The sequence below is a fragment of the Lepidochelys kempii genome, chromosome 4, assembly GCF_965140285.1.
Source record: "Lepidochelys kempii isolate rLepKem1 chromosome 4, rLepKem1.hap1, whole genome shotgun sequence".
NCBI lineage: Eukaryota > Metazoa > Chordata > Testudines > Cheloniidae > Lepidochelys > Lepidochelys kempii.
This window is the reverse complement of record NC_136383.1, coordinates 19,740,031-19,853,543: the sequence shown is the minus strand read 5'-3', so window position 1 is coordinate 19,853,543 and position 113,513 is coordinate 19,740,031. Positions and strand designations below refer to the sequence as shown.

The 113,513-nt window shown below is 44.8% G+C and overlaps 1 protein-coding gene across 5 annotated transcripts; it reads right to left on the bottom strand.

Moving 5' to 3' along the window:
• Positions 1–435: 435 nt before the first annotated feature.
• HERC3 (HECT and RLD domain containing E3 ubiquitin protein ligase 3) lies at positions 436–113,217 on the bottom strand. Of its 5 annotated transcripts, none has more exons than XM_073340669.2 (25): positions 112,921–113,217; positions 93,303–93,566; positions 71,279–71,438; positions 69,079–69,155; positions 68,220–68,441; positions 61,464–61,555; positions 60,557–60,687; positions 58,765–58,925; positions 56,598–56,674; positions 54,795–54,919; positions 53,918–53,980; positions 51,606–51,717; positions 45,436–45,625; positions 43,689–43,852; positions 41,569–41,682; positions 40,008–40,031; positions 39,829–39,918; positions 37,966–38,136; positions 37,009–37,152; positions 35,406–35,572; positions 34,108–34,174; positions 32,079–32,161; positions 24,082–24,265; positions 22,165–22,267; positions 436–2,052 (listed from the first exon to the last, which is right to left on the bottom strand). In XM_073340669.2, the coding sequence occupies exons 2-25, from the start codon at positions 93,526–93,528 to the stop codon at positions 1,844–1,846; spliced, it is 3,156 nt and encodes a 1,051-aa protein (XP_073196770.1). In that variant the 5' UTR covers positions 93,529–93,566; positions 112,921–113,217; the 3' UTR covers positions 436–1,843. The 5 variants fall into 5 exon arrangements, with proteins under 5 accessions (XP_073196770.1, XP_073196769.1, XP_073196771.1 ...); XM_073340668.1 differs by having other exon boundaries at positions 53,918–53,977; positions 112,921–113,001; XM_073340670.2 differs by lacking the exons at positions 436–2,052; positions 22,165–22,267 and adding an exon at positions 23,056–23,662 and having other exon boundaries at positions 112,921–113,001.
• Between the last annotated feature and the right edge of the window lie 296 nt (positions 113,218–113,513).

Here is a 113,513-nt window from a genome sequence, read left to right as displayed (position 1 = left end):
CCTATAGAATGGGAATACTACTACCTCTCTCCATCTTGGCTAGTTAGGCAATATGTGCTTTGGGGGCAGGGCCTCTCACACTGTTTGTTCAAGGAAGCCCTGATTTGAGGGGGTCCTTTAGGTTCTCCCACCACATAATTGAGTTGTCTGTTTGTTCCATATTACTGGTGCAGCTGAAGGGAAGCTGACTAACATACATCTTTCTGATGCAAGAGGGAAGCCATTAGTTATAGCATATACCCATAAAGTCACTTGGTGTAGAGGAAAAGGCAGAGGAAAGAGAACTATAGCACCATCAGCGCTTCCACTGAAGCGAGCAGATCCTAGTGGAGTGAGGAAGCCATACTTTCCTACCACGCTTCTCTCCAAGCTGAACGCCCACACACAATATTTCCATCCCTCTTCCACACCTTCAAACAAAGACAGCAAATGATCGGGGAACTAAACATCAAATTTATTGCATAATACTGAAGTATGTACACACACACACACATAGAAAATAAACATTTTCTATAGCTGTATTTTTGTCTTTAATGCTGTTTTATAAAGAGGCTGACAAGCTACCAATGTAGTAATCAGCACATTTTAAAAAAAACCCATGCCTACAACCGTTTGTTAGAGAGGTCCAAAGTTCAATACTACATATCAAACATGGTACATAAATACTGTATGTTCCATAAATATGTCCATTCTCCAACAGGGTTTAAAATTAGATTTACACCGACTCTTGGAAAATGAGAGATTGTTCACCATTTTAACTGATCATAGGGGGAGGGCTCACTAATCTTTTGTGAAATGGGTGGTTAATTCATCCTCTTACCCACCCAGAAGCATTAATGTACATTTCAAATGTGATCAACAGAACCTTTATAACAAAGATTGCCTTTAAGTCCCAGCATTTAATGGAGACACAAAGTGTCAAGTAGAAAGTAGAAATGTTGCACTGAAAAACTAACCCCTGATTCCAAACATCTACAAGCCCGTGGGTTTGATCCATTGTCCTGTGGATTTGATTCTGATTTCTTGGAGCTGCCATCTCACATTTGATCAGGATCACTTGCCTGTGAGGAGGGAAACTAGGACTAGGTTAACCCCACTGTAGACTTCTATATTGGTAGAGATTCAATTTGGGAAACCAATTTCCAAATTTTGTTCTTCCTCAGAACTAAAAAGAAGTGACCTTGCCCCCAAGAGAACCCTCTAAAAAAGGCTAAGCAGGGAAAGACACAATCAAAATTTGAGACCAAAAGAAAAAACACAGAATCCAGAGTCTGGTGCAAACAAACTGAATGTGTACCTTAAGAAGGGGGGGGGGGGGTTGGAGACAAGTGTCACAATAGTGCTCCCATCCCAGTACCCAACTGTCCTGCAGAGAGGAGGGTAGTGGGCATTAGATGTAGCAATTCTATGTAAGCAAGACCCAGCTTGCATTTGGGGGTTGGGTGCAGGGGGAGGGGAGGAGAGGGCAGTAGTAAAGCAGGGAGGGTTGGACAGTTCAAAAAAAAATCCACCATTTCACCCACTGCCAGAAACACAAGGAGCAGCAAAGATCAAAATATTGAGGATGACGGAAAGAAAAAATGGGGGATGGTGGAAAGAAAACTGCAAGCAACTGCTGGGAATAAAAACAATTAACCAAAAAAAAAGTTGAACTGATTTTGTTTGATGGGTTCGAGACTTCAGTGCACATATTCTCCCTGCTAAAAATCCCAGAAAGAGTTGACAGTCTCATGCTGGGCCTCCGTGTCCTTTGATGCTAATATTTTAAAAAAACATTCTGATCCATTACGTCACAAAAATAAAACCTGCTCCATTTGTTGTCTCCGTTTCTGTCGCTTGCCGATCAGGCCAAGCTAAAGCCCTCATAGTGATCGATGGCTTGTGTAAGCCGCATGCTCAGGGTCTCCTTGCTGCTGTACTTGGGCAGGTCGAGGAGGTTATAGCAGGTGTGAGCTACGGGCAGGTACTGGTCCCCGCTCGACGTGGACTGGATGATGATGCGTAAACTTGACATGCCATAGATAGGAATGCGGTCACTGCCGGTCAGGAACACTGAGAGACCAGAAACAAAACACATAACTTTAAGAAGGCAGCCTCACATGAATGAAGGCACCAAAACTGGACGGCAAATCCTGTCACCAACTAAAATCCCCACATCAAATTTTTCCACATTGACTTCTGTGAGTCCCACAACATTCAGCCCAAGGGTCTGTGTCCTCAAATGGCCTCCCTGGCTCCATCCTCAACCACTCTGAACTCTGTATGACTCCAATTGCTGTAAATTCATCTGCAGTGACCCCCCCAACTGCTCTCAAATTTTTCCACATTGACCTCTCTGTGAACCCCAATGCATGTAGTCCTGCTGTCTGTGTCCTTGGATGACCTCCCTGGCTTGAGCCTCACCCTCTCTGAACTCTGCATGACCCCCAATTGCCTGGAAGTTCATCCTCAGTGACCTCAGCTGACACCAACTGCTCTCAAATTTTTCCACATTGACCTCTCTGTGACCCCCAATGCATGTAGTCCTACTGTCTGTGTCCTTGGATGACCTCCCTGGCTTGAGCCTCACCCTCTCTGAACTCTGCATGACCCCAATTGCCTGTAAATTCATTCTCAGTGACCCCAGCTGACCCCAACTGCTTTCAAATTTGAAAGGTGTGAATGACTGCGGGTCTGAAGGCACATGGAGCAAGGCGAGCGAGGCTAGAGATAGTGGGGGTTATATAGTCAGTGCAGAAAAACGTGGAGGCAATAGGGCTCATAGTGGGGTCACTCACGGTGAGTATAGCGATAGTGGAGTCACACAGCGATAGGGTGGAGGAAATGGGGGTCATGGAGGGCCAACGAGGAAACATTTAGAGGCATTCTGTGTTATAGCCCGCATGACACTGTAGGAAAGAAAGGAGCCCATGTTACACTAATGTATCATCACTGCTGCCAAACTGTGATAAATCTCATACAAAGTATGCTGTGTTCGGTATCATTGGAAAAGTTTTAGTCCACTGAGTATGGTTATCCTATTTAGCTGGACCATCCCATAGTTGTATATGAAGTTATGAAACTTTGCTGTGTGCTTGTATCTCAAACCTGTTGTTTCTGGGTAAGACAGATTTACACCTGGGCTAGCCAGCCTGCTTGATGGCCTATTACAGGCAAATCAGTTCTTCCAGGGTTCCCTTCTGAGGTCTCTTCAGGAGCATGCAGCCAACGAATGCCTCCTGACTCAGCAAGGACATGTGACCCAGGCCTCCAGGTTTGTGTATGTAACTTTCCATGCACCTGGACTAAGAGGCATACATTGCAGACTGTGACATCATTCTTTTTCATTCCTGCTTCACATCTCTGGGTTACGATTTCTAAGAAAGGGAAGCTTTGAATAAAGGACTGATGACCCCAAATCTTTTTGGGTGATCCAGAGAGACTTATTGCAAACTAGGAGGTTTAACAGCACTGGTATTAGCCTAATCTACAAACTCGGAAATCAACTATAATGTATATTTTAACTTCTTAATAACTCTTCCTTTAGTTTTTAGCTACCAGAGGATTGGCTACAAGTGTGGTCTTCGGGTAAGGCATGAGCTATATCTTGGGGTGTGTGGCTGGTTCTTTGGAACTGGAAAAAACTAACGTGCTGGTTTTGGTTTTAATAACCCTACATCACAAAAATCCAGTTGTCTGGGTGGTGAGATGGGCTGGATTGCCTCTAGAGGACTGTTTTGGCTCCTTTTTAACTCATAGAAGTGATACAGGAGCTCACTTTTGTTACTCGTTTGGTGATCTCTAACAATAAACCACCAGTTTCGGGGTCTGACCTGGTTCCTCGTCTGTCCTGAATGTGGCATTCTCAGCTGTGATCTAAACCAGGCTGCTCTTGAAGTCGGTGTGTCACAGAGAGACAAGCTCTAGGTGGTGGGGGTCATGCAAGCATCAATGAGGAAAATGTTGGAGGCAGCTGTGATTATGGAGGGGGCCACTGAGTGTGAGGCTGGAGGCTGTGGGGTCAGAGCGTAAGGCAGACTGTACAGGGGGTCATGCTGGTGTCAAGGAGGAAAAATCTGGAGTCAGTTAGGGTCAGATGGTCTCAAAGGATAAATTTATAGATAGTTCGGGTCTTGAGGGGGTCAGTGACCACTGCATAAACTCCAAGACCTCTCGTCTTTCTCTCCTTGACCCTATGTGACCTCACTGCTTTCATATCCACCCTCACTGACGCCTCTGTGACCACACCTACCGGTAAATTTGTCCTCTGTGACCCATCACCTCCAAATTTTTCCTATTTGACCCTTGTATGACCCCCAGTACCTCCAAGCTTCCTCTCTGTGACCCTAAGTGACCCCCATCTACCTCCAGCCTTATTCACTCTGACCCCACTGCCTCCACTCACCCTCCATGATCCCAGCTGCCTACAACTATTTCCTCATTGACCCCTGCATGACCTCTGCTACCTCCAACTTTACTCTCTGATTCCCCTGCTTCAGAAGGCTACTGACTCTGGGTGATACTGAACAGGCTGTTTAGGCCACGTGTCTTGAATTCTAGTCACACGGCTCAGAAAGAAACTACGGAAACCAAGCTGATGCCCTAAGTGCCGTCTGTTAAGGGACTGGAGAGCCCCCATACAGGCCACAACCTGAGAGGCCCCTTGTGTCCCCCAGGGCTAAGGCACCACTTCTCTGTCCTGTTTTTAACGTTTATCTTTTCAGTAGGTATTTCATGTTTGCTAGCCGTAGTGAGAGCCATGGTTGAGGCATGTCTGGACATGCTGCGATGTGCTGTCACAGAGCGCATGCACAGCCTAGAGCAGTGCTTCTCAGCCCTTTTTGGCTCAGGAGCACATACGGGTGTGTTAAGAGCATCTCTGGCTGGCGTGTGTTGCAACAGGAACAGACTCTAGACCGAGAAACAGATTCATCTGACTGCAGCTAGCACGCCTTGCCAGACCACTCAGCAGAGAGTGAGTTTACTTACTTGCTGTACTTGTACCTAGGATCATAGATTTAGATCCTATTGTAGTTTTCAATAACTTTTTAAACCAGCTGGTCTCTCTCAAACGTGACGGGATTGCTCAGGGGGGAAGGGCAGTTCATAACACTTGGTGCCCCCTATGAGGATTTTTACCAGTTTTGTAAAACTACAACACTTGGGGTCAGGGATTGCAACCATGCACTCCAGGTGGGGAATGCTATGTTAGTCTCTTGAGGACAGATAGTGGTGGGCTAAAGCCTCTACAAAAAGAGGGTGGTGAAGAAAGAGGTACACAGTTATATCTCCTCCCATGGGGGACTTTAATGGTCCTGAGATGCCTTCTTGGTGGACTCTCAACAAGCCCATTGGGCTTCGCTCCACGAGCAATGGGGAAAGTTCATGACTACTAAGCCTAAAAGGGTTATCAGAAAAAAGGCCCTAATTCTAGGATGCTGGAAGGCTGGCTCTGAAACCCATGAAAGGCTGAGACATTGTCTACACTACCACTTACTTTGGTACAACTTACATTGCTCAGGGGTGTGAATAATCCACCCCTGGAGCGACATAAGTTACACCAACCTAAGTGACAGTGTGGACAGCACTAGGTTAGCGGGAGAGCTTCTCTTGCCAACATAGCTATCGCCTCTCGCTGAGATGGAATTATTATGCTGACAGGAAAGCTCTTTCCTGTTGGTGTAGAGCACCTTTGGACTCCCCGCTCCCAGTGTAGACTAACCCTGAGTCAGGTCCATGCAGCCTTGAAGGACTTACAAGTGCAATTGGTGGGAGAACTGCATGCTTGTCAGCTCCTTGAGAGCAATCTGCAGGCTTCTCAAGCCTCCATCTTGAGCTCTTTAGTGACACTGGAAATGGTCACTAATGAAAAGGAGGCATTGTCTGAGAAATGTCAACAACCTGGGCAGGAGAATTAGAGAAAGAATTGGAAGATGCTCAATCTGCCCTTTGAGCGCTAATGCAGGAGAATCAGGAATGGAAAAGAGCAGCCTCCCATGGTCACTGCAATCGAGTCATTGCTAAATTACAAGCCAAGTCGCAAGTGAGGTGGGGTAAGATGGCCACCATTACAGATTCCCGTGCAACTGAGTTCTCAATCTCCTCCTTCTCAGAGGAGGAGGAGGGTGATTTATATACCCCATAATATGATTATGAGTGTGATTTATGGCATGATGACCCAGATCAGGGAGACTGTCACCCAAATCCTATGGCCCAGTCACTAGAAGCCACTGTGTCAGATGGAGACCAACCAAGCGGGGCGATCAAAATGGCGGCCGCAAAGAAGTGGTAAATGAGACCACAACCACTGCACTTTCTCCCAAACAAATTCAAGCTGTTGCTCAGTCCATGGGACCTTGAACAGCAGAAACCATTTGGAGCTGGCTTTCAAATTGGGAAAGGGAAACGAAAGTAAATGGATGGACAAATCAAGATTTTTGTTTTGTGGTTGCAGCTTCACTGTCACCTAATCTCAAATCAGCTATTCCCCCCGAGATTCTAGAAAAGCATGTAGATGAGGAACTGCAACTAAGAGAAACTCAAAAGAAACTAGCTGCCACACTCTTAGGGGAAAATAGTTTGTACCCTAGTGCCATGAATATAAAATGAGACGCCCTCTGGCTTTTGGGAAGTCCACAATTTAATCTTCCTGGGTGCCAATCATGATAATTTGGTCAACAAACAAATGTTAACAGCAGAGGTCCATCCTGGTCTTACAAATAGGACTGCTGTTGTGGTCAATTCAAATAATACTCATGGTGAAATCCATGCATATGGAGCATGGCAGGATAGCTCCACTAGGCAGGACTTAAAAATAAAAGGAAAAACAGGATCTGTTGCAACCATTCAATGAAAAAAGGAAGGAGAGGAAAGAGGTCACAGAAGAGAGATAAAAGGGGATAAAGGAAAAGGAAAAGATCAAAAGGGATCTTCTGAGTTGAGGGACCATTAAAAAAAAATATGGAGCGGTAAAGGAAGGAATTCCATACTGGAAGCTAATACTGAGATTTTCTAAACAAGACCACATAACATCTGGAAAGCCTTTTATTAAATCTGTGCCTGTAAACACAGTTAGAACCTTGGCTGGTGCCCAAGACTGGAGCCTAGTGCTCCCTTTCTACAATAGGTCAGCCTGTCCTGGCAACCTAGGGAGGTTCCCTTATCCGGGGATCCCTGGGGGTGCCCCAGTGTTAAAATCATGATAGAGGATAGGCAATATAAAATATTAGTAGATACCGGAGCATCCAACAGTATCCTACCTATAGAACCAAGTGCAGGTGGGGTCCTTAAACCCAGGAGAGACATGAATTGGCTGGATACACCAGTCAAACCCATTCAGTACCTTTTACAGGTGAAAGTCCAGTAATAATATCCGGGGTACAGACCGAAGCAAAATTTGGGAAACAAAATTTGGAAGATGATGTAGGGATTCTTGGGAGTGATGTTCTCCAGGAAACCCCTGCTATCACTGATTATGGGAAACAAATTTTACGGATTATAAAGGGAAAAGTCCTCAGTGGACCAGGGGATACTAGTCGTCACAACTAGCAAAAGCAATTCTCCTGTTTGGTTGGCCTGTAAACTGGATGGTTCCTGAAGACTACTAACTATCAAGCACTCAATCAACATACTCCTACAGTTTTCCCAGTGGTGGCATCCTATCAGGATCTATTAGAACAAGTAACTGATGGAAAGAAGTGGTTTTCGATCGAACTAACGACATCTGGTCTGTCCTTGTGGTCATAAAAACAAACAAACCAAACCAATACAAGTTTTAAGCTTATCTTGCTTTAAGATTAAACTCGATAAGTTTATGGAGGAGATGGTATGATGGGATAACATGGTTTTGGTAATTAAATATTCATGGTAAATAGGCCCAATGGCCTGTGATGGGTTTTTAGATGGGGTAAGATCCAAGTTACCCGGGAAAGAATTTTCTGTAGTATCTGGCTGATGAATCTTGCCCATATGCTCAGGGTTTAGCTGATCGCCATATTTGGGGTCGGGAAGGAATTTTCCTCCAGGGCAGATTGGAAGGCCCTGGAGGTTTTTCGCCTTCCTCTGTAGCATGGGGCATGGGTCACTTGCTGGAGGATTCTCTGCTCCTTGAGGTCTTCAAACTACAATTTGAGGACTTCAATAGCACAGATATAGGTGTGAGGTCTTTTTTAGGAGTGGTGGGTGAAGTTCTGTGGCCTGCATTGTGCAGGAGGTCAGACTAGATGATCATAATGGTCCCTTCTGACCTAAATATCTATGAATCTATGAATCTATGAAAGTTTGCCTTCATAAATAAAAGTCAACAATTTACATGGACCTGACTTCCTCGGGAATTTAATAACTCTCCCACATTATCTTCTGCAGCCATGACCAAAGTTCTGGCTCCTCTTTTGGAAACTAATCAAGTATTGTTGTGTGTTGATGACACATTAGTTGCCACAGACACTGAGGAAGAACATAAAGAAGTACTAACTTGGTTGTTTAAATTACTGAGTGAGGCAAGATTAAAATTAAATGTGAAAAAGGCTCAGATCGCCAGTCATAAAGTATCCTTCCTGGGAATTGAAATTGGCCCTGATGACAGACAGCCCCTTCAGGAGCGAGTCCAAACTATCTTAGACCTCCCTATACCAACATCTGAACATGAACTGAGAACCTTTCTGGGATTAGCAGGATTCAATAGGGAATGTATTCCAGGATTTGCTGAAATTGCTAAACCCCTGTATAAAATTCTCAAGAAGGGAGAAATTTGGGAATGGAAGTCTGAACACGGTCAAGCAGTACAGGTCTTAAAATAAAAAATTGTCCAAATAACTGCACTGGCACGTCCTAACCCACAAACACCTTTTATTATAGAATAGGAGCTTCATCGACTGCTCTTTCTGTTGTGTTAACGCAGCATCAGTTGGGCAATGATAACCTATTGCCTATGACAGGTTTCAGAGTAGCAGCCATGTTAGTCTGTATCCGCAAAAAGAACAGGAGACCTTGTGGCACCTTAGAGACTAACTGCCTATGCTTCTCAGCTTTTTAGCCAAGTGGAGAAAAAAAATTCTGCATGCGTAAAACAAGTTCTAGTAGTGTGTTGGGCCACTCAGCATTTTGAGTCTCTTACAGGATTAAATACTGTTGTCCTGAGGGCCCCCCGCACCCCTGTAAAATATCTTTTCTCTGGGAAAATTAAAGATGGGTAGGTATCAAATTCTCAGCTGGCTTGCTGGACTTTCGCTCTAAGGATCGAGATTTGCAGGTAGAGGCTCCAACTGGACCATCTAAAACTGCTTTATTATATTGGTAGGTGGGAATCCCCATGAGCGCCCACTTCCTCAGCTGACCATTTGAAAGAGGTACCTTTCTGAGACTCCTTTTCTGAACAAAAATCTATTCAGGTCTGGTTGTCCCACGTAGCTGGAAAAGCCTACACTGATTTTGCACTTGTAGATCCTGTCAATCAGACACTGATTGCAAGGAAATGTAATACACATTCGGCTCTGTATGTGACTTGGCTGCAGCGTGCTGTGTCTTCGAAAATGTTTCTTTAGAAAAAGATCTATCCGAGTCTTCCCATTCTCAATGGGTCTGACTGGCTCTAGTGGACTGGCTTCCAGAATGGAAAGAAAACGCTGTGTGTTGCTCAGATGGTAATCTATAGCACATGCCGAATGATACCTGTATATAATTACCCTTTTGAAAAGAAGAATTAATTGGCAAAGTTAAAGCTCATCAAAAGAAAGGACCCGTGGCAGAATGGAATATTTGGGCTGACTATGAAGCTAAACCGGGAGCATTAAATGGACCCTGCGGGCAACCTCCAAAACAAAATGTTGTAGCAAGGATTCAAACCAAAGAGCCAGAAAATACAGATAGTCCCGCTGCAAAGCAGGGCAAAGCTCTAACTCTGAAATGTCTCTTTAAAAAGGCTAGTGAGGGAGGAGTTTCTCTCTCGAATATTACCTGAAGGGGCGGGGGCTACTCATTGCAAAGCCCCAAGGCCAGTGGATGTGGGTAGTGCCGAAACATTTAAGAAGTGAGATCATTTATCTTGCACATGATCCAGGGGGTCATCAGGGCATTGCTTGTTCAACTGAAAGTCTGTTGCAAACAGCTTGGCGGCCCTCTGTAAAATCTGACATTGACCAACGTCAGAAGTCACTGACAGTGTGTTGCGGTTAATGCAGATCAGGGGAGAGGCAAGATTCCCCTAAAAATCCCATGGTTCAAGTCAATTATACCACACGTAGAGGAAATAAATACCTCTTGATAACAGTGGCTACTTTTTGTGATTGTAGCTTTCCCTGTAAAAACTAACACTGCTTTAAATACTGCTCAGTGTCTTACTGAACCTGTGGTGCCCAGGTGGGGAATTCCCGTTGTTCTTGAATCTGACCAGGGATCCCATTTACTATGCAAGCTCTATGGACTCAAGCATTTCCCTTGCCATCCTCAGGCCAGTGGGAACGTGGAGCAGTCATACCACACAATTAAAGAGGCACTTAGGAAGATTGTGACCGAAAGTGGAAACGAATTTGGGACATTCAGTTACCACAAATTCTGACGTCTCTTTGAGCAGCTACTAGTGTCTCTACCAGATTTAGCCCATTTGAATTAATGACAGGTAGACTGATGCAGTTACCAGAGATCTGGTATGCTCCTGTTCCAACAGAGGGGCAAGCAGTAGTGTCTGCTGATAGATTTCTAGAGCAACTGAAAACTAGACTTGCTGGAGTGAGCAAAAGAGCAGCTCAGCAGCAAGGAGAAAGCAGATGGAAACTGCAAAGAGGATTTCTCCATAACAAAGGAATAGAGCTTGACATAGGGAGTCAAGTAATGGTAAAACATCTAGGGAAAAGGGAATATGCCTTCTCTCCCTGTTGGGAGGGACCCTATGTTATCACTAGGGCTGTCAGGCGATTAAAACAATTAATTGTGATTAATCGTGGAATTAAAAAATGAATTACGATTAAGCGCGCTGTTAAATAATAATAAAATACTATTTATTTAAATATTTTCAGATGTTTTCTACATTTCCAAATATATTGATTTCAATTACAACGCAGAATACGAAGTGTACAGTGCTCACTTCATATTTATTTTTGATTACACATATTTGCACTGTAAAAAACAAAATAGTATTTTTCAATTCACCTAATACAAGTACTGTAGTGCAATCTCTTCATCATGAAAGTTGAACTTACAAATGTAGAATTATGTACAAAAAATAACTGCATTCAAAAATAAAAGAATGTAAAACTTTAGAGCCTTCAAGTCCACTCAGTCCTACTTCAGCCAGTCACTCAGACAAACAAGTTTGGTTACAATTTGCAGGAGATAATACTACCTGTTTCTTGTTTACAACGTCACCTGAAAGTGAGAACAGGCGTTCGCATGGCATTGTTGTAGCCGGTGTTGCAAGATATTTACATGCCAGATGCTCTAAAGATTCATATGTCCCTTCATGCTTCAACTACCATTCCAGAGGACATGTGTCCATGCTGATGATGGGTTCTGCTCGATAACGATCCAAAGCAGAGAGGACCGATGCATGTTCATTTTCATCATCTGAGTCAGATGCCACCAGCATCTTTTTCGGTGGTTCGTGTTCTGCAGTTTCCACATAGTGTTGCTCTTTTAAGGCTTCTGAAAGCAGGCTCCACACCTTGTCCCTCTCAGATTTTGGAAGGCACTTCAGAGTCTTAAACCGTGGGTCGAGTGCTGTAGCTATTTTTAGAAAACTCACTTTGGTACCTTCTTTGCGTTTGTCAAATCTGCTGTGAAAGTGTTCTAAAATGAACATGTGCTGGATCATCATCCAAGACTGCTATAACATGAAATATATGGCAGAATGTGGGTAAAACAGAACAGGAGACATACAATTCTTCCCAAGGCGTTCAGTCACAAATTTAATTAACACATTAATTTTTTAATGAGCATTATCAGCATGGACGCATGTCCTCTGGAATGGTGGCCAAAGCATGAAGGGGCATAGGAATGTTTAGCATATCTGGCACATAAATACCTTGCAACGCCGGTTACAAAAGTTCCATGAGAGCGCCTGTTCTCACTTTCAGGTGACATTGTAAATAAGAAGCAGGCAGCAGTATCTTCCCTAAATGTAAACAAACTTGTTTGTCTTAGCAATTGGCTGAACAAGAAGTAAGACCGAGTGGACATGTAGGCTCTAAAGTTTTACATTGTTTTGTTTTTGAGTGCAGTTATGTAACAACAACAAAAAATCTACATTTGTAAATTGCACTTTCATGATAAAGAGATTGCACTACAGTACTTGTATGAGGTGAATTGAAAAATACTATTTCTTTTATCATTTTTACAGTGCAAATATCTGTAATAAAAATAATATAAAGTGAGCACTGTTCACTTCATATTCTGTGTTGTAACAGAAATCAATATATTTGAAAATGTAGAAAAACATCCAAAAATATTTAATACATGTCAATTGGTAGTCTATTGTTTTTTTGTGGTAATTGCGTGAGTTAACTGCGATTAATTGACAGCCCTAGTTATTACTGGTAAGCGGAGTTCCTCTATCAAGTACGTTTACCTCAAAAAGGAAGACAGTTAAAGTGGTACCACAGGGGATAATTAAAACCCTTTGGTAAATCCTAAAAGTTAGAGATTCTGTCATTGATTTAAGCAGGGCAAGAAGCCCTCTGTTTTTGTTCTTTTTCAGAAACATGTGCAGGGAACATCATTACCACCTGGTATTTTATGAGAACATTGTTACCACCTGGTATTTTATGAGAATCCTGGCATCTACTATGTGGGATCATGGCTACAAGATCTATTTGAAACTGCCGAAGTTATCGGGATGCAGCAGCATTGGACTTACGTGGGGAGAGCTGTTCTGAGTTATCAAGCTCCCTCAGTGGTAGAGGGGCCATGGTCTGAGCTATCATTGGCAGAAATCTGAGGATTTTATCTTTCAAAATCATATTAGGAGAAAATAATTCATTTTATAGAATAGCTTACAATAGTGGATACTATTGGAAAAATGGATTCTTAGCTTGATTTAGGATATAGAATTGCTACCCTATGTAGCAGAGGCAGAGTAAACAGGAGGACAGTGGGCCAAATCTGGACCACCAGAGGCTTTTCAATGGACCTCAAAATCTTTTTATTTACTTATTATCATTATTCTTGTTATGTTCTCTGGAGTCTGGATCTTGACTATATCTTGACCAAGAAATTTGGAACTTATAGAAACTCTTATACAATTGTAGGACTGGACGGGACCTTAAGAGGTCTTCTAGTCCAGTCCTCTGCACTCATGGCAGGACTCGTATTATCTAGACCGTTCCTGACAGGTGTTTGTCTAACCTGTTCTTAAAAATCTCGAATGATGGAGATTCAATAACCTCCCTAAGTAATTTACTCCAGTGCTTAACCACCCTGAGAGTTAGGAAGTTTTTCTTAATGTCCAACCTAAACCTCCATTGCTGCAATTTAAGCCATTGCTTTTTGTCCTATCCTCAAAGGTTAGTAAGAACAATTCTTCTCCCTCCCTCCTCATCTTCCCTCATAGGTCATGTTTTCTAGACCTTTAATCATTTTTGTTGCTCTCCTCTGGACTTCCTCCAATTTGTCCACATCTTTCCTGAAATGTGGCACCCAGAACTGGACACAATACTCCAGTTGAGTCTGTATCAGCTCACCGTAGAGCAGAAGAATTTACTTCTTGTGTCTTGCTTACAACATTCCTGCTAATACATACACTCCTGTGACTTACCTTGACAAAAAATAATTGATCACCCCCGTCAGATAGTAATAGATGGTCTTTTTGTGCATGGCAAACCTTTTCTGCCAATTCAGTTGAATCTACTGTAACAACTGAAACCTGGTATGATGGAGGTTGAAGTACTTGTGGAGGCATGTACTATGGGGAATGCTGGTTTAACTTTACATTTATTAATGATATAAATTTTAGTTATTATTCTAAGTTATATGTAAGTCCACAGAAAAGTGCTGAATCACTTATTTTAAGGCTTGTCCATTAGCAATCATGAGGTTAATACCACTTTTGCTCCCAAAATTACTCTTTTGCCAATTCCTAAATCATTACAGCAAAAGCTGCCCGTTGAATCTGCAGGACCTATCCAACTGAAGGTTGGCCAACCCACCAGAATGCTTTAAAATGCTCAAGTTCAGGTAGTGATGCTGATGCACACAGTTGCTTTCACAGTTGCAATTCAAAGCATTACTGCAATCTTGATGCTGGGAATGTGTTATTTGCTCTGCCATTACAAATCAATATGGAAATGGCATTAACCAAACGGTAAAGGAAAAAGCGGTATGAGGATACTCACTAAAATGTGGGTACGGCCTGACACTAACTTGGTAAAATCCGACAGTGAGCCAAGAGGGATGGATTGTTATGGTACTGGAGACCCCCCATACAGGCCACACCCTGAGACACTCTTGAGTCCCCGGGGTGAGGCATTTTTACCCTTTCTTGTTTTTAATGTTTATCTTTTTAGTAAGTATTCTACATTTTCTAGCAGTAGAGGGAGCGATGGTGGAGGCAGGTCTGGAGATGCTGTGTATGTGCTGTCACAGGGCACATGTGTAGCTTCGAGCAATGGCTCTCAACCTTTCCTACTATGGTACCCCTTTCAGGAGTCTGATTTGTCTTGCAGACCCCCAAGTTTCACCTCACTTAAAAACTACTTGCTTACAAAATCATAAAAACACAAAAGTGTCTCAGCACACTATTACTAACAAATTGCTCACTTTCTCATTTTTATCTTATAATTATACAATAAATCAATTGGAAAATCAATATTGTACTTTATATTTCAGTGTATAGAGCAGTATAAACAAGTCATTGTATGAAATTTTAGTTTGAACTGACTTCGCTAGTGCTTTTTCTGTAGCCTGTTGTAAAACTTGGCAAATATCTAGATGAGTTGATGTACCCCCTGGAAGACCTCTACGTATCTCTGGTTGAAAGCCACTGGCCTAGAGTACATATGGGTGTGTTAAGAGCGTCTCTGGGTGGTGTGTGGTGCAGTAGTGACAGACTCTAGACCGACAAACAGATTTATCTGACTGCAGCTGGCATGCCTTGCCGGACCACCCAGCAGGAAGTGAGATCTTACTTACCTGATGTAGTTGTACTTAGGACCATATATTTAGATCCTGTTGTAGTTTTCAATAACTTGTTAAAACCAGCTGGTCTCTCTCAAACATGATTGAATTGCTTGGGGGGGAAGGGCAGCTCGTAACACTACACATGAGTGTAGGTGCCTAAGCACCCAGGTTTGTACTGTTGGCCTTTCCCTTTCTGCCTCCCCTGCCAGCCCCCCTGCTACAAAGAGACTTACCCATACCCTTTCAGACCTAGTGGGGGGAAAGCACCAGGGGACTGCAGTTATTATTGTAAGCAAGGCAAACACTGTCCCTGCCCTTTGGTAACAAAAACCAGAGAGGAACAGGAAACACAGCGAGGGAAATGCCCTCTGCAATCAGCAGGAGCCCCATAGGGATTGTGTATACATGTGTCACTCGCCCACTTCCATCTGGCTCCCCCGGGAAGCTGTCCCCTCTTCCAAGCCGAAACAATGACATCTCACAAACGTTTGATCATTTGAAACTCACTCTCTGCCACCTGCATTTAGTTATTGCAAGAGGAGGATTTACCCTGAAACCTTTTCAAATACAGGGAGATATTCTTATCCTTCAGGCCCTGTTCTCCGCTGATGGGTGTCCCCAGCCTCCTGCCCAGCTGGCCGTGACATCAGCAGGGAATCTGGCCCTGTGATGTTGGATTTGTTAAAAGGAATCAGCTAAAATAAATTGACAACAATTTCCAGGCTTGCCTCCTCCCCGTGCCCCGGGCCAGCTGAGCAGTGGGCTGGTGGCTGCTTGCCAAGCAGAGCTACCACAAAGAGACTGGACTGGAACATGGAAAAAAAGCCACAAATATGCAACCTGGCCTCTGTCATGTGAAAATAAACAAGGGCAGTTATAAATAGCTGTTGTCCTGACCTTAAACAACAGACTCCCAGGCTCTAGATCAAACCCAGATCTTTCATATGCAGCACCCCGATCATCCACTAAACAAGCATCGCAGGCAAAGAAACACTTGCTCATTTGAATGTTAGCCTTGCAAAAATGCTGATGGACTGCCCCCCTGTGTGAACCTCAGCACAGCTCTGGACACAGATATGTGCAGCCTTCAGAGCAGATGAGAGCACTGGTTCCTTCTGGATTTCTCGCTGGCATCAACTCACCCTGAAGGGTTGCAGTACAGCTTTGCGGAGAATCAGAGGGCAAGGGAGGGAAGAGGAAGGAAGTGTGCTGGCAAAGGAGGCAGCAAGCACCGGCAAGAATGCAGAGCCTGGGGTGCTGCCCACGTGGCATGTAAAGCCTGAGCTGACAGTGCTCTATGGGGACAAGGGCCCAAGCTCTGCTGAATTCAGCAGTTTTACTTTGCAGACTTCTGCATCTTCACTTCTACAGCAGAACAAATGACCAAAAAAGGGGAGAGGAAGAGGTTTCCCCTCTGTAACAAACCCCTCTGCCTATGGACAAACCAAATCGTCTGAGAGCCTCAGCTTGCGGAGTTCCAACAACTAGTTAAAGGATTAGTTGAGAAGTCCAGCAGCAGCTGGTAGGACATGGAGTACCACGCACTATAGGGTGGGCTTTTCATAAGCATGCAGGAGTGGGCCAAACCTGGCCCCACTGAAGTCAGCGGGAGAGTTACCATAGACTTCAATAGAAGCAAAGTTCGGCCAGCGTTGAGTGCTTTGGAAAATCCCACTCTGCTACCACAGGCCCTACAAGAGGCCTACCCAGGAAGCCAAGGACCAACAAGAAGGAAAGCGGAGACCACCAGAGAGGTCCCTGCAAAGAAGTCGAGGGGAGGGAGAGGGTGCTGCATATTCACTACTTGTTGTTTCTATTTCAGTTCCCTTCTGGCCCTCCCATTGCACCCTTTGTTAAAAGCAAACTCCATTTTTCACCACCGTAAGAGAAAGAAAAGTGGCTGAACTGGTTTCACATGGTAAATGCAACACAAACCATGATTCTCCTGTTACAGTGGCACCCAGGGTGCTGAACTGACACACAGGAGCCCCAACCAACTTGCAAATCTAAAACCCACCCTGATTTCCCACGGGGAAGGGTTTTCACAGTGCTTTGAGGGAAGAGAGCCTTTTCACAGCTCACAATCCTTGTGTTTCATTTTCTTTCACGGAGCCAGCGACTCAGCATGCAACATTCCACAGCTCCCCCCTGCCTGCAACAAGGCCTTTGCTCCAGCCTCAGGGAAGGAACATCTCTCCTCTATACACAGCCCAGGGTACTCAGACAGCTCCAGGAAGGGAGCAGGAGAGCGAGGGCTGCTGATTTGGATGCTGGCTAAGAACAGCAAGGGTAAGTGACTTGGGAAGAAAAGGAGTACTTGTGGCACCTTAGAGACTAACCAATTTATTTGAGCATGAGCTTTCGTGAGCTACAGCTCACTTCATCAGATGTTTACCGTGGAAACTGCAGCAGACTTTATATACACACAGAAATCATGAAACAATACCTCCTCCCACCCCACTGTCCTGCTGGTAATAGCTTATCTAAAGTGATCAACAGGTGGGCCATTTCCAGCACAAATCCAGGTTTTCTCACCCTCCACCCCCCCACACAAATTCACTCTCCTGCTTAGTCTCTAAGGTGCCACAAGTACTCCTTTTCTTTTTGCGAATACAGACTAACACGGCTGTTCCTCTGAAACCTGACTTGGGAAGGGAGTTCACAAGCAAGTTCTGGATGTTTAGTTAAAAGGAGGGGTGGCCACTGAGCCAAGCATCAGGCTTGGAAACTTAGAGGAGCTTGGCTACACACTCTTTTTGTACCAGTTTAACTATACTGGTTTAGAAGAGTTAAATCAGTGCAACCCCCCCCCCCCGGCACAGACCCAGTTATACTACTATGAAAGGGCTTACATCAGGATAATTGGTTCCACAATGGGCTTTGCACCAATGGTTTCTAAACTGATATAGATACAGAACAAGAACAAGAACAGCCCCTACTAGTACCCAGGGGGGAGAGGTTTGGAGAGGACAGTAGCCAGGAGATGAGGTCAGGCCGGAGGGAGAGGCTTACTAATGTAGACCAGTGGTGCAATGGGTAGAAGAGGAGTTGTGACGTGTGTGGAGGGGCTGCGTGCTGGGAAGGCAGGCTGTTCAGCCAGAAGAATCCATGCAAAGGCGGGGGGGAAGAGATGGTGAAAGAAACAACAGGCAGCCTCCACATGAGAACATCAGGGCCATCTACAGCCCAGAAGAGGGGAAGCTTCCAGAGCTACATTTATCAAACATTCACCAATCGTTCTGCCATGCAGATTTTCAAAATCATCTACACATTGATCCACCAAGGGAGACATGCAGTAATGTTTCCCCTTAACGATGACACCTGTATAAAAATCAAAAATATCCTTCTACTTGCCTCCTCCCTGCCACGCCGCCAACAGCTTAGAAACCAAAACATGGGAGGTGGGGAAAGCTCCATGTTCTACAGGATTCGGTTCTATGGCCCAGTTTTCTAGCATCTCACCCCAGGGCTCTGGAGTAATTAATGCTACTGGAAAGCAGGCCTGTTAATCTCACCAGGTTTCTGTGGGACAGAGGGCCATCTGGGTGCTGGCGGAAGGACCAAGGAAAAGTTTGGAAAGAAGAATGTGTGACGAGAAGAAAGGAGCAGGGAGATGAAGTTTTGGTGACCCTGAGTGAAAACGGCAGCTAATCCCTAAAGGCGCCTTTGAGAATTTCATCCTCCACTGATTAGAATGGTACCAGTTATTGTTATTATTATTGTTACTATACTTGAAGGAAACCAAAGTTTGTCTCTTTTCTGTGCTCTCCATTGCCCCTGAGGGGTCAGCAGCAGCAGGGACCGAAGCTGGGACTGCTGGATCTAAAACCAAGAGCCTCTACTACCTGAGCTAAAAAAAGACCCAGGTCCGTTCGTTCACATGGTTGCAGACTCAAATCTCTCTGTGGCCCAGACACTAGAGCAGGGGTGGCCTAGGGGTGGACACTAGAGCTCCGGAGCCACATGGGCGGCTCTTCAGAAGTTACTGTGCGGCTCCTTGTCTAGGCGCCGACTCCAGGGCTGGAGCTACAGGCGCCAACTTTCCAGTGTGCCGGGGGTTGCTCACTGCTCAACCCTTGGCTCAGCAAGGTCTTGGGAAGGTGTGATACACTTACACAGACTTTGGGTCCTGGTCCAGCCTATGCCCATTCAGGAAGATGCTGAGCAGTTTATTGACCTTGGTGTGGCCTATGTGGAAGCAGCTGGAAACTGTCTTTTTGGTACGAGGTTTAAGTCTTCATCTTTTACAACACCAGGCCATCTCTTTCATGTCAGCATTCAGAACTTCTCCTCGGTGACTGAAAAATCCCAGTCCCGTACTGCCAAACAGCTATCATCTGCATCGATAAAATGCCTGGCAGCGGCATTGGGTAGGTAAGTTGGGAAAAGGTTGAAAAGTGTTAGTGCTAGAACTGAGCCCTGAGGTAAACCATGATTTTGGGACCTCCAGGAGCTGGTCTTTTGTCCAAGCAGACAGACCTTGGAACAGGTAGCCTCTCTGCAACAATTCCACAGCTGTGACAACCCACTTTGGTAGGGCCAATGACAGTCAGTAGAGTAGACCTGTATGACAAATTTTGCCAGGATTTGATGACAATTACGCAGTTTGATCTGAAACCTGCTTAAATCTACACTTTGGATACTATCAGTGGAGGAGGCAATTCTTTGAAGAATAAGCCTTTCCAGTAATTTGTACACACAGCTTAGCAAAGCGATGGGCTGGTAACATGCTGCAGTTGGTGGTCAGGTTTTGACAGGGCTATTCCTTTTGCTCTGCCCCAAATCTTCAGTATTTTATTCTCCTTGATGTCTCTAGACAGAAAGATGGCTAGCCATTTTCTGCTAGTTTTTACCAGGTTCTTCAGGAATTTGTGGGAGAGGTTACCAAGCCCATAGACGTTATCTGTTTTCAATTTAAATTTGATCTGTGGTGAAAGGCTAGAGGTCGTCTTTGTTTTTTGGTATTCACTGTTTGTACTGTCGCTATTTCTTCTTCACCTCTCCTTTGAACATTTTGTCCTTGTCCACGTCTGTAACATTTATCAGGAGGGTGGCAATACTCTTCGTAAAGGCTGAGTAACAGTGCTCTGCTGAAGGCTTCTCAGAAGCACCACACTTTTCTGATGAGGGCCCAGGATCTCAATATGTTTGGTTCCTCAGTAGCCTGCTCCCATCTTGCTCTTCCAGAAGCTCTGAAGTTCAAGTTGTCCAAGAGATGTGTGGCAATGCCTGGGCACCACACTCTACATACTGCTTGAGAAGGAGTTCTACACACTCCGCAGGTCGGCAGGGAATGTAGGTCTCATAGCAACCTTTTGGAATTGACTCCATGGCAGCTTCATATATGGCTTTTATGAACCACATGTAAGTGTCCTCAATGGAGATGTGTGGGATACAAGTGATGTAGCAGTCAGTGAACTGGGTAAAGCTGGGCCAGTTTGCCTTCTAATAATTCCAGTGAGGGCTTTTATTGGTACTCCCAATAGGTACAATTACTCCACCTTTGATAAGGATCAAACTATGTTGACTGTGTGGAAAGTTTTTCAGTACACTGCTTACAGCCTGAAATGAATGATTATGTGTACTGATGATCGAGGTGAGGCCAGGGAAGTAGTCTTGTTTCCATCTGGCAGAATGAAAAGTATCCTGCTGCTCTGGATCATGGATGAGGTGAAGGTCATGGAGTGAGACTCAGTCAAAAATGTCAACTCCATTTTGATCAGACCATCTGTAACCCTAGGGGATACAGTGGCTAGTAAAGTTTCCAGCGTAGATGGTATGGTGTGGTACCCTAAGAAGAACATTTGGAGTAGGCCGGGTGACTTGTACACATTTGCCACTCTGAAATGATCAACTCTCACAGCATCATAGAGGTCTGAATTAACTGGGAGTGGTTCCGTGCCAGCAAGATTGGCTCTAACATAGGCAGCACAGCTATGTTTACTATGCAGAGAGTCACGCAAAAGGTCATAACCTTTGACGTTAAGGCAGCTGGCAGAAAGAGAGATGATGTGTCTCCTGGAGGCAGATTACAACTGGGTTACGTTTCGACTTTAGGGACTAGAGAATGGAACGTTTAGCTGAAGGATTTTCAGGAATGGGCCAATATCCAAAGTTCCTTGATCATGGGTAAGGTCGCTGAGTTCACTTGAAAGTCCACGCTGACCAGGACTGAAAGCTTTGGAAAGCTATTTGCAGCTTTGGCTTCCCCTGCAGAAGCAGGGTACTTACGCGGTATACAGCGGGAACATAGCTGCATTATACTTCCCACTAGAGAGAAATTACTCCTTTTTGTATTTTCCATGCCTTCCTTGGGAACGTGTCAAGGGAGGTGTGAGCTGTGTGCCTTTTTTTTTTTTTTTTTTTTTCCTTTTCCTTTTTAAGAGCTCTAGCTGTCAGCCCTGGACGGCTGGGGCTTGTGCAGAAGGGCTGTGCACACCTAGGAGGTGGGGGGGATGGGATAAGGGGGAGCAGCACAGTCAGAGCCCCGCTGACTGGGCTCAGGCTCCCCTTTTCCCCCACCCACCCCAATCCCTCACTGGGAGCCCAGACTTGGGCTCTCCTTTCCCCTCCCCTGCCCAATCCCTCACCAGGAGGCGGCGCCGTGGCTCCAGCTGGCAGCTCCGGGGTGGCAGCAGCAGAGAAGTAAGGGTGGCAATGGCATGCAAAATAGGCTGTGAAAAGTGATATTGACAAATACCCCTTTTCAAATTGCCACCCTTACTTCTGAGCTGCTGCAGGCACGGTGCTGCCTTCAGAGCTGGGTGGCAATATACGTACTAGGGGAGGGCGGGAGCGTAAGCGACTTAAGACACAAGGAAGTGGGGGCACAACCAAATAAGTTTGAGAACCATTGGACTACAGGGATTTTTAGTGCCAAACTTAACATGGGAGTGAAAAGGAACAGGAGGAGAAAGGCAAAAACTATTCTGGCTAGTAGTTATTATTTAGACACAACCTTTCCACTTTGATTGTGCAGCAAGCGTCAATGTAGCTATTCTAGATTTCACCCATACAGCTGAGGTTCGAATCTGGGTCTACAATTTCAAGACGTGGCTAATACCACTGCAAGATACTTACAAAGAAATTTCTTCTTCTTTTCCAAGGGAAATTCATGAAAGGTTTCCCAGAACATTCTCACTGTCGGGTGTGTAGCGGAGTAGTCCCCCTTGTAGATGGCACACTGTTAAAAGAGGCACAAACTTTTTGCTTATGAGAGAAAGTGATGGTCCTCCACTAACTTCCACTTCCTTAGAATCCTAAGCAGGAGGAATTCAATTAATAAAAAGCACAGTTTAAAAATCTAAGAATAACTGCTGATATACGAATAATACCATGCGTGATCATTTACTGTCGACAACAGCGGTTTTCAAACTTTTTTTCTGGAGACCCAGTTGAAGAAAATTGTTGATGCCCACAACCCAACCAAGATGGGGATGAGGGGTTTGGGATGTGGGAGGGAATCAGGGCTGGGGCAGAGTGGGGCCGAGAACGAGGGGTTCAGGGTGTGGGGGGGGACTCTGGGCTGGGGCAGGGGTTGGGGTGCAGGAAGGGGTCAGGGCTCTGGGTTTGGGGTGCAGGCTCTGGGGTGGGGCTGAGGATGAGAGGTTTGGGGTGTTGGAGGGGGTTCTGGGTTTGAGGGGGGCTCAGGGCTGCGGCTTGGTGTTGTGGTACAGGAGGAGGTCAGGGCTCTGGGCTGGGGCCAGGGATGAATAGTTTGGGGTATAGGAAGGAGCTCCGGGTTTAGGGGGGCTCAGGGCGGGGGCTTGGGGCACGGGCTTACCTCAGGCTGCTCCCAGTCAGCGGCACAGCACGGGTGCTAAGACAGGCTTCCTGCCTGTCCTGGCACCGCGAAAGTGGGCAGCAGCAGGTCTAGCTCCTAGGCGGAGGCATGCAAGCAGCAAAGCGTGGCTCTCGCCCGCAGGCACCCCCCCCCTCCAGCTCCCATTGGCTGGGAACCAGCCAATGGGAGTGCAGAGCCAGTGCTCGGTGCGGGGGCAGTGTGCAGAGCCCTGTGGCCCCCCCCGCCTAGGAGCCGGACTTGCTGCTGGCTGCTTCCGGGGTGCAGCGCAGTGTCAGAACAGGTAGGGACTATCCTGCCTTAGCCGGGCAGCACCGCCGATAGGACTCTTAACGGCCTGGTTGGCAGTGTGACCAGAGCTGCCACAACCCGGTGCCTTACATTCCGTGACCCAGTACTGGGTCGCAACCTGCAGTTTGAAAACCACTGGTCTACAGTACAAGCCCAGTACTACTTATAAGGTGTGGAACAGGGAAAGAAACTAGATTATATGCTTGTATTTAGAGGGTACAATTCACCCTCATGCAGAGGGGCAGCACAAGCCCTGTGTACTACACGAGTTCCACTCAAACTCTTGGCCTTCCGCTGCCATCTCTGCCCCACGGTGAATTTCCCCCTGAGAGAGGGACCAGCTATTCTGTGTTCATATCCTCCATTGAATCCAGACTTCACCCCTAAACAAAGATAGTGCAAATCCTTCTCTTCCTGCCTTCCTCTGTTGGTGGCAGGAAAGCTGACGGGCGATAACGACTTTCAAGGGAATCAGGAGAAGGTGCTCTAGTGAGGAGACAAGAGAAAGTTCCCATAAGAGGCTGAGGGCTCTATCCCATCCGAACCCTTTGCAGTGGGCACCCAGTGTCCAGATCATGGATATACTTAATACTACCCCCATGATAGCTACCTTCTAGGTACTAATGTGGCCCCTATTACCATCATATCTGAGCACCTCACAATCTTCAGTGGATTTCTCCTCTCAACACCGTTTGCGAGGCAGGGCAGTGCTATTACCCTCATTTTATAGATGAGAAACTAAGACAGGGAGAGACTATATGACAAGCCCAAGGTTGCACATGAAGTCTGTGTCAAATTGAGGAACCAATCTCCTGAGTCCCAGACTAGCGCCCTAAGCACTGGGCCATCCTTCCTGGTTTCTGTGGCCAAGAAGACAAACAGAAAAGATGTCCATGTCAGCTTACCTCTTCCATTTCCTCCCAGTTGTAGTTGCTGTTTCCTACTATCATGGCCCTCAGCTCTGAGGGCTGGAAGAGTTCCAGGACCTTCCCACCGCACACCTTCAGGAAGCCGGTGGAGAAAGCGATATACCACTCATGGACGGAGAGATTGAAGATGTAATTCAAGTAGGCCTCAACAAATTCCTGCCTGGTGTATTGAGAGAAGGGGAGGGGAGAGAGGAGAGAGAAAATATTGTTATTCACATTGCTGTGTTTTATTAAAAAACTGTCAGGAACTGACCGTTCACGCAGTGGGCTGGAAGCTATAGAGGCACACACGCTCAGTCAGGTCTAAAAAGGGGACTTCTGTGTATTATGAATAAAATGGACACGCTGTTCAGGAGGCTGGAGTGAAACGCTTCCAGTCCACCCCATGTCTCAAGGCTCTCCGGTAACGGTACACACGAGTGTAAAGAGTCAGAGAGCAAGTGGCATCGTAGGCCTGTCTGACTCACTGGCAGTGGAGAGCTCCTCAGATAGCACATGCTGTGCATTATGAAGACAGACCCACTTATGGGCAGAGCATCCAGATGCCCAGAGCATCGAGGGCTAGGCATCAGCTGAGCCTTTGGGAGCTGCTGAGGCAGGGAGTCCTTCTCTTTGCTGTGCACATTTCAGTCCACATTACAGCTGATGTTCCACTAAAGCGGAAGTCAGCATTAGGTCTCCATAGGACACATCAGCCCCTCAGCACAGCTCTCCCAGCCCTATGTTTAAGACGTGCACGAAATAACTTACTGCTCCTTTCAGCCATCCAGTAAAGTGACTAGGGAACTGGGGCAGGAGGGGGGAAGTCACTCAGCACAGCATTTCCTACTTTCTCTACACTGACCTGCTACTTCCTGATGCCCTGAGTTGATGCTTTCCTCATGGCTGGGAGTCAAACCAAAGGGACAGAGACTATGGCCAAGATTTTCAAAAAGAAGAGCCTAAGAAGTCTATATTTAGGCACCTGTTGGACAGAGCTCACTGGCAGATGCTGGGTGCTCAGCACTTCAGAAGAGCCTAAACTGGAGGTCCTATTTTAGAAAGCCTTGGTCTAAACCTACAATAACTTCCATCTCTTTTCCATTAACACACATGCTGTGTGTGCTGAGGGCTGTGAAGAAAAAAGATACAAGGAAATTCTAGAGTCAGATACATCCCAGTAACAGCTAACCTAAGTAACAGACAGAAAGCAGCGAAAGGCAAAGGACCTGATTCTTAGTTACACTAAGATCTCATTGCACCACTCTGGCAGTGTAAAGGAGCTCGGAAAGAGCTAGAAATTACTCCCTGAGAATATCCTTGGCACAAAGGCCTCCATGGTCAATGCAGAACTGGTGTCAGAGCTGTATGCCAGCCCTGCTTGCACCCCTAACGTAGGGGGTATGCTGAGGACGGTCTGGAGGAAGAAGTAGGAGAGCTGAGGGCAGGAGGGTGTTGTGAATCAAGAGCCCCGTGCTACAGCTATTTCTGGCTTTTTAAGAATTGATAGGGGGCCCTGGGAAGCAGAGTTGAAGCCCTGACATTGCTCTAATTTACACAGAGGGCCAGGCAGGGTGAAAGAAGTGACTCAGTTGAAGTGTTTATTCCTACAAATGCATGTGAGATTTTCTTCATTTAAAAGATGCTAATATGGTTAAGTGAACTCATGCAATATTGGAGATTCCCAGTAGAGGGTGCCATGGTTTCTACATAAGGATAAAGTCATCTAGAAAAGATTCGAACTAGGGTCTGTGGCCCGTCAGGGTAATCCACTGGTGGGCTGCGAGACATTTTGTTTACATTGACCGTCTGCAGGCACGGCCCCCCGCCGCTCCCAGTGGCCGTGGTTTGCTGTTCCTGGCCAATGGGAGCCGTGGGAAGCAGCGGCCAGCAGGTCCCTGTGGCCCATGCCGCTTCCCGCAGCTCCAATTGGCTGGGAATGGCGAACCGCAGCCATTGGGAGCTGTGGGGGGCCGTGCCTGCAGACGGTCAATGTAAACAAAATGTCCTGCGGCCCACCAGAGGATTACCCTGACGGGCCACGTGCCGAAGGTTGCCAACTCCTGGATTAGAATAAAATATTAGGGTATTTCTACACACAGTTTTTGCTCCAGCTTACTAAATTGGTAAACAACCCAATGGAGTCATCCTCTTCTTTCATATGGCATTTAAAAACCAATTAGCTGGGATTATAATTGAATCTTGACATTCAAAAGCCACTCTAATGCTTCTGGGGTAGCTGGGTGGGTCACAATTTGTTGTGGGGGTGGGATAGTTGTCTGTGGTGGGTCACAATTTGTTGATTCTTTGATTTTCCATTTGTGGAGGAGATAGCCACACCTTCCATGCACTGTCCGAACGTGGCTGAGTGCAGAATGCTGCCGATGGAGTTATTAAGTGGTACAGCCCTACTGTGGATGCATTTATACCGGGGTAAATGTGCGTATAAGAGTATAGCCTGTTATAAACACCTTGATAGGGTATAACTGGGTCCACACAACAAAGGGGTTGTACCAATTTGAGTAAAATGGTTTTCTTAGCATTCAATTGGTGCAAAAAACTATGCAGACCAGCCTTGAGAGAGCTTGGCAAGAAGTAGCAGGCTTCTCCCAGATTACAAGAACTACACACTGTTTTGCTTTGAGGGTGGTCCAGAACAATACTGGAATAAAACACAATATCCTGTAGCCTTTGGCACCAAAAGCCAGAGTCTTGCGCCAGGCATCATTATGACTCCTCCACCTCTTGCTAAGGACACATTTATTCTCCACCCTCCTCCCTCTCCTCACTACACTTTTACCAAAATAGTTCACAAATGCCTACTTTCAGAAGAACGTTATTCATGCAAAGACCCAGCAATAATTCCCTTTAAAGCTGTTTTCAGTATGCCCTATAGTAACATGGCAAACTCAGAGACCTCCTAAAGCTTGTCTGTGGGCTTCTCTTTGGGATGTGGGTGGACTTGACTTCCCCGAATTCTTCCAGCAGTTGTTTCTGCGTGACATTTGGTAACAGTTCACACTATTGTTCGCTTGCTAAGCGAGTCAGGAAATGGAGCAGAGTCCAATAGCTGGGTCTCTATCTGAAGAGGACACAATCAAAAAACAAAACGGTGACCTCCCGAAGAGTGGGAGAAAGAGATTCTTATATATGCTCTTGGGTAGCATGCACAAGGGAAATGTGAGAAAATAAAGAAAGGAAACAACAGACAGAGACATGAAAGCCTGAAATAAGGAAGCAGGGGGAGGGAAAACTGGTTATCCAGTGTGCATCTTTTATTGTTGTTTTCTTGACAGTTGACGGAGCCCTTGGGGAAAATTCCCACTGATAACGGCAAGACACTAAACACTGATCTGTTGCCCAACATCCTTTTTCTGCCCCTGTGGCTTCAACAGAAGTTTTTTACTTGAACATTGGCTGGAACATGGTCATTTTGATGTAAAATCCTACGTGGCAACTATGAGAAGGGATCACTGCAGATGCTTCACAGTTCACCTGTCTTTGGTATTATCCACATATCCAGTATATCAATGTCCAGGTAAGCAGTTCCGAAGTATGAAATACCTAAGGGTGTGCATTCAGCAGGTTATTGGGGTAAGGAAGTGCAGCAGATCTATCTCACTGCCTCCAAAGCAGAGAGGAATGGAGGGGAAAATCATCAAGCAATGAAACCCTGAGAGTCACTAATTAACCAGATCCTGTTTCATCTGCACTCCGAGGGGGCATGTTGGTGTGGTATGTGGAACAATAATGAGCAAGAAGTGTTATTTACCCTGGGAAGGTGGAAACAAGTGGATCTAAATGAATTTTCAACAATGAGGGAAAAGTCCAAGGGGCAAATTAATCAGTAGTGCTGACAGGTGACTATGGCTGGCCAGCTAGGCTTTGTCTACACTAGACTTTAGACACTAGATCAGGTTTGCTAGCACAATCTATACCTTCAGAATTCTAGTCAAGAGAAAACAGTTCTACTTCAGCATTTGCTAAACTGATTGAGCTAAAGTCTAGTCCAGGCTCCACCTTCTCCAGAGTTTTTCAGCCTCCAGGTCATTAACACATTTGCAAAGACTAAACTGAACACTCCCCAAATGTTTAGTCCAGGCTACAGCCATTTGTGCTTTACCCTAGAACAAGCTAACATACACACTTCTTTCTCTAAGATAGACGTGTCCTAAGCTTTTGTCTTCATCTGCAGAAAGGTGCGTAATTTACATCCCAGTGGAGACCCCTTTTTTAGATAATCAGATTAGAAGGACTTTGTCAAGTTTGCCAACTTCTTGAAGATTCCCAGTGCCAATCCCAAGACATGCTAACGAGCAGTCACTGAATCACACTGTTTCACTATCCCAAAAAGAATTATGTGCCGTTTCCAGTAAAAACAGTCTTTGTAAAAATCCAGTTACAGGATTAAGAGAAGAAAACCGTTTAATAGCTGAAAAAAAGAAAAAAGGTAGGTGTGTTGGTTCTAATCCAAAGAGCTGGTTCAAGTTGAAAGGAGTTAATTACCATTTGTCTTACAGTAGCACCTACAGCCTCTGATCAAGGCCCCACTGTATCAGACATGCATAAAAATAGATGGTTCCTACTTCAAAGAGTTAACAGTCTAAGTCTGCTGGACTTAACCTTATTCAGTAAATTTACTGTCATGTCCAGTATTTGTCCTGCAAAATCTCAAATTAGTCTTCAAGGGTGAAAATCACCATTTGTGGAGTGACCATTCAGTGCTCTATACACTACATAAGCAGCTCATCATCATCATCTAGCTCCAAAACCACAACCAAGACCTGGTGTTATCGCTTATCTTAAACAGTACCTCAGGGGTGCAAGCTGTTGACAGAGGACACTGCCTTAGGCAGTGTTCACGTGTTTGCCTAAGCTCTCCGCATTCACATTTGGGGTCCTTCCTCAGCTTCCACTTAAGTCATATTGTTACCAGTCTTTGCCACCCCAGCTCTCACTCAGTTTAGAGCATACCAATGTTCTCCTTCTAGGTCAGTGCATGAGGGCAGTTATTCTGAAGGAGACAGGTTCTCCAGGATCAGGAGCCTCTCTCACCATTTTGTTATTCTGTAGCCTTCCCCTGTGGTATTTTGTGGTGAGGAATTATAGAGGCACAGATCTTTCTGGGCGTCAGCCTCTTGGGTGGTGGAATGCATCCATACAATGACTGTCTTGGATCATGCACCTGGTTTTGTCTCTCTGGCCTTCCTACTGAAAGCATCGAGCTCACTGATGGTGGTGCAATCACCGCAAGGCAGTGTAGAAGTCAGTTTCAAAGTCCCTGTGATGGTCCCACAGGACTGACTGAGGTCAGTATCAATTTTGTGTGCATGGCTCACATGCGACCATAATGGTGCACAGAACTGCTCAAATGAGTAACACAAGGCAACACTGGTTGCTCTGAGTGTTTGGGACCAACTCCCTATTTTGTATTCGCAATTTTTTTTGAAGTACACAGTTCCTGGAGTTCACTTTCCTTTTTCAACGTCTTAATGTGCTCTTTGTATGTCAACATTCAGTCTAATGTGACCCCCAAGGTACAATGGATATTTATACTGCTCAAAGATTGTATCATCCCCCAATATCTGGAGTTTTCTCTTGGCCTGATGGTGTTTCAATAGTATTCTTGACCTATGCACAGGGAGCCAGTTAAAAAGTGCTTGATATCCTCAAATCTTTCCAACTGGGTGGCGATGCAAAGCTCATCTGCATAAATAAATCTTTACACATTGGGGAATTCTGGTTGGTAACTTGTGTAAACATTAAACAGCAAGGGTGTTAGAACTGAACTTTGGGGCAACCCATTCTGTTGAGTTCGCCATTTACTTTTCTAATCATCCATCTCAACAAAGAAACATCGATTCTTGAGCAGAGAGGAGATGACCTGGACCATCTTAATATTGCTCTAAATTCTTGCCAGGTTCAGAAGACGTGAACAATGGTTCACAGTGTCATAAGCAGCGGACAGACCTATAAAACATTACCCCTTTTAATTTTGCAGGTTTCAAAGCCATTTTCAATTTATTGAGTTAGGTTTACAACTTGGCCACAGCATAAACATCCTGGGCGGAAATCAGCTTGGTCATCAAATCAGTTGCCCTTCAACTAAACTATTCTACTTATATTCATCGGCTTATGTAACTTGTAGGTTGATCAGAATAAGGATACTGGTAATGCAATAAGGATACAGTAATCTTTGCATCGTTAAGGTCTTTACGTGGTTTGAGTAGTGCAACCACTTTGACCTCTCTCCACAGCCTGGGTATCTGCACTGTCTCCGTATAAGAGAGTTAAAGAAATCAGGTAGATACTTCTGTGCTCTTGTGCCCTAGGTGTAGTAATAGTTCATTAGATACACCATCACATCCAGCTGCCTTTCCACATTTCAGAATTTTCATAGCTATCGTGAGCTCCGCAGTATTGAGCTGTTTCACTGTGGACTTTGCTGTCTCTGAGGAGTGAGTGAGCCTCCCACTTGAATTGTTTTGTTTCACACTGTGCTTTGTGGGCTGGGTTCCCATTTAGGATGAGTTAGTGCGCACTTTGGTTGGGACAGACTGTGGCAGTGTGCTTTGGTTGTTGTCCATCCGGGTTCAGCTTGCGAAGGGTGACTCATCCTTTTTTGCTATTGTGCCACAGGTTTGTTGTTTCAACCATCTACCTCCAGCAGTTGCACCCGTCCTTTGTCATCTCTCTCACAAGCATTTCCCCAAGCCCAGTGGTTTCTTCATTGAGTCAACAATTCTGAATAACTTTTATATTGTTGGTGGGTTTGTTCTGAAAGTCCACATATAACGTCCAATGTCTTGGGATGTTCTTTGGGCAATCTTCCACAACAGCAAGACAAATTCTCCAGAGTTCTCGTGTGTCACAGTACTTATACAGATGGATTCATCCAATTCAGAGGTAAAGTCTTCCCAGTCAGCCTTTGTGAGGTTGAATCTTGGCAGGTACTTTGTTTTCCTGGGTTGTACTGCAGCCTCTACTGTGACTTGCACTGGCCTATGCCACAATCTTGGGATTGCTGCCATGACCTCCCTTCTGAAGTTACTTGCATTTTCAGAAGTGGCAAGAGCTAGATATATCCCCTTGTTCCACCATGCACTTTGGAAAGAGCATTTGTCCTGGGAGGTCATACAGCAGAGTCAGGTTGTTTGTTGCTGCCCACTTCCTAACTTCTTCCCCATGGTTGTCATTGCTGGGATGTCCCCAGATGGTCCGGTGACTCTTAAAGTCGCCTATGAAAAGGCATGTTTTTTCTGTCAGGCGGAAGTCAGTTGGCCATGCAAACTGTTCACATGTAACAGAAAGTACTGCTTTGGTCAAGTTCAGCCATGATACCATGATCTTTCATAACACTGTTTTTCGTCAGCCTTTTATCACATGCAAGTATTTGTGCTGCCATAAACGTTGCATTCAGCATTCGAACCTATATGCATGCCAGGGATGTATGGTGCTATTCTCTCTCTCTCTCTCGCAGGCATATGTCTGCTTCCATACCAGACAGAATGGCAGCCTTCTCTGCAGAGAATCCCTCCACTCTGGAACGGACGATTTCAAGTGTCATCTTTGGCTCAGGCCTTTGGAAGGGCCATTTATATGGACGTCTATGTCTTCTGTTACAGTCTTGATGCGTGTTTTCGTATTTGGTCTCCCCCATAATCAGTTGCAAAGGGAGATTAGCAGCTGCATTATGGGCTTAAGTGATGGATAGGGCCTTATACAGAGAGTGCAGGTGAGATGGGGTGAGGGTCATTCACCAGGCCTTAACAATAAGGGGTAGGAAGTTAAACTCTTTTGAAAATCTGGTCACTTTAAGTGCTGAAATGGGACCCACTGGGTTCTGACATCTTTTCAAAGTCTGGCCCAACATTTCCCCCTGCGTTAACCTATCTATCCCCTGTCTCAGTTCGTGATCATCCATGTGCCCACTGATGTAGGCATCACCAAAAAAGCGTTTCGGTTGCCATGGATTCTCAATGATAGTAACTCACCTATTGTCCTTCTGCACAGTAATTTTGTCTCCTTCTGGTATTAGCTTCTTCTGCTCTGTCACGCCATAGCTTTCTCTACATATCTATGTTTAAAAAAAAATAAAAAAGTTGTCTTCCCATTGTGTGTGTCACCATACAAGCTTGCAGGATGGTGCAGGGTTCTTTTACCTGCTCCAGGTAAAGTGCATAGCTACTGACACACAAAGGGCTAGGGAAGGAGGCTGGGAAAACAGATATGATGAGTTAGAGAAAAAAAATGCACAGACACCCTTCTCTGCTTGCATCATTTTTCATACTCAACATTTGCTCTTAGATCATGATTTGCAATCAAAGCCAAATGCAAACCTAAAAGAGAACCAAGCCACCCTATTAAGTCAACCGCATGCTGAAAAACAAGAGATTGATAACTGCTAAAAATTACATTTAACCAATGCCATGTGTATTGGCACCAACAAAGTCCCCTTTGAATAATGACAATGCAGGATGCTCAATTAATCTACTCTCACAGTAGATTACCAGACCACTTGATAAGTCTAATGTGCCACTTTTGTCTCTGTTCATAACAGAGCTAGAATGCCAGCAGTACAAAGGCACTCCATACATAATCATTATTTTAAAGTGTCTCATTGATAAAATATTATGAGCCAGATTTTTAGCCAGCCAGCACAAATGAGCCACAAAACAGATCTCCTTCAGACCATTTGGGGAAAATTATGAATCCAGTTCAAGGCATCAACACAGCAGTAAAGATGTCCTTTTGCCTGAAACCAGGCACAAAAGCGCTTGGGGGAAGTTATATAAGGTTATTTTAACTTTTCTTTTTATAGGCGGATGGGATCAGTGCTAAAGCCTCCTGACTTCACCCTGAATGGTAGCACAGACCGGGGTGTGGCTGTGTTAGACCCAAAATTGGTTCACTCTAGAGCCAAGATTTATAAGCCAGCTTTATTTTAAAAGCCCTCCCTTATCAAACAAGATGAAGTCTAGCCTTCCCAGAGCACAGTGAGGTGGGAAGGATTTCTTCACAATATCCAACCCAATACCTGGCCATATCAGCTATATCAGAGTCCCTTGGGAAAGGAGCTTTCGTGTCTTCTTGCTAGTAACAGGTGTGCTCAGATGTTGGACTAATGCATCCATCTCCACCCCAGACACTCCTCTGTATAAAACAGGACAGTGATAAGCACCTACTTGTAAATTTAGGGCCTACCCAGAACATCCTGTTCCATGTGAGACCATCTCAGCTTGGGGCCTGCCATGGTATCGTAACTTTGAAGTGAGCGAGGTGCCTCTGGGGGCATGTTTTCAGACTGAGCAACCAGGCAGAGAAACCAGAGATTCTCCTGGATTTCCACCCCACTGCAGAGGCTATCAATTGCATTTACTAGCTGGGAGAAAATCTTTTGCAGCCTCACTATTTCAGCCTGCCAAAGCCAGTGTCCTCGTGATGTAGTGCAGCGTTTTGGCTCAAGGAAGGTCTGACACAATAGTAAAATATCGTTCCCTGTGAATGTTTGAAGTCACAAAAGGAGTCTGCACTGTTTACCAACAACAGAATGATAGAAGTGGCAGGAGGTCAGACTAGATGATCATTATGGTCCCTTCTGACCTTAAAGTCTATGAGAAGAAGAAAAAGGAAAAAAAAAAAAAAAAAAAAAAGATGGGTATGGGGTAACATTTTCAACAGCAACCAAGTGACTTTGGAGCCAAAGCCCCATTTTCAAGGGGGACTTTGGAGCCTACACCTCAGTGAAAGTCACTGAGACACAGGCTCCTAAGTGCCTAGGTGATTTCTGAAAATGGGAGTTGGGCACTTTTGAAAACTAATCCACTGAGCAGCGCAGTCTTCTTGACCACATACACAAGAACAGTAGAATACCTGCAAGGAAGTTTAACATTTCTGCAATATGCAGCACGTATTTTATGGGCATGTTTGTGTCTAACCCACAGCACCCACACGTGTCTGTGGCCTCTGTGGGCACCAACACAACAAATCACATCACTGACAAATGGTATTAATTTGCCTTACTGTAAAGTTCAGGCAGAACGTTTCTTCTACATCATCCCCAGGATAATCTAAAAGCTGCTGAAGACTCCTATGAGACAGGCGGGGGAGGGAGGAGAAGGAGACAAATCAGACAACCAAGAGGCAATACTCTCTGTGCTTTATGTTTAAAGGAAAAACCCCAGCAGTGAATGTAAATAATATAAGTCAGAGTAACAGGACAAGATAGAGAGAAATTCTGGGTTGTGTAAAGGAGCCCAACGACATGCATTCCCATATACACGTGTGCATTAGAATAAATGAAGCACTACAAATTCTCAATCTAGTCTGTGTCTGACAAGAACAAGGATCCTGTTTAGTGGCCCACTGCTTGGAAAAAGCATTTGATTTCTAGCTCTGAAGGACCACAAGATAGGTGTGAGGGCTGCAGAAGGGGGGGCACATCCATAGTTCCCTTTTTTAGAGTCCCACCAATGTCTCCCAAAATGTGGCTGCAGGACTCCTGTACCTTCCTGGCCTCTCACTTTGCCCCATCAATTCTTTTTTTTAAATATAGTTCAACTCTGAGCTAAAAAAAAAAATCACATAGCAATCTATGTCAGATGATAATCAGACCAAGAATCTCATATGACCTGAACCTTGCGACCTGTGAGAGCTAGGGAAAAACAATGCTCAGCGAGTAACTCTTCAGTTTCCCTGTGTTCAGGAGAAGCCATTCCTCTTTGACATTTGATTGCCTTTCTCGCCGGTTATCATCACTGTCGCTTACGGTGGCTCCAACAGAGATCAGAGCCCCATCAGGCCAAGCAATGAACAGATGACAGAGCTTGTACGGTGGAGAATTTACAGTCTTAACTGATAAGTCAGACCAAGGTTGGAATGGGGGAAACAGAGGCAGAGAGAGGCAATGTCACTTGTCCAAAGTCACCAAGCAGGTCAGCAGCAGAGCGCGGACTAGAACCCAGATCTCTTGAACCCCGACCTGCAGCCCACTACATGCCCATGTGGCTGCTGAAAGCTTCAAAAGACAAGCAGCCTCCCCCACGACCCTACTCCACTCTGGTCCAGATTCAGTCAGCCACTTAGGCACGTGAGGGGGCACGCTGATTTCAATGGGACTCCTAGGTGCTTAGAATAAAGCATGTACTTAAGCACTTTGGTGGATCAGGGCCCCTAGAATTAATTACTTGATCGAGTGAGCAGGTCATTTATTTAACTAACATTAACCAGTTTAACATACGTTGTTCTCAGATGAACACCTTCCCCTCCCAGTCCCCACTAGAAGTCAGAGCAGCAGCCTAGATAGTCCTTCAGCATTATACCTTCCTTCTGTAGGGGACAGCTCCTTTAAGTCTTCTAAGCAGGGCTTCACATTCAATAGTTTTTTGTACAGCGCCAACGGGAAATGGAGGTCCACCACAGTGAAGTTGTATATAGCAAGTCCACACACTATGCCGATCAAGTGAAACCAGTTGTGCTCTACAAAACACTTCGAACACATAGGGAAGTCACAGTTAGAACAAAATTCATTGCGCAGCTTAATGGAACACCAACGTATATTCCCCCTGCAGATATAAACATATTGCAGCATCACAATTTGGATTCTGATTTTCGGCCCCCAAGCAGCTGCTGTAGAGATGTGGAGCTTGTCTGAAAACACAGCCACTTCAGTTGGTTGCCTAAATGGAAGCTGAGCTCTTCTGAAAATCTGGCCTTTGACTGTGAACGTCTCAGAGCCGAGACTGTGCTCCTTGACTGTTTGGACAGCACCGCCCATCCAGTAAATGTTACTGTAAGTCATTATTAATAATTGTATTGTGAATGAACTGGCCCCAGATATTTAAGAGGGACAGATGTAAAAATATCACTTGTAGGCTCCACTCCTGCCATGAGCTCCCTGTGAGCAGAACCCCCAGTCCACACAGAGCTCATGGCAGGACTGGAGCCTCAGCCGAATCACCACCTTAGATTGTTACAGCCGAATTACTTTTAATCTGTTATGCCTTTTGCACATCCCTGAAGTTGGATCCTAATGAGAGAAGAGCCAGGTTCCCAAGGCCACAATGTTTCCATTCCAAACACTGCAGGACAATGTTTCAATCCAAACAAAAAAGCCTATTTTCATTTAAAAGTCATGCATAACGGCATTGTTATCCAGGAGCACACAAGTCGCTACTGATGTATTTCACGTCCGTCTTCATTGCTGTTTGGTTTGAGATTTGTGTGTCAGTGACAATAGCGTTGCACACATTTTTTAAACTTTGCAACCATCTAAATGGGATATTCTCATGTGTATACTACAATTATTCTTAGCACCGTCTGATTTACTATTTTCACAATGTTAGTACTAACAATTGCAGAGTAATGTTATTTGTGGGTTACAAAATGTAATGTGCTGTTTTCTCAAGTTTAAAAATAATCAGGTTATTTAAAAAAAAGCACCATACATACTTGAACAACTACCCGACAATGCAATTTTCAATTCTGCAGCTAAGAAGAGAGAGTGACCCGTTTCTTGTATACCTGACATTCATTCCACACCACTCAAAACAGAGGTAGGCAAGTCAGAGTAACTGTGCTATTTTAATTGTTATGTCACGGGTGCCTGACACTGTACATTAAAAAGCTCAGTGCACGAATGAGATATTGTAGTGTATTGATTATGATCATATGAAGAGCAGGGGATGCACAGAAATTTGGAGTCCTTATGATCGGAAGTCTCTGATTTTGTACCTCCCCAGTGTATAGCTGAGACACCAAACTATCGAATCAAGCAATGAATACACACCGTCCAATTGCTCCACACTTATCAGTTAGCATCATGGGAAAAAAACGAGAGGAAGCTTACTTTCTCTCACATAGCTTTTGTCACTAACTTCAATGTAGCACGTGTGTGCTAACAATGCAGACAGGTCAGTGACTCACCGTGTCTGAAAACCACAACAGGTTCGATTCTGGATAGCAGATGAACATTCCATAGATGGGATTCAGGAGTTCCTTTAGCAACAAGAGAAAGAATTCCTTCGTGACCCCTCCAGCATCAACAGCCTCCTCGCCATCAAAGATCACCTGCCATGAAAACCAGTAACTGATCAGGATACCGAATGTGACTGTAGATTAGAGGCATCAAATTTAATCACAGGTCATGCAAATGAATAACATACAACACCAGCTTCAATGCAGGAGGCAAGGGGGAAAGCAAAGTACTAAGAAGACTTTTTTTTTTTTTTAAAGGGATGATTCAACATATTGGGTGGGCAGGGTGGAGGAAAAGTCATAAATAATAAGCTGCTCTGCAGGTCATAGCACACTCCCTCCCCACAAGTAGGAGGGCAGTTCTCCTGGTCACAAGTGTTAGGGGCACGGATACCAGCAGCTGTTGAACTCTGCGGCATCTTCTCAGACATAAAACACGTTCATTATTAGGTGACCCAGCCTAGTTCTTCCTGCAAAATGGCAAAGAGACATTGCATAACACTGTATAAAAACAAGATACTTGTTCTGGGGTTTGTTTTCACTTTGGTCTCACATCCCCCTCCCCATCCACACACATACAGTAGCCACATCAACGGAGTCCTCCACATCGGATGCCAAACCCCTCCCTAGGGCTTCCTTTACCTGGTCCTTTTACAAGGAGGGAGAAGCCCAAAGGTATTGAGCCAACCAGTCCCAACAAAGCCTGCTGATCAGGAAGGAGGCAGACACATCCCCCCATTGGTTGGATGAAGCCCTGCTACTAGTTATAGCTCTGGTGGATAATATACCTTATTATGAGCCCAGTGTGTGGGTGGCAGGGATTGGGGGAAACAGTTTTCCAAGAGAATTGAGAAGGAAACAAGGAAAATAAGGCAGATTAGGGAAAAAACTCCTGAAGGATCTTACTTTCAGAGGCTTTTTCAAATCGATATCTGAATGAATGCTCAGCTCCCTCAAAGCATCGCCAACCAAGTTGCTCCTGCGGACGTGAATAACTAGGAAAGGGCTTCTGGCCAGCAGAGGCTCCAGAGTGAGAAGCATGAAAACATTTTGCAAATTCGCCCCATTGATCGCCACCTATAAAACAGCACAAAAAAGAGAGAGACTGAAAAAAGCAGGGTACCCTGGCACTATTTATTTCTTGTCGTACCACCACCAGCAACTAGTTTGTGACCAATCCATGGTCTTCCTCCCTTCTGCCTCTTGTTACACCAGCAACAGCCGTCTGATTACTGTTGAGCGTGAGACCCAGCGGATTCACTACAAATACTCTCTTCACAGCAGCACAGTGCTCATAAATAAACTGCCTCCCAGGAACCTGAAGTCCTCGATATACAGAACAGGTGCAACATAGGAAACAGCAGTTCAAGCTGCTCCCACGCTACCCGTGGTCATGACTTGGAAGGACGCTGTGGATCATTCAACTTTTAGCCTCTCTGCCGAGTAGGATTACTACTTGGCTGGTATTTGACCGACCTGTCCATTTTTTTTTTTTTTTTAATGGATTTGCCAGTTGACAGAAAAATAATTTAATCTGCTGGGGTTTTTTTATGTGGGTCTAAAGATTTGCATCACAACCAAAATAGACTAGGATATCTAATGTTAAAAGTTTCTGTGTCCAGCTGAAGACGCAGCAGTGTTCCCACTTCCGCAGTTTAAGCAATAACAGACCAAAATTGTTGGAAATACAGCAGCTGTCTCCCACCAACACCCAAGTGTACCTTGTGTGTGTCAGAGAGGGTTTGAGTCGATGTAAGTGGCTGTTGAAGAGTGAGTGGGTTCTGCAGTTGCCCTGTGGTTGGGGGTTGAGGTTGTGGCAGGCTTGCCTTGGGGATTGGGGTGCCAATTTTTTTTTTTTTCCATTTCAAAGATGGTAACCCTACCACCGAGACTAGAGTCACCTCTAGTGACTGTGGTGACCGTTTTTCATTGTGAGGGAACCCATCAGCTAGGAACTAGACTTTCTCTTTTCACACAGTCCGCAAAACAGGCATCAGATGGTAACAACTTTTGGACACTAGCAACCTGTGCTACATTTTAACCAGTGGCTCATTATTAATGACCCCCTCCACCCGCCCTGGTCCTCGATGAATGTCGACAGAAATGACCCCATTGTTCACACACGCCATTTTTACATTCACAAAGATAACCGAGGGAAGCACCCTGTAATGTGCTAATTAGTATGTGGCATCACTGCCATCTACTGAAAGGGATGTATCAGACCTGATCAACCACAAGCCACTGTCCTCCACTAGAGTTCTGGATTCCATTCCCTAGAGCACACAAGTGTGGTTTAGTTGAGGACCATGATGTTGACTAGTGGCCACAAATTTGATCCAAATTGGTGCTTGATCATTTATACTATGATAAACCCAGCACTAAGTTTTTGAGAATCACTCACTCAACATCAGGATCTCCAGGCGGAAGCCGTATTTGATGCCACCCACTTAGGGGAACAGAATGAAAATCTCACATTATGAATGTATTCCAAGGTGCAAATCACAATTCTGACCACAGTGAACCTCTCCTAGTGAAATAGCTCTATTTACATAAAGGATTACTGCACAATAAGGACTCTAGCAGCGCCTCAGTGGAATCCAGTAGCAAGAGGCCCTTCAGATAGTTAACAGCCGCGAGATGTCACAGAACTACATTAACGATGAAATCCTGCCCATGTATAAATGATTAGCAAACTTCACCTAAGTACGTGGGGGAAGGCAGGAGAGAAGACTAGGGACAGGCAAAGTGAAAGAGAGGAGAGCTGGCTACCTGCATCTGCAGTTCAGCATCCGTCTGTAACATTTTGGTCTTGGCTTGAGCATCGAAGATGAAAGGATAAGAACAGAGTGTCACAGCATCCTAGAAGGAAGAAAGGAAAATTTCAGTTGCTGTTTACGACTTGGACAAGCACTTGTGAAGAGAAGAGTCAATTTTTTTTTTTTTTTTACCTGCATGATAGATGGCCTTACTTTCTGTGGAAAGAGAGAAGGAAAAAAAGGTTAATTCTTTTGGTTCGATATTCCAGGTCTTGCTTTTTTGGACGGATTAGTTCAGTGGAGATCCAGCTCCTCTGAATCTCGTATCTTTTGGGATGAAACCCCCTGCTTCTTCCTCTGAGCAGAGGGCTGCGTCAAGGCTTATATGCCAGCTAGACCCCACTTAAAGCCCAAGTGGTCCGTAAGCCTTGAGCTGACCCTATGCACAGGGGTGAATTTCACCCCAAAAAATCAACAAAATTTACTTATTAACTTCTTATTACTTCCTCTCTAGCTTTGCTAGTGGGACTATCGCAAACAAATAGATACTACTTTAAGCCCACAACTGTGACAACATTAAGTTCAGTCAATTACCAAATGCTACAATTTTCATTTAACACATTTATCCCTTTAACCAGCTTTTCAATAAATTGACTAAGTTTCACCATTACAGAGCTGCCTCATTGCTCTGATCACATCTCATCACTTTGGCTAAAACAAGCATAGGATATTACAGTATTATGATACAACTGAAAAGGGGTGTCACAGCTTGCACGTACTTTGCAGTCTTTACTGTCCATAAAAGTAGATAAACAACTTTTAGTTACAACCATCTTTTATTATTGTGGCCTCCCTTGATATTTTTCTTCTCCCTCATTCAGAAATTTGGTCATAGTCATTATTAATGCTAACAATCCCTAGCTTCTATATCACATTCGCCATTCACAGCTTTCAAAGTGCTTTACAAAGGAGGCAAGTATCATTACCTCTGTTTTTGCAGATGGGGAAACTTAGGCACTAAATGATGAAGGAACTTTCCCAAGATCACCCACGAGGTTACCAGAAGACCCTGGAATAGAACCTGATCTCCTGAGCCCCAGTGCAGTGCCCTGCTCATTGGGATGACAATGTTTCTTTCTAGGGAGCAGATTATATAGCCAGTGATCATCTTATTCTTCTTTAACGATAGAAGTAAAGGATGACAAGGTGGATAAGGTAATATCTTTTATGGGGCCAACTTCTGTTGGTGAGAGAAACAATTTTTTGAGTCAAACAGAGCTCTTCTCTCACCACCAGAAGTTGGTCCCATAAAAGATATTACCTCATCCACCTTGTGTCTCTAATATCCTTGCACTGACATGGCTACTGCTACACTGCATGGAAGTTAAGGGTAGAAGTTATATTTTTATTATACATGATTTGGTTCCTGAGGTTCTGATTAAATTAAGAGGATCAAGTTAAACAGTGATTGAATTAAGCTGAAGGCATAACACCACATTAGTGAATTTTAGAGATCATTTAGGAGACATTAAATATATATATTTGATAGCTTTATTCTTCTGATGGCATTGTTTTAAGTTATCGTCATCGAGCTAGTAAGTACCCAAATCAAAGACGGCTTACCCACATATGCTCCTGTATTCAATATATTACACCAGCAATCAATCATTATTACTAGGGATACTGAAATTTATAAATAGCACTGAAGAGGCAAAGACGGACAGCAATTTCATAACTCATTAAAACCCCTTACCATTCCTGCTTGATGCAAGAACCACATAAGATAGTCTTCTTGAATGTCCACCAAATTGGAAATCTCTGGGATATAAAATGTGTCATATTCCACATGTTTAACTTTCAGATTCACCTGATTAAGAAAACAAAAGGTTTAAAATTTCAGGGTATATGCCCTATTCCCACCTTTAAAACACAGACTCTTTTCCTTTATTGGGGACTCCACACATACTCAGATCTGCCTGCGTAAAGCAGCTTGCAGGATTGGGTCCTGTAGCCCAGTGGGCTAGCTTGCCTTTATTAGTATTCACTGCTTTGCATTATATTCTGCTTTGCATTATATTCAGCAGTAATGCAAGAAACCTACAGGCCTGTATCCTGTAAGACATTAGCATCAGCAAGTTAGCATAAGGCTTGAGGCCTATGCACTTTGAACAGATAAACTTTGCACAGATAAATGGCCCAACAGAAAACCTCCAGTATTTGGGGAGCCGAAAATAGAATATAAGGGGAAGTTTTGACCACAGGTATATGACTCAGCCACAGAAGTGTCCTGGTAATGAACTGATGTACATAACAGGTACGTGAGATACATCTAAGGCTAGCTTGCTTGCTTGCCTATATATCTTTTCTCATAAGTTTCTTATGGGTTTGACTTTTATTATAATAGGTTTATAGGTTTATATTAGAGTATATTTTGGCTGTAATACAAGGGATCTACAGGCCACATGTTGAGCTGTATGTTCAGCTAAGTCAAAGTTAGCATACATATGTTTGGGATCTTTCACCTAGATAGATGGTGATGAGCTGAAGCATAAGGTCCATATATGGCTGTGACCTTTAACATAAAGGATGCGTTGAATTAGGTTGGCATAGGGGCTTTCCTAAGTTCATACCCTTCTAAACTTAACAGGTACGCCACAACTTGGAAAGAACCGAAATAACAAATGTGATACCTAACCACAAAAGGGGACATGGTAACGAATTGACATGTATAATAATAAGTTATAATAATTGATATACTAGCCTATAGGGAAAAGACACTCCAACATTAGTAAGGTGAGTAAACAGAAATAAGGAAAAGGGGAAAATTCAATACTGAATATGCATCAAACTTAGCGGCGTCAGCATAACGTATTATAAAAGTGGCATCCCAGCCGAGGGGTGGTTGGAGAAGGAGATGTAGTCCTTGGAAGGTACCAGAATGATGGCCACTGGTGATGATGAGGGAGGTGATAGTGATGAGGAAGACGATGGGTAACATTTCAGGTTGTTCTGCAAGGGATGGTGTGAGTGTACAGATGTGCAGATATACATTCCGTAGTATCTCTATCTACCTTACTGAGCTAGGGTGTTTGTGACTGTGCTAAAGGTATTAATAAACTATATTTGTAAATATAAAAGAGTTCCCATAGTGTGAGTGTTGCAACTGTGCACATTGGGGTTCCCAACTACATAATAATTTAAATAATACTTGGGGCACGAACCTGTTAACCCTCAAAGTGATCACTGGGGATTCTTACATAGTCAATATAATTAATATATAATCTAAAGATCGGGCAACAGTCCAAAAAGAGCATTTGCAAACAACTGAGGTGCCTCAGATTTTAGTTTGCATCCAAAAACTTGTGTCATTAGTTACAGTGCACATGGAAAGACGCTAAAATACAATCAAGAAATAACTCCTCCTCTTATGTACAAAAAGATTTAATCTTTCCTGTTGCTTTGTGCTACTGCTATTTTTAGAAAAGAAAATAGATATCAAGAGAATGGGGTGTGTGTGTGTGTGTGTGTTTTAGTGTTAACATTGTGCAGCGTCCCATGTGCTTTGCTGGTGGGGTGGTCTACCGAAGTTCAGCTATTTATTAAACTGTTTCAAACAAGTCCCTATAAATTTAAACAACGTAGCCTCAAGTTCAGTTGAAGGGCTACCATTCTCTTTCCTTGGCTGCCATTATAAATGTCTGTGGTAGATGATGATGTGGCTCCTCAACCTGGGGCTTGTGAATTGGCGTCACGGGTTGCGACCACCCGGTCCCTCCCACATTGCTCAGGGAAGAAGGATTGGTATGGAAAAGGTCAGAGAGCCCCTGAACTATGACACCGCACTGTTCCAAAACACACATGCTTGCCTCTTACCTTGTGAAGTTTCTCTAGCAGCCTGAGAGCAGCTGTAATGTAACTACTGAACAGGACAGGGATCAATAATGTTTTTCTTCCATTCAGGAGATAAACTACTGCGCCTTTATAGAGGTTCACTAACCTCAGGAAATATCTTGGGCATACTTGAGACCACCAGTTATCTGCAGGGGAAAAAGATTATATATATATTTATATATATATTGTTATTAGAGCACTTGGTGATAGCAGGCATTACAGTGATGGAATCTGAGAAAAAAGTATTGTAACACAATACAATATATTGTACCGCCTCTCTCTGTTTTAAAGATGGGCTCCGCAGTTTCATTAAAAGCTCTGAAAAATGCAAGCACTGACCCAAACGAGAACACATATATGCATTTGTGAAGCGAAGGTTGTAAGCAAGGACTCCTTTCAGCAGTGGAGTTGGGGGAAATTTCCACACACCTCCTTGGCCATAATTTGTATTCCTATTCGTTAGTCACATGTCCTGTATCCTGTAGAGCAAGTGACAACCATGGCCCAATAGTCCAGTGACTGCCAACAAGCTAACCCGATTCCAGAGACTGTACTAGACCACAGAGTGGCTGTTCCACAACCTGTCCAAACCCTCTTCTCCTAGGATACAGCATAAGCATTACACCCACAAGTCAGTCATTGGTTACTGGGAAACTCCCATGTGCCATTTCCATCCTTAAACAATACACTCCTACCCCCACGCAATGACACACAGTGATCTAGATTCCAGTTCCCTCTCAAGAGGCTTACAGGCAGAAGACAGGAGTTAGCCCTGAGCAGCAGTTTGAACCCAGGACGACTCAGGGGATCCCTAGGCTCTTCCCTTTCCTCCACCCCTCTTTCCCTTCTTAGCAACAACCAATTAGCTCGTCAGTAGTCCCCCTGTTCCCAGCAGTGGTTGAGCCCACATCGATTTTTTGCAGGATTCCGTTACCTTGCTGAGAACTCAACATGCCTTCTTAAATGAAGGAGAAATGCTCACCCCTCTGCATCACTCCATTCCTATGCCTGGCCCCTCTCAATCCATCTGCCTGCGGGCTTTTCCCTCCCTCTCCCCACACCCCATGAAAATCCCATAAGTGTTTAAGGTCGGCCCACACCACCTATTTAGAGGGGGAGATCTTCTCTAGCCAAAGGCAATACCCCCAGCCCAGGCTCTGCTGGGACACTGCCTGTTAGCTTCTAGCACTGCTCTGCTCTCAATACCGGACCACGACCCCTAGAACCAGTCTGCCTTTAAATTTTGTGAAAAACAAAATAGCATTTAGAATTCAACCACTAATTTCAAGCATTAGGAACAAGCCACTATCTGGTGATTTACCACTTGGAGGTTTTAGTATTTAAAAAAATAGAGGCTGGAAGGGAGGGGTATAAGCACCCTGTACAGTTCTAGACAGTCACAAACACAAAAAACTAGGATTTCTATAGAGATTGATTCATGGATGAGGCACAGCTGGTACTAACATCTCGATGAACAAAGAGAGGAAGAGTCAAGTATTTGAACCTCAAACCAGCCATCAACAGAGCACCGTGAGTGACACTCAGTACCAGCTTAACTCTGCTATCACTGAAGCCAGCAGTAGCTTAACAGCAGAAGAGTTTAGCCAACAGGGAGTGCTTTTGAAAGTCCCAAGTCTATGTTTTGTGAATGATCTCCCCCTAGTGCCCCAGACTGGTGTTAAAGGCATGACACAGAACAAGATGCACCCCTATGGCGCTCATCCCTTACCTAATACTTTGCTGGGGTTGGTATCCAGTCGCAGAATGGCCATCGCGAGAGGAAGTGTTAATGTTATGTAATGCTTCGAGTCTTGAAACAGGGGGAATTCAGGGAGAATCAGGTAGATTCTCATTGCCTCAACGTCTGGTGGGGAGCTGGACAGCTGGGGAATCAAAAAGCTTTCAAAGCTCTTTAAGATCTGGAGGGAAAAAAGGACAAGAGAAGGTGACTCAGCATACATCCCTGAACATAAGAACTTAAGAATGGCCATACTGGGTCAGACCAAAGGTCCATCCAGCCCAGTATCCTCTCTACCGACAGTGGCCAATGCCAGGCGCCCCAGAGGGAGTGAACCTAACAGGTAATGATCTAGTGATCTCTCTCCTGCCATCCAACTCCACCCTCTGACAAACAGAGGCTGGGGACAGCATTCCTTACCCATCCTGGCTAATAGCCATTAATGGACTTAATCTCCATGAATTTATCCAGTTCTCTTTTAAACCCTGTTATGGTCCTAGCCTTCACAACCTCCTCAGGCAAAGAGTTGTACAGGTAGACTGCGCTGTGTGAAGAAGAACTTCCTTTTATTTGTCTTAAATCTGCTGCCCATTAATTTCATTTGGTGGCCTCTAGTTCTTATATTATGGGAACAAGTAAATAACTTTTCCTTATTCACTTTCTTCACACCACTCAAGATTTTAGATCTCTCTCTCATATCCCCCCTTAGTCTCCTCTTTTCTAAGCTGAAAAGTCCTAGCCTCTTTAATCTCTCCTCATATGGGACCCCTTCCAAACCCCTAATCACTTTAGTTGCCCTTTTCTGAACCTTTTCTAATTCCACTATATCTTTTTTGAGATGAGGGGACCACATCTGTATGCAGTATTCAAGATGTGGGCATACCATGGATTTATATAAGGGCAATAAAATATTCTCCGTCTTATTCTCTATCCCTTTTTTAATGATTCCTAACATCCCGTTTGCTTTTTTGACTGCCACTGCACACTGCGTGGATGTCTTCAGAGAACTATCCACGATGACTCCAAGATCTTTCTCCTGATTAGTTGTAGCTAAATTAGCGCCCATCATATTGTGTGTATAGTTGGGGTTATTTTCTCCAATATGCATTACTTTACATTTATCCACAATTAAATTTCATTTGCCATTTTGTTGCCCTATCACTTAGTTTTCTGAGATCTTTTTGAAGTTCTTCACAGTCTGCTTTGGTCTTAACTATCTTGAGCAGTTTAGTATCGTCTGCAAACTTTGCCACCTCACTGTTTACTCCTTTCTCCAGATCATTTATGAATAAGTTGAATAGGACTGGTCCTAGGACTGACGCTTGGAGAACACCACTAGTTACCTCTCTCCGTTCTGAAAATTTACCATTTATTCCTACCCTTTGTTCCCTGGCTTTTAACCAGTTCTCAGTCCACGAAACGATCTTCCCTCTTATCCCATGACAACTTAATTTACATAAGAGCCTTTGGTGAAGGACCTTGTCAAAGGCTTTCTGGAAATCTAAGTACACTATGGCCACTGGATCCCCCTTGTCCACATGTTTGTTGATAGATTAGTAAGACATGATTTCCCTTTACTGAAACCATGTTGACTTTTATGTTCTTCCATGTATCTGACAATTTTATTCTTTTCTATTGTTTCAACTAATTTGCCCGGTACTGACGTTAGACTTACCGGTCTGTAATTGCCGGGATCACCTCTAGAGCCCTTTTAAAATATTGGTGTTACATTAGCTGTCTTCCAGTCACTGGGTACAGAAGCTGATTTAAAGGACAGGTTACAAACCATAGTTAATAGTTCCACAATTTCACTTTTGAGTTCTTTCAGAACTCTTGGGTGAATGCCATCTGGTCCCCGTGATTTGTTACTGTTAAGTTTCTCAATTAATTCCAAAACCTCCTCTAGTGACACTTCAATCTGTGACTATTCCTCAGATTTGTCACCTACAAAAGACGGCTCAGGTTTGGGAATCTCCCTAACATCCTCAGCCATAAAGTCTGAAACAAAGAATTCACTTAGTTTCTCCACAATGACTTTATCGTCTTTAAGTGCTCCTTTTGTATCTCAATCGTCCAGGGGCCCCACTGGTTGTTTAGCAGGCTTCCTGCTTCTGATGTACTTAAAAAACATTTTGTTATTACCTTCTGAGTTTTTGGCTAGCTGTTCTTCAAACTCCTTTTTGGCTTTTCTTATTACATTTTTACATTTAATTTGGCTGTGTTTATGCTCCTTTCTATTTACCTCACTAGGATCTGACTTCCAGTTTTTAAAAGATGACTTTTTATCTCTCACTGTTTCTTTTACATGGTTGTTAAGCCATGGTGGCTCTTTTTTAGTTCTTTTACTGTGTTTTTTAATTTGGGGTATACATTTAACTTGAGCCTCTATTATGGTGTCTTTGAAAAGTGTCCATGTAGCTTGCAAGGATTTCACTCTCGTCACTGTACCTTTTAATTTCTGTTTAACTAACTTCCTCATTTTTGCATAGTTCCCCTCTCTGAAATTAAATGTCACAGCGTTGGGCTGTTGAGGTGTTCTTCCCACCACAGGAACATTAAATGTTATTATATTACGGTCACTATTTCCAAGCGGTCCTGTTATAGTTACCTCTTGGACCAGATCCTGCGCTCCACTCAGGACTAGATCGAGAGTTGCCTCTCCCCTTGTGGGTTCCTGTACCAGCTGCTCCAAGAAGCAGGCATTTAAAGTATCGAGAAATTTTGTCTCTGCATTTCGTCCTGAGGTGACATGTACCCAAACAATCTGGGGATAACTGAAATCCCCCACTATTATTGAGTTCTTTATTTTGATAGCCTCTCTCATCTCCCTTAGCATTTAATTGTCACTATCACTGTCCTGGTCAGGTGGTCGATAATAGATCCCTACTGTTATATTCTTATTAGAGCATGGAATTAACTATCCATAAAGATTCTATGGAACATGTGGATTCATTTAAGATTTTTATTTCATTTGATTCTACAGTTTCTTTCACATATAGTGCCACTCCCCCAGCCGCACGACCTGTTCTGTCCTTCTGATATATTTTGTACCCCAGAATGATTGTGTCCCATTGACTGTCCTCACTCCACCAAGTTTCTGTGATGCCTATTATATCAATATCCTCCTTTAACACAAGGCACTCTAATTCACCCATCTTATTATTTAGACTTCTAACATTTGTGTACAAGCACTTTAAAACCTTGTCGCTGTTTATCTGTCTGCCCTTTTCTGATGTGTCAGATTCTTTTTTATGTGAATGTTTCTTGTCTGATCTGGCTCATGCTTTCTCCTTTTCCATCATCTACTCCTGACTAAAACCTAGAGAATCTCTATCAATAGACTCTCCTCTGAGAGAAGTCTCTGCCTGAACCACATGCTCCTCTGCAGCAATTGGCTTTCCCTCTCTCTTAGTTTAAAAATTGAAGAACGATAAAAGGCTGGCTCAGTGCTCACCTAAGACCATGCTGTGCGCATCACATGTGCTCACAATATCTGGCACATTTATCTCATTACCAGCTCTTTTGTACTCTGCTATGTGTCAGTACGATTAAGGGTCTGAAAATAACCCACTAAAGCAAGGAAGTACTTTGTGAAGGCTGAAAATCCAGGCTGACATTCCCATCTGTTCTCTCTCCCTGCAGGGTGGACTCTGGGAGTGAAGGGCAGCAGGAGGAAAAAGGTAAAGTGACAGTAATTTAATCCATTGTTTAAGCTTTTGTACACTTAAATCTGACACTGATACTAAAAATCCTTATTGCAGACCTGAGTTTCTATTCTTTCTAATCATCTTTTGTTACACTTTATTATTATAGTTTTGGGGGTTTACATGAGCAATGTCACACTCCCCTTTCCAAAAAACCCTCCTATATTTGGCGCTGTTGAAATACAGTATTTGATAGGTGGTGAGTAGATAGGTGCGTACAGCAGTATCCTCTTAAAGTGCATTCATTTTTAACCCATACAAAGACTATAGGATCACTGTACAGAAACCTAGAGGCTGCAGCGTAATGCAATAATGGAGAACTGTCATTCCATTTACCTACTGTATCCAAAAATACATTAAAAGAACATTAAGGTTGCAGAGTCAAGCACTCTAGTTAGGAAATGCCCCTCTTCCCCCACTTGTTGCTACTGCCTCCCCTCCACCGTCTTCTGCTCCGGTCCCTCTGCCCTGCACCTCCTTTCCCCATTCCTTAACCCTCTGCATTTTGAGTCGGTTCACAGCATGGTCAGTCACTCCTTGGGGATGGTGCAGTCTGGTTGGCAAGTAGGAGCTGTGAGAACATACTCAGTGCAGATGGAACCTTCAGAGAATTTAGCTGCCAAATTCTAACAAGTCTTTATTGAGCATGTGCAAACTCAGATTTTTTTTTCAGGGGTTTATAAATTGGGTAGATTTTCACAGGGAGGGCAGAGGGCTCATCTCTGACACCCAGTCAACTCCCTTGCCAAATATCAAGTCCTTGCTTTAAAGCATTGAGGCACCAAAGCATCTCAATGGAACGGTTGCAAGAATTTTTTTTTAACATGGCCAAAACACTGTATTTTCTTCTAAACACATTCTGAGAAACGGACGAGCAATTCTAGCTGAAACGTTCTCAGAGAAGTCAGCCTGAAGTGGACAGCCAGCCTGGAAAATTTCAGCTTGAGGTTTAAATTTAGCAATGTTACAAGCAGCTGAAAGCAAGGTCTTATAACTGGAAGTATAGGGCAGCCTTAACTACAGGTACCGGGACCTGGGCTGCCTATAACAAATGGAGTTTCATTATACTGGAATCCATTGTAAATGGGATCCACTCTGCATGCAACAAGGATACTATGAGTCATGTTACCCACAACATTACTATACAATTCAGTACACTTAGGTGGTCTCTGCTCTGGGGAAACCGAGGACTAAAAAAGCAGGTTGAGACTGAGGTGCAAGATGACAAAAATCTAACAGGGCAACTGGCTAACTTAAGACGGCTTTAAATACTTCAGGCATATTAAGATCTATTATTCCGTTAATTCTAAAAGCTATTTTTCAATTTTTAATTAACATGCATCGCTATTAAATTTCACTCAGAGAAAAAAAATCTCTCTTTTAAACAGGCCATTTATAAAGCCCAGAAAATAGGTTATAATGAAAATTCCAGCAGCGCTTTCACTCTATCATCATGATAATAGCTAGAAGAGTGGTAAACATCTGTGTCCATAAGTGACACAAATGTATTTCAGGGGGCTTTAAAAAGGACCATATCTCCTAAAGGTCTTAGGAAACAAATCCATCCGTCATTAACTAATGCTGCACTAGAGAGTATATTGCCTCTTGCTTACACCACTGTAAATCAGGAATAGCTGCGCAAAAGTCAATGGAGTCACTGGTGTAAACCATATACTTGTATCTAAAGGGGTCTCATTTCCTCCGCAAGCACATACAACTCCATCTCCCATTAACATCAGTGGTAGAAGAGACCTCTAAGAAGTGCAGTTACTTTACAACTCCTGAAAGTCTGACAGAGTTATAGAAAAACGTTAATATTTCTCACCAGAGCATCTTCAGTAGTTATTTAAAAGACTATGGGCCAGATCCTCACTTGGTGTAAAGCAATTTAGGTCCACGGACGTCACCGCACCAGCTGAAGGTCCTACTTTGCATTAATGGCAGAGACCCACTGTGATAGACTGAATTTTGTAAAGCAATGAGTAGCCAAATACAGATGCATGCAAAACTAAAATTCTGCATCACAAGATGTACTTGCGCAGTTTAATTTCTATGTGACATTTCATAGTGTCCTCGTAAACGTTTTGTGAAGTCCTAGTTACAGCACTCTATTATTAAATCTTTCCTAAGACATTCACAGAGAGCTGAATTTACAGGTGGAGGGGATTAGCAAGCATCTACTCTGCATATTGCACACGCACTTAATTGCAAACACTTTTTAAAAACAAGTACAGGGCCAGATTGTCACCTGGCGAAAATCAGTGTAGCTCCATTGAGATTATTAGAGCTATGCTGATTTACGCTAGTTTAGGATCTAGCCCCTGTAGCTTTCAATAAAAACTGCTTAACATTTTAAAAATTCACACGCACATGCACACACACACACACACAAAAAACCCCTCTGACAACACTATGAAAAACAGTTATTTTTAAAATACTTATACAACACCTTTATACCTGGTCTAGCAGGATGGAATGCTGAGAGTTCATTAGCTTCTCAAACAGCACTCTGGTGGAATTCAGGTCAATTCCAGGGATTTTGGGGCTGGTTTTAAAATGTTCATCGATTCTAAAACAAAAAACAAGCCCCAGACAGACATGAGTATAGGAAAGATACAAGATACACAGGCAAAGTGCACCAATGGGGAATGGGTCTATAGACGGAGAGATAACAAGACTTAGAAAACCTGGAATCTTTGGCTAAATACAATAGTGCAAAATAGACTATTCCTTTTATTATACTCCCTATGGGTCCTAATTTGGGAACCAGAGCCCTGCACTGAGTCCACTGATGTTAGTGGGATTGCACACAGTCCAAAGGGTCTGCCCACACAGATCCAGCTGCTGGACTGGGACCTAAGCTTGCAAAACGGCAGTCCTGCTAAATGTGGCAAGAGTCCCTTTGATTTTCCCCTGGGTACTCAAGGTTTTTTTTGTTTTGTTTTTTTTCAGGAGAGGGCAGACAAAGATGTTGACTGTGATTAGGGCCACACAGTAGAACATGGAATGGTTTTCAAAGGAGATGAGGCTGGGCTTTTCAAAGTAGCCTAAGCGAGCTAAACCCCCAATTCCAATGGGCTAACTCTCTTACCCTCCTCTGACCACCTCACCCTAAAATCTTCTAGCCCTCCAACTAATCATGGACCCAATCTAACCCCCAATACAGTTAAGAGGAGTCTTTCCATGGCCTTCAGCTGGTGTTGGATCAAGCCACAAATCCTTTTCTTTTTCAGCCTGACAGACATCTTTGAATGCAAAAGGCTGCATCTCACTTGGAATTGCCGAAGTTGAAGAGACAGACGTCAAGCTTGCAGAGGACAAGCAGTCTAACCGTTTGACTAGGCCCTGGAGCTTCATGCAATGCACTTAGTAAGTGATCTGACCCTGCATCTGGCACAGGTTTAACGGTTTGTATCAGATGCCTACAGCACAACTCTACGCAGGTAAAAAAGCCTGTACAACTTGCAGATGGCAGTTAAAAGGCAATTTCCACAACTCCACAGATCCCAAGCACCAGCACCAAGTATTTCCCCAGAGCACTGTGGGAACTAGCCAGCCTTAGGCCTGAACAATGCTAGATGCTCTCACCTGCACCCCGCTTATCTTCCCCATTCAAATGAGGTTCTAGGGTTAGTAAATAGAAGCATTTAAAGTTAAAAAAAAATAGAATATTTTAAATAAAAACTGAATTTACACCCAAATACCCCTGAAATGACTGTGTGTTGCCTTCTCAGAGGGTCTGAGCTGAAGGCTTCACACCACTGGAAGATGGGAAGAACAAATGGTGTTTTTCTTTCCTGTCTGAGCTGCTCTTGGAAAAGTCTGCCCAGTTTAACAAGTCTTCCTTCACCTAATTGCAGGCCATGACTCATCAGGTCCCCATAAAAAAACTCCTCAACCTCATTTTATTCTATCACCTCCCAACAATTTTTAGACTCAGTAGTCACAACCCAAACCCTTCCCAACCCACCCTGGTCTTTCCACTGAGCTGTGCATATTCACTTCCTGTAGCCTCCTCCCACTGGTCACGCTCTCTAATCCTTTACCCATCTTGGTCACCTTCCTTCGAATTATCTCACTTTCTATAGGTCACTTGGGTAAAAACAAGCAGCTCAAAACTTTCCAAGGATGACATCACCAAATTGGAATTACTGCCTCGGGCCGCACCTGTACTCAAGCAGTTCCACCGCAAGAGCACGTATTTCCCAATAGTGACATGTTGTGAGCTTGGGCCTAGTTTGCTATCATCCCCAAACCTTCTCTGTGTTATTGCACTGTAAATGGCAGTCTCATCCAGCTCATATACCTACTGTCATTTTCACTTCACTTTACCCAAATACTCCAACTCTCTCCTTTAGAGTATATTGTTTTGATGACTATTTCCTCAGATAAAAAAATAATCATAACTACCCACAGGGCCACCCCAATGTCTTTAAGTCGTTTAAGCAACATTTAATAAAGCAATTCAAGTCTGGTGAGCTTCACTCTGATCCCTCAATAGAAACAGACACACTGACTAACAACAAACTCACAAGTCTTTTTTTTAAGCAATTCATCTTCCTTTACCAGCAAGTCACGAATCTGCCCCTAAACCTCTTCACTACATCTATCCAGTCATCCCTCTCCATCCCATCACTCTCTGCCTGATCACAAGTTCTTTTGTCTCACGGCCCACTGCAGCAGTGAATAAAGTAGGTGACTCCCATCTTGTCTCTACAGGACAGCAAGCACAAGAAAGTCATGATTCTTGACCCCATTTGGCTACTTACTTCTTCTCCAGGAAGCTTCCATTCCAACAGGCAGACGACGACAAGATCTGCACAACTTCACTGCTTGGAGGGGGAAGACAAAAGGAAAGAGGGGTGCTAGTCTGAACAGATGTCATGCTACACTTCTGCAGATCTCATTTGCTCTTGTACCAACAAGTCGAGTGGTCTCCCTTCTATCCCTTGCATGCAAAAGTATTACCATAACCACCCCTGTATTATAAGTGGGGAGACTGCAGGGCACAGGGGTTAAGCGACTTCCTCAACGTCCCATGACAAGTTTTTTGGCAGAGATGGGCTGGCACTACTTCCTTTCACTGACAATGCTTTCCCTAGGCCGCCCACATTGGAGAGGGAAGGGATGTTTTAAATCAGACTGTTGAAAATTCCTTGCTTCTTTCTGTGAGCTCCACTCTTGTGTTAAAAGATTATTTCTTTCGAATCCAATGCCCCCATCCTTCACTTAGGGTCTGAGAAAGCTCTGACACATCTTCCTGGTTTTGTTAGGAAGATCTGACCTGGGATTCCTGATATAAATTGTAAATTGGTGCTGAAGTTCAAACAGAGAGAGAGAGAGAGTTTGTGTGTGTGTGTTCGGCCCTTAGATTTCTCTACCACTTTCAAAGCAAACTTTGTGCAATAATCAGAGTGGACCATGAGTAGTGAAATGTACCTAAATACGTACCTTTTTAAAAGGGTTGCATCTGAACAGTTTCCGAAAAGCTGAATTCTCACCTACTGGCCTTTCCCTGTGATATGAGCGAGACCCAAACTAGAAAATGCTGCTAAATTCTAAAGCACAGATGCCAACAAAACAATTAAAGAAAAGCTTGTAAAAAAAAAAAAAAAAAAAAAGGGTGGCTTATACAATAACACCTACTTGACCGAATTAGAGTTGTTCCGTTCTAACAGCTTTTGTTTCCAAACGGCTATAGTTTCATCATTTATTAAACAAGTGTAGCATAATTGATTTATGGTCCGGAAATCGTCAGCAGGCAAGGAATTCTGTGAGAAGATACAGATCTCAGTATTTAAGGAGAAGACACATAACACATTTCTTTGGGGTGGGTTGATATTAGGGATGTCACATCGTTTACCATCCCAAAGGCATCTCTCCCCCACCTCCGAAGGAGAAGATACTCCCAAACAAAATTAAAAAGGGAAAGAGGTAAAAGAAAAAAAATTGAGAATTAGATTTCTTACACAGTGCCAAAGGCCATTTCAAAGCCACCACTGACAAGTATAGATTGGGTGGGCTCAAGGGGCTGGTTTTATAACAGTGACTATGTGATTTATATAGCTCACAAAGGATGCTTGTCACTTTAAGGCACCCATCTCTGAGGAAATGAGGGGGGAAAAAAGGTCACCTAACGCCTCCCTATCCCCTGCCTATCACCACTGTAGATCTCTCAATTCAGTGGTCACAAAACTCCATCATGAGCTTATGTTGGCAGATCATCATCATGCTCAGAAACCACACAACAGGGACCCCTGTTCTACAACTGAAAAATATCCCTCTTTTAGAGTTTTCACTGCTGTTAATCATAGAATATCAGGGTTGGAAGGGACCTCAGAGGCAGGGATTTCCCTACACCCCCCCGAATTTCCGCCCCAGTTTTATGAACTAGTTACATGCAGTGTTGACAATTTAGTGATTGTTTGGAAATTTGAATTGAAACTGAAACATTAATATACACTTTAAAAGCATATAAAGTATATGATAAAATACGTGTATCTGAAAAAGTATAATAGATTTGAAAAGCATGAACACAGACTAGCTTCCTTATGCAGTTGTTGTTTTTTATGACAATGTCAATGCATTCATGTCGGTGATGTTGGCCAACCTAATAATTTCAGACCATGATGTGTAAGCGAAGTCTAAATGAGCTCTCCCTGACAGCTAGTGATGAGCTGGGGGCTGGAGGGAAAGGCTTCACGACCAGATTGTATTTACATTCATACCTAATCTACCTAGGTATCCAGCCAACAGAGCTGTGTTGCCCAAGTGATAGATTTTGGCTGGGACTGGGTTATAAATCACTTGAATGGGGGGGGGGGGAGAGTAATGAAATGTTATTTTTATTGTATGAGTAAAGGGCAGTAGAACTGTACTTAGCCTGTGCTAATTGAGGGCATAGAGAGAGGGGGGGGGACAGGTGTTTTGCTTGATGGTCTGCCTGAGTGACAAGTACTATTTGACCTAGCCCGCTCCACTGTTTAAAGACAGAGCTGATTAGGCTCCATAGATAGTCTTTTGTTCTGTTAAGTGATCACTACAGCTGAAATCACTGAGAATCAGGTCTAAGTGCTTAGACCTGCTGTGGGACAGCGTTCCTGTGGAAGACACGGCCCAGTCTGCACTAGCAGCGAGGTTCCCACACTGAGAGCTCAGCTGAAATCTCTGAGAGCTGGGTGGAACCTCAAGAGACCAACTCACAGAGGTCACAGTGGCAGGTGGCAGCAGAAGGTGACAACGCAGGGCCACTGGCAACAGAGTGATGGAGTGAACATTCATTCATCGGATGAAGTGAGCTGTAGCTCACGAAAGCTCATGCTCAAATAAATTGGTTAGTCTCTAAGGTGCCACAAGTACTCCTTTTCTTTTTGCAAAGTAAGAAGAGACACTCTCCCCACCCCTACACACACTCTCTTGTAGAGAAAAGAGCAAGCATTCTTTGCTTACCTCAGATTTGGAGCAAAGTACAAATGTCCGGTCTCCTCCACAGAAGATGTGTTTAACAATGTGATATTTAAAGGCATCTATTGAAGAAAGAGATACAATCGTGTTACAGATTGATCAACACAAGTTTCCTACTTCTTTCAACTATGGACCTATATTGCCTAAGGCCCTCCGCACCCTCAACTCCGACTGAGGTCAATGGGAGCGTAAAGTATTCATCGCCTTGTTAGCAGATGCTCAGGGCTTGGGCCTTTAAAATAGAAGGGGGCATAAAAACTCCACTTTCGTATCACAAAAGAAACATCATGACTGCAGAATAGGGCAAGAGAGACTCTTTACAAATCTCATCTATTTGCAATTAGTCACAATTAAATGCAATTGACCATCCCAACAACCTGGGGGAGGGGGGTTATTTAGGAACATAGGCCCAGATCCTACAACTTGAATCAGACAGGTGGTCCCTATCACCTGCACAGAGCCTATTGCAGGATCAGGGCCTATATTTTTGTATCTTTTGCCACTGAAGGCAATGATTAAAACTCTCCGATCTGAATGGTGCAGGATCAGCATATGAGTGACACAACGTATGCATTCCAAGGTGTTTGGCCCTGTTTGCTAGAACTGTCTAACTAATTCTGACAAGACTGATATTGGTATTTAATAACTAGTTGTCTTAGCCAAAGCTGTGACTACTGTCTCAAACTTTGTTTGATTTTCACATTTATGAGAATCTCCTATTTATCAAGTAAAGGGCTCTCTTTAAACAGTGAGACCTGAAATTTTTTTAATTGGTTCATTTTTTAAAGTCCTTAAAAAATGTTTAATATTTTTTCTGCTCCCTTGCTAATATTTATAATATTTACAAAAACTGACTATACAAGGCAAACCAGTAAAACTGACTATACACAAAGTGCTGTTTAATGGACAGAGTAATTAAGCTTTAAAACAGAGGAAAAAATACAACTGTGTTAACTTCTTTTTTCAGTTTTTGTAATCCTACATGTTATTTGCAGCTTTAGTAGGTCGTTTTCAGACAGAAATGTGATTTTCAAGTTGATGGCCTCTATTTAAATAAAATCCTGATACAAACAGCTGAAAACCAGAAATATTAATTGGGATAAAGAAAACCTGGTATTACTTTAATGCTAGCAATGAGGGGAATATAAACTCTCCTTGTAAGTATTCTGAGATGGGAGAGGGCAGGGTCCATTTTAGTTAGGAAAAGATTTTATACCTTGATTTTTAGAAATCAAATCTGAAATTACATCCAGCTGCTCTTGTACAGATTCAAATGTTATGAGCTGACTTCAAAGTTCACTTGTGACCATTTGGATGACATCACCCCATTCAGATGAACAGGAGATTAGTTCCAACAGAGGAGCACGCTTGGCCAAATTTATGAACTAGGAGATTGACCCAAAGGCCATTGAAATCAGTGGGAACCTTTCCACTGACTTCAGTGAGTTTTGGATCAGGCTTACAATGATAAAGATCAATCCCCACCCTATGTTTTACCAACTAAAACTACACCTACTTTTGAATTTTAAAATAAAAGCTGTCAATTATTTTGTAACATCATTATAAAGAAAGCCAGTATGATGTCTATGGAGAGAAAAGTCCTCATTCCCTAATTATGATGGGATGGTTTCCCAGCAGTCAGCCACTGAACGACTCATCAGTATTTCAGACTGGACCAGTGGCCCAGTCTCGGGCTCAGCACTGCCAGGCAGAAAATGAGAATTCCCAGGGCTCCTCCCAGTTATGTTTTTTTGTTGTTTGCAGTTCCACTCTAAGGGCATGTCTACACTTACCTCTGGAACGATCGATCCAGCAGGGGTCGATTTATCGCGTCTAGTGAAAATGCGATAAATCGACTGCCGAGCGCTCTCCCGTCGACTCCAGTACTCCAGCGGAGCGAGAAGCGTAGGTGGAGTCGACGGGGGAGCGTCAGCGGTCAACCTACCGCAGTGAAGACACCGCGGTAAGTAGATCTAAGTACGTTGACTTCAGCTACGTTATTCATGTAGCTGAAGTTGCGCAACTTAGCTCGATCTCTCCCCTCAGTGTAGACCAGGCCTAAGTCAAATGCAAAATGTCTTTAGCTCATTTCACACTGTGCTTGTCTCTTTGATATGCTACTCCGTATCACACACAGAAACAGAACACTTACCAGCTCTACCTGAGAGCTGCCCATTGTGAGCCACCCAGTGACCTTTTACTGGAGATGGGCATTTAACATTGCATATGTGTCCAGTTCCCAGCTGGCCTTTTGTTCCGCAGCCGAATGCATAGATCAGTCCTGAAGAAGGCACAAGGGCTAGAGTGTGCTGTCTGCAATGAAGACAGTTACAGTGTTTGTGCCAAGTTTAAATAATGTTTTTTTCAAAAGCAGACTAAAAACTAGCCAGGAAAACTATGGGCCAGCACCTCAGCTGGAGTAAATCAGCACAGCTCCATTTACATCAACAGCAGATTGATGATTTGCACCAAAACAGGAGCATTCAGCCATGATAAAGTGCGACAGAATCCCCTATGCTAACGTGAGGGATGTGGATACCTAAGACAGTTGGGACACAACTGGAGCTCTATGCATAGCACAGTGTGAAAACACACTCAACCTTTCTCCTAAACACACTTGGGTTCATCCCTCAAATGTAATGAGTTTGCTGGTGTTGGCCTAGTCATTTGCAAAGGTCTGTCCACATCACAAGGCTACTACAGAATGTAGCATTACTAACTTACTCTCTTGCTGTGAGCGAGGTTGGAAATAATTAGGGTGAGGAGACTGCAGCTACAGACTCAGACTTTCAGGCCAGATGGGACCATCGTGATCATCTAGTCCGACCTGAACATTGCAGGCCACCCAACCCCACCAACCCTCTCCTCAATAGGGCCATAATTTCTGGCTGAGCTACTGAAGTCCTCAAATCTTGATTTAAAGACTTCAAGTTACAGAGAATTCACCATGTACTCTGGTTCAAACCAGCAAGTGACCCATGCCCTACGCTGCAGAGGAAGGTGAAAAACCACAAGGTCTCTGCCAATCTGACCTGGCGAAAATTCCTTCCTGACCCCAAACATGGCGATCAGTTAAATCCTGAGCATGTGGGCAAGACCCACCAGCCAGACACCTGGGAAAGAATTCTCTGTAGTAACTCAGAGCCCTCCCCTTCTAGTGTCCCATCTCTGGCCATTGGCGGATGGGTCACTGCCACTGCAGGTGATCTCATTTCACCATTCCTTCCATAAACTCATCAAGCTCAGTCTTAAAGCCAGTTAGGTTTTTTGCCTCTACTGCTCCCCTTGGAAGGCTGTTCCAGACCTTCACTCTTCTGATGGCTAGAAACCTTCATCCTATGCCAAGCCTAAACATATTGATGGCCAGTTTATATCCATTTGTTCTTTTGCCAATATTGGCCCTTAAATAACTCCTCTATTTTCCTGGTGTTTACCCCCCTGATGTTTTTATAAACTGCAATCATATCCCCCCTCAGCCTTGGTTTTTAGGCTAAACAAGCCAACCTCCTTAAGTCTCCTCTCATAAGGTAGGTTCTCTGTTCTTCTCATCATCCTAGTAGCCCTTCTCTGCACCGGTTCCAGTTTGAATTCCTCTTTATTAAACATGGAAGACCAGGGTTACACACAGTATTCTAGATGGGGGTCTCACCAGTGACTCGTATAATGGTAATAACACTTTAGGATCCAGTTGGATTTTTTTTTGTATAGGGGGATCTTACACAGCACTAGGCCATAGCATAATTAACAGCTGAAATCAGAGACAATCTCATTTACAGAGAACATTAAAATTCAGACATACAAGAGGCTATAACCTAGTGACCTGTAAGTGTGATCTACAAGCAGAGAGTTATCTAACCCCTCTATCTGCACCTGAAAAAATACAAGGGCTGTCATCTGGGCTATCCTCCACAAGATGGAGTTGTCCATTCCACACAAGCACTCACCTGCCACAAGCGATCTGGGACACTTCGGTGCCCATCAGCTCCAGAACCCTCCGGGGGTTAACCTCATCATTCATGGAATCGTGGCCAAGCTGCCCACAGGAACCCGCACCAAATGTGAACACGCCTCCACTCTGTTAGCAAATCAGACAGCCCATGCACCATTTACTGAGCCATTTCCCAGTAGCCGATATCTCCGTCTTGTTTCACAACCATTCCCCAGCTTAAAGAGAGACTGTGCTAGGTATGGAGGTATATGAAAAGGCAGCTTTCACAATTCCTGACAGTGCAATGTCCAGGGAAGCATTTATAAAAACTAAAATGGTCAACTCAACTGCTGGAACTCTCTCTAAGTACTTCTATGCCACACACGCTGATCCTTCACATCTGTTAACAATCCCAGCTACTTTCAGATGGTCAAATAGCACAAATGACTAAGACAGCTTCCCCCACTCCTGGATCAGCATCTTTGCTGCCCCATAACTTTGGAGTCCACTCCCTTTGAGGAGACCGGAGGCAGAAGGCTGTGATATTTGCTAATGAGCTGCTGTATTTTTGTGAGCTCTGCCACTGATTTGCTCAGGTTCGAATTGTATTGTTATGCACTGTGTTTTTGATGTCTTGCCAAGGTACAGGGGGTGGGGGGCGAATATAAAAAAAATAATTCAATCCAAATCCAAACCAACAAATGTTAACATCTCCACTACAGAAGAGTAGAGGGAGGGTGGTTTGGTGATGAATCTTAAAGTAAAACAAGATTTCACACTTAAAGACAATCATGCTGGGGCCAGGAGAGAGAAGAGAGGTGCTAAAAGCCACAAAGTTCTTTCCTTCTATCACCCAGAAAGCTAAACTAAGCAAACCCAGGAAGTAAGAAGCTAGTAAGGAATTCCTGGATTGGTGCCTTTACCTTTGTCAGGACTGCTGTATGTTCCTCTCCACAGCTGATGTAGACGACCTTCTGAGTCCGTAAGAGCTTCACATGGCAAGGGGATTCTCGGTCTGCATTAGAGACAATGGGAGCAAAAGAAGCAACTCATCAACAAGGTGCTGAAGTATCTGAAAAACTCTAGTAGCCTGATTTTCAGAGGCGGCGAGCACCCACAACTCTGACATTAGCAGGAACTGCAGGTGCTGAGCAACTCCAAAAAATATCAGACTCTTAAGTGCTTAAATAGCATTTTCCATCTCCAAAGTTTAAGAGGGGCCACAGCAGGATCCAGCCATAGTCAGCAGGTGAGCCAGCTAGGTAACGTATTGCCAGAAGACCACGTGCGACAGAGTTAAGTTCTGCAGACCGAGGACATTCTCAAGGATAACGCTGCAGGGGATACAAGAGAAACTTGCGAAGTCACACTCAGGGATACTTTGGCATCCAAACTGGCAGAGGCAGAGAGTCAGGGAATTAGATGGAGTGTTTCAGTCCACCTCTAGCTGGAGAAGAAGAGATGCTGGACAAAGACAACCCCCCGGGGAGCGACAAAGAAATGACTCACCTGGAGAGAATATCCGACAAGGGTGAAAGGATAAAAAAGAAAGATATCTACTGGGGTGGCCAGAGTACCTGAAATCAGTTCAAATGTGGTCAGTGGACTTTTTTTAAGACTGCATTTTCATGTGTAACAATTTCCCATCTACCAATACATTGTTGCTTGTTTTATTTGATAGTGGCCCTGGTTTTAATCTTTGTTCTTTCAAGATGGTTACTAGAAGTCTAAATACTAAGAGGGTAAAACTAGAGTGTCTGGCTTTAAATGAGGATAGTGACACAATAGGCAGCCCAGAAACTTGATGGAATGAGGATAATCTATAGGTAAGGCTAAGATTTAGTCACGGGTATTTTTAGTAAAAGTCATGGACAGGTCACAGGCAATACAAGAAAATTCACGGGCCCGTGACCTGTCCATGACTTTTACTAAAAATATCCCTGACTAAATCTTAATGGGGTTGCTGCTGGGGGGTGCCGGGGCCAGAGCTGGGGTGGGGGCATCTGGAGGGGCTGCTGTTGGGGAGAAAGCTGGGCGGGGGGGGCCTCTGATGGAAGGGGAGGTCACCCTGGGAGGCTGCTGATGGGGGAGGCTGGGGCCAGCTGCGGCACCCGTTGCTGGGAGCAGCCAGCAGCAGCTGCACCGGCCACCTGGGCACCTCTGCCAGGGGCCACCCGGGGAAGCGGCTACTCCGGCTGCCTGGGAACAGCCGCTGGGGGCTGCCAGCAGCAACTGCACCAGCCACCTGGGGACCACCACTTAGGGCCGCCGGCAGCGACTGCACCGGGCACCACTACCAGGGGCCACCTAGGGAAGCGGCAATTCCAGCTGCTTAGGGACCACCACTGGCAGCCGCTACACTGGCCACCCAGAGACCACTCCTCAGGTGGTCCCCAGGGTCAGCCACACTGGCTGCTGCTCGTGCAGTCCCCAGGGGTAGCTGCCTGGGGCCGCTTGAGCAGTGGCCGGTGAGGCTGGCCCCTGGGCCACTCCAGCAGCAGCCAGTGTGGCTGACTGCAAGGCTACCAGAGCGGCTGGCTGCAGAGCTGCTCTAGCAGGGGCTGGTATGGCCACCCTGGGACCACCTGAGCATCTGGCCCCAGAGCCAGCTGCTTGGGTGGCCTTGGAGTCAGCCACACTGGCCCCCGCTGAAGTCACGGAGGTAGTGAAAAGTCAGGGTATCCATGACTTCCGTGACCTCTGTGACCAGCACGGAGCCGTATCAATAGAACACGATAATACCAGGGTACAAAACATACAGGAATGACAGAGTAGGCAGCTCTGGTGGGGGAGTGGCACTATATGTGAAAGAAAGCAGAGAGTCAAAGTAAAAATCTTAAATTAATCAATCCATACCATAGAATCTCTATGGATAGAAATTCCATGCTCGAACAATAAGAGCATAGCAGTAGAAATATACTACTGACCCCCTGACCAGGATGGTGACAGTGACTGCAAAGGCAGAAAACATAATAAAATGGTTGATTTCAATATCCCCATATTGACTGGGAACATGTCACCTCAGGAAGAGATGCAGAGATAGAATTTGTAGACACCACAAATGACTGTTTCCTGGAACCCATAAAGGGAGAGGCAATTCCTGATTTAGTGGCGCACAAGAGCTGGTCCAAGAGGTGAATATAGCTGAACCACTTGGTAAAAGCAATCATAATATAATAATTTTAACATCCTTGCAGGGAGAAAAATACCAAATTAACCCATACCACGGTAGCTTTTAGCTTCAAAAAGGGAAACTACACAAAAATGAAGAAGCTACTTAATTGGAAATTAAAAGGAACAGTCGGTCAAAAGGGTGAAATGCCTGAAAACTGCACGGACACTGTTTAAAAACATCATGAGGTACAAATTAAATGTATACACCAAATAAATATAAACAGTAAGAGAACCAAAAAAATGCCATCATGGCTAAACACTCGAGTAAAAGAGGAGGTTCGAGGTAAAAGGCATTCTTTAAAAATTGGAAGTCAAATCCTAGTGAGGAAAATAGAAAGGAGTATAAACTCTGGCAAGTCAAGGCAGGCCAAGAAAGAATTTGCTGAGCTAAGGATACAAAAGCTAACAGCAAAAAAAAAAAAATTTAAGTACGTCAGAAGCAGGAAGTCCACAGGACAATCAAGGTGCTAAAGGAGCACTCAAGGAAGACAAGGCTGTTGCAGACAAGTTAAATGATTTCTTGGTATCAGTCTTCACTGCAGAAGATATGGGAGAGAACCCCACATCTAAGCCATTCCTTTTAAGTGACAAATCTAAGGAACTGTCCCAGATTAAGGTGTCAGTACAGGAGGTTTTAGAACAAATTGATACATTAAACAGTAATAAGTCACCAAGACCAGATGGTATTCACCCAAGAGTTCTAAAGGAACTCAGATATGAAATTGCAGAACTCCTAATTGTGGTATGTAACCTATTTCTTAACTCAGCCTCTGTACCAGGTGACTGCAGGTCGCTATTGTAATGCCTAATTAAATAAAAAAAAAGATCCAGAGGCAATCCTGGCAAATACCGGCTGGTAAATCTAATTTCAGTACCAAGCAAATTGGTTGAAACTATAGTAAAGAACAGAATTATCAGGCACATAGATAAACACAGTATGTTGGCGAAGAGTCAACATGGCTTTTGTAAAGGGAAATCATGCCTCACCAATCTATTAGAATTCTTTGAGACTGCCAACAAGCACATGGACAAGAGTGATCCCGTAGTATATCTGGAATTTCAAAAAGCCTTGACAAGGACCCTCACAAAAGGCTCTTACGCAAAGTAAGGAGCCATGGAATGAGAGGGAAGGTCCTCTCATGGATCAAATAACTGGTTAAAAGATAAGAAACAAAGCGAAGGAATAAACGGTCAGTTTTCCCAATCGAGAGAGGTAAATAGAGGAGTCTCCCCAAGGATCAATTTGCAGAAAATATAAAATCACTCAATGTAGTTAAATACAAAGCACATTGAAAAGAGTTACGAAGTGACCTCACTAAACTGTGTGACAAAATGGCAAATGAAATTCAAAGTTGATAAGTGCAAAGTAATACACATTGGAAAAAGTAATCCCAACTACACATACAAAATGATGGGGTCTAAATTAGCTGTTACCACACAAGCAAGAGATCTTGGGAGTCATTGTAGATAGTTCTCTGAAATCATCCACACAATATGCAGCAGCAGTCAAAAAAGCTAACAGAAGGTTAGGAACCATTAGAAAAGGTATACATAATAAAGCACAAAATATTATAATGCCACTATATGAATGTATGTGATGCCCACACCTTGAATACTGCATGCAGTTCTGGTCACTCCATCTCAAACCAGGTATTTTAGAATTGGAAAGGGTTTAGAGAAGGGCAACAACAACGAATGGGGGTATGGAACAGCTTCCATATGAAGAGAGATGAAAAAGACTTGGATTGCTCAGCTTAGAAAAGAGATGATTAAGGTGGCATATGAGAAAGGTCTATACCACCATAAATGGTCTGAAGACAAAGTGTATAAGGAAGTGATAGTTACCTCTTTACACCACACAAGAACTAAGGGTCACCTAATGAAATTAACAGGCAGCACGTTTAAAACAAAGAAAAGGAAGAAGTACTTCACACAAGCACAGTTAACCCGTGGAATGCATTGCCAGGGGCTGTTGTGAAGGCCAAAAGTATAACTGGGATCAAAAAAGAATTAGGTAAATTGGTCAAAGAGGTAACCCTATACTCCAAGTCTCCCTTTGACTGTCAGAAGCTGAGACTGGAAAACAGGGGATGAATCACTCAAAATTGCCCTGTTCTGTTCAATCTGGCACTGGCTACTGTCAGAAGACAGCATACTGGGGTAGATGGACCACTGGTCTGACCCAGTATGGCCGTTCTTGTGTCTTAGTAACCATAATTATAAATAATTGCTAATAACTCCCCTTTTTTCACCTTGTACCTGTGGATTGATTTGCATGACTCAGAGGATTAGGTATCCTAATTAGGTCCACCTTCACACTCATGCCGCCTTCCAAAACACTAGATGGTAACTTATTACCAAAACCCTGATAAGAGTCACCTTGTGAAGGAAGGATTTGGACACATGGGAGACATCCATGACACCACCTGCCCAGGGCATCTCAAGCAGAACACAAAGAAAGTGTCCAGTATTTCAGGAGACACGGTGTGTAAATGCATTGTCTTTCCTGATTTGGCACCTTTTAAGAAAGAGTCATTGCTTTAGTTGCAGAGACTAATCTCTGCAGAAGGTAATGGGATGCTTCTCTCTCCAAGTTTTTTATAGACAATATGTAGAAGTCTGTCTTCTCCATAACAAACACACAAAACAATGTCACATGTGCTACTGATGACCATGGCCAAGCATTTTAAGAAAAGATGAATGTCCGGTAGCTGTTGGACTTCAATGGGAGCAACTTCATACTCTGCACTCTTGAAAATCAGGCCACCTATTTATAGCTTAACTTTAGGCACCTACTTTTGAAATCTTTAGCCCACGTATCCAACAGGTGGAGAGGGGAGACCTGTGCCATTCTATAGATTTTTTTTTTCTATTTGAATTATAACAGAACCATAATGCTTTGCCTGTTCACCCTATGACCACCATTCTGATGCAAGGCTTAGGGCACCTTGCTGGCACGGTACTTCTGTGGATTGTTACAGAGAGATGGAACATTAAATCACTTAAATACTTAGTGCTGCGAAACACTCGCAAATGCCTATAGATCATGCTGTTAATGTTCATTAAGAATAATTTACAACAGCTAAACCTTAGATGAGTCACTTATGTGAGAGAAAAGTTTTAGCTCTTATAAAAACACACATGAAATGCCCCCACACCTTTTCAAAATGTGTTCTGCCATTCCTCAAAAGAACAAAAATAAAGGAGATACCATATAAAGCATTAATCACACACCACTACTGTTGAAAGAGAAAGAGAGAAACTTAATAGCTACAGAAGGCAAGCTCTGGGACAGGAACTGTCTTTTTGTTCTGGGTCTGTATAGTGCTTAGCACAATGGAATTCTCTAGGAACCCTGCTCCATGGGGTTCCTAGGAGCTACCACAATGCTAATAAATAATAATATGGAATGGAGGATTGACCTGCCCAGACACTGCAGGAATTCTCCAGCACTGATGAGACCGTGCACATTTAGCATTTTGCAGGTTCAAGTCATACCTTCAACATTCTTTGCACATTTTCTGTGAAGTTTCAAAATACATGTCTGTGTTAGTTAGGTGGGCTGCTAAAACCTGTAACTTCCACTTACATGTATGTGAAATGTGGAGCAACTTCATGGCTTTATTTTGCAACATATATAAGTATTATGCATCGATAATATTTTGCAATCTACATTATGAAAATGCAGCATATTACAAAAGGCAGTATGTACTGTATATATACACACTTATAAAAACGGCAAAACAGAATCATCATTAACTTACCCGCATTGCATAATCAATAGCCTATCTAGTAGTTAAAGCCACTCAGAAAACGTTTAAAGAATGCTGATAGGCTCATTTGCACCCACAGAAAAACCCCTCTGATATATACACCAAGTTGAAAATGTGTTAACAACAATAGCAAGGTGTCCCAGGCCAGGATGGACATGGCATTTGCTTTTCCAAAACTGATTCTAAATCCATGCTACAGACTGTTTGGAGACTAGGTTACAACGAGCTTTGGCTAGTACGGCTGTCATAAAAAAAAAAAAAAAAAGTCATTGGCCACATACTACCAATAAACAGTTTTGCAATACTGTGATAATGTCTATTGCTAATCATTGTAGATTGTATACCTGCTTGCTGCTAGCTTCAACCAACTTAGGGCCCTGATCCTGCAGGCTGTTCCACATAGGTGGATCTTGGCTCCTCTGTGGAGCCCACTGACTTCCTCAGGAGTTACATATGCTCAGTGCCTCTGCAAAAACAATCAGACCACTGATTTAGGTGCCAAAATATAGGCACCCAGAAATGTTTGCCTACAATCTTTTTGACCTTGCTAATTCCCATTTACATCCGCAGAGTTTCCTTCCATTGATGGTATAAAAGGCTCATGGACCCTTTGGGAGGAATCACGTTTCCGTGCTCTCTCCTATAGGCCACTTGGTAGGATGAAGGATTATTACAAAAAGCAAAGCCATGATCAGCAATCAGCTCATCCTCCATTGTTAAAGGTTCCAATACCTTGCTCATCACTTAAGCCCAGCTGTCCTGAGTTGTTCCTCCCCCAGCCAAACACAGCTCCGGAGAGAGACAGAGCAAAGCTGTGAGCTCCGCCGGCAGCAACCTGAGCCAAGGGGATCCCATCGAGAGATGTGACGCGCTGTGGGCTGGTTTGAGAGGGGCATTCTTTACCCAGGCCCAGCTGGCCATAGTTGTTCTGTCCCCACGTGAAGAACTGGCCGTCTGAAATGAAGAAGGACAATTGAAGTTAGTAAGTAAAATCTGCCCAACATGGAAACAAATCTGTTACGCCTGAATAAGAAACAGTGCTGTGGGCTTCAGTGCTACTGAAGGCAGGAGCGGTGACCAATACGCTACTGGCGACAAAAATGTGCACTCTGGAGCTACCAGGTAAAATAATAAATAAAGTGTGTGACTGACTTAGGAGATCCAGCAGATATTATGGTAAAACAGACCGTGGATTCACGGAGTGGAAAACTACTCTGGCTCACACACTGCCACATAGAGAAAGGCCCGTGTTCTATATGCTGAAGAGCAGCACCCAGGAATGCTTCTCCCAATGTCACAATGACTCTAATCCTGCAAAGACTTAAAAAGAACTCTAGCTGCCCTACAACAGCCTGACCAGAATTCTCTCCTCATTTCCTTGGGCTCCCTCCACCCGCTTCTTGTCTCCAGTGGTTTTCTACAGTCTTCTACTTTGATTGCAAGCCCCTTGGGCAGGGCTGTCTCTTTGTTATGTGAGCACACAGAGCACAGCACCATGGGCCCATGGCCTCTAAGGACTACCACAACACAAATATTATTAATTATTATTATTATTATTATTATTAACACCATCGACTGAATGTGACAGTACCTGCCGCAAGAGCTAGGCAATGCCAATTGCCACAGGAAACCTGCAGTATCGTCTGTTGGTTCAGTTTCTTTATTAACCTAAAGAGGAAAGGTTTTTTTAAAATGTAACCACACACACAAGGAGATTAGAGTTCATCACATCTTGCCATCACACATGTTTATTCTAACCCCAAACCAATATTTTACCTGCAACATCTGTTTCCCCTACTGTGATATATAGTCCTAATTTTGAGGAGATTATAGTCACACCCATTTGGGTTACAAAGTAGTGGAGAGGCTAAAAACACCCCTGGACACTACAGACTTCAACTAGCTTTAATAGAGCCAAGCAAACTTTTTCAGTACAGCTGAGTTCTATCATTTGTAAATTGCTTAGAACAGCTCGTTCACAGCGTCTATAACGCTAGCCTCTGTCAAGCAACTGGTGTTTTTCTAGTGTCAATGAATGGGACGTGCAGTTTCTTTCCATTTACTAGCTTAAGGTCTTGCATGGAGAACGGCTTAAGGCTCATAAGATGTAGTTATTTCTTTGAAACATTCAGAAAATGGCACTGAGGGGGTTTCCATTTTTGCTTCAATGATTTTTGTATAACTCTGCTCAAGTCACAAGAGATGTTTTCCTAGCAGCCAGTACTGTAGAGTCAACCTGACATCTGCGAGCCAAGCTGGATTACTTCAGACCATGCATCATCAAGATTCTGAAACTGGAACTTCGTTAACCGTTTTGCTCATGATGCACAACCTAGAAGAGCTTTCAAGGTTCCTCGTCCATCTCTGTATTGGCTCTGCTGGGCTACCAGGAACAAGTAACAGAGAAAGCATATATCTGCCCCTAAAGTAAGGCGATCTGACTCAATACGTACAGGGACTAGGTAGCTGGATTAAGGTGATGTTTTTCATCATTTTTCAGATGATACCAAGCTTATTATGCTTTTTAAGACACTTTGAAATGATAGGAACAAATCAGATTAAACAAACGTTAAAAACATCAGCGCTATCTAAAGATTTCTGAGTAATATTAACGACAGTGCTGATATGGGCAGTTTCATAGTTCCTTATTAAACTGTGATGTGCCATAAACTCAACTAAGTGAAATGAGCGAATAGGCAACATTGTATGAGGTTTTCAAAATCACAGTGCTCATTCATACATCCAAGTTTACTTCTCTAATCTTGAAAGACAGATCCCATAGCACAAGAATTTTTAGGGAGTAAGAGGGTGATTGGGTGCTAATCAGCATTTTCATTGCATCCCAACTCCCCCCGCCCTTCTCACACAAAGTTCTAAAACATTATATCATCAGGGGAAAAAAGTATCTGCTAATTCATGCCCCATTTTTCCTCCTGAGAAACCAGAGTGGGAGGTCCATTTCGTCTGTGATACCGTCGTATAACGTACTGGGTTGTACAGCAGAACAAAAACTCATCTCTGGACCAAAAGGAACGAATGACTTGCAAGGTCCTTCACTTGTAGTTTTTATTGTGTTTAAAATTTCCCAAGAATTGACTGGTGTATATTACCAAAAATTAAAAAACACAAGTGAAAAATAAGTGCAAAAAAATTCAATTCCGTTTTCAGGGTCAAAATCGGGGTCACTAGGGAAGGATGAGAGGACAGAAAAAAGGCAATAGAGAAAGTAGGAATATTTCTCACCCAGAAGGCAAGATGGTTGCTCAGTACCCTGGGCGGCCCATGTTACTGAGCCGCCATCTCTCCTACTGATCCAGGGAGTTCCGACCCTTCTTTTATGAGTACTGGAGCACACACGTGCATGTGTATCTTCCACTACATTGCCTCCCTTTAACAGTCTTGCATTTACACTGAGACTAAATCATAATTAACATAAATAATGTAACGGACTGGATTGTCTTAACTTAATCCGTATTTTCATGTACTTGAAAGGACCAACATTCATTGCACCGGGGGGGGGGGGGGGGGAGGGTAGAGAATCAGTGAAAACCAAATAATAGCTTTTGTAAAACCTGAGATTTTTTCCAATAAAAACCAAACCCAAAGGGCCTTGATGACTTGATAAGCAGAATACAGATGGGGAGAAAAGTCCTCCCTTTATTACTCTTAAAACAAGGAGGGCACACTGAAGTTAATGAAAAGATTCACCCAGGCCCAGGAAGAAGAACTAGAAGATCTAACTTTATACCTTGCATGTGAAAACTTTAGCATTTAGTTCCTGTAAACTTTACCTTGGTACTGCCACAGAATCTTCTGTAGTCGTGATCCCCAGCTGTCCATCACTACCTGCACCCCAGGCAAACAGCTGGCCCTGGTCACTGAGTGCCACACTGTGAGACTCTCCGCAGGCAACATGGACTATGTGCTGATCTGCCAATGCTCCAATTTGCTCTGAGGAAGACAGGAAACCCACTAAGCAATAGGGCATCTCTCATATTTATGCATGGACATTACAGCCCTGTACATACACCACATATACTTGAGTATAAAGAAGACGTGTGTTTATACAGGACCTAGCATAATGAAATCCCGGGCTCGGTTGGGAAGCCCGCTACGCACAACTAGAATACAAACGATGAAACAAAAATTGAATTACACCTCTGTTTATGGTGCTTACCTGCATCCCCATCACCCATGGTATCGGATCACCTCATAACCTTTAATGTATTTCTCCTGAACTGTTTCCACAAACATGTTGCATTTGTGATCAATGTAGTTTTAAAAACCCAACACCCACACTGCAGCAGAGAAAGACAGAGTTTCAGAAGAGCTCAGGAACTAGCAGCTTCCACTGTGGCACATATCGCCCAATTTTCAGGGGAGCTCAGTACTCAACACGCCGGGCTCTCTTGAAAGTCTGGCCAAGACTGTGGCTGCTGAGATTTTTGAAAGTCTAGCCTGATGTAGCATGCGAGTAATGTGTATCAAAGCAAGTGTTATTAAGGTACAGATGCAGGGCATGTTGCAGCTAAGTATTTAGGGAGCTAATAAAGCGAGTTATTCATGAACTGGACTGTCCCCGTCTGAGATTGCCTCACTCAGCTCTCTTGTGAGGAACCAGTGAGTGATCTAGCAGGCCCCTCCAAAACTCCTCACTCCTTCCCTACTTTACCCATCTTCCTAATGCTAGCTCCACCACTCACCTCTCTTCCCTACTCGTTTCTTGGGGCAGTACCCAGCTTACCAAAGCTGAGCTGCTAGCATATCACACAGTACCCAGACTGAACCAGGTATAAATCAATCGACCCAATTAAATTACTACAAATTATAACACTCTCTCCTGTTTGCATCAAACAGTGAGTACATCAAGAGATTTTACAGAGGAGTAAAAGTCTGTCACCCTGCCATAAGAATATTGTCCTCAATTAATTTTTCACTACTAAGTCACTCTATGCATCTGAAATAGCTTTAATGCTATTGTAGCATCAGCGATCACGGCACTTTCATTACACAGGGGTTTTTTTAAGTGCTTACCTAATTAAATGGAAAATTCCTGTCTTGCAATAAGCTGGCACATGTTTGGTAGCAAAACTTTCCCACCAAACTTGTAAACTCAGAATTATTTTTTATTAGACAAAAATTAAATACAGATGGAGCTTTCAGACTGGACCAAAAAGGCTTTGCTCTGTAACATGCAGACAAGGGATTCATTTTCATAAGAAAACCAGATTGCCTACAGCAGGAGAGGGAAGGGAGGTGAGATTAAATTCTATGAAAATAGTGATCAGTACTTAGTAACTTAGTCTCTGTAATGGTAACTTTTTCTACCTAACTTAAGATTTTCACCTTGCCATATAACAGGAAAAGTGGCATGCCTAGCTCAGGACCCAGTTGCCAAGAGCAGCCATGTAAGTTACACACACGAGTCCCAGGTTTGGGCAGTTCAGTGCCCAACTGCAGCACTCTGTGGCCTGTTTTTTGCTATTTGCCCCACAAACACCTCTGGTACGTGCAATGCACCATGCTATAGAATCTACTGCTTCCCTGTTGAACAGTACAAAGTGTTACAGGCAATGGGCAACTACTTCCCTAACCCATCCTCCGTCACCCCCTCACAGAGTGTAGAAGACAGACCATTTAAATGTCTGATGCATGTTTACAGGTTCCCATTGGCAATGGCATGCGATAACTGGATGTCAGCAACAGGCACTACTGGATTGAAAATATGCAGAGGAGAAGGGTGTGGCTAGTGCTTTTTATTCCCACTATCTTCCTTTTACCATATTTGCTGGAGAATCATAGGCCCAGCTGAGGTAGTTTAATGCACAAAGTAAAATGGTGTGAATCCTTAGAGAATGGAAAAGTGTTTAAGTATCCAAGCAATTACGTTAAAGAGTCAACCTCATCTGACAGCTCTGTAACTCCAAACTGCAAGTGTTTATAGAAAACACACCCAGTCACATCCCTTCATTTCAGAGAACAGCCGCGCCCCACTGCAGCATCTATGTTCGGAGCCAGCGTGCCAGCTGGCAATCCCTGAGGGAGTTCTGAAATGTAGCTCTTCGGTCCACAGGGCCACTTTATTCACCAGCTCCCCGCTCACCCACTTTTCCTAGGAGAAGGTAACAAACTTTGGTTTATTTTAGGATCATCCTCATTAGATTTTTTTTTATACAAATTGGACCTAAGTATCAAGCCCTGTCAAGCTATACTTGGTGCAAGGTCTGTCCCAAGAGAGCTAGGGGTAAAGGTGGCTTGGCTTCCAGTGTACATTTAGATCAGCCCCAAGTTTGCTCTGATTTATTCCCGTCAGTGGCCCCAAGGGGCAATTTTAGCAACTGGAATGAAGAGATGCTGCAGCCACAGTCTCTACACAGGTGGAATTTTCCCAGCTGATAACATCCCCCAGCTTTACAGCCCCTTTGCATCAGTGGAGCAACACAGAAGGGTTAGTGTACAATGGTGAAGAGGCCCACTGTCTTCAAGACAGTTTGACTTCACAGCAGTGTAGGAGTAGTGCCCAGTTCTGGTAATTGGGACCCCTGCATTCTATTCTTGACCCTGCAGCCTTGGACAAAGGGAGCTTCTCATCGATTTCAATGGGAGCAGAGGTAGGCCCCTGCTGAATGGGAATGAAAATACCACCTTCAATCTCTGAGCTTTGGTTCCCTCCCCATCTATAAAACAGGGATAACATCTACTCCCCAAGGAAGCTTATTTGTAACACACTGTGAGATCCTTGGAGGCAAGGGCCTATTAGAAGTGCAAAATTTTAAGTCTCTCATGTTGACCGGGCTCACACGGTCAATTTAATTTTTGTTTTGATTTTTTAAATATTTCATTTAACTATTTTACTTAAAAACAATTTTAACAAAAAGAAACCTGATTTTAAAAAACTTGAATGTTTAACTAAATTCAAAAATTCATATGCTTGTTTTGTTAAAATATTATGTTTGCGGTTGAACAAAAAGATCCAGAAAAAATCCAGTGGTTGTTTTAGTTAAACAACCAACAAGAATGCACTTTTATGTAGAAATCCATGATTAAATCAAGTCTTCCTGACTAGTGATTTAAATCAATTTGATTTAAATCAAATCCACCCTGATTGTCTGCATGCAAGATAAAACCACTGCACCATTAATCAGGCCTTCCCTTCCCCGACGCAAGAGGCACCCTTTGGCATTTGCAAGACAGGTTTTCACCAGATGATTTATTATACATCTAGTACATATAGCACCAGAAGCAAGCCTAGTACTGCACAGATATAGAACAAAAAAGTTACCCCAAGAACTGTGCCATCTAAATGTAACAAATGTTATGCACTGAGGCTGCACTGGCAAAATTCAGATCCGTCATTCTCCACTGATGGTGACAACTGGTGGAAACGGCAGTGTAGACAAGGTGCAGGCTTTTCCAACACATTGGTGTGCCTTCCCAGCTGAGACACCACACCTCCTCCAAGGCTTGGCAACAGCAGCTTTGCAATGTAGGTTAGGTGAAATGACCAGCAGTTACCAGCTTACTGCCTGAGGGCGATGAGTGCTGCTCATGATATATCTGACAGCTAGTGTTACACAGGGCATGTATGGTCCCATACAGTGCCCACACGCCACACCAAGAGAGTACTAAGGCTGCAACTTGAATCGCTCAAAAGGCAGGAAATGCCGAAGTCGGCCCGTGTAACTCATTCTGCCTCCTTGTGCATAAGCATTATGACCATGTTTAATAAATGCCACTCACTCCCCGGGGGTCCAGCCGAAATAACAGCACGTGACTGCACAGCAACACAGACACAATAAAAAATACATAATAAAAAAACAGTTGTGTGTGGGGGTCCAACAAAACGAGACTGGGAAGCGGAGGGTTACGGTGTCTTCATACCTCACACTAACTTTTAAATCAAACCCCATTTTCAAAGTACCTGGTGGGATGAGTCCCCAGACATGTCACCCTCCCCCCAGCATGTCTTTGGAGAATGCCACCTCCCCTCACCCATGCACATATGAAGTCACTCTATTTTAAGGCTGACAGCAACCACGCACATTGACTCAGCCAATTAGAAAAGTCACCTTTGCAGTGCAGAACACGGAGGTGGCTGTGCTGGTCTGAATCACAGCAGCGTGGATGAAGTCAACCACAGTGATTCAGGATCTGTGGATTTTGTTCCAGAAAGAGCCGGATAACTCAAATATAAAGATTTTTTATAGCCAAGAAGAAACCCAGGTTATGGCAATAAGCAGCAGAATCCCTAGTTAACAACAGAAAAAACAGTGCTCGGCTAAGCGACTAGGGTTGCCGGGCGTCCAGTTTTTGATTAAAAGTCCGGTTGACGGCGCAGCGGGGCTAAGGAAGAGGCTCCCTGCCTCCCCTGGCTCCGCACGGCTCCGGGAAGCAGCCGGAATGTCCGGCTCCTAAGTGCGGGGCAGCCAGGGAGGCTCCATGTGCTGCCCCTGCCCTGAGCGGCGGCTCCGCAGCTCCCATTGGCCGGGAACTGCAGATCCCACTGGACCCTCCACCTAGGAGCTGGACATGCTGGCCACTTCCGGGAGCTGCCTGAGGTAAGCCCCGACTGGCCTGAGCCTGCACCCCAAGCCCCCTCCCGCACCCTAACTCCCTGCCCCAGGCCTGAGCCCCCTCCAGCACCCAAACTCTCTCCCAGAGCTCGCACCCCTCACCTCCTCACACACCCCAAGCCCCTACCCCAGCCCAGAGTCCCCTCCCACACTGAAAATCCCTCCCAGAGCCCACCCCCAAGCCTCTGTCCCAGCCCTGAGCCCCCTCCCACACCCCAAACCCCTCATCCCCAGCCCCACCCCAGAACCTGCACCCCCAGCCAAAGCCCTCACACTCTCCCACATTTCAACACCCAGCCCCAGTCCAGAGCCCTCTCCCGCACCCTGAACCCCTCATTTCTGGCCCCACACCAGAGCCCACACCCCCAGCCCACACCCCAACCCCCTGACCCAGCCTGGTGAAAGTGAGTAAGGGTGGGGGAGAGTGAGCGATGGAGGGACGGTGGATGGAGTGATTGGGGGTTGGGCCTCCAAGAAGGGGTGGGGCCTCAGATAAGGGCAGGGCAGGGGGTGGGGCAAGGATGTTTGATTTTGTGCAGTTAGAAGTTGGCAACCCTGTAAGTGACTAGGATCATGAAGGAGCGTAACAGGCTTTGCCTGAAACACTCTACTCTGGTTGCTTCTGGGAAAGCTTTGATTGACTCACTGAGGCAGGTGGCTCATTATCTGGTCTGGATCCAAGGGAGATGGGGACAGGGGGGAAGTGAGGGTCATCTAGGATGTGGGCTGAGAAGCCTGAGAGAGGAATCCTGGGAGCAGCAAAGTTTGGGGAAGTTTGAGCCTATTTATTTATGTTCCCTGATTGTTGTTTTGTTAATAAAGCCAAAACTCAAATGGGGTAGTTACTAAAAACAACGCTGGCAAGTCAGGCAATTCAGAATTAAATTTCAAACTAAAATGTTTTCAAATTAAGGCATGTTCAAAGCACCGGGCTGCTGAGTGTTTACTCAGTGAAGGTACTAACAGCAACCTTAACTTTTCCCTTTAGCTCTCTCTGTTCTCTGCTTGATTAAGGGAGATCAAAAAAAGAAAGATCACATGAAAGAAACTTAGCTATTCCCTGTTCTATTGCACAAGCAGTTAGAATAATATAGTATTGTGTTGCAAGATGATCTAGTAACACCACTTAGTTCTTATAAGGTCTGATCCAATGACCACTGAAGTCAATGGGTTCTTTCCACTGAGCTCAGCAGGTGTTGGCTGAAAAGCGCTATGTGGCCTGGACCAGTCATTCACCGGCATTTCATCACAGCACTTTACAAAAGGTGGTCAAGTGTCAACAGCAGGTCACAAATCTCCAGAGAATGAGGGCTTGGTGTATTAAACACGAACATTCAGCTGGCATCCCACCACCAACCTTCTCATCACGGGCTTCCAACAGATGCTTCTGCACCTCCTCATAATGGCCCTATTTCTACAGTACACAGTGTTGTACCAATAAAATAAAAACCAGCAGGATCTTATTAAAGGGAAAAAGGCAAAATACCACATTTACTGTGAATACAGAAAGAATCATAGTAAGCAGTTAGTTATAGTTATAACATTCCATTCAATCTCAAATTTATTCTCACATTCATTCATACAAACATACACACACACACACAGGTTCTGCAAGGTTGTTATCATAGTTACCAGCCTTAGAGTTGCTCATGCCAAGCCACTGGCCAGGTGGCCTGGACATGAGGAGGGAGCAGGGCCTTGTCAGATGCTCATCTGATGCTCCTGGAAGTTGGTTTGCAGAATCAGACCCCAAAATTCTCACTTTTTAGTGTCTATTTTTATAGGAATTTCTTCCTATGCCAGTCTATGGGAATTGCTTCATCATGCTGTTGCTGAATCAATCAGCAGATAGCACATTCCTGACGGCTCCAAGATGTTATCTTGTTCTTTGGTTCTCCCATTCTTGAGGCTGTTGGGTGGATTCCAGTCTGCCCTCCGGGTGGGGTCCTCTGGTTATTTCCACTTGACACCTTCTTCAGCCGATGGACACTGGATTCTTAGGCTGGCACCTCCCTGATCATTCAGTTATTATCCACACCAAGCATCCATCCACATACATCCTCTATCTCTATTTTAATCACAATGGTTAATACAACAAAAGGGCGGGGAGTCTCTGGGTGCTGTTTCTGTTGTTAGAGTATTGTTTTGAGTCTCTCTCTCTGTGAATTGCTTTGAGAATAGACTCTGTCTTAGAATGCACTAACACAATTAGCAGCTTGCAAGTTTCACACATAGAGGGAGAGAAACAGCACCAAAAACCAAGAGACCTCTTAATTAGTAATACCCTGGAATTTAAACTCTGGGGAATCAAACTCATTTGTGATTTTAATACAGAACTTCTTTAATATGATCCAACAACAGAAGCCTGTGCTTTAAGCCTCATTGAAGTCAACTGAGTTTAAAACATGCTTAGACACCCTGCTGAATTGGTGCCTGCAAGACTCAGGTAACACAACAGTTCAACTGATTGTAATCAAAAGCACTCAAAGGTAAAAACCTACCAAGAACTCTCTCTCCTCATCACACTCTGATCACCTCTCTGTGGTTTGTCAGCACCACCCACATCATCTGATCAGTTGCAATCTTTACCACTGTGTTATCTATAAGTATAATTGGTAGCTCCTCAGTCTGTTATTTCTAACATCCGTAAAGCAACATTCATGCTAAAGGTGCCGTAAATACCAACACAACTTTAGGACACTCCTAAGATGCCATTCCTGTTAAGTTTGCCTGGAGACCTGTGAAGGCCGAAACCAATCTATCACCGCTCCGGATGACTGATAGCCCATTTTCAGACAGGTTTCAGAGTAACAGCCGTGTTAGTCTGTATTTGCAAAAAGAAAAGGAGTACTTGTGGCACCTTAGAGACTAACCAATTTATCTGAGCATAAGCTTTCGTGAGCTACAGCTCACTTCATTGGATGCATACTGTGGAAACTGCAGAAGACATTATATATTCATGGTCTCTGTATATATAATGTCTTCTGCAGTTTCCACAGTATGCATCCGATGAAGTGAGCTGTAGCTCACGAAAGCTTATGCTCAAATAAATCGGTTAGTCTCTAAGGTGCCACAAGTACTCATTTTCAGACAGGAAACGACACACGGCACCAACTCAAAAGTTCACTCATATTCACAGGAGGAATACCACTCCTGCAGACCAGGGTGTGACACTATGGCTGATCTCTCAACACCCTTTGGACAACAGGGTTACTGGCCCTTTCCCATGCATGGATCAGCAGCCCTGGCCAGGAAGCTGAAAGCTACATTCTTATTGAGTAGAAGCATCGGTGGGAAAAAGAGAGTAACAAGTAAATTCAGGAGTCCATCTCCACACCCACCTTCTTCTCCACTTGATCACAGATTAACAAACTACTCTTTAGCTCAACCAGAGTTGCTGCAATTATGCACCAGATTGGCCTTTCGTCCTCTCCACTTTGTGACTGTGGGGAAGAATCACAGACAATAATTCATCTGATAGAAGAGTTCCCAACTTGGCATTTGAAGGGCAGTTTACATCACCTACCCTCCCTTGATACAGAGACTATCCTCTGGTCTTTGAGCTTGGATGTCTGCATATGAGAAGAAGAAAACTGTCTCTGTATGCTCAGCCGCCTCAAACACCAAAGTATAATCCCCTGGAACTTGCGAGGCTTGCTCTTTCTTATATCCATCCAATGGCCATGCTTTACAATTCCCAAATTTGAGGCCCCTTTTAATGCTTCTGGAGAGGAAAGGTGGGGGAGAAAGAGAACAGGAAGTTTCATTGGAACCAAAATCTTCTGCAACAAAATCTTCCGGCAGCCAGATTTGGTCTTTTAGGAGGCAGCTCCATTCACATCTGAAGCCTAATTCACCACTAGTGCGGATCAGTTAGCTGCATCAACAATGGAAGCTGCAGTGCAGCAAGGCCTTTGGTATGTTCACTACAGTGCCATCTGAATTGCACTGGAAGGGAAAGAGAAATGGAAACAGATACAAATAAAATGTTGCATCATGAAATAACAATTTTAGGAGTGGGGAGAAGAGAGAGAAATGGAAATTTTAAAGGAAAGGTAAGGCAGCGGCAACTGTCCTGGGGCATGTTGTGATCACCAGAGGAGCTACAGACTCCAGCAAATCAAGGCTGGTGACTGCCAGGCAATGGGGCCTCAACTTCTGCTGTCTTCTTTCATCCAAGGCACTCTAATGATGCTTATCTGCCTATATGTAACGTGTGCCACTTCACACTGAACATGGCCTGAGTAAACCCTGCTCCAGTTTATGAAGCTACTTATGGTAGGGCTAAATATAAGAATTCAGGAGCAAAACGTGACATGTTCCCTGCTCATCTGTATACCCAGAATAGCTGACAGCTCAGAGCAGCCCCGGGGCATCACACTGCATCTACTTCATCAGCTACCCCAACTCAGCAGCCATAGGCACAGCTGACGGTCATGAAGGTGAAGTTTCCTCTTGGCCATACATGGCTGCCTGGTCCTCAGCTGTGCCCAGCCCTTGGGAATGTTATGAGCACTCTCAATGCCTCATCGACAACCCAGAGACAGGCTGGTTCTCTCGCAGCTGACAATCAGCTAGAGATGGTTCTTAAAATGGCCACGTGCACATACAAGGCTCCTGAGGACAGGCCATCGGTTGGGAGAAGAAAGCCCTGTTGGGATAAACACTCTCCCTTCCCACATGGGTAAGGCTAAGATTTTGTCATGCATATTTTTTGTAAAAGTCACAGACAGGTCACGGGCTATAAAGAAAAATTCATGGAAGCCTGTGACCTAGTGGTGACTTTTACTAAAATGATTCATGACAAAATGGGGGGCTGGGGGGGGGGATTGCCCCCCACAGCGGCTCAGAGCTCGGGGGGCCCCCACCATCTCTGGCAGCAGGAGCATCCCACAGTTCTTAGCCGCCACAGGCCGTGAGGGGACCCTGCAGCACCCAGTCACCGTGAGCTGAAGTCACGGAGGTCTCTGGAAATCACAGATTCCATGACTTCCAGACCTCCGTGACAAAACCGTAGCCTTACACGTGGGTCATGTGGCAGCAGTGGCAGCTCACCTTCTACAAGGGGACCACCACCAGTGATAGGAGCAGGAATCCCACCTCCCCAGCTCTTTTCCAGGGTCAGAGAAGGAGAGGTCAGCCCCCGGCAAATGGTTTATTTTTTAGTTATAACTAAATAACTAAGAGGTGGCCAGGAACGGGGGAGCGAAGACAGGTTCCTCTCTTTCCCTCCCACAGCAGTTGCACAATGGGGTTAATACAACCCCTGTAAATTGTAGTGACTTCTGATGCCAGCTGGGGAGGGCAAAAGAGAAGGGAACCAATATGAGGCAAGCAGCACTACTCAGGAGGCAGAAAGCATCTCCACCACCCACCACTCCATGACGGGAAAATCGGATCACCCGCCTTGCTTGCACACTGGTTTTCCCCAATCAGGCAGGCTCAGTAATCAGCTGCCTTAGCACAGCATGCGAAGGCTTACCTGTCTTGAGGGCTGGATGGACATATAGATTAAAGGGCTTGGACATTAACACTAACATCATCTACAGCTTAATAAAAAAAATCACAAGAGCCTCTGTCCATGTAATACTGCCCACAGGGGTGTATTATGGTGATTATTGAATACCTTCCCCACAGTATCTGGTATTTATCATTGTGGGCACCTAGATACTCAAGCTGAAGGGCCATTGGTCTGCTGTAGTATGTCAACAAAGAGAACGATGTTCCATGGCAGGGGAGTGGGTCTTAGCTCCGGCACAGCTTAGACAAACCTGCCAGGGATGGTCTAGGTTTCCTTGGTTCTGCCTCAACACAGGGGGCTGGACTTCACTTCTCGAGGTCCCTTCCAGCCCTGCATTTCTATGATCATTTCTCTTAGAACTGGTTCCCTCCTCTCCAATGCAATCCAGATCAATTTCACAAATACTGCTCAAGAATATCCTGCTACTAAGAGGGCAGAGGGATTTAAAACAGCATTTCATACGGTTACTGACATTTTAAAATGACTTAAGTAACCCTCAGCCCTGAGATAGACTGATGTCATTTACACACATTCAGAGTAATATGAGACAGTTCCCTGGTGTGGATTGGCGTTTACTCGGACCCGGGTTCATGAATCACTTTTGGTTAGCTTTAGGGAGATAAATTCATGAGAAAGCACATTCCAACCACATTGTTGCTTTAGCAATGATACGTAAGGGAATAAAGTGGTAGTTTGAGGAAGTATAGGATGTGCAATGAGGCAGTGATTTCACAGCTCCCAGATAGATACAGTATGAAAACAACTTGCTGTCTCTGGAACCAGCTAGCTTAAAAAAAGGGGGGCAGGGATTCTTGCTGTAGTGCTTGTGAATATATTCAGGGTGTTTGGAGAAAACATCAAAATGCTGGACATTCTCATTGCCACGGGGCTAAAGTACAAATGAGTCATAAAAATACCGTAGCTAGAACATAGGCATTAATGGAAAACTCCAGTCTTCTCTTGTAAACACAGTAAAAACATTGTGAAGTTCAAGGCTAAACAATTCAGTAATTTAATAGTGGTTGTTCACTAGAAGAGCAGTGGTGAGGCATAAAGAAATATGCTCCCCAACATTAGTGCAGGAGTAAGGCCAGGAATCTGTAATGATATTACACTAAAGAAACAAAAAGAATAAATTTAGTTTTCTTTGTCTGCACAACATTCAAAGGGCATTCTAAGCCCTTGTGTAGAAGGAGCAGCTGGAGTAAGTCAACTGATTATCCTGACAAAAAAAAGTGCTTTGTTCATGGTTTGAGTGGAACTGAGGAACTGTAGAATGCAGGTTTACATCTGAGGTTACAGTTGCTGGGTAATTACCAGGCCTCTGGGACATTTCAGGTCTTGTCAGAAGAGAAACAGCAACAAGCAAGTGCCAGGTGGATTACAATTTTCCCCTAACTTGCTAGAATCTGTCCTACTGCTCCCTTAGCTAAGAGTTAAAACTCGCAGCACTATTTTCTTTATTGTCTCACTGGAAAAACAAAATGAACGTTAATCAGAGTTTATACACTTTGGGGGACGGGGGGGAACTAGGGTGAAGGAGACAAAGGATGCCAAAGTTAAACAATCAATAATGGGAATGTTGACTTTCATCTTTATGTATCCCACAAATTGTTCTAGCAGAGGCATGTTTCACACAAAGGTAGATCAGGTAAACGTGTGATTGTGATTATGAATGATGATCTGCGGGTGTCCTTACAGGGGTAAAGGGGCTGGACTGTTTTCTGAAGGGAGGTTAACTTTTTCTGTGATTGCAGAAGAGATATTTCTGACCACTTCGACATTTTTCCATCTGCAATCTCTGATGCTTAACAAGTTCAGTGGTCCCAAAATGGTTTGTGCTCCTCTGCTCGGGTTTCCCTCACCCAGAAAGGTCATGCAGGACAAGACCATAAAGTAGGAGCATCCTCTGATTGGCTCCTGCAGAACCGACTCCTAAAAGCAGAATCGCTGTGTTTCTGCTGCAGAGAGTGCAGAACGCAGAGTTGACAGTGGGACTGTGCGTTATTCCCAGTGCACTGTGGAGGTCTATTTTGCAGTGCAGAGGAGATGAGAGAGGGCTTGGAGGTGGGACAAATACAAACCAGGAGAGCAAATCTGCCACAGGCCTAAGGAAGTGCACTACGGCAGCTCTGAGCTGTGCTGCCGCTCCCTGTGTAGGCGGGGGGAAGAATCTTGCACATTCCCTTTAGCTCCCTCATGAAATGCCTCTTTACTTGGGCTGCATGGGTGGGAGCACCAAGCCCAGAGAGTCACTGGTGTTTAAAGTGCCTTTATTTCCTCTCCTTCCTGTTTCAGTTTGTCTTTCTGCAAACAAGAAAGGAAACTGAGGGGGAAGAGGGGAGCACAGCTGCAAACCAACAACCCTCCCAATTGTGCCACTCCTGCCATCCTGCCAAGTGGCTCTCCAATTTACCCCACGGCTCACCCAGTCCGTACAGTCACCAACCCTGCCTTGCCCCCAGCCACCGCTTTCCATCTGTGACCTGCTCCCTCCTGGGCTGCTTCCAGTGAGTGCAACAACTCCCGTTCGTGCTCCTCCCACAGTCTAAATGAAGCAGCCCTGGCACAGCTAACTCCTCAACCACCTGCAAGAGGTTAAGCGGGGACCAAGCCTCCGCACGGCCTTTCCAGTCAAGATGCACATCTGTTCGCAGGTTATGATTAACAGATGAGCCAGAGCGAGCACTGAGATTTCCAGGCACAGCTAACCCTGTACTGGAGTTTAGAATAAGTGCAGCTCAATTTGCAGAATACAGGCGGTCAGGGACAGAGAAATCCAGAGGATAGGGATCATTCTGTGGCTATTCCTACAACTCCCCAGAACCCCTTTTTTTTTAAAAAAAAAAGTAAAGCTTAATTACATGTCAAGCCTCTGGGCTGTGCCGATAGACTCCACAATGCAAACTGAAGCACTAATGCCTTGTCGATCTGCAGCTCTCCAGGCAATGGTGGTAAGGGAAGCATGGTTTTCTTTGCTTCCTGTTGCTAGAGGAAAGGTGCAAGCTTCCTTCCCCACCCCACCCCACCACCATCTTAATATTATAGGCTCCTTGGGACATGGCCCATTTGAAAAAGTGGGCCCTTGTAGGACGTGAGGACCAAGGACCCACAACACCAAATGGAGCTCCTGGCACTATACGTCCAGGTACGAGGAAAAAAACCTGAATAAACAGCGCCTGTGTCTTTTAAATGGCTTAGCACACTTCTGGTGCGGCATGAATAATTAGCATGGTGAGCCACTTCACGCTGTTACACAGCATACCATATGTTGGAATGGTGCCAAATTGGTGTGGCCATACTGAACGAACGGTGAGCACATGGCTTCACATGACTGAACTGCAAAAGAAGATTCTGGGAGCAAAATCTTTCTCTTAGCATCAGACAGATGGCAGAGGTGAAACTGACTGGCTCCATGCTGCGTGTATGATCAGTACTGATCTTTGGGTCAGCAAATATATCCACCTGAAAGCAAAGAACACGTGTAGAACACCCGAAGGGGAGCATGGGCTGACGGGGGCATCTCGACCCTGTTGAAGGACATCACGCAGGGGGCTGAAGTGAATGATTGGTAAGGGAGCGAATGTGGGGTAATATTCAGTTGGCACCACTCTGCAGTCTCCTCCTAAAGTATTAATTAGGTTAAAAATGAGTAGCTACACACCCACCGGGCACGCTTTTAAGACATGTGACTCCTTTGAGGAAAAAGAGTATAAAAATCAAGCAAATTAAATTACTGTTGGGGAATTCCTTAATTGACGCTTAAAGAAGCAACGCTGCTAGGCAGAATGGCCAAAACTCTGCTCCGTGGTCTCAAGTAGGCCTGTGAGCCAGAGGGGTTTCCAGGCAGCCAAGGCCTTGCCTCGAGGGAATCCGAGACAGACCTGAGGGCTGAGGAGACCAGACCTGGAGAAAAGAAGTCGTCCATAGAATTTGGTAACCACCTTCTCTGTTTGCCAAGCAGGAACTGTGTGAGGCCAGCACAGGGCCTGTTTGTGTATGTTTGCGAAAGAGAGGCTCACTAAGAGGAATGTATAGCTCTTATTGTATAGGTTTCAGAGTAACAGCCGTGTTAGTCTGTATTCGCAAAAAGAAAAGGAGTACTTGTGGCACCTTAGAGACTAACCAATTTATTTGAGCATAAGCTTTCGTGAGCTACAGCTCACTTCATCAGATGCATATCGTGGAAACTGCAGCAGACTTTATATATACACAGAGAATATGAAACAATACCTCCTCCCACCCCACTGTCCTGCTGGTAATAGCTTGCTCATATTCTCTGTGTATATATAAAGTCTGCTGCAGTTTCCACGATATGCATCTGATGAATATTACCAGCAGGACAGTGGGGTGGGAGGAGGTATTGTTTCATATTCTCTGTGTATATATAAAGTCTGCTGCAGTTTCCACGATATGCATCTGATGAAGTGAGCTGTAGCTCACGAAAGCTTATGCTCAAATAAATTGGTTAGTCTCTAAGGTGCCACAAGTACTCCTTTTCTTATTGTATAGTTCTTTCACGTCTAACATAGGAGTTATGTGCTTAATGTAACCCTTTACCGCTTCTGTAATTCCTTCTCGAATAAACTGCCGTGTATGCCAATTAATTACTGTGGACCTTTTTCACTGGTATGACAGTAATCTGCTCCACTGGGAGCCAGTGAAGATCCATTCGGGGTAATAGCCCCCTGGTGCCAACACCATACACCCAACAAGAACCCTTGCCTAGTGCCCCTCAACCTGTTCTGACACTTCCATGCAAAAGCAACTGCTGTTGAAGTTACATGCCCCTTTGGGCAGCTGCACAAGTTGTGGGTCATACTGGGCAGCCAAGGCTCAACGTGAGATTGGACTCTAAGGAACCCATGCCAGAGGAGAAAGATCTTCTACACCCATGGGTGACTCAGTCGAAATTTACAAATTAAGTCTTGGGGAGCACATTTATATCTACTCCAATAGAAAGTAATCATGTGAAGTTGGAGATGTGGAGACATTAAACTGGTAACTCTCAGGGGGGAAGGGGAGGGGAGAGAAGAGAAGAGCACAAAGGGGAGGAAATACCCTGTCTTTGCAGAGGGTCCTTTCAATGGGGCTCTTCCACTTCTAACTGCTCTGATCTGCCAATTCTGTACAAGTGCTTGAATTAGGGAGAAGGGAGTTTGCAGAAAAGGAGTACTTGTGGCACCTTAGAGATAACCAATTTATTTGATAATGAGCTTTCGTGAGCTACAGCTCACTTCACTCAAATAAATTGGTTAGTCTCTAAGGTGCCACAAGTCCTCCTTTTCTTTTTGCGAATACAGACTAACACGGCTGTTACTCTGAAACCTGCAGAAAAGGAGACATCTCTAAAAGTTCTACTCTTACAGCCTATCCCCATTGGGTCTGATACCCCAGACTGGAGGGAGGACCAGAGTCCAGCCTGTCAGACTGGGATTTTACCGGCTGTTCCTGTATGATTTTTGTATTACAGCCATGTGCCTGCCTGAGGTGAAAATACACTCGACCTCTTTAGTAACCACTTTCTGAGACCTCTTGCATCTCCAGAGCTGCTCTCTGTAAGTGTGGGACACTCATCCAGAAGGAGCTACCTGAACACACACACTCCATCCTACTGTTTGATGTTTAAGGACATTGACAGAAGGAGGCTTTATAAAGTGACCATCTAATTTATCAATGAACAGATGTGGGGCAGGAGAAATCACTAGTCAGCTGGAATTAGGACAGGGACAGAAAGTGGGACATTCAGAAGTGCTCAGTGCTGGTCTAACTCTGCTCGCACTGAAGTGGCTGGTGAAACTTCCATTGATTTCAACAGGAGCAGAGTTAGGTTGATGTGCAGCACTTTTGAAAGTCCCACCCAGAATGTTGCTAAAGAGCAGATGTCACCGAGGGAAGGAACCATCTGGGCCGTGACGACAGAATGGCACGATCCCAAAACGCTACTGGAGGCTTTTGATGCAGCAACTGCAAAAGTCTCCACAGGGCAATAACGAGTGGGGATGGGAATCTCCCCTTAGAGATGCAGACTGTTGGGGGCCTGATCCTACCCCCACTGAAGTCACTGAGATTTTCCCCACTGACTTCAGAAGGCTAAGGACCGCCGAACATTTTCCCTGTTCTCTGAGACAGCAAAGCTGGGCAGTAGGGCAACGAAAACCTTTCCACATTCCAGGTGGGGCTCGGCAGCTGCCTTTCCAGCCAAGGCTGCCTGGGAGACGCAACGAATCTGTGCCTACCCTCTGGCCAGCTTGGGTTCAACGGCCTCCTAGGGGACCCTGGCCCACTTCTGGGGCTACTCCAGCCAGCCACAAACCCACTGGCACAGCTGGGATCACAGGCTATTTGCACTGCTGAAGCCACAGCCAGGGTTGTGCCAATAAGCCGGCAGGAGTTTGGGTACGTACTGGGCCCCAAAGCCTAGACCAAAGGAGAAGGCAGTAAAGTAACAGCACTGGCTTTAAGTTTAAGCAAAGCAAAGAGCTAGGCTGTGAGGTCCTCTCCCTATGCAGCCCTTTCCAGCAACGCTCAACAACTGGCCACCAGACTTCCCCACCTGCTTTCCACCTTGCCCCGCCCCCCCGACCTCACACATGCAGGTGCTAAGATCGGAAGCGAATGCAAATGCATTACCCAGTCCCTCCCCCGCCAGCACTTTGGGTCACCAGTGAGTCTACCCTTTCCGTAGCTCCCCTAACTATAAAGTGAAGCCTTATTTATGGATTCACAGTTTGCTAACAGAGAGTAGGACAATAAGCCGGGTCATTTCGATTTCTAGCCATAAAAATCCAGATAGTGAGGGGGAAGGAGGCAGTTCCTATTGTCCCTACTCACAAGTTAAGCTGAGTAATTTAGGCCCTGACCTTGCAGGCAGGCCTCCTGCCGCCAACGGAGCAGCAAGCTGGAAGCCTTCAGGAGCTTTAAAACTTCTCTCACCATTCAGACTCTTGTATGGGTATAAAGGAACTAGGAATTTGAGATGGGAAGATGCTTTCCTTTCTTTTAGAGTACTGCGCTCCTGAGCATCCCCAGCTGCTTTTCACATAGCAAGCTCTAAACCCTGGAGAGGTGCGACCCGAATCACTGCTTTGAACGATAGCATGAGCGACACAACGCCTTACAAATGACAATGACATGCTCTCTGAGAGCATGTGGTTTGGGTAACATTTTCAAAAGCAATTCAATATTTGAGATAATCAGCAGTAGGTGAAATGGCTCTCTGGTTATGCTGGAAAGGTGAACTCGGGATCAATCCAAGAGCTTCCTACCCCAGCCTCCCAATCCCATGCTGCAGTCTTGACAAAATCTTTATGGGAAGCAGCATGATCTAGTGGACAGAGCACCATACTGGGATTCAGGACAGCTGGATTCTATTCCGAATGCAGGCACTAGTATGACCTAGGGCAAATCACTTGACCTCTGTGTGTCTCCGTTTCCCCCTCCCACCTTTGTCTATTTTGTGAATTTAGACTGAAAACTCTTCTGTATAGTCTGTCTCCATATAGTACCTTTGCACAGAAGCCACAAGCAAGATCAGGATGCCATTATGTGCCACAGCAATACAACTAATCAGTAAGATCTGTGGGAAGAAATATTTGTATCCAGATGAATAAAAATGACTCAGTTGGGTACTAAGCCACACAAGTGTGTGATTTTTAAATGTTAGTCTCTGATTCTGGGTGGGGTTTTCAAAAATGCTGCAGTCACTTAGGAGCACAAGCCCCACTGAAAATCAATGGTATTTGTGCTCCTAAGTGAGCGAGGCACTTTTGAAAACCTCATCCTCCATAAATAACAAATTGAAAAATAAGTTGTAGGACCAAAGGAATTTCAATAGGACAAGGGTACTCAACCATTTCCAAGTCACCCGCCACCTTTCTTCTTATTTGCGCCACTCCACCCTTTACAAAATATGTAGGGCCCTTTGTTTTCTGTTTTTATTTTATTTAATTTTATCTGGGAATTTATCAGTGTTGATTACTATTACAACAAAAACAGGTCGAAAATCAGTGGAAAAAGCTATTGATAATTTTTCTGGGTAAATATAGGGGTTTATTTTGGTGCATGGAAGGACTGGGGGGAAGTATTCAGTAGATTAATGCTTTGATGGATGGAATTCAATGTGGTTTGCTGCAGAACTAAAACAGAACTCAAAACACAACGCCACCTCTGAGTTTAAGAAAACAATATATCTCTAATCCCCAAATAAAACTTTTCATTTGAATAAACAGTTTACTGTTGTAGACTTAGAACTATTAGCCTATAAATATTTACATTTAATAATTGGGCCACACCATTTACAGTGCATACACTCAACTTCATCCTTTTCTCCTGGTTTTTTGTTTGTTTTTTTTTTAAAGTTTTGAATACTTCCTTGTGTTCTGAAACGTATTGTGATACAGACTTTTGTTGTCTTCCCGTTTTAGCATGTCAGATCTTTAAACCATTATCTGCTAACAGCTTCAAATGTGTACGTGTTGGGTGTGAGATTCATCAGTACGTTCAGATGCACACACACTTCAGAGTTTGCATGAGTGCCTGTTTGTTTATTGTGAGTATATTCTAGACTAATACATAGCTTTACTTCAACAGGCAACTTTGCATACACACACAGATGAATGTATTATTGTAATAATACAATGTATTGTATTTTCCTAATAAAACAAATTATTTTTTATATATTTGAATGATACAAAGTAGGGTGAAAAATCAGGAAAAAATGAATAATACTTTTTGTATAACCTGGGATTTTTTCAAAATATCAGTTTAAACTGAAATCTAAGGGGCTTAAAAATGGGCCATTCCAATATACCGGTGAATCTCAAGAAGGGAATTCTACTTTGAATAAAATCAGTCCTTTGATCCTGTTGTCTAACTGTGTATAGGCTAGGAAACCTTTTAAAAGCACATATCTGAATATCCACAAAGTTTTCAGAGAAGTATTTTTCCATTTCAGCATTGAAGAGTGCTAAGGGGTATTGCGGTCCCATGCACCAGGTTGCAACGCCACTCACTCAAATTTGGCCCAGACATCCTACTATCATGATGGAGGGGCAGTGGGGCCAAATTTGAGGGCATCATGACCCCGTGAGACAGGTCCCAAGCCCACTCATTCAAATTTGACAAGACAGAGAGGAGGCCGGGCCAAATTAGAGCGAATGGGATTGCAACCCTGTGAGTGGGAAGGCTGGTCACATCCCCCTAGAAGGTTTGATGGGGGATGTTCCCTCCCCACCCCAGGTTGAGAACTGCTACAATAGTGGATCACATCCAACTAGTCCAGTATCCTGTCACAAACAGGGCCCTGAACCAGATGCTTCAAAGGAAGGTGTAAGACAACTCCAGAGCAGACAAATAAGGAATAAACTGTCCCACAGGGGAAGTTACTTCCTCGCCCCAGCTCCCCTGCCCTTAGTGGTTGGCTAATGCCCTGCAGAATGAAGGTTTCTATCACTTAAATCTTTGCATCCCATGAAAGCGTGGAAGCTTTCACTATCCGTATTGTTCCAGTTGTACTGGACACGAGCCAACGAACGGGAAACGACGATGAATTTGAACACCACGCTCAGGCTGCGTCTACACGACAAGCTAGGGGTGTGATTCACCTACTTGTGCTAGCTTGAGTATAAACAGCAGCGCAGCCAGAGTAGAATGGGTAGCAGCAGCAGGGACACACGCGCCCCAGTTTCAGGAGGGCTTGTGCTTGACACGGCTCAGTCATGGCTCCATGGCTGCTACCCGAGCAACTGCGGATAGGCTGCTCTTTATCCTCGCCATACCTCAATCAGAGCTAGCCTAAGTACAAATACATGAGCAAGGGAATCACATCTCTACCTCACACGGGAGAAGTAGCCTGGACCTGGATTGGGTGGGAAGTGTTGGTTTGGGGTTGTTTTTTTTTTTTAAACCCGTTTAATATTCTGGTTTCAGTAAAAATCACAGCTGGATTTCTTGGCTCTTTGGAACACACTAGAATGAGAAAGATATAAAGCAGCTCCAAGCAAACTGGGATGTTACTGTTGGAGAGATTGAGTTTTACAAAGCATCTGTAACGCCTTCCAGAAAAATAAAGGTAAGGGGATCGACTCACCCTTGTGGGCACATGGGAGGGGAGGGGTTGAGAACCCACAGTTTGCACACACAGGCTCTGCCAGTTCACACAGAATGGGGAGGAGGCGGGGGGGGGGGAATACCTTGTTCTAGAGTTGGAAAGACAGGGACAGACTGTGGCACAGATTCTTCTGAGAACCTTGTGGGATGGGGTGCCTACCCGACACCAGCATAAAAGGGTTAACCTTGCCCTGCCCCAGAAGGAGCAATGGTGGTGAGTCCTTGTGTGAAGCATAGCCAATCAGGGAAGAGTTGTAGGGAGCAACCAGTCCGGGCCCAGCAGGCTCAGATAAAAGGGAGCTGCAAGGCAAAATAGGGTCAGTTTCTCTCATGGAGCCCAGGGAGCCCTGGGCAGGAGGGATAGCTCAGTGGTTGGAGCATTGGCCTGTTAAACCCAGCCAGGGTTGTGAGTTTAATCCTTGAGGGGGCCATCTGGGATCTGGGGCAAAAATTGGGGATTGGTCCTGCTTTGAGCAGGGGGTTGAAGTAGATGACCGCCTGAGGTCCCTTCCAACCCTGGTATTCTATTTGTCTCTGGTATTCTATTTGTCTCTGGTATTCTATGACAAGGACTGTGTCCCTGAAGGGCTGAGAGAACTAAGCATCTTGGACAGAGCAGCTGCTGGCAGGAACCAGGGAAGAAAGACGGAGCTGAGCAGCTGAGTGCCCTGGGTAAGGGCGAAGAAGCTGCTGGGGCCATGGGGAAGTGGCCCAGGGAAATATAGCAGCATTGACAGAGAGCACAGAAGAACAGCAGGAGACTGCTAGTTACCGGGTCCCTACTACGCACCACTGGGGAAGTGGCTGGACTGTTGGACAGCAAAACACAGATGATGACCTAGCTGGAGTCGCAAAGAAGTCACTGCCGTTCTGGGAGTTGAGAGGAGCCATAGGCGGGAACAGAGACAGACTGCTGGCATGCAGACCATTGACGTGGGCGTCGGCCTCAAGCTAATCCCCAGCTTGATCAGGAGACGGCAGTTGTCTGGCAATGAAGGCTGTACCCCATGACACCCTGCTACCAGAAGAAACCCTCTTGTTCCCCACCTGTCTAAAGAAACCCTGCTATCAGCAACTGTGCTAAAAATAGGCTTACTCTCCCTAATATCAATGACCAAGCTTCCATTGATACCACAAGGAGCAGGATCAGCCCCTGAGGTTGCTCCTAGCAAGATGTCAACCCCTACACTAATGAGACCTTGGATTCTGGGGAACACAGTAAAGTCTGAAAGGCAGGGGAGAGCACTGTAATTAACAGCCCTCCCTTCCTATAACGCTAAGAGAAAGCAAGCCACATTTACACAAAGTAGGAAACTTCTACACCAGATCATCTATGCCCATATTGATGCCTCTACTTTTGTGCAATGCTTGGATACATCATGGTTTCCAGTAACCAAACCCACCTTATTCAGCACCCTAATTCTGTACAATTCAGCATGATTTAACCATCAGCACCCTAATTCTCTACAATTAAGCATGATTAACCATCAGCTCCATTCATTGCTGAGTCACAAAGAATTCATACAAGAGTTTTCACATGAAGAATCAAACAAACATGTTCCCCCACCACCGCAGCTGGTGTTTGAAGTATGCAAAAAGAAATCCATGTACCTGGCTTGCTTCCCTCGCTCTGATGGCCTAGCTGTCCTTTGGTGTTCAAGCCACAGGTATAAACTTCTCCATTCTCCAGTAAGAAAACAGAATGGTTTCCTCCACAAGCCACCTCCTTGATGTTTCGGTCGTGAATGAACCCATACACCTGTGGCTCAGGGATGATTGCTTGGAGATTGCTACCTATCCCAGGCTGGCCAAAAGACCAACATCCCCAACATAACATTTTCTCTCCCTTCAGCAAGTCATGTAGCTTTTTCCTTCCTGGGGAAGAAGAGAAATGAAAAGTGATGAGTAAGTGACGCAACCACAGCCTGTTCTGAGAAGGAAGCGGAACCAACAGAAAAATATTTCCTGTCTAACCATGTCATGTCTGTGTTTTTGCTACATGGATTCACCTTTAATCCTTACCAGTAAATAGGGCATTAGACAGTAGAATCAGGACACATGGGCTCCATTTCCCACTCTGCTATAGACTCAGTGTGTCACAGCTACTGTGTGTTATTTAGCTGCCCTGGCAATGTATAAGATGGGGATAGGGTGCTTACTTTTTAAAGTGTTTTGAGATCTAGCAGAGAAAAGCACTAGACGAGAGCGCTAAGTATTGTTATTTAGACAAAAATATTCTTCCTCCGACCCTTGAAAGCCCACTACAGTGTTCTAAACTAATGGCTCAAAACACACCAATTTCTAACTGCACTAGTGCAATGTTTTGGGCAATTACAATAGAACACCTTTTTAAAGGAGGATATCTGCAAAGAAGTTATTTAAACAGGTCCCGATTAGATTGATCTCAATTGTTTACAGGGTACTGGCCAAGTGCAATACCACTGTACGCTACTAGCTGAGAAATCCAGGTAGAGAAGGAATTCGCACTACTGAGCATCACCAAAATATGTTCGTGTGCACACATGTCCTCCCACCCACCCCAAGGCCATGAAGTGTCCAGGAGAAAGGGTGCACTGCCTACAATTCCCACGGAGCATCACAACAACAGTTTAGCATTTCACAGAGCTGTACAAACAAGATACTGATGTTAAAGTGACTTGCCCAAACCCACATACTAGAACTCCTGACTCCCCATCCTCTGTTGGGTCCACTAAACCATCTAACAGCCAGCACCTTCAGAGGGAACAATAATATGGGACAAAGAAACAAAGAGAGACAAAAAAGGAAGGAAAGAAGAAAACATGCCGTCAGTCAGCACTTGACAATGCCATAAGCCAAGCTCACTCCTGGTTTATACCTGGCAGCAACGAGAGAAACCACCTCTCATTCCAGAAGAAGCGACCGTTAAATTCTCCCAGCAGGCCGAATCTCAAAGTATTTGGGTCATTTGTTACAACATGTTGCACTAACAATAAAACTCCACCCCTGAAGCCTCAGAGAACTCCTTTGTCTGCTCTAAGAATACAACAGGACTGAGTCAATGTTACTATTTTGGGGGAAGAAGGAAATGGAGGAAGAGAAGGAAATAGCCCTCGGGATCCTTGAGGGGGTCATTTAGGGATCTGGGGCAAAAACTGGAAATTGGTCCTGCTTTGAGCAGGGGGTTGGAATGGATGACCTCCTGAGGTCCCTTCCAACCCCGATATTCTATTATATCTATCTAGGCCCTAAACATTTGAATGATCATCTCTCACCCTGTATCTTGGTTGAGGTCAGCTGAGGTAGACCTGCTCTCAATTCCACTAAGGCAGGACTGAGAAGGCTGGAGTTTTCTCCTGGAATGGGTATGGGAGAGTCCCTTGCTGGGTTGCTTTAGAACATGCTGCAAATCCCATTTGTCTTTGTTGGCCATTTTTTTAAAAACTTTCAGGGCTGTTCCCGCCCAACCATCCCCTCAACCCCCCCACCCCGCCCCCATGGTATAGACTAAATCCTCTGCACCAGTGGGGAACTGATCCTTTTGATAGGTGAAAGTCTCCTGTCAGGATTCCTCCTGTGCCAGCTGACAGGGCTCTGTCCACCTGTGCAAATTGGTTCTTCCATGTATTTTGTTTTTTAATTATACTGGACACAGATGCCTGGTGAAAGATAATTTGTACGGTAGCTGACACTAAAATAGATCCCAGCTGATAATCACCATGCAGTGATAGTTAACTGTACCACAGTATTTCCCTAAGAAGAGGCAATGCTGCAGCACGGTAAAAGAGGCGTGCGGAGGTTTTGGATGGTTTGTTTTTCAAATGATATCTACTTGTATTAAACTCACATTCCCTCTCCAAGAAGCCCATCATCCAACCTCTGGGTAGCAACACAGCCAGCGTGATCCAGAGTGAGGCTGCAGCTTCAACATTCGCTCTGGGACATGACTCTCTTCCCAGCATGCAGACTGCTCAACAGCTATCCACAAAACAGCAGCCCTACATGTCCAAGTCCAAAAGCTCTGATAGTGAAAACAGGTGCTGCTCCATTGACTGCAAGAGTTGCACCAACATTACATCTGGTCTTCAGCATTTGTTTATACCAAAGAGCTACACTGATTTCTTACAATATATTAGCTATATATTAATTTTCTGGGTGTGTGCATTGGAGCTGGATGCAGAGAAACAACCTCTCATTCCAGAAGAAGCAACTGTGAAATTCTCCCAGAAGGCCGAATCTCAAAGTATTTGGGTCATTTGTTACAACATGTTGCACTAACAATAAAACTCCACCCCTGAAGCCTCAGAGAACTCCTTTGTCTGCTCTAAGAATACAACAGGACTGAGTCAATGTTACTATTTTGGGGGAAGAAGGAAATGGGGGAAGAGAAGGAAATAGCCCGCCCCAAGAGTTGCTAGGCTGTGGTTTGGGGTAGAGCTGGCTGTCTTGTTTCCAGCTGCTAAAGTTAAAAATACATGGAACAATTATTTTCCCTGATTTAATTGCCCATGTAAGCAATTGCAGTAACTGCCACCGGGATGGTAAGTGACTGACAATCGGAGGGAATGTGGCCCCCAAGACGGGATCCATGCAATGAAAAAGTTTGGGAACCCCTGTAATATAAATACAAACTCGGGTCCAGATTATCAAAGTACCTCAGCCCCCATTTAGCCCCACAAATTAAGTGGCCAGATCTGCAAGTGCTGAAGAACCAGCAGCTCCTACTGAAAACAATGGGAGATGCTGTGTGCTGAACTCTTTTGACAGCATGGTGGCATAAGTGACCATGAACTTGAGTTTTCTAAACCGTTTTTAGGAAGATCTGTTTCACCATCTCCATAACTGCAAAGGGCACCATTGTGTCTCTCAGGCTTTTTTACTGACACTTCCCAGGAAGTGCTATATTTGCAGGAAGCAGAACAAGACACAAATGCAGCGCCTATTTGAAAGAATGACAAATCAGATTTTCCAAAGGTCCTGTAAGTCCCTGTCTGTTACTGCTTTATTTCTAAGACGTTGTGCGTTTTAAAGTTTAAGTTAAAATTCTTTGTTGTTTATAAATGCATCATGCAAGAAGGCTGCAAGTTTTGTGTGTCATATGTTCAAATGGGTGCAGTGTTTCCTGTATACTTATCCATGAGACTCACAATGGAAGCTTCCTGGTCCACTGCCGATTCTATTTAAGGCTTTTACTCTTCCTTGCCGTGAATGTAGTGAGTGGAAGCTTCATGTTATCTTGGGAGTTAGAGTCTGAAAGCTCTATTAAAAAACTCTGGCCTTGTCTACACAAGACAGTTCTGTCGACAAAAGTCCCCTTGCGTCGACAAAACACTGGCGGTGAACGCACCAAAATGCTCCTCCCGCAGATGTAACTCCCCTGTTACGCCCACGCAATAAAACTGCCTCAACGAGCGGCTCAGAGCTTTTTGCGACGCAGTTAGAGTGATGCAGCGCCAGCGTAGACCTGCAGTTGGTTATGTCGCCCTAATGGGACAAAATGAGTTGTCCCACCAGGGCTACCCTTAGGATTTATGGGGCCCTACGCAGTATTATTAAACGGGTGCCCCTATGCCGGGGCGGGGCAGCAAAGGATACCAAGGCACCCGGCTCGCCTCATGGCGGCAGAGAGTCACAGTTCCTCAGAGACCCCCGTACCCTCTCCCTCACGCAGAATGCGCACCGCTGGCGCATTCGGCTCTGTGAATACGGCCCCGACCTAAGGACACTGCAGTGCTCGCTGGGTGTGCGGGAGCCGACCTGCTCTTATATCCTGTCATGGGCAACAGGGTGGATAAAAATCAATGCTTTTTTTTTTTTTTTTTTTAAATCGGATTTTTTTTATTTACATCGGATTTTTTTGATAAAATGCTTTTTGAAGAAAAAATCTATCTACAGATAGTTTTAATTAAAATACATTATAGCTCAAAGATATCTCATCATAGAATGGTTTCAGAGTAACAGCCGTGTTAGTCTGTATTCGCAAAAAGAAAAGGAGTACTTGTGGCACCTTAGAGACTAACCAAATTATTTGAGCATGAGCTTTCGTGAGTTCCGATGAAGTGAGCTGTAGCTCACGAAAGCTCATGCTCAAATAAATTGGTTAGTCTCTAAGGTGCCACAAGTCCTCCTTTTCTTTTTTCATCATAGAATAGGGATTATAAATTCTAATTCTATGGTATGAGACAATATATTCATGTAATGTTTAAGAAAAGTTTTGTACATGAGTTCCAATTGTTCATGGATTAGGGATCCAGTCTTACGGGGTTCCAGGTGCTTCTGTATAGATTATTTAGGTTAATCTTTCTATCTACTCAATGGGATTCAGTGCTCAGTCTAGAAGACACCATCAGAGATGCTTAGTTTTGCAGTTCTCAAACTGTGGATTTGTGTCTCCAGAGATAACATGCTTGTTAACAGCAAAAATGTTTTTAAATAAAAAATAAATAAATAAATAGAGGTGAGAAATAACAGACCTGAACCCTATTGTCCCTCTGCAAATTTGTGTACACAGAATCAATCCCTTACCTCTCTTTAAAAGTACAAAGTTTCAAAAAGTTCAATGAATAGAAGATTGCTGGGGTCGGAATAGATCTGGACAAGGAGAAGTCTGGAGATGAATGTGAGAAGGGAGGGACAGGCAGTGGAAACAAAAGTGAAACTGTTTGAGCAGCATATTCCAGAAGTCTTGAGGTCTTTCTGAGTGTAGCCTTCACTGATTTGAGATCTACCATACCATTCTCTCACGAGAAGAGAAAACCTATAATGGCAACAGGCTGTAAAAGAGACCCAGTTTGGGAATATTTGAATGAAGTTCCTCTACCTGTGGGTAAAACAGGCATGTGTGCAAAATGCAAACAGTGCAATAAAGAAATGCAAGGCCTGGTTGCCCGAGTTAAACAACATAATGAGAAGTATTCCTTCTCAGGGGGAAGCTGCACTGAAGATGATGAAAGCAACAAGTCTGAACATGCAGGATCTTCAGGTTGGTATACTTTTTTATTTCATACTTCTTTCTTAAGGACTGCCTGTCTTCCTTCTGGACTATTCTTGAATTCTCATGTTTGAGCAAAAAGTATAGTTGTTACTCTATGGTACTATCATTTTAGATGCAGTTGTGATAAAAAAATAAATAGCTGAAATAGGCAGATCTTCCTTTTACAATTTCACCTTTAAAGGAGTACTGAGTGTCAGTGAATGCAATGAGCAATACTAAATGAGCAGTATGGTAATAATAATTAAATAACTGCGTTGACTGATTTTCTTTATGAGAATCCATCCTCAACATACCGGATTCTAAAGACTATCCACCATTCAAAAAATATGTGTTTGCTGATGATGTTTTAAAGAAAGTCACACCAGTGAAAGTTACTTCAGCACATGAATTCAGAGACTGTTGAAGTGATAATCTCACTTTTAACAGCAGTAGCTTCTTCTGCCAGTGTAGAAAGAATATTTTCTTCCTTTGGACTAATTCATTCCAAATTGAAAAATTGTTTGGGACCTGAAAAAGCAAGAAAGCTTGTTTTTCTTTTCCAGATTATGAACAAACAGAAAAATGAAGGTGAAGGTGACTGAGTTAGCTGCAGAAACCAACATTTTAGTTTCTCATGTTGACCTGGCTGACCGTCTATTTAATTTTTTCTTTTAAAAAATGTCATGTAATTATTTTAGTTAAAAACAATTGTAACGAAAACAAACCTGATTTTAAAAAACTTGAATGTTTACCTAAATTCAAATATTCATATGCTTGTTTTGTTAAAATATATGTTTGCTGTTGAAGAAAAAAATCCAGAATACCTAACGTTGTTGTTTTAGTTAAATAAAACAATGTAAATGTCTGTCTGGTGATGTTCTCCTAATACAGCATGACAAGAAAATCCTCCAAATATTAAGGATTAACCTGTTGATTTGGAGACAGTTCACCTCCCAATGACTTCATAAATACCTGCTTCAATTACCTTTGGTAAATGAAATAACCAAACAATCATCCATTTTCTGATATAGCTGGAAAATTAATCTGAAAAGTTTTCAAAATAAATCACTTTAAAAATGTGTAGTGTGTACCTTCTAAAAATAAAACCTACATCTATCTCTGAGTTGTGAAGAATATGTATAAAGGTTATAACGATCAACAAGAATGCACTTTTACGTAGAAATCCATGATTAAATTGAGTCTTCCTGACTAGTGATTTAAATCAATTGGATTTAAATCAAATCCACCCTGACGGGCAGTGGGTGAAGCTGCCACTTGGGGAGGCTAGCTCCCCAGCCCACCTCTTCTGCCTGTGGCCCCACCCATGCTCCACCCCTGCTCTGCCCCAGACCTCACCCTCACTCCGCCCTGGCCTCTCCCCACCGTCTCCCTCCTCTCTTCCCTCCCCCACTCTTCTCACCCCTTTCCAGCCAAATCCCCGAACCCAACTGAAGCAAATGACATTTGAAAAAAAAAAACACTCCTCTGCCATTTCTTTCTAAAGAAAATGGAGCATGTTTTCCACTGCATGCCAGACGGTGAAGACCAGACATGCAGAAGGTACCTAATTAAAAGCACTAAACTTGGGAATAAAAACTTTCAGTCACAGGTTTTTTGATATGCCCTGAAGTTTGTCAGAGATTTGCAAAAACTTTGTAGTAAAGGCGAGTCAACTGTCTTGCTGAATACAGCATTACATATTATGGAATACATGATGCAACTCTTCTCTGTTTTACATTTTCTTAATCAGTATTTCTAAGCTGATTTTATATTTTAAAATGTACTCTTAAACCTTCATAATTTCATTTAGGGATCTGGGGCAAAAATTGGGGATTGGTCCTGCTTTGATCAGGGGGTTGGAATAGATGATCTCCTGAGGTCCCTTCCAACCCAAATATTCTATGATTCTGTGGTCTCCACTAGGTTGTTAGATCAGTATAACTAAAGGGGGAGGGATAGCTCAGTGGTTTGAGCATTGGCCTGCTAAACCCAGGGTTGTGAGTTCAGTCCTCAAGGGGGCCATTTAGGGATCTGGGGCAAACATTGGGGACTGGTCCTGCTTTGAGCAGGGGGTTGGACTAGATGATCTCCTGAGGTCCCTTCCAACCTTGATATTCTATGATTCATTCCAGATTACTACATATTTAACTCACTGAAACAAAGACATTATTTTAAATTAATCAGTCATAGAGGTTTAGTGTGTTTAGAACAATGTTCATTGCTTTTAGAAAAAGGGAACACTAATTTACTTTGTGTGATCTCCACAACAATAGACATGTTCATGAAATTTCACCAACATTAAAAAATACGTTTCCAAAGATTTTAGGCATAACAAAGGATTTTATATGTTACTAGGTACTGATTTTGCTGGAGGGTTCTCTTAAAACTAGTTCATCAGATAGTCAGAAGTAAAGAAAGGGAAACTTTTTGTCCAGCTATCTGGAAGGAAAGGGCTGTTGTCCCTTTAAGGGCTCTCTTCAAGGAGGGAGAAAGTGTGAAGGGAGAAAGGCATGAACAGAAAGGACAGGAACACTTCAGAAGTTTTTTTTACTGTAGTAATTAAAATGTGTATTTTAGATAAGGGTGGCCTTTTGTAGGATTTATTTTAAAAAAAACATCTCTCTGAAGATCCAAGCATTTCAGACTAAAGATGACTGTGGATCTAAAAATCTATGCAAGGATTTTTTAGAGATGTGAAGATTATAAAATCACCAACTCACTAATGAAATATTTTTAAAGCAAATTTTAAACTAAGGTCATGTAGACTAGCATGTTCTGAGTAAATATTACAGTAATACACTACTGTTTTTGTCGGTAAATCCAGAAACTGACAGTATATACCTGGGGGTTGGCAAATGCCTGTTAAATGGCTTCATTTACCCCTTAAATGGCTCTTTAACAGTTTCAATGTCGTACTAATAGGGCTGGCAGGCAGGCAGGCTTTTTCACTTTTAAGTTACTAGATCCCTTCTGGAGTAAGGGTCACCAGGCTGCAGCAGCCAGCTGTGGGAGTCTGCAGGAAGGGTCAGAACAGGGATAGGAAGATCCGGCTGGGTGAACACTAAGACCCAGTGGTGTCCCAAATTTTCAGGTGCCCTAGGCAACCCTGTATTCTGCCTATGCCTAAGGACGGCCCTGTGTCCCACAATGCCCATCCTGACTGCTCTGGTCAGCAGTTTGAACTCCACTGCCCTGAAGGTACATTGGTATGCGCCCCTCCCCCCCCCCTTTTGAAGGCCTGGGAATTTTTGAAATTCCTCTTCCTGTTTGCTTTCCATGGACGGTTCACACAGCACCTTCCCAGCAGACCATGCTGGCTTTCCACAACAGATGCACTCCCGTGTGGAGAACACGGGAGCTGCTGGATCTGCTGGGTGTATGGGGTTGTAGTTTCGCTCCAGCTGTAGGAACTTTGAAACCTACAGGCTGATTGCTAGTGGCATGAAGAAGAAGGGGCATGAAAGGGACATGCAACAGAGCCTTTGCATCTACGCAGTAGGGGCCAGGCGGAAAAGTTTGTTAACATACACCGAGATGTCCCAGGAATCCTCCATAGAGATGTCTAGGAAACTTTCCTGTAGGTATTCTGCAATCCTCTGCCAAAAGTTCCCTGGCAGAACTGCCTTGTTTCTCCCCCCTGCTGTAGGAAACTTTGTTGCACCACCTGACAATTATTTCTGCAGGGACCAGAGTGGCACATAGGTGAGCAGCATACAGAGCCAGTCTGAAGCCACACGCAAGCAGGAGATGTACCCTTGCATCCTAGGTTACCCTTAGGAGTGAGATATTGGGTTCGATAACCCTAGCCTGTGGAAAAGTGTACCAATATTCAGAAAAGTCTCCCTTGGGGCTTCTAGTAACCCCCTTCAGAAACCACCCAGACCCTTCGTCCATTCTTCCCAATTCTCCCCCACGCCCCCTGCCAAACACACCACATTTGGGACTTGCGCTGACCTGTGTGTTACCCAAGGAATAGTGAGAAAGAGGTGTGTGTACATTTTATGATTCACAGCTGTGAGCGCATTCACAATACTGTAGCTGTTCATTATTTCTTTGGCTCATGCAGATGTGCCCTTGAGGACCCACTCCTCCACACCGGTGAAGTGCCACCATCAGATAAGGCAGTGAACTCATCATGCTGCAGTCAGAGCACATCCACACACGAGTCCCCCTGCAGCTAATACAGAACTCCATTCTATGCCCTCCCCAAACTCCCCACCACATTCTACGCATGTTCCCGGTCCCTCGCAGTACGCCTTGCACACCACCTCTAGGGACTTGTTTCACAGTGAAAGCTGGAGTTATACTCAGCTGCGAGAGCTGTAACCGAGACCGTTCTTCATTTCCATGTCCCTAATTTGACCAAAAAATTGTGTTTTGACCTGTTATTAAACTTTCTTCTTTGATACAAATTGACTTTTTATTTGTGTCATACACAAGTTAGTTGGTGCTAACATTTAAACACAGTGGCTATAGGCAGGAACATTTGCTCACTACAATTAAAGCTCAGGAAGCAAGCACTACAGGTGCCATTCAAGGCAGCAAGTAAACAGTGCCTGGCCAAATGCTTAGACACATTACTGGGAATCATGGTCAAAATGCTCTTTCAAGGCCTCCCTGATTCGAATAGCCACACACTGTGCCCCTCTAATTGCCCTGGTATCTGGCTGCTCAAAATCAGCAGCCAGCCGATCAACTTCAGTGCTCCACTCCTGGGGAAACTTTTCCCCCTTCACTTCGCAAATATTATGCAGAATACAGCAGGCCGCAATGACCATGGGAATATTTTCCTCATCGAGATCTAACCGGCCAAAAAGGCAGCGCCAACGACCTTTTAATCGGCCAAAGGCACGTTCAACGGTCATTCGGCACCTGCTGAGCCTGTTGTTGAAGCGCTCCTTGCTGCTGTCTAGTTTCCCAGTGTAAGGCTTCATGAGCCATGGCAGCAAGGGATAGGCAGGGTCTCCCAGGATCACTATGGGCATTTCAACATCCCCCATTGGGATCTTCTGGTCTGGAAAGAACGTCCCAGAATGCAGCTTTCTATACAGTCCAGTGTTCTGAAAAATGTGTGCATCATGCACCTTCCCTGACCGCCCTGCGTTGATGTCAGTAAAACGGCCCCGGTGATCCACCAGCGCCTGCAAGACCATAGAAAAGTAGCCCTTTCGGTTGATATACTCCCTCGCAAGATGGTCTGGGGCCAAAATTGGGATATGAGTTCCATCTATTGCCCCTCCACAGTTAGGAAATCCCATTGCCTCAAAGCCATCAATTATTTCCTGCACATTACCGAGAGTCACAGTCCTTCGTAGCAGGAGGCGATTAATGGCCCTGCACACTTGCATTACCACAGCCCCCACAGTGGACTTTCCAACTCCAAACTGATTTGCGACTGACCGGTAGCAGTCTGGAGTTGCCAGCTTCCACACAGCAATCGCCACTCGCTTTTCAACAGTGAGGGCAGCTCTCATTCTGGTATCCTTGCGCCGCAGTGCTGGGGCGAGCTCCGCACACAGTTCCAGGAAGGTGGATTTGCGCATCCGAAAGTTCTGCAGCCACTGCTCATCATCCCAGACGTGCATCACGATGCGATCCCACCACTCAGTGCTTGTTTCCCGGGCCCAGTACCGACGGTCCACCGCGTGCAGCTGTTCCGTGAATGCCAGCAGCAATCTTGAATTATTTGTTTCCATGGCAGCCAGCAGGGCAGGCACCACCGAGTCATTCTCTGTTTCGCAGCTCATGAAATAATGCAGGACCAGACGTGTCGTGTTCATAACGTTCATCACCACAATGGTCAGCAACTCAGGATCCATGCTGTTAGACAGAGATGGCGGGTGCACAGTTTACAAGGGCTGTTGAAAAACGGCACGAAACAAATTTGGAAGCCCATGAAATGATGGGATGGAAACAACTGCATCATGGGATGGCAAGCACGCCCCCCCCGCCATGATGCATCTCAATCCATTCCCAGAGCTCCCAAAGGCAGAGGGTTACAGAGGGTGGCGAGTTGTACAGTGGGATAGCTACCCATGGTGCAACGCTCTCTCTGTCGATGCAAGAGCAACGACTGTGGATGCGCTTTGCCGATACAAGGAGCGTTGTGTGGACATGCACAACCGATGCAATTAAAACGGCTTATGGTCGTCGACGTAACTTAAGTCGACTTAATTCTGTAGTGTAGACAAGCCTTTATCCTGACGGCCACCATGTGGAAATCTTCCAGGACAGGCAGCAGGTAAAGGGAAAATATATATATATATATGTAAGTTTTCAAAAGTGACTAGTCATTATGGGTGCACAACTTGAGACACCCCTGGGAAATGGAATCTGATTTTTCCAGAGGTGCCATCCTGTGAAAGTGAAAGCCCCCAAATTGTCTAAGGTGGCAGAGGCAACATGTAGGGGGGGGCATGTAGGGTCAATTGCCCCCCCCTCCACACACACAGATTGGCCTGGTGTGCAGGGAGAGGTGCTCTGTCGTTCTCTCCCTGCACCTCCCCCGTGGCACGTTCAGCCGCTCTCCCTGGCAGCCAGGTGGGGAGCGGGACAGAGCTGCTTCTGCCTGAGAGAGCTTGTCTGGGAGGCAGCAGTGGCTCACTCCAGGCCCGGGCTCGGCTGCCGAGGAGAGGGGACGAGCATGTTAAGGGAGGAGGGACCTACACAATACTCCAACTAAGGCCTCACCAGTGCCGAGTAGAGCTGAACAACCGCCACCCCTGTCTTACATATAACACGCCTGTTAATAAGCCTCTGACTGCCAGATGCTGGGATGGACAATAGGGAAATTATCAAGTGATCCATCCCCAGTTCTGTTCATTCCCTTTGAAGCACCTGGCATTGGACACTGTGGGAAGACAGGATACTGGGCTATATGGACCATTGGTCTGATCCCGTGTGGCCACTTTATGCCATACACCCCAGAATGACATTTGTTATTTCCACAACAGCACCCCATTGGCGACTCCATTAATTAATAAAGTCACTAGTCCCTTTTGTAAATTAGGCCCAAATCTGCAAGATCAAAGATCTTTGGCAAGTCCAACCACAGCACACACCCACTGTGTTCCTCACTGATTTTCAATAGAACCCGACATGTAAATCTGAACACAACCACCTCCATGTGGGATTTGTATTAACATCTACAGAATGGTTGTATTGCAGCACATCAGTTTGTTTGCAGAGACTCTCCAATGCTAAACAAGGAAGAGACATCTGCAAATCCCAACCTTCCAAAGAGCTCTCTAGCTAGCAAAATAAAACCACTCCCAATGAGGGGTGGTAGCTTTGTCGGTGGGACTGTGTCTCCCACTGGTGCTTTTTGTGGGTAAAACTTTTGTCGGTCAGCGTTTTTTTCACACCCCTGACAGACAAAAGTTTTACTGACCAAAGTGCAGTGTAGATATAACTTAATTAAATAGAGAGACAAGGTGGGTGAGGTAATATCTTTTAATTGGACCAACTTCTGTTGGTGAGAGAGACAAGCTTTTGCATCACACAGAGCTCTTCTTCAGGTCTGGAAAAGGTACTCAGGGTGTCTACCTAAATACAAGGTTGAACAGTTTAGCACAGGGGTGGGCAAACTACAGACCGGGGGCCACATTTGGCCCTTCAGACATTTTAATCTGACCCTTGAGCTCCTGCTGGGGAGCACGGCCTCCACATGTGCCATGGCTCCGCGCAGCTCCCAGAAGCAGCAGCATGTCCCCCCTCTGGCTCCTACGCATAGGGGCAGCCAGATGGCTCCACATGCAACCCCTGCTCCAAGCACCGCCCCCACAGCTCCCATTGGCCAGCAACTGCGGCCACCGGGAGCTGCAGGGGCGGCACCTGCAGAAGGGGTAGCCAGAGGGGGGACATGCGGCTCCTTCCAGGAGCTGCTTGAGGTAAGCTCAGCCTGGAGCCTGCACCCCTGACCCGCTCCAGCATCCCAACCCCCTGCCCAAGCCCTGATTCCCCTCCCGCCCTCTGAACCCCTTGTACTCACCCTCCTGCACCCCCAAGGCCGGAGCCCTCACACCCGCACCCTGAACTCTTTATTTCTGGCCCCACCCCAGAGCCCGCACCCCCAGCCGAAGCCCTAACCCCCTCCTGCACACCAACCCCCAATTTTGTGAGCATTCATGGTCCACCATACAATTTCCATACCCAGATGTGGCCCTTGGGCCAAAAAGTTTGCTGGCCCCTGGTTTAGCACAAGTAGTTAACAAGTAATCTAAGGAACCACTTAAGATGAAGTGGCCCATTAACACCCCTGTAGTCATAGGACACTAACACCTTTTTGTCCTACACAACACTGCATCATACCAAACAAACATAGGTAGCTCTTTTTCCAACATGGCGTCTAATAATCTCCTCATGTGATTATAGGAACTTACTGTTCTAAACACACCACCTCTGAGACAGTGAGTTAAAGTAAACACGGTACTGTACTCACAACAAAACGCTCAATGCTGAGCGCTCCCAAAACAGTGATGTCTGCCAATTGGCGGAGCATGAACAAATAAACTTTTCCTTCACTGTTGTTAGTGGTAACTAATGTGCTTCTTCTACTGACACTGCCCCAATAATTACAGAATTTACTGCACGGTCCCTTCGCTAAGCCCCTAGTCCAGTGGTTCCCAAACTTGTTCCTGCCGGGCCGGTTTGTTTACTTGCTGCGTCCGAAGGTTCGGCCGATCGCGGCTCCCAGTGGCTGCAGTTCACTGCTCCAGGCCAATGGGGGCTGCTGGTAGCGGCATCCAGTACGTCCCACTGGGAGCCGTGATCAGCCGAACCTGCGGACGCAGCAGGTAAACAAACCAGCCCGGCCCACCAGTGGCTTTCCCTGAACAACCAGCGGAACAAGTTTGGGAACCACTGCCCTAGTCCAATGTTTTTTCTCCTAACGGAAGGAATTCTTGTCCTAGCCACCCTCATTTTGCTACAACTCGACATTTGAGCTAAAACAGGACATGCAGCAAAAAAGAGCAAGGCTTACAAGAACAGTTCCCCGTGTGAGAGAATACACGGCACCTTCACTTTTGTTGTATAAGCAAAGTATCCTCAACACGTGGGACATTTCAAACAAAAATCTTCCTAATCCCTATTTTATAGGCCAGGTGAGGACAGTGTCCCTTTTAATATCTAGTATATAAAGGGGGAAAAAAAGTCAGAGAGCGTGACTGTATCCCAGAAGCTTGGTGCCACTGCACGGACACCTATTCATGGGGCTAACAGGGCTGAAAGAGGAATCTGGTACTGAAAATACAGGTGAAATCACTGGACTACGGAAATAAAAATCCAGCCAACTCCTTAAAATTCTGGGGCGTAAGTCTTTGGCAATGTGAAGAAGTGGTGGGTGAGTGAATGGGTCAGATGATCACCTGGGGGCCACCTTTGCCCTGGCCTGCAGGAGATCCAGGTACAACACCTCATTCCTCCTTCTCCCCCCACCCATCCTCCAGAGACTGAGAATCCTCCTGGTGTGGAGGGCAAAAGAAATTGGAAGGGCTTCACATTTTTCTCCATTGACAATCCTGCCAGCTGATCAGGTAGGAGCACTGACAGACTTTTAGGTGGAGTCTCCTTGAGTCCTCAGACAGCTTCTGACAGCTACATAATCACAAGCCTCAGCATCAACAGAATAGCTAAGGGGGCTCCCCGAGGCCTCTGCCTAGGAGGCCGACCTAGGGATGGACAGCTCATTTACTTTTTGCTCTTGGCCTAAGACCTGCAGTAATGTGCCGGTGGAGTTCTCTCTGAGAGTATGTCTACACTACGAAATTAGGTCGAATTTATAGAAGTCGTTTTTTTAGAAATCGGTTTTATATATTCAAGTGTGTGTGTCCCCACAGAAAATGCTCTAAGTGCATTAAGTGCATTAACTCGGCGGAGCTCTTCCATAGTACTGAGGTTAGAGTTGACTTCCGGAGCATTGCACTGTGGGTAGCTATCCCACAGTTCCCGCAGTCTCCGCTGCCCATTGGAATTCTGGGTTGAGAATTCCAATGCCTGATGGGGCTAAAACATTGTCGCGGGTGGTTCTGGGTACATATCGTCAGGCCCCCGTTCCCTCCCTCCCTCCCTCCCTCCCTCCGTGAAAGCAAGGGCAGACAATCGTTTCGCACCTTTTTGCCTGAGTTACCTGTGCAGACACCATACCACGGCAAGCATGGAGCCCGCTCAGGTAACCGTCACCGTATGTCTCCTGGGTGCTGGCAGACGTGGTACTGCATTGCTACACAGTAGCAGCAACCCATTGCCTTATGGCAGCAGACGGTGCAATAGGACTGGTAGCCATCATCGTCATGTCCGAGGTACTCCTGGTCACCTGTGTGAGGTTGATCAGGAGCGCCTGGGCAGACATGGGTGCAGGGACTAAATTTGGAGTGACTTGATCAAGTCATTCTCTTTAGTCCTGCAGTCAGTCCTATTGAACCATCTTATGGTGAGCAGGCAGGTGATACGGATTGCTAGCAGTCCTATTGCATCATCTTCTGCCGGGCAGGCAAGAGATGAGGATGGCTAGCAGTCCTATTGTACCATCTTCTGCCGAGCAGCCCTGAGATGTGGATGGCATGCAGTCCTTCTGCACCGTCTGCTGCCAGCCAAAGATGTAAAAGATAGATGGAGTATATCAAAATAAGAAATAGACCAGATTTGTTTTGTACTCATTTGCAAACACCCACCCCCGCCCCCCGTCTAGGGGACTCATTCCTCTAGGTCACACTGCAGTCACTCACAGAGAAGGTGCAGTGAGGTAAATCTAGCCATGTATCAATCAGAGGCCAGACTAACCTCCTTGTTCCAATAAGAACAATAACTTAGGTGCACCATTTCTTATTGGAACCCTCCGTGAAGTCCTGCCTCAAATACTCCTTGATGTAAAACCACCCCCTTTGTTGATTTTAGCTCCCTGTAAGCCAACCCTGTAAGCCGTGTCGTCAGTCGCTCCTCCCTGCGTCAGAGCAATGGCAAACAATCGTGCATCTAAGTTGAGAGTGCTGTCCAGAGCAGTCACAATGGAGCACTCTGGTATAGCTCCAGGAGGCCAATACCGTCAAATTGTGTCCACAGTACCCCAAATTCAACCCGGCAAGGCCGATTTAAGCGCTAATCCACTTGTCAGGGGTGGAGTAAGGAAATCGATTTTAAGAGCCCTTTAAGTCGAAATAAAGGGCTTCATCGTGTGGACAGGTGCAGGTTTACATCGATTTAATGCTGCTAAATTCGACCTAAAGTCCTAGTGTAGACCAGGGCTGAGTTAGCGCTGTCATTTTCAAAGGCAGACACGTGCCCTTGGCCCCAAGGAGCACACAATCTAAATTCAACACAACAAGTGAGGATCATAAGCGGACACCAGGGGCACAAGGGGAGGGACAAGATGACAAAAGCATCATGTCAGTTACATGGGCACATCTTGAAAGTATTGTCAACATCGATTTCCGTCTCATTTCTTGGAGACGGCATTCAGCACACGATGCCTGGACAAGATCCTGCAATGTACCAAATGTTTCTTAAAGGCCACTGAGCACCCTCAATTCCTGCTCTTCAACGAAAGCAGAGGATGCTCAGAACTCTTCCCCAGCACTTAGCACCCTCCAGGATGATGCCCTTATCTACTAGTCTGAGACCATGTCTCCACTAGCGAGCCTACAGAGGCACAGCTGACCCGATGCAGCTGTGTGGCTGTAAGATCGCTCGTGTAGCTGCTCTATGCCAGCGGGAGAGAGCTCTCCCATCGATATAATGAAACCACCTCTACAAGGGGTAGTAGCTACGTCAGCGGGAGAAGCTCATGTGTTTTTTTTCACACCCGTGAGTGACATGAGTGGTAGCATAGACACGGCCTGAGTGCAACAAATTGGGATCCCCAAAATTAAAAGAGTGACACACACCATTTGAAATTTCACACGCACGGATGCTCAAGAGTCTACAGGAGGCAGAGTGCTCCCCCCACTCAGCCCCCACTCTTAAACACATAAAGGGCTGGATTACTGCGGGGGAATCAACATACAATAACACAAGGCATTCTGGCCATAGGTATGAGATTGCCAAAGGGAATCTGTTTCCCTGGAAGTGTTTTACTGCCTACTCATACTCTGACACCCAGTATTCAAGATTTAGGCCTGGTCTACATACAGTTTTAGGTTGACATAAGGCAGCTTATGTCAACCTAACTCTGTAAGTGTCTACACTACAATGGTGCTCCAGCCAACGTAAGTCGCCCACTACATCAATTTAATAACTCCACCTCTACGAGAGGCACAGTGCTTAGGTCGATGTAGTTAGGGCAGAGGTGGGCAAACTACGGCCCACGGGCCACATGATCACTAGGACGGGGAAAATGCTTTTGAAAGCAAAATGCTAATTCAGCTGATTATTTTAGTCATTAAGAACCCCAGAGAGAATTCACTAGCTATATGCTTTAGACTTTTAGAGGGTGCTTCTTTGTCTGGGTGACACAGCCATAAATAAATTGCCTACAATGCATTTAAAAGACCCTGAGAATCTATTTTTCTGGGACATCTGCCCTGCCTTATGTGGACGGAAGCCAATTTTTGTTCTTAAAAATAAATCATATGCAAACGGACACTGAATTAGGACCCAATCTTGCCAAACACATAGCATTACTCAAGAGAGTAGTCCCATTGAAGTCAGTGGTACTACTCGCATGACTAAAGTTATACATGCGTAAAAACGGCTTGCAGGATACTTGCCTGTGCAATTTTCTAGAGTACCTTTAACAGTACAGTACAGGCTAGACCATTAAACTGCTAATAGTGATTTAAGGTTTTTTAGATGAATGAATTTTTCATATATTACAATTTAATCTCTTAGCATATATACAGACACATGCCACTAAGGTGCGCAGAAGTACAGTGTACTCCTTTGTAGAGCTACACCTCATAACATCCGTTTATAGTCCCTAAGACTTTTGCAACCGCATATAAAAACCCTCTTATTAAAGCCACTCCTCTATCAACATATAGGTGGGCTAGTGTATTAACTTTACTATACTGTAATTCCTATACGATACCCAAATATCTAAGTCACCACCAAGACCCGCTCACTGTTAGCATAAGCCAGTTCATCTTTGACCTCATTGTCCTCAGAGCCCAGGGGGAGTTTGTGGATGATGCTTGCACGCGTGTGCACACACTCACACAAAGGTATGTAAGCAGCAGTCTCTGATGGAACACGTGGTCTGCTTTTCAAAGATGCTGCCGCTGAGCTCCTGAGGCGGAGAGTCGGGGGTTGCGCAGCATTTCTGAAAATATCAGGCCAAAATGAAACTAAGAATTGGTCTCTGCCCCCTACAGAGGGCCAGACAGGGAGAGAATAAGATGCTGAAATGGGTAAAAGGATAAAGACTTAACTGCAGAACTAAGCAACATCCCTCTAAATACATTCCTGGAGGTATCAGGCACAAGGTAGATAAATAAGATCTGCCCTAAATAAAATCCAGGGCACATCATTTGGATCTTGACAAATTCTGCAGCAAAGCAGTGCCTCACTAATAAAAGCGATCAATCTTTCTTACCAACTGTGCTGTGTGTATCAGCTGAGTTGTGAGAGAAACCACAATCCCAGGAAAGCCATGAAAACCCCACACCACCCAGACAAGTCCTTTAAATGCACACTCCCTATCTCCCCAGAAAAGCCTGGATGCTAATGCTGCTAACCCTGGTAGGCTGCAAAGAAGCGACAGAGCAGCTTGCAAGAAGCCGCCTACCCTGGATTACATGCAGTATGATCTTTGCTTGCTCTCCTCGCTCGGCAGCTGAGTACATAGCTCGCAAATCCCTGTTATCTCGCTAAAAAATGAGCGGGTAATTTAGTCCCTTGCACAGCCCAGCCTCTACTGAACTGTGTGAGGGTTTGTCTGTTTTTTTCTGGCCCTTTTCGCCTTATGCACAGAAACGTGAAAGGGGGAGGGGGAAAGTCAGGCAGACCTGCTTGTACCTCGGGCTAATAAACGCCAGCAATAATCTCCCTCCCAGCAGCCCCATCCACTGTCGACACAGGCAATCCCCGAGGAGGAGAGCGCGTTTGGGGGAAAGGGCTTCACGGGGCTGACTTGGTTACAGCTTCACAACCCTGCCCACCACCCCCCCGCCCCCGCTCCCGGAAAGCTGAACGCGGCGGCTCTGCCTCCTTCCACCCACCCCATGGCAAAAATGCCTGCCGGGGGGGGGGGGGGGAATCTGAAATCGGCAGCAAGCTGGGGTCACAGCCATGGAGGGCTACCCGGCTGCAGTGTGAGCGAGCGAGCCAGACAACGCTACTCACCTCCAGCGGCGGCGGCGGCAGCTGCTCCCAGCGTTCCTTCCAGCGGCGGCGGCAGCTGCTCCCCGCGTTCCTTCCAGCGGCGGCTGCTCCCCGCGTTCCTTCCAGCGGCGGCGGCAGCTGCTCCCCGCGTTCCTTCCAGCGGCGGCTGCTCCCCGCGTTCCTTCCAGCGGCGGCGGCAGCTGCTCCCCGCGTTCCTTCCAGCGGCGGCTGCTCCCCGCGTTCCTTGCAGCGGCGGCGGCGGCTGCTCCCCGCGTTCCTTCCAGCGGCGGCGGCACCTCTGGCTCGGGCCGCGGCTGAACCCTGCGGGTCACTCGCGAGCACAATAATAAGGAAGTTTCCCCCTAGCCCGAGCAAGGAAGCAGCCCGGCCGACATCGGTGACTGACGCGGCGAGGCGTCCAATGCGGGCCCCATCCACTCTCCTGGCTGCACCAATCGCCATGTCCTAGAAGGGATCAGGGAGGGTGGGGCTAAGGCCTGGGTTGGCAGGGGAGGGAGGAGGACGGGACTGCGCAGCGATTTGTTCAGCCTGGCAGAAGTGGCGTGTCCAAGGGGCACGTAGTTACATCACTTGCACTGGCTGCGGGACGAGGC

Excerpts from the sequence above, each read along its gene's own strand:
- HERC3 (XM_073340669.2), bottom strand. The coding sequence starts at position 93,528 with ATGTTATGTTGGGGATGTTGGTCTTTTGGCCAGCCTGGGATAGGTAGC. Across the intron at positions 69,156-71,278 it reads GATTCTGTGGCAGTACCAAG|GTTAATAAAGAAACTGAACC; the intron begins GTAAAGTTTACA and ends TTTCCTCTTTAG. Across the intron at positions 2,053-22,164 it reads AAAGAAGAAGAAATTTCTTT|TGTTCCTGACCGGCAGTGAC; the intron begins GTAAGTATCTTG and ends CTGGTCTCTCAG.